General features: G+C 45.9%; 2 protein-coding genes across 3 annotated transcripts in view; both read right to left on the bottom strand.

The window, feature by feature from the left end:
- The window catches only part of LOC116823518 (uncharacterized), a 6,047-nt gene extending 4,518 nt beyond the window's left edge, over positions 1 to 1,529 (bottom strand). The window contains exon 1 of the mRNA XM_032778116.2: positions 1,445 to 1,529. The gene's annotated coding sequence lies outside the window, so the exon portion shown is untranslated. The remainder of the gene's footprint in view (positions 1 to 1,444) is intronic.
- A 17,656-nt stretch (positions 1,530 to 19,185) lies between these two features.
- On the bottom strand, positions 19,186 to 101,151 carry ATP13A3 (ATPase 13A3). Of its 2 annotated transcripts, none has more exons than XM_032778134.2 (33): positions 101,059 to 101,151; positions 99,335 to 99,508; positions 97,834 to 98,004; positions 97,376 to 97,446; positions 91,188 to 91,268; positions 80,372 to 80,441; positions 78,437 to 78,571; positions 74,468 to 74,540; positions 72,357 to 72,488; positions 71,132 to 71,311; positions 64,587 to 64,744; positions 63,634 to 63,822; positions 62,018 to 62,079; positions 61,112 to 61,262; positions 60,485 to 60,601; positions 59,377 to 59,394; positions 59,108 to 59,261; positions 58,868 to 58,988; positions 54,735 to 54,859; positions 45,259 to 45,437; positions 37,775 to 37,897; positions 37,606 to 37,685; positions 36,669 to 36,711; positions 36,453 to 36,562; positions 35,041 to 35,137; positions 33,879 to 33,951; positions 31,754 to 31,931; positions 30,275 to 30,462; positions 28,971 to 29,059; positions 28,375 to 28,455; positions 25,420 to 25,509; positions 23,478 to 23,690; positions 19,186 to 20,653 (listed from the first exon to the last, which is right to left on the bottom strand). In XM_032778134.2, the coding sequence occupies exons 1-32, from the start codon at positions 101,107 to 101,109 to the stop codon at positions 23,493 to 23,495; spliced, it is 3,762 nt and encodes a 1,253-aa protein (XP_032634025.1). In that variant the 5' UTR covers positions 101,110 to 101,151; the 3' UTR covers positions 19,186 to 20,653; positions 23,478 to 23,492. The 2 variants fall into 2 exon arrangements, with proteins under 2 accessions (XP_032634025.1, XP_074925143.1); XM_075069042.1 differs by lacking the exon at positions 19,186 to 20,653 and adding an exon at positions 21,273 to 21,340.
- Positions 101,152 to 109,703: the final 8,552 nt, after the last annotated feature.

The raw sequence follows: 109,703 nt of genomic DNA, 5'->3' as shown, positions 1-109,703 counted from the left end.
TTCCTTCCTTTATTAAAAAGATTTTGCTACACTCAGACTCCGTGCTTGCGAGAGGGGAAGTATTGCCTCCTAGAGGCGCCCAGGGGGGTGTGGTATGTAACTGTCCCTGGTCACTGGGTGGGGGCTTGAGCCAGTTATGCATGGTGTTATTGAAACGGAGCCCCTGGGTACTGAACCCGCCTTGTTGCTGCCAATTCAGAGGGGCAGAAGGGTTACATACATAAGAAGCAGGAGGCCTGCGAAAGATGGGGTGGCTGGTTTAGCAAGGTTAAAAGGGGCCAGTTAAGGAAAATAAGGACATTTTGAAGAAGCTGAATGATTTCTTGGCATCATGTTTCACCATAGAGGATGTTTGAGAGATTCCTATTCTGGAGCTGCTCTGAGCTGCTCTCAGAGACAGAGATGACAGAAGAGGAGTTGCTGGTGCAAAGTGATAATTTAAAAAGCAATAAGTCATTAGGTCTGAGGGTCCATTCAAGAATTCTGAAGCAGCTGAGCTGCTAACAGGAACACAAAATCATTCATTAAAAACAGTCACTGTTCCAGGGGACTGAAGGGAAGCAGATGTCATATCTGCTTAAAAATGCTGTAAGATTCAGGGAAGTATGGACCAGTAAACCTTACATCTGCATCTGGCAAACTGCTTGAAATGATCAGTACATCCAGGTGTTTTGCTAGTCTATGTTCCTGATTTGATAGGGTGTAACCAGCACGCTTTCTGCAGAAGAACACTCTCTCAGTAGGACCCTAGAATTCTTTGATTGTATCAATAAAGAAGTAGATTAAGGAGAACCAGCTGACAATTTATTCAGAACCCTCCTCCTCCCGCCAGGGCCTATGATCCCACACAAACGCCTGCTACAGAATCTCATCACTGGGTGAGAGGCGAAGCATCCCCATGGATCAAAAGCAGAGTACGATTGAACTGAGACCAAAACGTCAGAAGATTCAAAACAGGATTGGACATTTATATGGATAACAAGAATATCCAGAGTTGTTATAATTAAGCTGACAATTCTGTAAGGGATATTAAACCTCATGCTTCAGGGTTTAAGCCATTCCCTACTGAGGGGCAATTATCCCACTTCCACCTACTGCAGGGTTCTTGCATTATCTTCTGAAGCCTGCAGTGCTGGGTACCATCAGAGACAGGACAATGGGCTAGATGGATCTTGGGTCTGATCTAGTGCAGCAATTCCTGTGTTCCTAAAGATTTCTCAGTGTATTGTACAAGAATCCCAGAACTCAGTCCATGAACAACATGGAAAACTGACAAGTTTACATACCAGGACTTGAACCCACATTATTGGAAAATCAAATATATCAGATTCAATGACACTGACACTATCTAAACTATTGTGAATTACTGTCTTGTGCACATTCTAAACCCAGTCCCCAGTGGAATGTTAAATTTAAAAAAAAAAAATAGGTGCTTGAGTCTTACCTTAGAGGCAAAGCATCCTAGAGGCATCTAGTAAGCGTATAGCAGACAAGTGAGGACTCTGAGATGATTCTGCATTTTACATGGGAAGGCTGATAGCATAATGCATCCTCAAGATAACACTTTTTAATTTATGCAAAAATGAGTGGTATTTTAAAGGCAAAGGACAGCATTTATTTTAACTTCACTGCCAAAAGTGAAGTCATGTAAGAGAAGTGGACTGATTTTCAGAGGTTCCCTGTACCCACAGCTCCCATTTACTCCAGTGGGATTTGTGAGTGTGCAGCAAAACACACACACACACACACACAGGGCTTTTGCAAGCAATGTGCCTTGGGACAAAAGAGGAGGTTACTTACCTTACAGTAACTGGTGGCTCTCTGAGATGTGTGGTCCATATCAATATTCCACGCTGGGTAAGCATGCGTGCCATACGCCTGGAGTTGCCAAATTCTTGCTAGCAGTGTCTGTTGGTGCTTGTCCATGCCCTTGCCCTCCTTGCGCTTCCAACCAAAGGCATAAAAGGCAGCGCAGTCTGACTGCCTCTCCAGTTCTTTTTCTATGACAAATCTAGTAAAGAGCCGAAACAAACGGGGGGAGGGCGGATAGACTAGATATGGACCACCTCCAGTTACTATGAGGTAAGTAACCTCCTCTGAGTGCTGGTCCTTATGTGCATTCCACGGTGGGTGACTGACAAACAGTACTCAAGTAGGGGGACAGTGCGAAGATGCAGGCAGCAGAGCTGTTTGGAGAACCACTGTCCCAAAAAAAGCATCAGTGGGGAGTTCTGCACTAGAGCATCAGACCCCACAAACATACGGATGGAACACCAAGAAGCTGATTTGCAGATGTCAAGTAAGGGCACTTCCTGAAGCAGTGCCACTGAAGTTGCTCTCGTAGAATGAGTTCTCACCCCATGATGAGGAGGAAGATGCAACTAGTAACAACAGGATGCAGCCTGAAATCCACTCAAGGATCCTCTGGGAGGATACAGCTTGACCTCAGACTCATTCTGCTATAACAAGAAACAATGCAGGTCATTTTCTAATTTGTTTTGTCCTTGCAAATAGAAGGTAAAAGCTTGTCACACATGGAGAGAATGAAGTCTCTGCTCTTCTTCAGATGCATGGAGATTCAGAAAAAACAGATACGTGGACTGACTGGTTCAAGTGAAACTCCGAAACTACTTTGGGGGAGGAACTTTGGATGTAGTTGTAAAGAGACTTGGTCCTGTAGCACACCCACCACTGGGGCTCCCAGCTCACCCACCTTCCGGCTGAGGTGATGGCCACAAGGAATGCAACTTTCATGGATAGGTTAGACACGAACATGTAGCTAACGGCTCAAAAGGAGGCTTAGAGAGTACCGTAAATACAAGGCTTACGTCCCAATGAGGAGCAGGTTTTCTTACTGGAAGGAAGATTCTGATTAGGCCCTTTAAGAGTCTGCTAGCCAATGGGTGAATGAAAATTGAATAATCACCTGACGGTGGATGCAATGCACTGATTGCTGCCAGGTGGACTCGTATAGAAAAGACGGTTACTCACCTTTGTAACGTTGTTCTTCGAGATGTGTTGCTCATATCCATTCCAGTTAGGTGTGTATGCGACGCGTGCACGTTCGTCGGAGGATTTTTACCCTAGCAATACTCAGTGGGTCGGCTGGGCGCCTCCTGGAGTGGCGCCGCTATGGCACCGGATATATAGCCCTGCCGACCCAGCCACCCCTCAGTTCCTTCTTGCCGGCTATTCCGACGGGGGAAAGGGAGACGGGTTTGGAATGGTGATTCCCAAGCCTTACCTAGGCGGTGGGGTTGGAGTGAGATGTTGCAGCATGCAAAACTGCTGAGCCAACGGCTGCATCATCTCTAGACAGTTGAACCAGCGCACAATGTGAAGCAAAGGTGTGGACCTAGGACCAGGTAGCTGCGCGACATATTTCCTGGATGGGTACATGAGCCAGGAAGGCAGCCAATGAAGCCTGAGCCCTGGTAGAATGTGCGGTGAGATGGCCCGAGGGAACATGAGCCAAGTCACAGCAAGTGCGGATGCACGCCGTCACCCAAGAGGAGATTCTCTGGGAGGAGACAGGTAGGCCCCTCCTTCGGTCAGCCACTGCAACGAAGAGTTGGGGCGATTTACGAAAGGGCTTCGTCCGTTCAATATAAAATGCGAGCGCCCTACGGACATCTAGGGAGTGCAACTGTTGTTCCTGTCGAGATGAGTGTGGCTTCGGGAAGAAGACCGGAAGGAAGATGTCCTGATTAGTATGGAAGGCCGATACTACTTTAGGGAGGAATGCTGGGTGTGGTTGCAACTGCACCTTGTCCTTGTGAAAGACAGTATACGGTGGGTCCACCATGAGCGCTCGAAGCTCGGAGACTCGCCTGGCTGATGTAACGGCTACGAGGAAAACTGTTTTCCAGGATAGGTATAGCAGTAAGCAAGTTGCCAACGGCTCGAATGGTGGAGACCTAAGTCTGTTTAAGACTAGGTTGAGGTCCCAGGTAGGGGCAGGGAGGCGTACTTGGGGGTATAGGTGTTCCAAGCCCTTAAGAAATCTAGTAACTATAGGGTGCAAGAACACAGAGCGGCCACTCTCCCCTGGGTGGAAGGTAAAGATGGCTGCCAAGTGCACCCTCAATGAAGATACCACCAGGCCCTGCTGCTTAAGAGACCAGAGGTAGTCCAAGATGGTAGGAATTGCGACCACAGTAGGAGTAACATTCTGCATTCCGCACCAGCAGGAGAAACGTTTCAACTTGGCCAGAGATATTGACCGAGTGGAAAGCTTCCTGCTACCCAGGAGTACTTGTTGTACCGAAGCAGAGCAACGCAACTCTGACTGGTTTAGCCACGCATCAGCCACGCCGTGAGGTGAAGGGCCTGCAGATCTGGGTAGCGAGGACTGCCGTGGTCCTGAGTTATAAAGTCTGGGTGGAGTGGCAGGGTAATTGGGTTGGCTATTGATAGGTCTAGCAGTGTGGTGTACCAGTGTTGCCTGGGACATGCTGGGGCGTTCATGATTCGGCGCGCTCTGCCCCTGCAGAGTTTTAGCAGGACCTTGTGAACCAGTGGGAACGGTGGGAAGACATAAAGCAGCTGGTTCTTCCATGGCATTAGGAATGCGTCCGAGATCGACCCTGGTGAAAGACCATGGAAGGAGCAGAACATCTGGCATTTCCTGTTCATGTGGGAGGCGAACAGGTCTATTTGGGGAAATCTCCACTTCTGGAAGACTGAATGAATAACATCCGGGCATATTGACCACTCGCGGCACAGGAAGGACCTGGTCAGTTGATCCGCTAGTGTGTAGAGCCAGTTCCTGAGATGACCGGAGGCCTTGTGTGCGAAGGCATCCAAGGTGAGCACCCCAGCCGAGAGATGACGCGTCTGTCATCAGGGATATGGAGGGCAGGGGTGGATGGAACATCAGCCCCGCACACACCAGGGAGGGAGTCAGCCACCAGTCTAGGGAGCCTAGGGTGCTCGGGGGAATGGTGACTATCATGTCTATTGGGTCCCTGCCTGGGCGGTATACCGGGTTGAGCCACGTTTGGAGAGGACGGAGGCGGAGTCTGGCGTATTTGGTCACGAATGTGCAGGCAGCCATGTGACCTAGGAGACCAAGACAAGTGCGAGCCGAGGTCGTAGGGAAATTCTGTAGACCTCAGATTGTTGCAGTTGCCTGAAACCGCAGCTATGGTCAGGAGGCCTAGGCTAGAGTGGAGCCCAGGGTAGCTCCTATGAAGTCTAACCTCTGCGTGGGAACCAGAGTGGATTTCTCCATATTGATCATCAGGTCTAGATGTGTGAATAGGTCCCTGATGATGCCCACATGCTGGGTGACTTGTGTCTCGGAGGCTCCTCGGATGAGCCAATCGTCCAGATATGGACATATGCGTATCCGACATCGGCGACGATGTGCGGCGACTACGGCCATACCCTTTGTAAATACCCTTGGGGCTGCAGAAAAGCCAAAAGGCAGGACCGTAAACTGGAAGTGCTGATGGTCAGCTATGAAGCGAAGGTACCTCCTGTGCGGAGAAGAGATGGCGATGTGAAAGTACGCGTCCTTCATATCGAGGGCGGCATACCAGTCTCCAGGATCCAAGGACGGGATAATGGTCCCCAGGGATACCATGCGGAACTTCAACTTTATCATAAACTTTTTGAGTCCTCGTAGGCCTAGAATAGGTCTGAGACTCTCTCTGACTTGAGGATTAGGAAATAATGGGAGTAAAACCCCTTGCCCTTTTCGTCCTTTGCTACCTCCTCTATCGCTCCCATGGTGAGGAGTGTCCGCACCTCTTGCAAGAGGAATTGCTCGTGAGAGGGGCCCTGACGAGGGACGAGGTTGGAGGGTGGGATGGCGGGGTTGAAACAAATTGGAGGTGGTATCCATATTTCACCGTGTGTAGGACCCAGAGATCTGAGGTTAACTGGGACCATGCCGGGAGGAAGTAGGAGAGACGGTTGGAGAAGGGAGGGAAAGGATCCTGGCCTGTAACTAGTATGCCGTCCTCGGGCGCACCTTCGAAAGTTGGACTTTGGTCCCGCTGGTGGTTTCAAGGGACCTTGGTTTTGGCCCCCTTGGGGTCCTGACTGGCATCTACGCCCACCTCGTCCGCGCCACTTGCCCAAGTCTTGTTTGGGTCTAGGCACAAAGTATGGGTGGTGAGGCTGGCAACGGAAAGGCCTGCGTTGAGTTACCAGCGTATGTATGCCTAGAGAACGCATTATGACCCTATTGTCCTTCAGGCTTTTCAGTCTAGGGTCAGTCTTTTCCGAAAAAAGACCTTTGCCATCAAATGCCAAGCCCTGGATGGTATACTGCAGCTCCAGTGGGAGGTTGGAAACCTGCAGCCATGAGATGCGTCTCATGGCAACGCCCGAGGCCAGAGTCCTGGCTGCTGAATCGGCTGCATCTAGCGAGGCCTGGAGGGAGGTTCTGGCCACTTTTTTCCCTTCCTCCAAGAAGGCAGTGAACTCTTGGCGGGAGTCTTGAAGGAGTAGCTCCATAAACCTACCCACCTCCACCCAGATGTTGTAATTATAGCGGCTGAGCAGGGCTTGTTGATTTGCCATCCGGAGCTGTAGGGCACCTGCCAAATACACTTTTTGGCCAAGCAGGTCCATTGCTTAGCCTCTTTCAACTTCAGGGCTGGCGCCTGTTGGCCATGGCGCTCCCTCTCATTCACGGACTGAACAACTAGTGAGCAGGGAGAGGATGGACATACAAATACTTGTACTCCCTAGAGGGTACCATGTATTTACGCTCGACTCCCCTGGCCGCAGGAGGGATAGAGGCTGGGGATTTGCCATATAGTGTCGGCATTGGCTTGGATGGTCCGGGTAAATAGTAGGGCCATTCTGGTGGGGGCATCCACCAACAGAATGCTCACTACCGGGTCCTCTATCTCTGGGACCTCCTCCACCTGGAGGTTCATATTGAGTGCTACCCTCCTGAGGAGATCCTGATGAGCTCTCAGGTCGATTGGAGGAGGGCCCGAGGATGATGTTCCTGCCACCGCCTCATCCAGAGAAGAGGAAGAGGAGATGCCGGGGACGAGTGGGTCCTGTGTGGCCTCTTGCTCTTGGGCCACCTCCTGCTCCAGTGGGACTGGAGAGACCGGTGGGTGGACTAGTGCTTCCTCTGTACCAGTCGGAGGGGGACGGCTAGCTGTAGCCTCTGGCACTCAGTGCTCTGATGGGGCAGAGTGAGACGGAACTACTGGAGCACCTTGGACCTGGTGGTATGCCCAAGGTGTCCAGAAGGACCACTGATGTGGGCCTTGGTCCTGGGTCTGGGCCTCCTGAAAGACTCCAGTGGGCACATCCAAATCGCGGTTCGGAGCATAATGGCTGTCCGCGTGGGACGACACTGAAGTGTGTCTGGATGGCCATGGAAGAGCAGAGAAGCCCTGGGCAGAGTTTCTATCTCTAGCAGACCTTGCTCTACTCGGCACCAGAGACCAGTACCGGGAGGCATACTGGTACCGGGGACAAGATCGGGACCTGTGACCGGAGCAGTGCCGGGAGGTCGACTGAGATCCCGAGGCTCGACATCGGGAGTGGCTACAGGAGTCACGGTGCCTGGAGCGGTGCTGGGAGCTGGAACGGTGCTCGGAGTAGCGGGCCGGCGAACGGGATGCCGACTGGTGCCGCGAGTGTGACCAGTACTGAGAAGGGTGCCGGGACTGCGAGTGGCGTTGGGAGCGCTGACCGGACCTGGAGTGTCTGTGGGACCATGATCATGAACGGTGCCACTCTGCTGTGCTGACAGAGGATGGTCTTATCAAGGCATACTTGCCGATAGACTGTATTACCCGCACCGGCGGTGCCGGGGGTTGAGGCAGCGTCGACTCTGTCAAGGCAATCAGATCCCTCGCCATTGAGAATAGTAAGCTCAACCATGGCACGTGCCAGGGAGCTGTCAGGCACCGGATTCAGCGGCCCTCGTGGGACCAGAATCGACGGTGCCGAGGTTGTTGGTGCCACGGCAGGTGTCTGTGCCGGCCGATCTGACTTAGACGAGCTCTCTGGCTGCGGTGCAGGTAGCATGGAAGCAGCAGGAGTCTTAGACTCAACCACGGCGCATGCTGGGGAGCTGTCGGACATTGGACTCGACGGCCCTCGTGGGACTGGAATCGACGGTGCCAATGTCATCAGTGCCGTAGCAGGTGTCGGTGCCGGACGATCCGACTTAGATGAGCTCTCTGGCCACAGTGCAGGTGGCACGGAAGCAGCAGGAGTCTTAGGTTTTCTCGACCTCGGGGGAGGGAGTGTCGACTTCGGTGCCGGTGACGGTTGGTGCCAAGAAGCCTTGGCATTACCGGCGAGGTCCGGTGCCGAGGAGGTCCTTTCTGCCCGCCGATTGACCAACACTTGGTGCCGAAGGTAGAGGGGTAAGAGCCGCCTCCATGGGGAGCTGCTTTAGTCGAAAGTCTCGCTCCTTTTTTGTTCTCGGCTTAAAAGCCTTGCAAATGTGATACTTATCTGTCAGGTGAGATTCCCCGAGGCACTTAAGGCGGGAGTTGTGCGGATCTCCTGTTGGCATCGGCTTATGACAGGCCAAGCACGGTTTGAAACCTGGTGAACCGGGCATGGGCCCCGGCACCGGGTGCGGGGAAGGGGTTAATCCCCGAACCCCTCTTAAATATATACTAACTATATACAATAAAAATTAACTATAACTATATAACTTTGAACTATATACACAACAAAATAACTAGAGAACTACGAGTAGCTAGGGACGTGGAGGTCAGTGAAACCGCGCTCCACTGTTCCAACGACCGACATGGGCAGTAAGAAGGAACTGAGGGGTGGCTGGTCGGCAGGGCTATATATCCAGTGCCATAGCGGCTCCACTCCAGGGGGTGCCCAGCCAACCCACCGAGTGTTGCTAGGGTAAAAATCTTCCGACGAACATGCACACGGCACGCACATACCTAACTGGAATGGATATGAGCAATCACTCGAAGAAGAACCGAGGGATAGCCCAGCGGTTGTGAGAGAAAGAAGATAGTCCAAAATAGGGGAATATCTGACGACTCAGGAGATGTTTCTGCTGTGCCCAGATGGAAAAATGCGTTATTTGGCTGAATAGCATTTCCTAGTGGAACTGTTTCTGCTATTATTAAGGGTGGTTTGTCCAGCTTCTCATCAGGAATGTTCTAATGTTGATGCCCATCCAAAAAATCCAAGCCAGGAGATGAAGCACTTTGTGGCTGGGATGCTTGATCCTGTGCTTCTCCTAGATCAAGAGATCAGGGAAGAACTGGCTGATGAGTGGAGAATGAGATGACTGTTGTAGGAGATTTGGGAGCCAATTGGGGAAAACGAGGATGAATTGTACCCTGTTGTGACTTTGTAAGACCCAAGATAGGAACGATAAGGGAGGAAAGACATTGCTCAGATGGTCTGATGAGGGGGAGAAAGACAGCATTGCTCTGAGGGCATTGTCCAAGAGCATCTCTGGACCAACATATGTTGCACTTCTTGTTCGTTCAGCAAAACAGATCCTGATTGGGTCACTGTCACGGAGTCTGGCCCTGCACCCCTCTTCCTGGGACCCACAGTGACTTTTATCCAGCCAGTAAAACAGAAGGTTTATTGGACAGCAGGAACACAGGTTACAGCAGAGCTTGCAGGCACAGTCCGGACCCCTCCACTGAGTCCTTCTGGGGGTTCAGGGTGCTTGGATCCCAGCTAGGATCCCCTGAATTCCTCCCCATAGCCCAAACCCAAACTGTCCTGCCTCTCCTCCTCCGGCCGAAAAAAAACCCTTTGTTTCCTTCTCCTCCGCCCAGCAGCTCCCCCTCCCCCCTGCCGGCTCACATTACAACCTGACTACCTGTCCCTCACCTACAGACATCCCCTGCTTTCCCGTTCCCCACACAGACAGTCCCTACTCCATCACACCTCTCCCCCCTTCGGAACTGAACTGAGCGGGGTCCCTCTGCCCAGTGACCTCGGGAAGTTCAGGGCCCCTTCTCCGGGACAACGCGTCCGCTATCAGGTTGGCACTTCCCTTCACATGGACCACGTCCATGTCATAGTCCTGCAGGAGCAGGCTCCACCTCAGGAGCTTGGCGTTGGCTCCTTTCATCTGGTGCAGCCAGGTCAGGGGAGAGTGGTCGGTGTACACGGTGAAGTGTCGCCCAAAGAGATATGGCTCTAGCTTCTTAAGGGCCCACACCATGGCCAGGCATTCCTTCTCGATGGCCGCATAGTTTTGCTCCCGGGGTAGCAGCTTCTTGCTCAGGTACACGATGGGGTGTCTCTCCCCCTTTTCATCCTCCTGCATTAACACCGCCCCCAGTCCCGTGTCTGAGGCGTCGGTGAACACCATAAAGGGTTTGTCAAAATCTGGGTTCGCCAGAACTGGGCCACTGACCAGAGCCTCCTTCAGCGCCCGGAAAGCCTCCTGGCACTGCTCGGTCCAGATCACCTTGTCTGGCTTCCCCTTTTTGCACAGTTCAGTGGTGGGGCCGGCTATGGCGCTAAAGTGGGGCACGAACCTTCGATAGTACCCCGCCATCCCAATAAAGGCCTGGACCTGCTTCTTGGTTTGGGGAGCAGGCCAGTCTCTGATCACCTCCACCTTGGCTGGTTCCGGCTTCAGGCAGCCGCTCCCCACCCGATGGCCCAGGTAAGATACTTCAGCCATCCCCACCTTGCACTTCTCAGCCTTTACGGTTAACCCAGCCTCCCGGATTCGGTCCAGGACTTGTGTAACCTGGGACACATGGTCCTCCCAGGTCTGGCTGAAGACGCAGATGTCGTCAATATAGGCCACGGCAAAACTCTCCATCCCCCTCAGTAGCTGATCCACCAGGCGCTGGAAGGTGGCCGGCGCTCCCTTGAGGCCAAAGGGCAGGGTCAGAAACTCGTAGAGCCCCAGAGGGGTGATAAAGGCCGATTTCAGCCTGGCATCTGCGTCCAGCGGCACTTGCCAGTAGCCCTTGGTAAGATCCATGGTGGTGAGGTACCGAGCACCTCCCAGCTTGTCTAGGAGCTCGTCAGGCCTGGGCATGGGGTAGGCATCAGATACGGTGATGGCATTGAGCTTTCGATAGTCCACACAGAACCGGATTGACCCATCCTTCTTGGGGACCAGCACCACTGGCGAGGCACAAGGGCTGGAAGACTGCTGGATCACCCCCAAAGCCAGCATGTCCCTGACCTCTCTTTCCAGATCCTGGGCAGTTTTACCAGTGACCCGAAAAGGGGAGCATCTTATAGGGGGATGTGACCCGGTCTCCACCCTGTGGACAGTCAAATTAGTGCGTCCAGGCTGGTTGGAAAACAGCTGTCGGTACAGATGCAGCACCCCTCTGATCTCAGCGTGCTGGGCCATGGTCAGCTGATCAGAGAGGGGAATCGCCTCCAGGGGGGAACCAGCTTTTGTCCCAGGGAATAGATCCACTAAAGGGTCATCTCCCTGCCCCTCCCAGTGTCCACACACGGCCAACACCACATTCCCCCTGTCATAGTATGGTTTCATCATGTTCACATGGTACACCCGACGGTGATGTGCCCGGTTTGACAGCTCCACCACATAGTTTACCTCATTCAGTTGCTTGATAACCTTGAAGGGCCCTTCCCAGGCGGCCTGGAGTTTGTTTTTCCTCACAGGGATGAGAACCATCACCTGATCCCCGGTGGCAAAGGCTCGGGCCCGGGCCGTGCGGTCATACCAGACCTTCTGCTTCCTCTGGGCTCGGGCCAGATTCTCCCTGGCCAGGCCCATGAGCTCGGCCAGTCTTTCCCGGAAGGTCAGGACATACTCCACCACTGACTCTCCCTCGGGAGTGGCCTTCCCCTCCCATTCATCTCTCATCAGGTCCAGGGGCCCCCTTACTCGCCTTCCATACAACAGTTCGAAAGGCGAAAACCCGGTAGACTCCTGGGGTACCTCCCTGTACGCGAACAGCAGGTGAGGTAAGTATTTGTCCCAATCCTGCGGGTGCTGGTTCATAAATGTTTTTAGCATCATCTTCAGCGTCCCGTTGAACCTTTCCACCAGCCCGTTGGACTGGGGGTGATACGCTGAGGCCCAGTTGTGCTGCACCCCACATTTCTGCCATAAGGACCGGAGCAGGGTCGACATGAAGTTGGACCCCTGATCCGTTAAGACCTCCTTGGGGAACCCCACCCGGCTGAAAATCGTCAGCAGCGCATCTGCCACTGTATCTGCTTCGATAGAGGACAAGGCCACCGCCTCGGGGTAGCGAGTGGCAAAATCCACCACCACCAGGATGTATTTTTTCCCTGACCGGGTCATCTTGCTGAGAGGTCCCACTATGTCCATGGCCACCTTCTGGAAAGGTTCTTCTATGATGGGTAAAGGCCTCAAGGCTGCTTTCCCCTTGTCCCGGGCCTTCCCCACCCTCTGGCAGGGGTCACAGGATTGGCAGTACTGTCGGACATGGGTAAAGACCCCAGGCCAGTAAAAGTTCTGTAGCAGCCTCTGCCTGGTGCGCCGGATTCCCTGGTGTCCTGCGAGAGGGATGTCATGGGCCAGGTACAGCAGCTTGTGGCGAAACTTCTGGGGAACCACCAGCTGCCTCCTGATCCCCCATGACTCTACCTCCCCTGGGGGAGCCCATTCTCGGTACAGGAACCCCTTCTCCCACAGGAACCTCTCCTTGCAACCTCTCCTCAGGGTCTGTTCCGCACTAAGGTCAGCCTGGTCCCGCGGCTTCCGCAAGGAGGGATCTTTCTGCAACTCCGCCTGGAACTCAGCAGCTGGGACAGGGATGGGGACCAGCTCTCTCTTGCTGGCTGGGTCTGAGGCCGCAGCCTCTCTGAGCCGTGCCCCTGGGCGTTCCCTGCCCCCCAGGTTAGGGTCCTGCACCTCGGGCCGAGTACCTTCCCCGTTGTCGGGGTGCAGTGCCCTTTGCCGACTCTGACTACGAGTCACGACCAGGGCACTCTGAGTGCTACTAGGCCAGTCCTCAAGGTCCCCTCCCATTAACACGTCTGTGGGCAAATATGGGTGTACCCCCACGTCCTTGGGGCCCTCCTTGGCCTCCCACTTCAGATGTACTCTCGCCACGGGCACCTTGAATGGGGTCCTGCCCACGCCCATCAGGGTCAGGTAGGTGTCGGGCACCATCCGATCTGAGCCCACCACCTCGGGCCGGGCAAGCGTCACCTCTGCGCCCGTGTCCCAGTACCCAGTGACCTCCCTCCCATCTACCTCCAGGGAAACAAGGCACTCTTTCCGGAGGGGCAGCCCCGCGCCCACCCGGTAAACTAAGAACCCGGAGGCTGGCGCTTCCAGCCCCCCAGAGGAGCTGACCTGGGGACCTCCTCCCTCCTTCATAGGTGGTATGTTGCCAGCCCCCCTTTCCCGGGAGGGTAGCCCATCTTCCGATTGGGTTTTTACCCAGTCCACCCTCTGCGGGTTGGGTCTGCTTGGTCTGTCCCTGAGCTTGGGGCACTGGGCCCGTATGTGGCCTCGTTGGCCACATTGATAGCAGCCCATGTCTCGTGGTTCCCCTTGAGTGGGTCGGAGGGACCTGACACTGGATGTTCCCCTTTTGGGGGGGTTGTCCATAGGCCCCCGCTGGGAGGTCCCATGATGACTCTCTCTCTGCGCTGAGGCAGGCCTGCTCCTTCGAGACTCCTCCCTGCCATCCCCTGCCCGACTGTCCACAAATTGGTCGGCAAGTTGGCCTGCGTGCTGCGGGTTCTCCGGCTTCTGGTCCCTCAACCACAGCCTCAGGTCAGACGGGCACTGCTCATACAGGTGCTCCAGTATGAACAGGTCCAGCAGGTCCTCTTTAGTTTGGGCCCCCGCTGTCCACTTGCGGGCATACCCCTGCGCCCGGTTGACCAGTTGTAGATATGTGATCTCACGGGTTTTACGCTGACTCCGGAACCTTTTCCGGTACATCTCAGATGTCAGCCCAAACTCGCGGAGCAGGGCCTGTTTGAACAGTTCGTAGTCCCCCGCCTCCGCCCCTTTCAGTCGGCTGTACACCTCCACGGCCGTGGAGTCCAGTAAGGGGGTGAGAAATGAGATCCTGTCTGCAGGGCCAACCCCTTGCAGCTCGCAGGCATTCTCAAAGGCCGTCAGGAAGGTATCTATGTCCTCCCCCTCCTTACGCCGGGGCAGCAAGCGCTTATCAAAGTTCGGTGTAGGCTTGGGTCCCCCCTCACTCACCGCAGCCGGGGCCTCACGGCTCCTCAGCTGGGCCAGCTCCAGCTCGTGTTTACGCTGTTTCTCCTTCTCCTCCAGCTCATGTTTACGCTGGTTCTCCTTCTCCTCCAGCTCATGTTTACGCTGGTTCTCCTTCTCCTCCAGCTCATGTTTACGCTGGTTCTCCTCATGTTTACGCTGGTTCACCTTCTCCTCCAGCTCTTGCCTCTTTAACTCGAGCTCCTCCCGTCTCAACTTCCTTTCCTCTTCCAGCCACGGCTGCTCCACAGCTGTCGAGCGTCGCCGGGAGGATCCCCTGCTGGGGGGTGAGCTTCGCTGCCAGGATCCCCTGCTGGCCGGGGGGGTCACGGTGCCCTCGGCATTCGCTGGGCTCCTCCCCGCCCTTCCCCTAGGGCTAGGAAGGGGGGGTCTCGGGAAGCCCTCATCCGCCGTCTGACCACTCCCCGGGGGGACAGACACTGGTGACTGCGCTGCATCTGCCAGGCTGCTTCCCTCAGAGACAGGGCTCCGGTCTCCCTCCTCCAGCTGGGCAATCAGCTGGTCCTTGGTCAGCCTCCCTGTGCGCAGCCCCCTCTGCTTGCACAGCTCCAGCAGGTCACACTTGCGCCGCTTGGCGTACATCTTCCTGCTGGCCACTCACAGGTCGGGGTGCTCGCCGCTCCCCACGGTTTCCGGGGGACCCCTAGTGCACCAGCCCTTCTTGAGGTCACCACCTCTCTGCCAGGGTCGAGCTGCAGACTCCTCCGCCCCTGGGACCGCTCGCTGCAATCCCCCGGGGGACCCTGTTACTGCAAAGTCCTTCTCACTGGGCACACACTCCCAGGGGTTAATCACCCCTTCGTTTTACTGCTCCCCAGTCACTTACTGCAGGAAGCGCCGTCCACGGGGTGCAGTATCTCCCGCCGCTGCCACCAAGTTGTCACGGAGTCTGGCCCTGCACCCCTCTTCCTGGGACCCACAGTGACTTTTATCCAGCCAGTAAAACAGAAGGTTTATTGGACAGCAGGAACACAGGTTACAGCAGAGCTTGCAGGCACAGTCCGGACCCCTCCACTGAGTCCTTCTGGGGGTTCAGGGTGCTTGGATCCCAGCTAGGATCCCCTGAATTCCTCCCCATAGCCCAAACCCAAACTGTCCTGCCTCTCCTCCTCCGGCCGAAAAAACCCTTTGTCCCCTTCTCCTCCGCCCAGCAGCTCCCCCTCCCCCCTGCCGGCTCACATTACAACCTGACTACCTGTCCCTCACCTACAGACATCCCCTGCTTTCCCGTTCCCCACACAGACAGTCCCTACTCCATCACAGTCACCCACTGAACAAAAATGTTATTTATTATTGAATCATGCAACTCCCTCTGATGGAGACATACCTGCTGTGGGTGTCCATTAACACGTCCTGAGTTCCTGGAAAATAAGGTGCCAACAGGGTGCTTCGATTCCTGATGCACCACTTCCACAGGGTGACTGCTCCTACACATAGGGGGACTGATTTCACTCCTCTCTGGTTATTGATTTATGAGGCAGTTGTCAGGTTGTCTGACGTTATGAGGACATGGTGGGATAGGATGAATGGTAGAAAAACCTTGCAAGCTTCTCACGGTGCCTGGAGTTTCAGAAGGTTGATGTGCATCCTGGTCTCTTGGGACATCTAAGTACTGCACGATATGGTTGTCCATGTGGACTACCCAGCTGAAGAGAGAGGGGTCTCTAATGATCATCTTGTCTGGCAAGGATAATAGGAAGGGGACACCCACACATACCTGATGGGGATCCTTCCACCACACCAAGGAAGATGTTATTCTGGATGGAATTATTACTAAGGTATTCATGCTGTGTTTGACTGATGAATACACTCTCTGGAGCTACCCCTGTAGGCAATGTAGGTGAAGTCTGGCGAATGGGATAACGTACATCCATGAAGCCATTGCTCCAGAAGGAAAACAAGTTCTGACTAGAACTCAAAGGTTGCCTATAACCTGATCTATTAGTGTGCTCCTGGTGCAAAACCTGTCCCTTGGGAGATGAACTCTCGCCATGACTGAATCTAGAGTGGCCCCTATGAAGTCTATAGTCTGCATGGAGTGAGGACACTTTTCCAAGCCCCTACTGACTCCTCGGGAAGAAAGTCATTGAAGCATTGATGAGCTTGACTCATAGGCTTCCGGATATGTTTTGGAAACGAGAAGTCAACCGTTGACATAAGGGAAAACAGTACAGCCGTTCTGTCTGAAAAGAGCTGCTACTACCAGAAAGATCTTGGTAAAGACGCTCGGGGGCAGTGGTGAGGCCGAATGGGAGGACCCTATACTGAAAGTGGTCAGGGCCCACCACAAATCTGAGAAGATGCCTGTGGATGGAGTGAATATCCACGTGAAAGTACATGACCTTCATATCAAGAGCTGTAAACCATATGTCTTTTTCCAGGGATAGGATATTGATGCCAGAGCGACCGTGTGAAATCTCAGTTGGTGAATAAAGTGGTTGAAATTACAGAGATCGAGGATATATCTCTGTCTCCAACTACCCAACCTTTTAGGGACTAGGAACTATGTAGAGTAAAACTTTTTTCCTTGGTGTTGAAGAGCTGCTCACTCTATTGTTCCTTGCTGGAAGAGAAATTCCTCATGAGAATGGGGGTTTTGGAGAAGGTAGGTAAGTAAATTTGATTGCATAGCTGGGACAGATGATATCTAATACCCACTTGTCTGCTATGACACTCCAGTTGTAGAACTGGAGTGCTAAACAACAGCCAAAGGGTACGTGGGGATCATGTAGAGGCATCATAAATGGTTTGCACCTCTTGAGCTCATGTCACTGTCACGGAGTCCCCGGGCGATGCTCTGGAACTGCTCCCCACCAAGCCAGTCAGGACTTTGGGGAGCCTCCTCTCCCTTGGAGCAGACTGTCTCCAGGGCCAGAAGCTCACACGTCTTCACCTCCTGGGTCTCTCCTTGGAGCATTCAGCATCCTCTGCCCCTCTGTGCGCTTCCCACAGCGAGCTTGGCCAGGCGGGGTCTTGGGGAAGCCACCTGCACCCCACTTTGCAGTCAGACGTTGACTCTCAGTCAGCCAGTAAAACAGAGGTTTATTCAATGACAGGAACAGGGTCTAAAACAGAGCTTGTAGGTACAGCAAACCGGACCCCTCAGCCGGGTCCATTCTGGGGGTCAGTGAGCCAGACCCCCAGGTCTGCACTTCACTCTTTGTCCCCAGCCAGCTCCAGACTAACACCCCCTCCAGCCCCTCCTCTCTGCTCAGCCCCTTTCCCGGGCCAGGAGGTCACCTGATCCCTTTGTCTCCAACACCTTCAGTTGGCACCTTTGCAGAGGAGGGGCCCAGGCCATCAGTTGCTAGGAGACAGAGTGCCAGGCATTTAGGTGCACTGGCCCTTTGCTCTGCAGCAATCACACACACACCCTTATCCCACCACCTAGATACTTAAGAACTGCCTAGGGGACACTGAGGCACCAACACAGTGTTCAGAGCAACATTAAGAACATTCCCAGTTCGTCAGTCACAAAATATCTTTTTACTGGGGGATAAGATTGAGGTGGTGCTGTAGGCATGGCAGGCGCAGGAAAACGAGAGGTCTGTACTCTTTGTCTCTTACCAGGAGGGTCAGAACACTGCTGGTGAAATAATTATGGAGATGCTGGTCTAGGTTTATAAGGCTGCCTGTGACACTTCCCGTTTAGGGCACCTGTATATATTCCCACGGAGCAGAGGGTGGCCCCAGAGTCCTTTAAATTATGTAAGGACTCATGAAGGAAGGCAAAGGCACGTGCACAGGGCAACAAATACTGCTTGAAAAATTCTCTGACCCCCAGGGTATGAAGTGCATGCGTTCCCCCAGTGGAATACACATAGAAACCTGCATTCAAGGAGGGAGGACAGTTATGGTCAGTGTGGATGTGGTACACCAGAAAGAGTGGCGTATGTGCCCCAACAGCCCAGTAGAAGTCTGTGTAGAGCCAGAATTCTTTATTCCATCCCCCCCATCACGAATAAGGTACAGAAATATATGCCTAAGAGGAGCAGAATGTCTTGCTTATGTTATGTCACGTGGACAATACATTATTGAATATACAGGCTTCTGTAGCAGACCCAAAAGAACATCAGTCTCAGATTCATGCATGTATTTATTTTGAAATCCCCTGTACTTCTGCCAAAAAGTGTAAGGATCTGGGGAACAAGGTCCTCCAGTTCCAATCACTTCTCCATCACAAGGCTTTGCTGCATCGTGGCAGCACCAGCAGGGAATGGGCACCTTTCTGCTCTAGACTTGGGCTAAGCAATCCAGGCTGGGTCCTTTTTACCTCCTTTCTGTGTCTCTCCAGTTGAATTCCCTTGCCTCCATGAACTGTCTGCAACAAAAACCTAAGTCAATAAGGATCTTGGTGAAAGCAAAAGGTTCATAAAATATGGTTTTGGTTCCAGGTTTGTGTCTGGGTTTTTACAAAACCTGTCAAGCTTTTGGGTATTGGCTGGACCCCTCTCAAACACATTCTACCTTAACTTTTCTTAAACAAAGTTCTTTGTCCTAAAATATTTAAATGTATTTCCATTCTGCAGTATGGAAAGGGTCTCAGCCTCACTCATGAAGTGATGTTTCCAGACTCAGAGCAGGACGGATATGGCAGTGGCAGGAACAACATTGTTTAGACGCAGAAGACTGGCAAGAAATGAAAGTGTCACCATAGAAGAAATGCTATCAGCACACCTCGCTGCAACCATGCAGCACTGGAAGATCTCAATAATGAAGCAGAAATGCATCACTATCCTTAGTAAAGTACAAGTTACAGCCTCGACAGGGCCTTCATCAATCCATGATGCAAGACTACGGCCACTGTCATTGTTTCCAGATATTAATCTGGTGTGTGTATATGCACACACATGCCCCTTACTCAGCAAGAGTGCATAGGGACGGAGCTGAGCTGAAGCCCACTGAAGCCAATGGGAGTCATTCTATCCATCTATTTCAATGGGCTCTGAATCAAGCCCTAAATGTGTGACAGGGGGAATTAGAGAAACATTTCTGAACACTAACAACAAAAGCTATGAAAGTACACGCTGTTCATTTACATTTTTATTTCAAATAGCTTCAATCGTAAAAATGATTTTACAAGGCTATTTACAATTGTAATGTACAGTTATGCATGTGTGCCTCTTTGACAACTGGGTACCATTCTAGAGCAGCATTACATGTTTTTAAATATAAAGACACAGTATCACTTCTGATTTAAACTAGCTTTCTAAAAATAAGAGGAAGGTGAGCTTCCAGAGAACACTAAAATCACAAGCCTTCTATTTTTGTTAGTTTCAAGGAAGTCATCACCTAAACTAAAAGTAGTTTCTGGTTCAAAATTATCAAACAAGCTGCAATTGATTGAAAATAGCTGTAAAACCCTGAAGCTGTACTGTATAAAATTAACATATTCAGGACTCTAAAAATTGTCAGAAAACCACCCCTTTCCCTCAGACATACAAAAATCTAATTTTATAATTCAAAATTTCATGGGAGAAATTCTAAAGCACTTCTTAATCTTGAATGTTGTGATGACCAAGGAAAATACTAAAAAATTTGCAGCATAAAAAAGCATCCTGTGTTTGTTTAATGTTAGTAATAATATATACATAATACAGTAGAGGATTATTTACCAATATCAGATTAACTGGTTCAGAACAATCTTCATAAACACAGAAGAAATAAAATAAATAGAATAAAAACCTGTGACCATTTTAAAAATAAAAGTGCAATTGTAAGAGTTCCCAATTTAAAGTTTACAAACGAATCTAAACAATCTTTGCTCTGTAGTTGGCTTCTCCACTTTGACTCAAGCATTATTTGCAGGCTATTTTACAGCAGACTTGGTTATATAATGTCTGAAATCTACAGTTACCACTAATTATATCTGAAGGGAAGGAGAACTTTAAAAACAACCCTGAGGGATAGACATGTTAAAGATCTGGTTATTTATTTAAAATTTTTTAAAAGTTACATTTATTATTTAACAATTGCTTTCCTGGGTAGACCATTCCTTTACGAATGTGCATAAATATTATTTATATCAGTCATATTTATAAATCCTAACACAGTGAAGTAAGACATATACAGATTTAAATTTAGGTCTGTATACACTTAAATAATTTAATAAGAAAATCTGAATCAAACTCTTCAGTGTGAGGCTGAATTATATAATAGAAAGAAAAAAGACCATCAAGAGTATTTAGTCGGACCCATTAAATAGTTCTGTTCATCTGAATTCATTAGCTTTCAAGAACAATTTACAAAAAGGTTTCTTTTAAGCACAAACTCTGAAGTCCAACATACTTCAACGTATGAACTGAACTTGCTAATTTGGGGCCAGATCTAGTTTGCTAGCTTTCTGTACACCTGACAAACCACATCTTCCTTTCAAAGTGATACACAGGCAAATAGAGCTGAACCCTGCCCTGAGGTAAGAAGGTGCAATTCCCAGGGACTTCAGCAGGAGCTGCGCCTACTTCCATGGCTGTATTTGAACCCTCAGAAGTACAAAACCTTGCAAGAAAAAGAAAAATTTTAAAGGATTTTTTCCCAAAAAAGACAGATGATCTGTTATTCTTAACAATAACTAACTGTTCTTGGTCAAAGACCCTAGCTGCTCAGTCATATGATGTCAAAAGCATCCACTAACTTTGGTGCCCAACTTGAAGAACATAGCACCGGACTCTCAGAGGTGCTGAGCACCCACAATTCCATCTGGAGTGAAAGAAACCTGCAGGTGCTCGGGACCAGTGAAAATCATGCTCTCGTTTTCACAAGCCATGCACCCAAAAGTAATGGAGACACTTGACAATTTTGGCCCTAATTAAAAAAATTAGAATACTCTTTAAACAAACTCACTGCTCTTCTAGCAGTTTACTCCTTATTATCTGGATATTTCTAATGGGCTGGTACATGGAATATTCTCATCACAAATGAAAGACTGACTTTAACATCTGACCGAGGACAGATGGATTAGCAGTTTGTGGGAAGAGCACTGAGCAATAGTACTTGAAAGATGCAGAGCATGTGCACATTTTTCTCTTCACTTTTGACTGAACAAGCAAGTTAAAATGAATTAAACGAACTCAACCCCCCCTGTAAGTTAACATTTAAACAAATATAGGATCTGGTCGTAAGTCACAGCTCCAAGGTCCAAGATGCATAGCTTCATGGAATCTTTCCACTAAAGTAAAATATTTTCTATAAAGGGGAGATATAAAGAATATTCACTCAGCTAGCAATAGCCTTTCCCCCCAAATTCCACACTAATGAGATATTTAAAAGACTCAACAGCGGCAACATCAGTAACAGTGATCCAGTTTTTACACTCTTCTAAAGTTACAAATATTGTTTGAAGTTTAACAGTATAAAAGGCAGGAAAAGGACAATTCTGGTCTGCACTACTGATTACAAGCTGGTAAATGCCTTCCCAAAATAAAAGAGGAAGCGAACTGTCAGTTGCCATAGGGGATAGTACATCACAAGTGTACTATTAATTCATGAGGAGTAACTGTTAATGTAACTGCTAATCTTCACAGTCCTAGAGGAACCCTCCAAAGCATTTACACACCAATTATTAATCCCAGCGTTGGCATGGCATATTCAACACCGTCAAGGCAAGGAGGACATTACCACACACTCCCTTATATGGAAACACAAAGGAAATAGGCCTGAGCTGCAAAACTCCTCTTACTAAAGAATCCTAGAGAATGATAGCCTCCCTAGATAACTTTAACAAGCTATCCCTGGGATTTTATAAAGGGGAACACTCCCTAGAGTGGAGCAATTTCCAGAGTTTTCATACAGTCCTACAGGATTTTTAGTATAAGGGTCAGAGCTGGATTTCTGGTGTCCTCTCCCAAAGTTCAGCGTTGCTTAGATCAGTCAATTTCATGGAGTTAAAAAAGGCAGTCCAACTTTTAGCATGTTTTATTCTTTCAAAAGAGCAATAGGAACTGACTGGAGGAGTTTTTCCTCAATGTCTTACTGTTTTTTTTGGTTGCCAAAGGCTTTGGGTTTTTTACCCATTTTGATAGGCTTCTAAAACCCAACATTTTTGAAGTTGCTGCTGCTTACCGTCTCATATTTGCAATTTCATTTTCCAAGTGGCCTAGTACAATGCTCTTTGGCACCACCTCATGGTGAAACTGTGCACTGACACTTTAAGTACTTGGCACCACTGGGTGGAAAAGGTAGTTGGTTTGTTTGTTTTTAAAAAAAGAAAGATCCAAGGCAGCCCAATAATTTTATAACAAGATCTGGACTGTGGCTCATCTGTTTCCATCTTAACATTGCTGCACACAACTACATGGTAATTAAGACACTGGCAGACCAATCCTTTGGTATTTATACGCCCTTGTGCCCAGGATTAATATTTGCTAATGCTAAGGACACGTGAAAATGATTTTCTGTCTCCTAGCAGTAGTTCTGCCTTGCTGGTGCAAAGGTGTTAAAAATCGCCCAAATGATATACACAAAACCTGGTCTGATAACAGTAATCTAATCCCTTTGTTGGATGGAGTAAGAACGTATGGAGCCACCAGTCAGTTAAATGCAATAAAAGTAAGATGTAAGGGAAGAATTATTTGGCGTAGGTTCTTCAGCATCCCCTTTCTCAAAGATCCCAACAACCTGTCCTTCTGTAGCCTATGACAATTCAGGATTAGCTGAAGAGGATGGTAAGAGGAAAGTGATGCGCTTCCTTCCTCCTAGGGACTGAGCACACAGTTTTTACTGCATTCCCAGTACCTGGAGGGTCAGACTTAAGGTCTAGCTGCAAGCCCAAACTCTTACCTGTCCCACAGCTGGAAACGCTCTTGAACTATTAGGTACGAACCTGGGTTTAGTCCATGTGAAATGGAGGGATACACACTAAAACTCCAGGATCATCTTACAGTCACAAAGCTTTCTGATAAAAAGTGAAGAAGAAATAACTGACAACCCTTTCCATGTGGTTTCTATGGGTCTCCAGTACTGCTGTGAAAAGGCTGTGTCAGACAGCACACTGTGCTCACACTGCTGTTGGAACACAGGGTGGAACAATTACCACCAAATATTAACATTCACCAAATACTCAAAGGACCCTATTTAACTGCCCTGCAGTTTAAACCTTTAAATACAGCTCACTTTGGACAACTGAGGCTTCAAAATGTAGTAAAAAAATGTTTCTTCTAGCTCAGTGTTTTTTAATGTATAATTTGTATGATGTCCAGCTCTGAACTTTGTATTCAGAGACCAAATAACCGGAAACATTTGTACTAGGAGAACGCTTAGCATGCTGCAATACTAAATAAAGCCATAAAATTACATAGCTCTGAATACTGCTAAAGAAACATACCACTGAGATTCATTGTTATGTTACAGTGATTACTGGATATGAACCATTTTCCTGGGTTGGATCTTTAGCTTCTGTAGTTGTTCTAGGTTTTGGTGGCCATTCTGGATCAACCAACAGTTCCTGAGCTAAGTGCATGTACTTGGCTTTTGGAATCTTCTTTCTGCAGCCGAACAGGGAGGACAGGAAGCATCCTCTCCAGCGATCCAAAGGCTCCTGCAGACGGGACAGGGAAATGAACAGATATGAAAACTAGGCTGCTAAGAGAAAAATACTTTAAAACCACATCAGAAATTTTACAATGAGACATCAGAAACAAATCTGACTTTCATTATGAATTGTTTTGGTTTCTGATTCAGAAATTGTTGTCATTATACAGGATCAAGACAGTGTGGTGCAGAGTTTACATATAGGATCGCCTACCCCCTCTTCTGCATTGTGGCAGCAATAAGATTTTAAAAGGTAAAAATGCGAGGAGAAAATAAGATTCTGCATCACAGTATCTAGGTCTCATGCACCAGCAATCATTTTCATGTTCATTTCAAAGTGTTCATGGTACGGACTATAACTGTACTGGTTCAGAGGAACTAGTCAACTCCCAAAGTAAACTATTGAGGAGTAATGGCCTTAACACACTTTTTGTGATGTAACTGTGTCTGTTTGATGCCCAAGTTTTGTGAAAATACGTCTAAATATTTTACACATATACCCATTTGTTCAATGGTATCCAACCAACAATAAGCAGTAAGCAATTTAAACTAACCATGCCTATCTGACCATGTGTGCTATTAAAAAGCATGCAAAGCAGTGAATTAGAAGTAATCTGCTAATCTGTCGGAATAAATCACTCCGTGTTTATTTTTAAAGTCTTCCTCACTCCCTACATACTAAATAGGCAATACATGAACCTTACAAATTTTACTCCACTAACTGGAATAAATAGACAAACACACTGCTATCATTCTCAAAATATTTGGTTCCTCCCATTTCTTAGTCTACTGTGTTTACTGGGTATGACTGCCATTCTGGTGGATATAAGTGATTGCTCTTATGCGCCGTGGCTTAGATTTTCCCCTGTGCCCAATGCTAGCACGAGCCCTAGGCATCAAGGCAGTTCTCAAAATCGGGCTCAATTTTGACTGAAGCAATGGCTGGGCTTTGTGCAGGCTCTCTGCCCAGAGGCAGACAAACACTAGAAGGTGTTAAAGGTAATAACCAAGCCAACTGTTTTACTACATTGCATTTTCCACAGACAGTAGCCTCGGGGTGGTACCAAACGCAGTTTGCTGACTATCTCTTGAGGTGGAAGAGCTGCCAACACCGTCACCTTCTACAGCAGCTTAAAAAGTAGTAGTAATTTACCATGTCTATCATTTTGCTTCCTGTTGTTTGTATGTACTATAAATTACTGGTCTCACACCTTTTTCTCCAACACTAACACCTTTTGAAGTCAATTTAATTCATTTCATTGGGAGCTGGCTCAAACCCACAGTTAAGAACCCTGATTTCATGAGAATCAAAACATTTCTAGTCCCACTCTACTGATCTGCTGACATGCAGACTACTACTACGTGTCTGGAATGAACATTGGTGACACTGAATGTGTTAGTCTCTAAAATTCTAAGTGTGTTATTTTGGAGTGAAAAAACAAGTCAATGGAAAAATTAGAGAGGTCTCACACTGTTTCTCAAGTCCTGTAAGTGAAGCTAAACGTCTTAATGTACACTTACCTGCTTAGGACATGTTTACAATAATATTTAAAGATGCTTCTGTTAAACTCCCTTTTAATTGTAAAGTTATAGAAATATGATAAGACACTTTTTAAAAACAGGTTTATACAGGCAGAAAACAAACACACCTATATACCACTACGAAATGCATGGTAAAAAACTAAACTAATCTGCATACAGTTGAATGATTGACAGCAAAAATACTGGTCTCCAACCTGAGGTGGCTGGGATATGGTGAGGCGATATTCTCCTTGTTTGTCTCGACTGAACACAACCTTCCAAAGGATCATGTCAAGGAGGATATTCTGTGAGACATTGCAGTGAGTGGGAAGAATTAAAAAGACTAATGATCATTTGTTGTTAGCGTGCATATAAAAATAAAATCTGAAACGGTGATGTAGGCATAATTAACTCAGTGCAGAACTAAACTCAGCTTTCATTTGACAACATTTATTTTTATTAGTATTTAAGAGAGAAACCATCATCAGTATTTAAGTGCTTAAATGAGGGTTTTAAGAGCACGAATATATGCTTTACATTAATTGCAACAATTATGACAACTGCATTTACACAAATAGGATTTTTTTTTTAAACAACAAGTTTTGACACTACTATTTTAAGAATCTCCAGTAAGCACTGAAAGTTCTAAGGAAGGTTTGAATTAAGATTCTTTTCTCAAATCATGTTCTGCATTGTGATTAGTCTGATATTTTGGGTATTTATTGAGCAGTGCTGATCACAGTCCAAAGTTAGTTATTAAGTGAACCAGAGCAGCAAACTGGTCAGGGTTTCCGAGGGCACAGGTCAGATGCTGTGCTCAGAGGCGGAGGGACTTGGTGAGCTGTGTGTCTGGTCTGTCTGTTCTCTAGGAAGGTTGCGTGGCTGGTCTGTGGACCCCTGACCAGGCTAGGTGAGACAGGTCTGTCTATGTCGCAGCGAGGGCAGTGTGGCTGCAACCCTGTGGTCTTTGAACAGCCCCAGGGTTTGAAGTGTCCGAGAGGTTAACCCTGCCCTGTTAAAGTGGGGGTGGAGCTGAGCAGTGAAGATTAGTGTATAGTCAGTTGCCAGGTGAACTCCTGAGGTAGGCAAATAAGAGTGGCAAGCTGGTGAGTTTTGGAAGGAGTCTGGCTCATTCTGTTGGAGGTATAGCTCTACTCCAGGTAGCAAATGTGGACAAGAGAACAACTGTGTGCTGCCTCAGACATGCTATGCTTACGTTTCTGTCAGAAGACCAACTAGATCTCTGGTGCATGAATGTAAGCTGGTGGCCATACTACAGGAGAAAATATGTGGTCTGGAAGCATAAGTTTCAACACTTCTTTGACAGCACATTTGGAAATCATTACCATAGACACAACAAGGGGAGGAGTCTGTGAAAGGGGAACTGGAGAGAACAGAAACCGAAGAAATGGGCTGATGATTCAGGACAAAGAGCAGAGAGAAAACCAGGAGGTATTCAACCCAGCTAAAAGTACTCATTCAGTATCAGGTACTCAGTGAAGCAACTGCAGAGGAACCTGTTTCCGGAGGAACAGAAGAGAAAGCTAAAAGAGACATCCCTCATGGGCATCCTTGCGTTATGAAGCAAACAGCTACAAAGACAGGTTTTTTACCTGTCTCAAGAAGACAAACAATCCTCATCAGTGACTCCATATGAAGAGTGGACACTGAATTTAGCAAAGGACACAAGGAGAGCAGGATGATGTGCTGTCACCCCAGTGCGAAAATATGAAATGAAGTGCAAGAAGGGTGGGGTTATTAAATCTTCTGGCAAGTCTCCATTGGTTCCAATACTATGGCATCCCACAGATTACGGAAAACTTCTGGGATCTTGGAGGGGAGCTGAAGAGGAGGAACGTCCAAGCTATCTTCCTGGAGAGCCTTTTAGTCGCAAAAGCAAGGCAAGGCATAAAATATTGGACCTGTACCATAGACAGTGCAACGGGCGTGAAGCCGAAGGTTTGGATTTGTGGTGAACTAGGCCATATTCCAGTGAGAGACAGGGCTATATGAATGCGACCAGCATGCATCTCACAGGCAGCTCATCATCTCGCTTAGACACTCACTAGCTGGGGCCAATGAGGGGGACGGGATATTAATCCAATAACCCAAAGGGCAGGTGCTAAGGGGGAAGATGCGGTATTAATTCAAACTCCGTGTGTCATGAACTGAACTGATATGAAAATGTGAAGAACAAATCTAAAGAATGTAGGAGTCTTAGTGGACAAACAGCTGACAATGAGCTCCCAATGTGATACAGTGAAAGAAAGGGCTAATGTGATCCTTGGATGTATAAACAGGGGAGCAATAAGTAGAAGCAAGGAGATGATTTCACTTCTGTGTACAGCATTGGTGAGACCAATACTGGACTATGACATACATTTCTGTGGCCACATTTTTAAAATGATGTTGAAAAATTGAAGATGATGCAGAAAAGAGCCACAAAGATGATTTAAGAAAATGCTTTACAATGAGATATTTAAAGAGCACAATCTGTTTAGTTAATCAAAAAGAAGAGAGGTGACTATTACAGTGTGTAAGCACCTTCAGGGGAAAAACATCAGGTATGAAAGGACTTTACTCAAGACAAGAGCCAATGGCCGGAAACGGAACCCAGAACAGCACAAAGTAAAAGTTAGAGACACATTTTTAACAGAGGATGATTAACCATTGAAACAAATTATCGATAGAAGTGGGGGATTCTTCATCTCTTGATCTCTTCAAATCGAGACTGAAGCTGTTCTGGAAGATATGTCTGAGTCAAATTCAATTTACTGGGTGAAATTTAATGTGATATACAGGAGGTCAGACTAGAGGATCTAATGGTCCCTTATGCTGTTAAACTATGAGTCATAGTTATGATCCCTATCACATAAGGATAGTGACACACACTAAAAAAATCAAGAGTCAGAGTCTGTGTTCAACATAGTTCACTGCTGCTGTACATTACATTGAATTCAATAACGATGCTTAACTCAATTATTCACCATATTTCTTATTATATTAATTATCTGTCTTATGAAACTTTAAACTTTGTGGCCTTAACTTTGCCTGAAAATATATTAGAAGTACAAACATAACTGTACTCCATCAGCATTTTATACAGGATGTAATTGTAGCCCAGGAAAAGGCTACATGGAAAAGGCCACTTGTTAATCTGAGCTACTTACCTCTACCAAGACGGATACAATTGCATTGATGATGATGATGATGAGAATTGTTTTACGCCACTCATATGGTACACAAACTAGCTGCAAGACAAAGTTGTCACAAGTGAACAATGTCCACTATATGCATTGAACAGTTACACACAAAAAAAAGTATACATATGAAATAAAGCAAATTTGAAACAACCTTCGTTGTAAACCTTGAATTTTAACTCCTATTTTATTGCTTAAACACGACTCTTTGTGATAGGGCAAATCATACTTATCTGCAGAGTGCATTCGGTAGTATCACTCTCATTCTACAGTATCTTGCTGAGAAATTGTTAAGGGTTTTAAACACATGCCGCTTCTGCATTCGTTAGAGCTAAAGGGATTTTTTTTTAAATAAAAATTAAAAAATGGTGAAACTAAATTTATATTTGGCTCTCACTTGACTCTATAGATATATGCCAGATTTTCACTCAGCTTGTCTTCTGGTAGAATTTGAACTCTAGCCTTCAAAGGGTCAGTCTAGCCAATGGGAACTTCAGACTGGAAGAGACGCCAGCCAACTTATTTTATGAGGTATGAAGTTTATGTACCTGCTTGTTGAATCTTACCTCAAGAACCCTGTCAATGGATTCAACTGGACACAACATGATGAATAATGTGAAGATATAAATAACTATCACAGATATTACAAACAGAACTGTAAAAAGAAAAAGAGAAATACAACATTAAACATACTGTCATGCTTCGTGTTTGCATATATATCTATTACAATAATCCCCGAATAACAGTTCACAACATGTATTTTCCATTGGTAGACCATATACAAGTACATATTACATGAAACAGTCTTGGATTTCTCTCCTGCAAAATTATATTGCAATGCTTTTATTGTTAATGCAAAAAAGCCACCTTAAACCTCTGGTTAATTCTCATTAACTTATGAAAACAATGTAGCTTACGTGACACAACTTACAAGAAGGCTTCCCTTTTCACAACAACAGAATATACATCTCAAAGCACACTGCAGTGGTGGATATAATCCTCATTTCACTTTAGTATGCATGCACATGTGTGCATGCGTGTGTGTGTATATATATATTTTTTTCCTCCATTAATCTTCTAAAACAATATATACCATACATATAATTTCAGATAAATACAAAATGACTAAATTATAGGAGTTCAAATCAACCACTGCCCTAGCAACAAAAAGTTACAGATTTTAGATTACTCTTTTTTGCACTCTCAAGAAATGACCATTTTTAAACAGTAAGTTTTGAGGCCCAAAATGCAGACCAGAATCTTTCAGAATTCTGAAAAACATTAAAGCAACTGAATCTAAATCTAAAAAATCTGCACGTGAGATTTCTAAATACACAAAACTACCTTAAGGATATTAGCAAGCAGATTTAGTGTATGCAGCATGCACACAGATTTAAGAAGTGAAAAATGTTATTAGCCCGTGTCTTGAACAAAACAGCAGTGGAATGCAGGAGTATTCTGCTACCAAAATCATTGAGTCAATAGAGAAACTTCATTCAATACAGTGGTAATGACTGTATTTAGGTGGTTTTCCCAGAGAGCACATACCATTTAAATTTCATGCATCTTACTTTGGAAAAAAAAAGTTAAAATTTGTAGAACGTGAGAATTTCTGCATTAACCTTCCCAAATTCCCAGAGGAAATCTTGACTATTCTACAATACTGCCCCGTCTCTTTTCACCTGAGAAACTATCACCTCCTCTTCTCTTGGGGGAACTCCACATTCTTGCAGCAGCAAATCTGTTACTGTAAAAGCAGCACAACATGTCCCTGAACAAATGTGCTAAGTGAACAAAATACACCTACTGTAATTTGGAATTCTTACTTAGAAAAATAGAGAGGAATTGTATATAATGAGAAGAGACTTACTATTTTTGTAGCAAGGTTGCCTAAAGGGCTTCCCTTTTGAAAAGACAATTGCCACTATGAGGTACTGGAAGCTGGAGATAAAAAACACCGTTGTGTTTTCATAGTTTTTGATATTGTGCTCATCATGAAGAGTTTCATTCTCATGTTGGAAGGAACTGGTGTTTGTGTCTGCTGATAAGTTATAGGCACTGCAACACAGAAGAACATTCAACATGGACTCAAAGTAGAAGATTACAGTAAGTTTTAGCTTTGTCTTTATTGTGAAAATAATTCCAGTATAAATTGCTACAGAGGTTATGGTGGGTATGTTTTGGACATTCTACCACGGTTAATGAAGTAATTCAGAAAGGCCTTTGTGTTAGGTGGTGACAGGTCATGAACAGGAGTTTCTTTTGTGCCCCGTGAGCTCTGAATTCTTTTGGGTTTCCATCGTGTCAGTTAGTGATACGAATTGTATAGGACTTATTGTTCTACTGCCTGTTAAGTAAGTGAATTTTACAAACTGAAAAACAAACAAAACGAGACAGGTAGAAATAACAGCCTGTAGCCCAGTTTGCTGCTGCTTCATAACAGAATGATAGAACTTCATCATACAGAGCTGAAATAAGCATAAAACCCATGAAGTTTGGATCTGAAAATTGCTCTTAAGTTCAGGGCTCTTCAGCTTCAGGGATCCAGTGCAGGCCCCACTTCTACTAACATTAACAACTGGACGTAATTGCTAAGGCTCTCTCTTAGTACACAAAACTATCATCCCTTCCTTTCCACCCTCCAGACAGTGATGTAAACACTGACAGTCCATCTCTGATGGTCTCTTGTGGTCCTTGCAGCGATTCCTTATAAGGCGGTCACAGAACTCCCCCAGTACATTATCTTCAACCCTTAAAATACAGTTCCGTAGTGTTGTACACCGTGGTACTGCAGCTCAGTGAAACTTCTTCTGTACTTCACCTCCTCTAGCAGCTCAATCCAATAACACACGCTTCACTAATCCTCCTAACCCGGACAAAATGAAGCCCATTACGCCGCTGGCCCTGATCTAACTTCCTGAGCATGAGACGATTATTCCTCTTCCCCCAAGAGGGCAAATTGTATCTCACTCTCTGCTCCCCTTGCAGCATCCCCAGCCCTTTGCCAATTCTTCCACACACCATATCCTGATCATCTGACATGACCCCACCTTCTCCCTACTGGTCCCCATGAGTCTTACAGGCAGCAGGAAAAAGGGAGACCTCCAGTTCTGTGACAGAGGCTGGCAGGTCAAGCTGAGGCCCACTCAAGGCATGAATCCCACTGTAGTTTGATTCCAAGAAATCAGATGCCTTTTCTCCTTCCACGGCAAGGAAAACTGCACATTAGCCATTTGCCATGCAAAATGCACCTTGGAATTTCCTAGTTACCAAAGGGGATTAAATTATTTATAATCCATTCCCCCTAATCAGTGCTACCATATTCTGTATTTACCCATGCACAACTTACTCTGCCTGTGTGGTCGAGGGCTTATACCAGGGTTGCTGCCGGACCCAAATAAATCCTATGGTTTGAAAACCAAGGCAGGTGAAAATCTGAGACAGAACTGAGCAGAGAAGTTGACCTGAGATGAGACCCGAAGGTGGCCTCTGTGCAACAAGCTCCTTCCAGGCAGGATTTAAACTCACTGTATTGGGAGAAAGAAAATCAAGGACAGTTTATAATCTGCACGTTTCCCACTATTATTTTGTTTAACTTTTATGGAGTGAGGCTATGTCTATGCTAGGAGCTCTGGGCAGGGTGACCAAACGTCCCAATAAAATCGTGGCCATCCCAATATTTAGGCATTTGTTCCATGTTCCGATCGATGTTAGGTCAGGATGCAATTTGTCCCGATATTTTGCAGTACTCCATTTTTGGGGGAGTTTTTTGATCCGCCGGTGACTCCCCCTCCCCAATGTGTTTCTATATTTTCTTCCTCTCATCTGGTCACCCTACCTCTGAGTGTGATTTCCCTGCACCTGCACCATAGCACACTAGCTCTCCTGGGACTTGCAAGAGGATAAGTAGCCATGGTAGCACAAGTAGTAGCCGCCTGAAACTGGGAGGGGTACGCACTCGGCATGGTTCAGCCATGCCTCTGGGCTACCATGACTACTCAGCTGTTTATACTCACATAGGCTTGATGAGAGCTAGTACAAGTATGTGTCTGCAAGCCGGGGACTCTCACCCCTACCTCGTAGCCTAGACAAAGCTTCAAAATGTTCTACTTGTGACTTTCAGATATTTGCATTGTCCCAAGTTGCTTTGGTGGTCCTGTGTGTGTATCAATTTGTATCAGTTTGTACAAGGCAGCATCTCGATAGGCTGCTGCCACAGAGATGGTGAAAACCAGCCTCCCATTGGCTAACCCAGCCTTGTGGCACCCAGGGGAGTAACAGCAGAGGTAGACCGAGCTTCCCATCTTCATGGCACCTGTACGAATCAGCAGCAATTACAGGTCCCCCGTCTGTGTTTTCAGACAGTATACCTCGAATTCAAGAGCAATAATTCTTCTGTTAATATCCCCTGAGCTAATCATTCACTGCTTGCTTTCAAGTGTGGATAAATACATATGCCTACAGCGCAAGTGAGAATGTATTCTCTTGTGCATGAAAAAAATCCATCTGTGAAAATGTAAACAACAAAGTGTAATCGCACCATGATCTTTTGGATTAAAAGAGTCTTAACTCTTTAAATAATGCCTACTCGCTTTTGGTCAAATTTCACCCTCACTGTACTGTCAAGAGCTGCATTCATGACATCATGGCTGCTAATCAACTTTGCGTGGTGCCACACCGTGACATACCTGAGCTCCCGCCGATTTAGTGCAATACTTTAGCATTAGATTTTCTAATTCATACACTCTTTGGGGGATATTCCCACAGTGGGGGATATTCCCACGGTTTTGTTCACCCTTTTCTGCTACATTCCCTTAAGGAGAGACAGACATAAGTGGCATCTCTATCTTGGGATAGAAAGGGAAGGAGAGAAGGAGGTTCCTGTGTTCTTGCCTGCCGGTGTGTATCAGGTATGGGAGGTAGAAGGTCAATCCCTCCTCCTACCTATCCCTGGTGCGCAGAGACTGGGAGAACAGCTGGCAACGAAACAGTAACTACTGACTGAAAGTAGAAATCACCCAAAAAAGGACAAGGGCCACAAGAGACCTGTAGCTGCACAAGGACAACCAAGAACATACTTACTTGCATGGCAGACATAGTTAACAATGTACATTTAGACCACTGACATGAACAATGGGATTGAAAACATGAAACAACAGGATTTTTACCTTCAGGTTTTTTTTTAAATAACCCCATCTCCCTCCCATACTATAGCTATATGCAGAACCGTAGAAGAAGATGCAGTGGGACACCTGTCAGAAACTTGGGGACTTTATCATATAGTTTATTCATACTTTTGAGATGGCACCTTTACAGTTACCAAACCAAAAGTCATATTGATGTTAGTAGGAATATTTAACAAGATACTAAAAAGTATGTGCTTGAGATGCACAATTTGCTCTTTTTTCATAGTTAAACAAACAGCTGACTGCTAATAAAACAAAACATCAGAAGTAATTCAGCATAATACTCACTGGTAAAGACAACAACCAAAATGATTGCCAGATCGATAAAAAGAAACTGGAAATCTCCTAAATTACTCAGGATCTATACAGAAAACACAAGTGCAATATTACTTATTTCTTCACAGTAAGAAACATTTTACAGCTTTTTAAAAAAATTCATTTGCATGAATACTTGCACAGAAACTTTATAAACCATGGGTTGATCCAGTAATGGGCTGAGTATCCGAACTCTGTGGGAGTCAGGAGTACTATGCCCCTTGCAGGATCAGCCCCTGTGGTAGCAATGTTCTGTATGACACTAAAGCATGCAGATTCAAATCAATTTCTAGATAGTTTTTCAGTGTAAGTTGTTTTTTTGGCCAAATTAGTAGCTAACAATGCTGCCTACACCCAGCAAACAAAGGCGATCTTAAACCCTGAAGCTCCCCAAGAGTTCTACACAAGAATATCCCATTCATTTAATCACACAGCAAATGGCTCTAAAGCTGCCACTCCAAAACTCCCTTACTACTAACTGGCATTCGGAATTAAAGATACAGAGGTGAATTAACCAACAACAGTTAAAAGTGGAGGGAATTTCCACCGAGGGCCTTTAAATTAAGACATTTCTTCCAAATTCCCCATTTTCTTCCCCACAACTCAGTATCTTCCAGTTGCTCTCTCTCAAGCTGTATGTCATTACTGACGTGTCATTTTGTTTACAGTACTGTTCCTTTGGTAGTTGTTGATATTATGGCATGGTAACCAATGGAAAAACAGGTCTTCATTCTACACGTTCTGTTCGGTTTTAGTACATTATTGCTCTCTCTAGGTACATACCTCCATCACAGCAGTTCTGAGAGCTGTTATAACCTGATTTGGGGTTTTTTGCCTTTAATAAACAGAAAATGTTACCATAGTATTCCTTATACTAACTACTGAGAAGGACATGAAATACTGTGAATACCGTGGTAATGTTAGTTAGTTATCAAAGGCAAAGTTGTAATATTTCTAGATGACCATTATATATATTATCTAGAGAACGAAGGCACGATGAATCTTACCATAATCACCAAGCTCTCAAAGAAACTGGCAGTACATTAATTTGCACCAGCCAGAGGTTAATTTGCTAATCTTAAACCCTTTGAATTATATTTAATAATGTTTGAGTGCTATATTGTCAAATACTCACAGAATATAGTAGGGTAACGCTGAAATACTGGATAATGCTGTACAAAGCCATAAACTTAAATACGCAAAAGGAAGTTATTAAAGCAGCACGGCCTTCCCTGTAAAAACAAATACATCCACATAACTAAAGCCATTTAAGCCAACAATTATAGCCCGGTGAACAAAAAGATAGCTAGCACTGAACAGAATAGCCAATGCAGTGAGATATTTTCTGCTAAAGATTGAAAGGTCAAAGACATGTAAAGAAACTGAAATGAAAAAAAAGTAGGGGAAGGAGGGTGAGAATATATTTGCTAACTAATCACAATTATGAACATGCCATCTACAGAGAAACACCAAATTTCTGCTTGATGCTGTTTAATTTAAAAAAGATTTACTGGAAAACCAATAAATAAATTAAAATGCACCTCTCTTCTATGGTGGCACATATTAACTCAACAGATTGCTCTTTGTGTGCATTCAGAATCAGATCTGCTGACTTCAGGCAGACAAATTACTTTTGAGCACTTATTCCAGAGCCTGCACAGCTGCAGTATACTGAACCAGATTCTATTCTGGCTCATGCATCAGGAAAGTTGTTAATGAAGTTCCAGTTACTGGGAGAAAAATCAGTTCTCAGCAACTCCATTTGAAATGTCAATAGGTGTCCCCCAAACTTATCGCTAAGGCAGAAGTTCCTGAACAATTTTTATAGCTGGTGATTATGCACAAGCAGGAAAGAATATTGCTTGCCTCTCAGACCCCAAGTTAAGTTTGTAGGGACTTACAAAACCTAGAAAGAGACACCTTTATACATGTAAACAGAGTAAATCTGGTCCAGAAATCATTGAGATAAACATGAAACTGCACATTTCTCCTTTACTGTCACTCTTCAGAGCAGAACTGCACTTCAGGGCATGAACAGAATCTGTGGTGCGAACAGCGGCTTTTTCAGTCCTGAAATGGTCTCTCTCCAAGAGCACAGATATTAGAATTGTTGTTAAAGCTGCCTGTAAACACCAAAAAATTAATCCTGATTTCTAATGGCAGCAAATCAATTAATTCTTAGGAAATTTAATATTCCTTCAGACTACTTCGGATGGCTAAAGGCTCACTCACAACTTTAAGGAAGAAATTAATTTTACGTGGACAAAAATTGGGATAAAAACATATGGGATCATGCTGTGGAAATACAATACATTACTCACAGAATGCCTTTACTAAAAGTGAAAAATATTAAAGGTTATGTCTGATCCTCAGGATCCAAACTGGGCCCCTCTCAAATCAAATAGGAATTTAAACAGTATATGGAGAAAAACAGGCATGCACTGCTTTGATTTCATATTGGGGGCATATAGGATATTGCCTTGCACACAGTGCTATATCACTTCTACTTACAGGAAACAGCTTGTTGAAAAGTCTGAGGTGCGTTACCTGATAAGGTTTGGCACACAGGAAATACTAGGAGTTCTGGAGGTGAATGGTGATGCCACAGAAGCCTCAAGTTCAGACAGTGATATACCACCATGGGCCTTCTTCAGTGCCTGCCAGTTATCATGAGGATAGTTAGAGATTTTTTAATAATCTTTTAGCTTTAAAATTCACAATAATGTGACAATAGCTCCTTAAACAAAATAGAAGTGTACTTACACCACAGTCATTTGCACCATCTCCACACATGCCAACATAGTAACTATAAAAATCAGACAAGTTTCAGCATTCTACTTCATTGCACAACTGTAATACTTATTCCATCTATACTGAACACTTTTATACAACCTGACACTTTCCAAGTGCTGTACAGACATTAACGAATCTTCAGGATAGTAGGTTATTACTATTATCATGATGTAGATAGGGAAACCGAGGCAGAAAAGTTAAGTGACTTGCCCCAGGTCAAGAAGCAAGCTATGGTCAACGACATAGTCAGGATTAGAACTCAGAACTTTGTGACTACCTTTCCCATACTTAATCTACTGAACCATGCTGCCTCTATAGCCTGGGAAAGGTGTATCTTGCAATATTTTGTTACATATTTTTCAAATTATTTCTAAGATATCAGATGGAAACTATCCCTAACACTAGGGGAAAAAATACAGTTGCAAAAATAAATCAGCCATTAGACTAATCCCCATAAAAAAAAAAAAAGGTAAGTGCCGATTTGACAGGACATGAATAACCGAATAAACAGAATTCATCCCACAAATATTTACTTGTTTAATAAGTAGAATTTAACTGAGGATATTAACTGTTCACACTAAGGCAAGTAACAAGATTTTTGATTATGCCTCAGAAACACATTGGTCAATTTGTCTAAATTGATGCTGTACCAAATTAAATTCTTCAGCTGCAACCTCCTAAAGAAGCAGCTATTTCAAAAAGCTGAGTTCCACAGTCCTCCAATAAATGACACTCTTTTTGAAAGAGCTCTATTAATTGTCCAATTTGCCAACTGAGATGTTATAGTCTAGCCTTTTTACCAGGCTAAATGTAAATAGCTCAAACAGTAAAATGCTCTGTTTCCCCCCAGGAACATTTTTCTAACACACTAAACACCCAGCATTTCCAGAAACAAACAAATACTTACTCCACATTTTGTAACGCTTCCACTAGCTGGGTTTTCTGATCAGGTGCCATGCGGGCAAATACAGTGCCATGCAACACCAGCTGAAAGACAACGGATTTCTTACCAACATTAGTCTCAGTGCAAAATCTGCACACCATCCAAAAGGCCAAACGCCAATCAGGTTACTAACCTTGGGCACAAGGTCCTGAAAATGCTCCAGTATAACTGCGAATGACTTTCCATTCATTGCAAAATGGTATTTAGTCAGTTGGAGGTCCTCAAGACTTTCATGGACTAATTTAATTGGAATATCCTGTATCAAAAGAAGGAACTTTGGTTATTTTAGTCATAATATACTTACCCATATTCTTCATATTTTAAGGCACTATATAAAGGACCAACAGACAAGACGGTTACTCACCTTTGTAACTGTTGTTCTTCAAGATGTGTTGCTCATATCAATTCCAGTTAGGTGTGTGCGCCGCGCGTGCACGTTCATTGGAAGACTTTTACTCTAGCAACTCCGGCGGGCCGGCAGGTCACCCCCTAGAGTGGCGCCACCATGGCGCCTGATATATACCCCTGCCGGCCCGTCCGCTCCTCAGTTCCTTCTTGCCGACTACTCCAACAGTGGGGAAGGAGAGCGGGTGTGAATGGATATGAGCAACACATCCTCGAGAACAACAGTTACAAAGATGATAACCATCTTTCTGCTTCGGTGATTGCTCCATCCATCCAGTTAGGTGATTCCCAAGCCTTAACCTAGGTGGTGGGTCAGAGTGAGAGGTGCAGCGGGTAGCATGGCAGAGCGAAGGCTGCCGTCACTTCTGGACTGCTGGACCGAGGGCATAAGTGGGGGGGGGAAACGAAAGTATGGACGAGGACCAGGTCGCTGCCCGAACAGAGTTCCTGGATGGTCACGTGGCAAGGAAGCCGCCGATGAGGCTGTAGCCTGGTAGAGTTGCAGTCATGTGCCCGGAGGGCCTGGGCCAGTCATGAACAGGCCCGGATCAGGACTCGTCACCACGCAGGAGGAAGTTTCTTGAGATGAGAACGCACACCGCCTTTAACACGGCTCGCACGGCCACCAAAGAGTTGGGGGTTTTGCGGACGGCTTGGTTCGCTCTATATAAAAGGCGGCGGCCCCTATGACGTCCAATGAGTGAGCTGTTGCTCCCTGTGAGACGAAGGGTTTGGGAAGAAGACAGGTTAGAAAGATCTCCTGTTGAGGGGAAGGACCGGAGAACCTACCCGTCAGCGTAAGGGAGACAGGCGGTTGTGGTCTCAGCTGTACTTTGTCCTGTGAATACGTTAAAGGGGGAAATCCACCTAAGCCCGGGCTTCCGACAAGCCCGCTCTGCGGAGGTGATGAGGCACCAGAAAGCGGTGAAAGATCAGAGAAGGGAGCAAGTTGCCAATGGTTCGAATGGAGGGGACATGAGTCTGGCCAGAACCAGGTTCAGGTCCCAGGTGGGGGCGGGGCGGCGAATCTGGGGGTAAAGACACTCCAGACCCTTAAGGAACCTAGTCACCATTGGGTGAGAAAACACCGAGCGGCCATCGCCTCCTGGGTGTAAGGTAGAGATGGCCGCCAAATGAACCCTTAGAGATGACACCACCAGGCCCTGCTGTTTGAGGGACCAGAGGTAGCCAAGGATATTAGAGATGGAGACCTCAGTGGGAAGGAAGTTCCGTTCCACGCACCAGCACGTAAAACGCTTCCATTTGGCCGAATACGTCGCTCTAGTTGAAGGCTTCCTGCTCCCCAGGAGCACCTGCCGCACAGGGGTAGAGCAACGCATTTCAGACCGGATCAGCCACTCAGGAGCCACACCGTGAGGTGCAGTGACTGAAGGTCTGGGTGACGGAGCCTGCCGTGGTCCTGAGTGATCAGGTCCAGGTGAAGAGGCAGGGAGACAGGGTCAGCCACGGACAAGTCCAGCAACATGGAGTACCAATGCTGTCGGGCCCATGTCGGAGCTATCATGATCAAGCGTGCCCTGTCCCTGCGCACCTTCAGAAGGACCTTGTGGATGAGTGGGAACGGTGGGAAGGCATAGAACAGGTGCATCGTCCACGGGATAAGGAAGGCGTCCGCTACCGAACCCGGTTCAAGACCCTGGCATTTCCTGTTCCCGCGGGACGCGAAGAGGTCCATCCGGGGACATCTCCATCTCCGGAAGAGCGAAAGAGCGACGTCCGGGCGAAGGGACCACTCATGGGAAAGGAAGGATTTGCTCAGATGATCTGCCAGCGTGTTCCGAGCCCTCGGGAGAAAGGATGCGATGAGGTGAATGGAGTGGGCTATGCAGAAGTCCCAGAGTCTCAAGGTCTCCTGACACAGGGGAGAAGACCTCGTGCCGCCCTGCTTGTTTATATAATACATGGTCGTTGTGTTGTCGGTGAATACCGAAACACAGCGGCCTTGAATGTGTTGGCGGTACGTTTGACAAGCAAGGCGGACCGCCCTCAACTCCCGGATGTTGATGTGGAGGGCTAGCTCATGAGGGGACCACCGGCCTTGGGTCCGCAGGGCCCCGAGATGGGCCCCCCAGCCCAGGCCCAAGGCATCCGTTGTCAGGGATACCGAGGGCTGGGGCGGATGGAACGGGAGCCCCGCACACACCACGGACTGATCCAGCCACCACTGTAGGGAGCCCCAGACATCTTGGGGAACGGTGACAATCATGTCCAAAGGATGTCTGGTTGGACGGTACTGTGCAATGAGCCAGGACTGGAGGGGCCTTAGACAGAGCCGTGCATAGCCCATGACAAACGTGCAGGCCGCCATGTGGCCCAAGAGAGTCAGGCAAGTGCGTACTGAGGTCAAGGGCGCTGCCTGCAGCCTTCGTATGATGGCCGTCATGGTTTGGAACCTCGATAGGGGAAGAACGGCTCTGGCCAGAGTGGAGTCCAGGATGGCGCCGATAAACTCTATCCTCTGAGTGGGGATTAGTGTTGACTTTTCCACATTGAGCATTAGGCCTAGGCTCACGAAAAGGCTTTTGACCATGTGGACGTGGCTGAGGACTTGTGTCTCTGAGGATCCCCGGATCAGCCAGTCGTCGAGGTATGGAAATACGTATATGCGACTGCGGCGGATGTAGGCGACGACCACAGCCATACACTTGGTGAACACTCTCGGGGCCGTGGAGAGGCCGAACGGGAGGACCGCAAATTGAAAGTGTCGGCGGTTGACCACGAACCGAAGGAACCTCCTGTGGGGCGGGAAGATGGCTATATGGAAGTAGGCATCTTGCATGTCGAGGGCAGCGTACCAGTCTCCAGGATCCAGGGATGGGATAATGGTCCCCAAGGAAACCATAAAGAACTTCAACTTTACCAGGTATCTGTTGAGTTCCCGCAGGTCGAGGATAGGCCTGAGGCCTCCCTTGGTTTTGGGGATCAGGAAATAGTGGGAATAAAACCCCTTGCCCCGCTCGCTCTCGGGAACCTCCTCTATGGCTCCTTTGACGAGGAGCGCTTGTACCTCCTGCAGGAGGAGTTGCTCGAGAGAGGGGTCCCTGAAGAGGGACGAGGGAGGGGGTGAAACAAATTGCAGATGGTATCCAAGTTCCAATGTGCGTAAGACCCAGCAGTCCGATGTTAGCCAGGACCACGCAGGGAGGAAAAACGAAAGACGGTTGGAAAAGGGAGGGGATGGATCTGCAAGAGAAACTGGTACATCACCCTCGGGCGTACCTTCAGAATGAAGGTTTCGGGCCCGAGGAAGGCTTGGAGGAGCTCTGGTTCTGTCCTCCATGGTTGCCTGATTGTCTACGGCGGCCATTTCTGTTTCGCCGCCTGGCGAAGTCCTGCCTCTGCCGGGGTTGGGGGTAGGGCCAGTGTTGTTGCTGAGGACGGAAGGGCCTGCGCTGGGTGACGGACGTATGCATCCCCAATGCGCGCATAATGACCCTATTGTCTTTTAGGCTTTGCAGCCTAGGGTCAGTCTTGTCAGAAAACAGGCCCTGGCCTTCAAATGGGAGATCCTGGATGGTATATTGGAGCTCCGGAGGAAGGCCAGAGACCTGTAGCCAGGAAATGCCTCACATGGTAACGCCAGACGCTAGAGTTCGGGTGGCCGAATCTGCGGCATCCAGAGAGGCTTGCAGGGAAGTTCTCGCGACCTTTTTCCCCTCATCAAGGATCGCAAAGAATTCCTGATGCGCATCTGGTGGAAGCAACTCCCTAAATTTGTCTGCTGCCACCCAGGTGTTATAACTGTAGTGGCTAAGGAGAGCCTGCTGATTCGACACCCAAAGCCGGAGGGCGTCCGCCGAGTAGACCTTTTGGCCGAGCAGGTCCATGCGCCTCACTTCCTTTGACTTTGGGGCTGGGGCCTGCTGACCATGGCGCTCCCTCTCGTTTACGGATTGAACGACGAGGGAACACGGGGGAGGATGAACATATAGATACTCAGATCCCTTCGAGGGTACCATGTACTTGCGTTCCACTCTGTGTGCAGCGGGGGGAACGGACGCCGGAGACTGCCAGATGGTAGTGGCATTAGCCTGAATAGTCCGGATAAAAGGAAGGGCGACTCGAGTGGGTGTGTCTGCAGACAGTATGCTCACTACAGGATCCTCAATTTCTGACACCTCCTCAGCCTGTAGGTCCATGTTTTGAGCCACACGCCTGAGGAGGTCCTGATGCGCCCTGAGGTCAAGTGGAGGAAGGCTGGTTGTTCCAGCCACTGCTTCATCTGGGGAGGATGATGAGGAGAGACCCGGCAGGAGTGGACCGGCAGGAGGCTCTGTCTGGAGCACTGCGTCCGACTCGGGAGGGAGTTCAGGTTCCTGAGGCTGAGACAACCTCTCCTCCATAGAGGAAGGAGGAGGACGGGAAAACGTGGCCTCCGGAGCCCTGTGCTCAGAGGCAGTGGAACGCTGGAGAATCTGCTGAGGGCCTTGGGTTTGATGGTAAGCCCAAGGTGTCCAGAATCCCCACTGCTGCGGTCCATGTTCCTGAGGTAGGGTTTCATGGAAAAGAGAAGCAGGCCCCTCGGTGTCCAGGGTGTACACGCTGTCCGCCTGCGAGGAGACAGACGGCTGGCGGGATGGCCAGCGAGGGGCCGAACGGGACTGATATGGGTCCCTCGCTCCTGACGGCGGAGACCTCCTCGGTGCCGGAGATCGGTGCCGGGAGTCATAACGATGCTGCAATTGAGACCGAGACCTGCCACCAGCTCGGTGCCGGGAGGTCGACCGGGATCTGGAACGCCGACGGTGGGAACGGCTTCTCGAGTCCCGGTGCTGGTAGCGATGGCTCGAGCCGGAGCGGTGCCGGGAGTATTGGGACCAGCGTGAGGAGGACCTGCGCCGCGAGTATGACCGGTACCGCCATGGTGAGCGGTGCCGGGACTGCGAGCGGCACCTGGATCGAGACCTGCCACGGGACCGGGAACAGTGCCGGGACTGCGATGGAGATCGGTGCCAGCTCGGTGAATCCAGAGACAGTGCTCTCATGGCTACAGGCTTGCCCTTAGACTGCAGAACCCGCACCGGAGGCACCGGGGGTTGAGGCAACGCAGGCTCGGACAGTGTGATGAGGTCCCTAGCCGAGGAGAATGTCTCTGGCGTAGATGGGACCGTCAGCTCGACCCTGGATCTTATTGGGGAGCTGTGAGGGACCGGACTCGACGGACCTCTCGGACCCGGAGTCGACGGGATTACCGGTATTGGTGCCGCGGCAGAAGTTGGTGCCGGGCGCTCCGTTCGAGCCTGCTTGGCCGGAGTGGAAGACGTCGAAGGTCTTTTGTCGGGCCCCGGTGCCGGGAAAGGCTGGTGCCGAGGCGTTTTCACAGTGCCGGCGCGGTCCAGTGCCGGAGTGGAGTCAGCGCTCGGTGCCGAGGACGAAGGGTGAAGTGCTGCCTCCATGAGGAGAGTCTTTAAGCGCTGGTCTCTCTCTTTCTTGGTCCACGGCTTAAAGGCCTTGCAAATGCGGCACTTGTCGGAAATGTGCAATTCCCCGAGGCACTTCAAGCAGGAGTCGTGGGGATTGCTCGTGGGCATCGGCTTCTTGCAGGCCGAGCACGGTTTGAACCCCAGCGAACCGGGCATGGGCCCGGTGCCAGGTGCGGGGGAGGGCTAAAGCCCAATCCCGCTAACTATGCACAACAAGTAAACAACTACTATAAAACTAATATTCTGTACTCTAACTATAACTATATACAACTAGTAGAACAACGAACAAGGAGAAGCTAGGGAAGTGGAGGACAGCTATGCCGCGCTCCATAGTTCCAACGACAGACACGGCGGAAAGAAGGAACTGAGGAGCGGACAGGCCGGCAGGGGTATATATCAGGCGCCATGGTGGCGCCACTCTAGGGGGTGACCTGCTGGAGTTGCTAGGGTAAAAGTCTTCCGACAAATGTGCACGCGCAGCGCGCACACCTAACTGGAATGGATATGAGCAATCACTCGAAGAAGTAGTAGCAGCTTTGGAAATACAGCTTTAATAAAGGTTGCTGAGAATTTTAATTTGAGCTGCAGAAAACCTTGTAAGATTAAATTACACATTTAATAGCAAAAATTCTACAGTTTATTACATAGTTAATTATAAATAAATATTTTAGAACAAGCCCTTTAATAAAAACAGATTTTTGATGTTTGAAAGAATCACCTGCAGCTGCAGCACCAATCTACCAGTTATTTTTTAACATGTGTTTAGAGTAACATTTGATATTTTACTGCTGGTTGGTTTTTTAACACTGAAAGCAGTAAGCAGAACTAGAGCATGCAGGGTCCCAGGGCACAAATGACATCGAGTCACAGGTCTCATGTGAGGATGCTGCTGTGTCTGGGGCCAGTCTCTGCAGTTTTTTGCTGCGTTGGAAAGGTGGTTGTTTAAGACACTACCCTGCAGCACTGATGACAAATGGTTTTTTTTTTAACTGACTCAAATGGGAATAAGATCAAGCCCTTAAATGGAGGCAATTTAACACTGTATAATATATCCTGGGATGGTGTCTTTATGCAGGCCAGTGTTCAGTAAAGCTGTTTGTCCTTAAGACAGGTTTCATTATATTTACTTTTCCCCCTGAAGAGGACAAAACCCAGCACTAAATAGATCTCAAGAGCAGAGATCGGTTTCAATGTAGTTTCATTATTTTAACGTACGCACGGTGCTTTGAAGAGGAGAACAACAATATAAATATCACTATTATTACTATCTATCTCTTAGCTGTACTTAATGCTAAGGGCCTTAAAATTATGCTGCTCTGCCACAGGTAGCTTATGGCTTACCAACCACACCGCTGGTCAAGATTTTGGTGTGCTGCCAATGAACAGCTTCTGCAATAGAGAGGCAAACCCTGTTGGCCAGCTGAGTGCATCTGACCCAGATTTCCTCAAATTTTCCCAAACAATTTTTCTAGACAGAAAATGAATCAACTCTGAGCTTTAGTTGTTAATTAAACCAAGCAGAGTTCAGTGAAAGACGAAATCACAGGAATTTCTTTCTCAAAACATTTTGCAGTTCTAAACCAGCCCCATATTATGAATGGCAGGATTGTGCTGTACTTCTGGGATTGCATTTCATTGGTAAGTTAAGTAGTGCACTTATTATGACTTGTACAACTATGTACTAGAATAATTTAAGGAAACTAAGGAAGTGAACTTAGCAGTGACTCTCAGGCTAACACGTGTCGAGATAAAGCAATGCAGAAATTACCTGTGAGTTAATGGCTGGTGATGAATTAGTGCATTTTGTGAGGGTATCTGCATAATGCCAGTTTATCCTGGCAACCTGCCCATCCTTTGGAGGTAGCGCTTCAGCAATAATGACCTTATCCTGAGGTAGAATCATTCCACAGTCTCTAGCCACAGAGATAGCAGTTAACATGTTATCACCTGTTAAGCAAGTAAAGTAAAAAAAGAGTTTAATTAAACAAACGGCAATATAGATGAACACCAGGAAAGGAACATACTTGAGTGAAACCTGCTTTAAAATAGCAGCAGCAGCAGATCTGTCTGACTGGCATCACTGACTTCCTTACAACAATTCAAATAAACAGATAGCCATGATATTGTACTTCCTGGTACTTAGTCTTAAGAGAAGAGTGAGGAGGGATCTGATATCAGCCTTCAACTACCTGAAGGGGGTTTCCAAAGAGGATGGAGCTCAGCTGTTCTCAGTGGTGGCAGAGGACAGAACAAGGAGCAATGGTCTCAAGTTGCAGGGGCGGGAGGGGGTCTAGGTTGGATAGTAGGAAAACCTATTTCACTAGGAGGGTGGTGAAGCACTGGCATGGGTTACCTAGGGAGGTGGTGGAATCTCCTTCCTTAGAGGTTTTTAAGGCCTGGCTTGACAAAGCCGTGGCTGGGATGATTTAGTTGGTGTTGGTCCTGTTTTGAGCAGGGGGCTGGATCAAATGACCTTCTGAGGTCCCTTCCAACCCTAATCTTCTATGATTATTAAATACCTACTATCATCAATTTCATTGTATTTGGGGGAGGAGGGCAGACAGAGATACAGCACTGAAAGTCTGTGCATGTTTCAGAGGGTACAGTTTGTTCTGGGGTACTTAGGAAGTACACATCCTTTTAAAAATATGGTCCAAAGTGACCTATGCAAGGTCATATGAAAAGCATGCCATATAACAGGCAATAAAATCCCAGTCCTGACTCTTTGTCCTTTCATTTATATAGCACCTTTCATTCCAGGACAATATATAATTGTGTTTGCTCATTTCCACCTACTTGTGTCTCTACGCCCTGACTAATCTGTCCAACATTTTAAATTACAACGATATTTCTAGCTTTCCTTGTGTTGCAGTTGCAATATCATCCTAGTCTGCGCAAACCTCACATAACTAAACCTGGGTGACCCACTTTGCTATTTCACAGCCAAATCTTTTTTCTTTTCTCTTCCAGGATAGTAATGTAAGTTGGTACGGTATCTTGTGTGTCTGAGTGTCATTTCTGCAAGATGTCCACTACCATTTCTATGGGTAACAGAAGTCCCATGTCTACTCCACACCTACCAAGATGTAAAAGCTATAAACAGAAATATTCCTGGAGAAAGAACGAAAGAGGCAGACGGACACACCACTTTTAACTCTACTGAAACACAGTGGAGCAGGAAAGTTTATTCAGAAGGACCATAGGTCAGATCAATTAATTCAATCAAAATAACTATCAATAAATCACATGAACACCACAGCATTGTTCATAGTTCACTCTTGGATATTATTAAAGTAAGGTAGAATTCTGGTATATCTATACAAAAATTTAAATTTTTCCCCTTCAAATGAATGCATAATTTTTAACAAATAGCACAAATCATATTAATGTGACTTTCCATTGCATCTTCCTTCCAAGCATCTCAAAAGTGCTTTATACATATTACTGAAATAAGCCTCATACAAAAACGGTTACCCATCTTTTAGTAACTGTTGTTCTTCGAGATGTGTTGTTCATGTCCATTCAAAGCAGCTGTGTGTGTGCTGCGTGAGCGCCAGCCGGAAGATTTTCCCCTAGTAGCATCTTTAGGGTCGGCCCTGGCACCCCCTGGAGTGGCGCCACCACGGCGCCCTATAAAGGGGCCCGCCGACCCTCCACCCCCTCAGTTCCTTCTTGCCGGCTGTCATAAATGGATAGGTAAGGTAAGGGTTAAGTTTCTTTTACCTGAAAAGGGTAACCGAACACCTGACCAGAGGACCAATCAGAGAACTGGATTGTTTAAAGTCAGGGGCAGAATTTGTATAACCGGGGTCTTGTTTGTTTTCTAGGCTAATGAGAAACAAGTCTCTTCTATCTCTCCAATACTCTCTAAAACATGCTGAAAGTACCCAGGAATCCGCAAAGTAATTCAGAACTATGATGGCTTGAGGTGTATTTACCTGTATGTTAATTGTTGTGCTGGTTAAATTGGGCCTCTTTTAAATCAGACCTGTTTTCTTTATATTTTCTTTAAGGGCAGAGCCGATTAGAGTTTCTTAATGCAAGAATGATTGTATTTATATTTCTTTACTTTTTTCTATAAAAAAGTTATCTTTAAACCGTGAAAGTTCTTCCTAAGGGAGGCCAGGGGAAAAGCCAGGCTGTGGGCTATTTTCCTATTGGGTCCAGGGAAAGAGCAACTACAGCGGAGAGACGAAGAATCTCTCTGGTCTCATGGGTGTCTACAGTTTTCCCTCGTTCCTGAGCAAGGGGGGTGGCCCGACTGCCCAGCTTGTGGGTATTTTGCATCTCCATTGTCCTGAGGAAAAGCAGAAAAGCTGGTTTTTTGGGTCACACAGGTTAGCCGCGAGGCAAGCCTGAGAAAGAAGGGAAGGGTTATTTCCCCGGCTTTTAGCACCAGGTATTGGGAAATCTGGGTGTCCCACCAGGAGGGTTGGGGACACCAGAGAGAGGAAAAGGGGGGATCAAGGCCCCATAGATAATTCCCTGAGCTGGTGGCAGCGAGAATATCCAGCTGGTAGTGAGCTTGGGGAAGTTTCAGTACAGCCCCCAAACTTTGGACGCAAAGTCCCAGATTTAGGGACGGACAGATGGTGGACCGAAAGTCAGGTCTGGGACTGGACGGACTAAGATACCACATGTGTGCAGCGATTGGGAAGTATAAATCCATAAGCCATAAGCTTACATTAATTTTTTCCCTGCTAGGCATAAGCAGGCAGAGGAATTGGGTTGTAAAGGCAGACAAATAAAATAATTTTTTCTTTTCGCCTGCTGTTTCAGCAGTTCGCATTTTTACAGGCTCATTAAAGAGAGCCCATTTTAAGAGTCATTGGCTGGAACAATAGCCTTCTCTTTCAGAGGGCTTGCTAGCAATCACACAGTCCCAGGGAGGAAGAGATTGGTTTTACAGACAGCAAAATTTTTTTTTCTTTCTCCTTGCTGCTCTCATAGCTAAGAAAACAACAAAGACCCCGAGTATACAAATTCTCGCCCCTGACTTTAAACAATCCAGTTCTCTGATTGGTCCTCTGGTCAGGTGTTCGGTTACCCTTTTCAGATAAAAGAAACTTAACCCTTACCTTACCTATCCATTTATGACACCGGCACTCCGACAGAGGGGCAGGAGGGTGGGTATTGGAATGGACATGAACAACACATCTTGAAGAACAACAGTTACTAAAAGGTGGGTAACCGTTTTTTCTTCGAGTGGTTGTTCATGTCCATTCCAAGCAGATGACTCACAAGCCTGAATCTAGGTGGTGGGGTCGGAGTTCACTGCTGACTGGAGAACTGCACGCCCGAAGGCTGCGTCATCCCTAGCCTGGTATGTGATGGCATAATGCGATGTGAACGTGTGGATGGAGGACCACGTGGCCGCTCTACAAATCTCCTGAGTCAGGATCTGAGCCAGGAATGCTGCAGAGGAGGCCTGCGCCCTAGTGGAGTAGGCTGTGACCGAAGGGACAGGGGTCTTAGCTATGCGGTAGCATTCCCGGATGCAGGTCACGATCCACGAAGAGATTCGCTGAGAGGAGACCGGGAGCCCTTTCATCCTATTCACCACCGCGATGAAGAGCTGCGTTGAGCATCTGAACAGCTTGGTACACTCGATGTAAACGGCTAAGGCCCTGCGGACATCTAGGGAATGTAACCTCCGCTCCTCACTGGAGGAGTGTGGTTTCGGATAAAAGACCGGGAGAAAGATATCTTGTCCCATGTCGAACTGTGAGACGACCTTGGGGAGGAAGGCCGGGTGAGGTCTAAGTTGGACCTTGTCCTTATAAAAGACAGTGTACAGGGGCTCGGATGTTAACACCCTGAGCCCCAACACCCTCCTGGCCAAGGTGATCGCCACCAGCAAGGTGGTCTTATACGACAAGTACAACAGGGAGCACGAAGCCAGGGTCTCAAAGGGAGGTCCCGAGAGGGTGGAGAGGACCAGACTCAGGTCCCAGGCAGGAGCTGGCTGACGAACATGTGGAAATAGCCTGTCCATATCCTTGAGGAAACGCCCTACCAGCGGGTTCGCAAACACCGAGACACCCTCCTCTCCCGGATGGAAAGCCGAGATGGCCGCCAAGTGAATGCGAATCGAGGAGAGGGAGAGGCCCAGTTGTCTGAGATGGAGCAAACAGTCTAGGATAATAGGGATTGGGACCCTCAGAGGACTGTGAACTCGCTGACCCGACCATATGGAGAAGTGCTTCCATTTGGCCCTGGTTGATGGTTTCCTACTACCAAGCAGTACTTGTCTGACCTGCTGGGAGCACTGCATCTCCACCGGGTTCAGCCATGGAGCATCCAGGCTGTGAGGTGGAGAGATTCCAGGTTCGGCTGGCGGAGGGAGCCCTGGTCCTGCGTGATCAGGTCCGGAAGCAGGGGCAGCGTCAGGGGCGCCTGAACAGACAAGTGCAGGAGTGATGTATACCAATGTTGGCGCGGCCATGCTGGAGCTATCAGAATTAACCGTGTGTGATCCCTGCGGATCTTCAAAATCACCCTGTGTATCAGAGGGATCAGAGGAAAGGCATAGAGCAGACTGACCCCCCAAGACTGGAGGAAGGCATCCGACAGGGACCCCTGACTGCGGCCCAGGAGGGAGCAGAATCGTCAGCACTTCGTTTTCCCTTGAGGCGAACAGGTCTAACTGGAGAAAGCCGCAGAGATGGAAGACTGAGCATACCATGTCCCGTCGGAGGGATCACTCGTGACCCCGGAACGAGCGGCTGAGGGTGTCCGCCAGGCTGTTCTGTTCTCCCGGAAGGTAGAACGCTGTCAGGTGGGTATCATTGTGGACGCAGAAATCCCACAATGCGAGGGCTTCCCTGCACAGGGGACAGGACCGTGCACCCCCCTGTTTGTTGATATAAAAGACTGCCGATGTGTTGTCTGAAAGGACTGAAACACATCTGCCGGCCAGGTGGGACCGGAAGGTCAAGCAAGCCAGGCAGACCGCTCTCAACTCTCTAACACTGATATGCAACTCGAGGTCCTCTGGCGACCACAAGCCCTGTGTCCTGAGATTTCCCAGGTGTGCTCCCCAACGCCGATCCGAGGCATCCGTTACCAGAGGGGGGGCGTTGAGGGGCGGCAAAGGGGACGTCCATGCACACTTTTTGCAGGTCGAGCCACCACCATAGCGAACTCAGCACCAAGGGGGGAATGGACACCACTGAGTCCAAGGGGTCCCTGGCCGGGCGGTATACTGTCGCTAAGCAGGAGTGTAGCGGGCGAAGCCGGAGTCTGGCATGATTTACCACATAGGTGCACGCTGCCATGTGACCCAACAGCTGGAGGCAGATCCGCGCCGTGGTAATCTGGGCATACTGCAGTCCGAGGATGAGCTCGGAAATTGCGTGGAACCTGGATTCTGGAAGGAACGCTCTGGAGTGGGTGGAGTCCAGAACCGCCCCTATGAACACTATTCATTGCGTAGGAGACAAGGTGGACTTGACTTCGTTCAAGAGGAGATCGAGATTGAGAAAGGTTTGCCCGATGAACAACACCTGAGCCTCCACCTGCTCATTGGTGTGGCCCTTTATGAGCCAATCGTCCAGGTAGGGGAATACGGGGATGCCCTGCCTGTGCAGGAAGGCCGCCACAACTGCCATGCACTTCGTGAAGACCATTGGGGCGGCTGACAGGCCAAACGGGAGCACCGTGAACTGCAGATGGGCATTGGCCACGACAAACCTGAAGTACCGACGGTGTCTGGGAATTATGGCAATGTGGAAATAAGCGTCCTTTAAGTCAAGGGCGGCGTACCAATCTCCTGGATCCAGGGAGGGAATGATCGAGGACAGAGAAACCATGCAGAACTTGAGCTTTTGTACAAACTTGTTCAGTCACTGCAAGTCCAGGATGGGTCTCAGGCCCCCTTTTGCCTTCGGTATTAGGAAATACCAGGAGTAGAAGACTTTGCCCCTGAGCTCTTGAGGGACTTCCTCCACAGCCCCTGCCTCCATGAGGGACTGCACTTCTTGAATTAAAAGTTGCTTGTGAGATGGGTCCCTGAAGAGGGACGGGGAGGGGGGCTGGTGTGGCAGGAGGGAGGAAAACTGGATAGAATATCCTCTCTCTACCATGCGGAGCACCCAGCTGTCCGACGTGATTCAGGAACAGGGACGGTAGAAGGGGACAGACGTGACCCAAAGGTAGGGGTAGAAGGATCCAGAGTCTCGATAGGTAGGTCGCCCTCGACCGTACCATCAAACAGGGGGCCTAGGCCCCAATGACAGTCTCGGCTGACGGGATACCTGGCCGGAGGGGTGGCGTTGGTGACGCCTCCTGCCATTTCTGCCCCACCTGTGCCCTAGCTCCTGGCGAGTCTGAGGCTGGTAGGGGCGTGGGGCCTAAACTGCCTGCGCTGGGTCGAGGGGTATGTAAGCCCAGTGAGCGAAGCATGCCCCTCGAGTCCTTTAGGCTATGGAGATGCTTGTCTGTTTTTTCTGAAAACAGCATCTGCTCCTCGAAGGGGAGGTCCTGAATGGTCTGCTGGACCTCATAGGGAAGGCCTGAGACCTGGAGCCAGGCTCCCCGCCTCATGACCAGGCTCGTGGCCAGGGTGCGCGAGGCTGAGTCCGCTGCATCTAGGGTCGCCTGGAGAGAGGCTCGGGAGATCAGTTTCCCCTCCTCCATCAGGGTCGAAAACTCTGACCTCGAGTCCTGGGGGAGGAGCTCCGTAAACTTTGACATGGTTGAACATGTGTTACGACCATATCGGCTTTCGATCGCCTGTTGGTTGGCAATACGGAGTTGTAGGCCTGCCATAGAGTACACCTTTCTACCAAAGAGATCGAGTCTTCTGGGGTCCCTGTTCTTTGGTGTTGACCCCTGAAAACCTTGACGCTCCTGTTGGTTGGCTGCGTCCACCACCAGAGAGTCCGGGGGGGGAGGTGTGAGTGTACAAGTGTTCGTGCCTCTTAGAGGGGATGAAGTAGCGCCATTCCATTCTCTTGGCAGTAGGGGCCAGTAAGGCTAGCATCTGCCATAAGGTGTGAGACGTATCTGCTATGGTCTTGATTAACGAAAGAGCCACCCTGGATGGCACTGAGGGAGCCAGGATGTCTACCACCGGATTCGTGTCCACCTCAATTTCCTCAGCTTGGATTGCGAGGCTCTGAACCGCTCGCCTGAGCAGTTGTTGGAGGATCTGAGTGTCCTCCAGGGCCGGTGCTGCAGTCGTGCCCAAGACCACTTCATCCAGGGAGGAAGATGAGGAAATTACTTGGATTGGCCCTTCCTTAAGTGCACGTAGCCCTTCAGGGTCCTGTGGCACACGGTACTGTGGTTGCAGGGTTGGTTCCGATTCTAAATGTGGCACCGCGACCGGTACCGGGGTAGACAGCGAGCGGCTTGGCGTATTCAGCGGTGCCTGTTGAGCCCAAACTGTAGTTGCTGCTGGTGTCGCTGCCCAGCTAGGGGGTGCTGAACTTGAATATGGCACACCCTTACCCGGCGACGGTGCCAGTGGAGGAGGCAACTGCGCCGCGGCCACCGATGCCGAGAAGACGGAGGCCGACCTTGATCGAAGACTACACGCCTGGCCTAGCGACTGGTGGTAGACCCAGGGGGTCCAAAACAGCCACTGTAAGGGCAAATGCCATTGTTGCTGCCACTGTGAGTAACGACCGAAACTGATCTCCTTCTCTGCAACCGGCTGGAGCAGTAGGAATCTGCCTCTGAGTCTGAAGTCTCTGAGTAAGAGGATCTGGGGGGAGCAGCACCCCATGCCGCCGGAGAGCGATGCTGAGGCGGAGGGGAGCCTCCTATCTGGTCCGGTGCCGCCCGGGTGGCGCAGGGCGGAGAGGGAGGCGACATCATGGCCGGCTTGCCCCTAGACTGTACTGGGGGACGAGCTATGGTCGACAACTCCCTACTACGGTGCAGGAAAGCTGGCGCCAGGAGTCCCATCAAATCTGAGGCCACCTCGAATGCCTCCGGAGGCGCAAATCTCTGCTGAGGTCCGGGGATCTAGGCTGGTCCAGACTCAACCGCCCTCTCTGCGGTGCAGGAGTCGACGGAGCAGCTGAGGGCTGTAGCCCAGCCTGTCCGCTTGCACCCGTGGATGGCGTCTGCCTCTGGGGGTCCTGGTGGGGTGACCGTTCGCTCACCAGCTTCCTCTTCTTAGCGGGCACCAGAGACGGTGAGCGGTGCCACACTGAAGCTGACTTCCTATGACCCGACTCCGTTCGGGGCCGGGTTTTAGAAGACTTGAGCTGGGCCCTAAGTTCTGATGTCGATGCCGGGGCCTCTGCACCGAGGAAGATGCACTGGGCACCGCATCGGCCGGTTCCTGGTCCGAGGGTGGCCGCAGGGCAGCCTCCATCAGGAGGACTAAGTCTTTGAGCTCTGTCTTTGAGAGTTCTTGGGCGGAAGCCCCTGCAGACAGAGCACCGGTCCTTTTGGTGGCTCTCTCTGAAGCACCTCAAACAAGCAGAGTGCGGGTCACTCTTGGGCATGAACTTCCCGCAGTCTTTGCAGAGTTTAAACCCGGGGGACCTCGGCATGCCCCAACGGGCAACAAAACGTGTGGGGGGAACCCCCCAACTACCAAGAACTATATACAAATGACCTAAGTAAACTAACTATATACACGGATTATACACGAGGCTAGGACACTGCTAACTTGCTATGCGCAAGAGAAGTTCCAGTTAGCCGTCACCAGCGGTAAGCAGGAACTGAGGGGGTGGAGGGTCGGCGGGCCCCTTTATAGGGCGCCTTGGTGGCGCCACTCCAGGAGGCGCTAGGACCGACCCTACGGACGCTGCTAGGGGAAAATCTCCCGTCTGGCGGGCACACGGCGCACACACACCTGCTTGGAATGGACATGAACAACCACTCGAAGAACTCCTCCTTTTACAGACGGGGAACTGAGGCACAGACGGTTAGACAACGTGCCCCAGGCCACACAAGGAGTATACAGCAGAGTACGGAACAGAATCTAGATCTTCTGGCTCTTAGTCTTGTGGGTTGTCACAAGATCATACTTCCTCTCTTCAGATACCAAAAGCAGAAATGTTATTGTCCCTGTCTCGTCTTGTTTCTGTACAATATCAAACTTTTTCTCTATAAGAGAGACTGAACTTGGACCAGAGAAACTAAATACAACTCAGCTTTACACTCTGGATGTCAAATGTAACAACCCACATAGAACATATAATACATAGACGGGAAAAAGAATTAAAGCCTTTCAAAACAATACATTTATTTGTTCCCAAAATGTTGGATTAACTATATTCTAACCTGTGACCATGACAGTGCGAATGTTGGCTTTATGCAAGTCTTCAAGTACAGCAGGGGTTTCTTGCTTTAGTTTGTTTTGCATTATAATTAACCCCATAAAATCCATGTTGCTTTCAATGGCATCTCTGTAACAACAGGGAAAAAACATTTTCAGAAAAATTACAGCTAATTGATGTAGGGTGGATTGCTTTTTTTTTTTTTAATAATGTGACTATGCTTTTATGGCAAAGCAAAGAGAAAGATTTTATTTTTAATTGTGAAAAATAATAAAAAGATTCATCCTCATAAGCAATTTGAGAAATAATTTCTGTTAATTTTTAATTAGTTTATTTATTTAAGGGGAAAAAAATGTAATCACAAAAGTGGAAAAGAAGTCACTCATTTTCTGCAGTAACTGCATTTCGTTGAGATGCGTGTCCCTGTGGGTGCTTGTGCACCTCTGGAGTCCTTGATCCGAGATTTTCTGTCCATTCAGCCCGTGCACGCGCGCTATAGAATCTCATGCCACACACAAGGGCATATAGGGCTGCATATTTTTTTACATTTATCTGGAGACCCAAATCGAGGAAGAGAGAGAGAGTTGTCTGGGGAAATTAGTACCTTTTTGTAAGATTAACCCTTGAGTAGCCAGTTATCGAGATATGGGAAAAATCAAATTACTCCTTGCCAAAGGTAAGCAGTGCCTACTGCTAGACTCTTTGAGAACATCCTTGGGGCTGAACAGAGATCAAAAGGAAGCACTCGATATTGAAAATGATCCTGGGCCATAGTGTTTCCTCTGTGCAGGATGTATTGCAGTAGGGAAATAGGTGTCCTGTAGACTGAGCACCAAAAAACAATTCTCCTGCTTCTAGAGAAGGGATAATAACTGCCAGAGTCACCATCCCAAACTTTTGAGACTTTATAAATTTGTTCAGTCATCTTAGTTCTAAGATTGGTCTCAACTCCCTGTCCTTCTGTGGCATGAGAAAATACTTTGAGTAAAACCTTTCCCCCTCGTGAGGGGATGGGACCAGTTTGGTCGCTCCTAAATGATGGAGCGAGTATACCTCTTGACTCTGTACAGTCTTATAAGCGGGATCCCCGACTCTCTTGTCTGTTTTAATATGCTGCCAGGCCTGTTGGAGATGGGAAAGATCCAAAAGTGATGGCAAAAGTTTGCAGCTTGCAAACTAGAGGTGAGGGAGGGGTCAACCCTCAACCAACCCAAACTGTTGTTTCAATGATAACTGGGTACTCACTGAAGGGGCTGGGATGCTCTTTGCCTCTGGAATTTGTCTCTTTCTAAAGGATTCAGTGATTCTGTGAAATCCAGAGAACTGGGCTCGGCACAGTCTCTGTGCTGTCTGAGACCTGCTAAATCTCCTCTTGTTCATAGGAATGTATATACCAAGAGACATCAATGTAGCCCGGTAGTCCTTCCGCGTGTGCAGAGACTTGTCTATAGTTCCCAAGAAGAGCTTCTGACTATCAAACTGCAGGTCCTCAATAGTATTCTGAAGCTTTCTTGGGAACCCTGACAGCTGGAGCCACAATGCCCGTTGCCTGACAACTGCTTTGGTGATGGTTCTGGTGGCAGTGTCTGGGCCATGTAAGGACACTTGGAGAAAGGCTCCAGCTAATAACTGACCCTCCTTAATGATGGCCTGGAAGTGCTTTCTATGCTCCTGTGGAAGATGATCAATAAAGACTGCAAAACTGACTGATAGTTTAAAATCCGAAATGGTAAGGTCACGGATGAACTGGCCTTTTTGCCAAAAAGGTCTAAACTCTTCTGGTCGTTATCATAAGGAGTAGACCTGGAGTAATACTGGCTACCCTGCTCATTTATGGCATCCACCAGCAGGGAATTAGATGGGGGATGGGAAAATAAAAATTCTGAGTCCCTGGGGAGGACAGAATATTTCTTATCTGCTTGTTTACCAGTTTGTGGGATAGTGGCAGGAGTTTGCCACACTGTCTTTACTGGATCCTGAAGCACTTCATTAATGGGTAGCACAATTCAGGTGGGTGTTGCCAACTGTAGAACGTCCAGGAGTTTGTGCTGTGAGTCTTTACCCTCCGCAAGAGGTAACTGGAGGGTGTCAGCCATCTTCTTCAGAAGGTCCTGGAACTGGTGAAAACTGTTGGCCATCGATGGTAACGGAGTCATGACTGAATTGTCCAGAGATGAAGACGAAATAGGAGTTTGAGGGGTAGCCTTTGTCTGTCCTGGCCTCTTGTTTTCAAAGGTCTCCTCGTGTTGGGGGTTTGGTGGTGGAGACTGTGTAACTCATCTCCCAGTGCAATGGACCCAGATGTCTGGCAAATTGCTATTTATGCACTGCCCAAGGATCCCAGCATGTCCATTGGCAGGCCCAGATAACGGGAGGATGGTACCCAGGACTGATCCCACCATCCCAGATGTGGGGAAGAATCCTTATTGAAGAATGGGTTCCTGAAACAATGTGGAGGGAACCCCACACTGAGAGGGGGGAACTGACTGAATGTCTCCTTCATCCTCCTCAATGTCCTCCAATGGGGGTCCCCCCACAACAGAAAATGGCAGAGAATCCTGTGGTACCCGGAAGCAACGGCAATCCAGACACCAGGGTCTCAGTCCCAAGAGTTGTTTGGTACACATAAGCCGAGGGGACATCAGCTTGCCTAACACTGATACATCCTGGGAGTAGCAGACTTCCTCCTGTGCGAAATGGGTTGAGATTGATGCAGCAGTTGAGGTGGATGGTACTGTTGATCTGGAGCACATAGGTGTCAGGGCTAAAGGTGTCTGGCACTGTGATTTTGCTGGTGCTGATGGAGCTGAGTGTGAAGGCACCATTAATAAGTCTGATACAGATGGTGCTGTTCTAGATGAGTATATGCCCTTGGCCTTGCTGTCCTTCTACACAGTACCCAGGGCCTGCTAGTGCCATGCTTCTCTGAAGTGCTCTGGCATCTCTCGGCCCTGCTGGTACTGGAAGAAGAGTCATTCATCTCCACAGTACCAAACTGAGAGGTCGAAGATTGACACCGCAGACTTAGCAGGGGACTGAGGCCTTTTGGGAGCCAGCTTCATGTGGTGGGAGACCTGGGACAAGGTTGAAGGGGCCCTGCGTCTGTCCAGAAACAGATGTATGCAGGGATCTGCTGACCATACTCAGAAGCAGGTTGAAGGGAGCATTCCATCATCGGAAGGTTCAATTTGGTCTCCCAATTCTTCTGTGCTCTAGGATTTGAGAGCCAGGCAAAAGTTACCCTTCTGGAACTCTCCCAAGCAACACACACACTTAGAGTGGCCATCACTGACTGAGATGGCCTCCCAACAAGAGAGGCAGTGTTTGAAAACTGGCAAAGCAGGCATGCCAACCAGACCAAACGAGCTCCCTCCAAAAAAGGGGGGGAAGGGAGAGGAAAATACCCACAACTCTCACTAGTATCTAATTAATTCTATAATAACAGCAACTAACACTAACTAAACACTAAACTAACTACACATCAACAATAAAACGCCCTGAGGCATGCAAACAGCGGACACACTAGAGCCCGTCTCAGGCAGAGGCAGTAGAGAAGAAATGGAGGGCAGTTCACCCACAGAGCCCTATATACATGCAGTGCGTAGCACATGGCTGCATAGACCTCACGTGGGCCAAACGTCCACCGCTAATGGAAAATCTCCAATCGAGGACTCCAAAGGCATACGAACACCCAAAGTGTAGCACCCACAGGGACATTACTTGAAGCAGCAGTGGCAGCTTTTTAAAAAATATCTATGTCTAGAAAGTATTTCTCAGGGAAGAAACTAAAGTGAATTTTGGCTTTACAAAGAGAGCATCTTATGGAATACTTTGAAAGTCATTAGAATTATAGCCACTTTTGTGTCTTTGTTTCAAAGCCACAACTTTAATTACTTTATCATCAAAAGAAACTTGTTTGCCTTAGGCTTCTCTGCCTAATGTCCAAGATACCAACATCACTGCACAGTACTGCAGGTGAGTAGACACAGAAGAAAGAGCTAGACAGGATGTAATTTAGGTAGAACCAAAATAAGCAGCCTCAGGCGATTCAAGTAGTATAAAGAATGCAAATAGTGCATGTTTTAGTACGAATTGTCTTAAATATGTTAGTTCTCAACTAAAAGTAGCCCCTCTTACCTGTTAATATTCTGGACTTTGTGCCATGAAAGTTTTGATTCCAATTTTCTGTGAGCAAGAGCAATAACTCTGAAGCCCTGCTTAGTGTAGTCTTCCAAAATGGTTTCAAAATCAACAGGAACTTTAAAAAAATAAAATAAAATAAAATAAAATAAAATAAAATAAAAGGCAATTACTGAATTATTAAAACCTTCCATATCACATCTGAACTCTATGAGAAAAGTCAGTTTATTCCTTTACCTGTTTCTTGTTTGCACAAACTGGCAATCACCTCTGGGGCACCTTTCATGAACGCATCCATTCTCTTCTCCCCTAGCACTCTTGCTACTACACACATGCGTTGCAAAGCAGAAGAAAATGGAAACTGACGCACAATTCCAATCTCATAACTGGCCTGTATAATTAATCAGAGACAACAAAGAAGGAGAGTTGCTGGGCATATCTATCCCCTTTATTTTTATTTTCTTAAAAGGCATTTTCTTAGGAAAAGGGAAAATATTCGCACTTACCGAGAGCTCAAATAGTTCCTACAAAAGACACACAAAAAAATATTTTGTTTCTAACAATCTATTACAGAGCTTCATTTCAAAGCTATATTTCCAGTGCTATTATCAGATATATATCATATCAGTAATACATCTGAATAATATGATATGGCAGTTGCATCCACAAGATAGATTTTCAATTTAAACAGCACTGTATTATAATTAGGTTTCACAAGTTTAATATTAATGCCTTGCATTTATATAGTGTCTTTCACCCCAAATGATCCCAACGCACTTCACAAACATGGTGTAATAGTGAAAGCACGAATCTGGCATCGATAGATAAGAATTTTATTCCCAGTTTTGCCACAGAGGTGCTGTGTGTTCCCGTGCCTCAGTTCTTCCACATGGGGAGAAAACTTGCCCACTTCAGAGGGTGGTGAGGTATAACGCATTAGAGTTTGAAAAGCGTTTGGGGCATATCTATGCAGCAAAGAAAACCTGTGCCTGGCCCACGCCGGCCAACTCAGGCTCACAGGGCACGGGCTGCAGGGCTGTTTCACTGTTGTGCAGACTTCCAGGCTCAGGCTGGAGTTTGGGTTCTGGGACCCTCCCCGTACACCCTTAGAGACTCATGGATTGAAGGTGCTAGAGAATTGCTAAGTATTATTCCTTATTGCTATAAATTCAGCACTGTTATACAAATTAAAATGCAGAACCCTGTTGTGAAACGTGGTATGAGTTAAACCATGCACTCCCAACTCCACTCAACAACTAAGTGCAGCTAATACATGGGGAGCATACAGAGGCAAACTAGTTACCATGTAAGATACCTAATTGTTTCAAAAAGCAACATAGTATCTTTAAAACAACCAGAAGTGATCAGAGCATCATCATACTGATGCATTAATTTGGCATCAAGGAGTAGTGCCATCTACCCAATCACCAACTCCTGCAATACCTGAGTGCTCCCTATATTTTCCCGTCAAAGTAGTGATCAGTCCTGATCCTGTTTAGGATTAAATCTGCAGGACCACAATACAGAGGAATATGCATCCACTCTTCACTCCTCTAATGAGCTAAAGAACAGAATGCATGCAGAACAGATTTATATTTGCTTGAAATTTTGTACCATTTCTTGATTTGTGGCAGGTTTGGATTCTGGAAAAAACTGTTTCGGAGGTCGAACCACGGTTGGCATTATTCGATTATGAAGAGCTGTTTCCTCTTCAGTTGCTTCTTCAAGAATCTGAATGAAAACAACAGCTAATTCACTTCTTTCATTAACTAACTTTACATCAGACAATTATATTTCTGAAAACAGCAAAAATTCCAGTAGGCAACATCAAGAGCTCTATCTTTCTCGACAGGATTTCTATTAAGAATCAACAATATTAAATACCAATGAAAGAGCAGATAGGCCAAAGTCCGTTCAAAAACTTTAGCTAAAAGAGGGTGCACACAGTGTGCCAGAAACTGACCCACACTCCCAAGACTGGAGAAAAGCGCATTAGATATTAAGAATGCTTTCAGTGTCAATAATTTAGGTTTTAATATGAGACATAAGTATTTTTAAAAAATGAGTTTCTGGGTTGACACACTCCCTTTAGAGTGACACTTCAGTACTATAGCACATCTAGGAATTTAAATCTTGCAATCTGAGGATGGGTATAACAGATCATATATCATATGACTATGTGATATTTCAAATTACTGCACTTAGAAATGCTGATTCCCTTGAAAGAACCAATGAACTTACCCATCCTATGGCTTCAAACATCTTTAAATCGAGTGGGTCCCCAGAAAGTACTCCTTCAATTTTCGTGAGTGAATGACAAGTTGCCATGCAAGCAACAAACTGAGACGTCACCAAGTTCTCATTGCAAGCTCTCTCTTCTGGAAAAAGGAAACTAACGCAGAAGACAGTAAAGGCAACTAAGTGATGATGTGCTTTGCACTACAATGATTTATTATGAGATCATTCCCAAGGGTTATATTAGCAGAGCACTGGCTACACAAGTCTTTTGAAGCTTGTCCTTTCCACACAACACACAGAATGGATTAGGACTCCAGGCTGGGATTTACAGCAGAGCCTAAGGGAGTTAGGCAACCAGCTCCCATTGAATTTCAATGGGATATAGGCATATACACCCTTTAAGCTTCTTTGAAACCCCCATCCTCACTATGTAAGTAGTCAACTACCTCTGGTTTGATCACATGCAACTTCACATGGGGCCTGTCTACACAGGAAGTGAAACTGGTTGCCTGAATCAAGTTCATGCTAACTCAGATAAAACAGCCTGACCAGTGACGATAAAGCCAAAACCAAGTGCATAGACCAAGTTCACAAATCACTGTGCATGGTTTGTGTGCTCTGTTCGTAATTCCATTGTGGTCCCTCCCCCCTCAGCTAGCTAACTCACATTTTCGAGCTGTGTCAAAGTGTCACAGATTTTCCACCAAGTTTTAATCATATTTTAATACCTACCCTTTTCTAGTCACTTTTTTTGTGCACATTCAGGAACACAAAAGATCAGTTTCTTTTCTACTTTATGCAAGTTCTTACATCATGCGCATCACCACTGTCAGAAGGCCAAATCACACTGTACCAAATATGAAACCAAACTTCTCTCCCACGTAAATATTGCAACACATTTGTCCTTACCGAGCATTTTCCACTCTTTGGATCCCCCAAAGATCTAAGCCATCTTCAGTAAGTGTGCCAGTCTGCCACAAAAACAAATTAATAAAACAGTCAGTGTCAACAGGAAAAGCCTTCAGAGCCGAGGTGGGCTCTGAAAAGGGCCAGGGGATACAGCAGAAATATCAGCAGAAAATGAACAAAAGTTACACTTGAGCAGTAACTGTTGCACTTTTACTTCCAGCCAAAATATAGATTTGGTATTTAACAACTGATCTTTACAAAACAAAAGAAGAGCACATTTCCTCATGGATTTTGCAGATAACTGCATATGGCTTTGTGGAAACATTCATTTTGTAAAACAGAACTGTATGACTCTGTCATTGGCCCAGTGCAATGTATTCACTGCTCAGTGTCTGTAATAAGAACAGCAGCTATCTGTGCTCATGGGGACAGGATGGAACACACAGCCCCTCAACCCTCAATTATGTGGAAGAGGAAGAGGAAATTCTTAAACTTTTACATAGAATTAATTCTAAGTGAAAAAGACAACAGATGGACAAAGAAGCAACAGCCCAAGCTGGGGAGGAAGAGTTGAAACTAAACTGTTAGCCATGGCAGTAGTTGTTTACACAGAGTTAACACACCATTTTGAATATATCTGCCAAACAGAAATAAAACAGTTGTGCAGACAGTTTAAGGAGTTAGACAAAAATGTAGAGGGGAAAGAATTTTGGATTAAGTACTAGCTGAAAGGAAGAGACAGACTAGCTGTGTTTACTTGCATTATTTCTGATTTTTAATTGTGCTTATTCCTACATGAGGAACAACCTCAAACACCCGAGCTTGACCTTTCATTTGAAATAAAGTTAAATGAGAAATGTGGCCTGTGATGGAGTAGGGGCTGTCTGCATGGGGAATGGGAGAGCAGGGGATGTCTTTAGGTGACGGACAGGTGCTCAGGCTGTAACCCGACCCGGCAGGGGGGAGGGGGGACACCTGGGCAGAGGGGAAGAGAACAAAGGATTCGGCCGGTGGGAGGAAGGCAAGACAGTTTGGGTTTGGGGCTGTGGGGCGGAATTCAGGGGATCCTAGCTGGGATCCAAGCACCCTGAACCCCCAGAAGGACTCAGTGGAGGGGTCCTGACTGTGCCTGCAAGCTCTGCTGTAACCTGCGTTCCTGTTGTCCAATAAACCTTCTGTTTTACTGGCTGGATAAAAGTCACTGTGGGTCCCAGGAAGAGGGGTGCAGGGTTGGAACCCCCAGACTCCGTGACATGGCCGAGCTACAAAGTCTGAACCCAAATTTCAGACAGTTTCAGTTTGGACCCAATCTCCACACAACACTTATGCTTCTCGGAACTATTGACAAAGTAGCATCTGGAGCTTGGAGAGGAACATTCCACTCAGATTTTTAACTATTTGCTAGCGTTATTTCTATGTTTACCATCTACCTACCACCAATGAATTCACTTAGGATCTGTAGCTGTTGGAATAGAGTTTTTTTATTTTAACAAGTTAGCCTTTAAATCATGATTATGAATGCCATTGTAGCCACTACTATAACTGCTACTTTTTAAAAACTGCACACAACACTTCCCAGCCAATAACCAGCAAAATATTTTTAAAATGTATCTGACCTTGTCAAAACACATGAGATTCAATTGGCCACAGATATTTATCCTCTGAGGACTGATGCAGAAGATACCAATCTTTTTCAACCGTCTCTGTGCATAAAAGATCCCAGCAGTCATTGCAGCAGGAAGCGCAGGCGGTACAGTGATGGTTATAATGTCAAGAGACTCAATGATTATTATATGAGCAGGAACCTAGAGTTCAAGAGAGTACACTAAGTGAATAACAATCCAGAGCTTATCGGATTCACCAGTCTCTCCTTAGTACATTAAATTTAATGTAATATTGGGCCACAAATTTCAGAGGTGAAGCTCCTTTCATCTCTTCCTGGATTATCGCAGGTAGCTTCTGCTGTGCTCAGAAAGTTAACAATGTTGCCACAACCTTTACTTGCACAATACAATTTTAGCAATCTAGTGCAAAAAGGTTTACATATTTACGCCTCTGATATCTTCCCCCATATATTAGTTAAAAGTCAAAGGTGAGTAAATAATGTCCAACGAATCTGATAAATTTGTATTTTCTATAATCTCACTAAACAATTTCTATGAATGATCCTTGGTATGTAGCTCATTTCTGTGTAATATGTTTTGCCTATGCAATATCTAATTCGTTTTGATTAGATGTAAGTCACACGGTATCCTATTTCTTCTTTGGATCACAGTAACTTCTAGAATCAACTTTCTGATGCAAATGCTTGTGATTAGAAAATTCAAATTTCACTTTCCTCTAATATTCCCTTAAATTTTGCTTTTTTGCTGAACATTCCCGTCAGTAAATTTGTCTGCTACAACATTCACGGAAAACAAATGCAGCCATAAAGGTTTCATTTAAAAATTAGACTTAGTATTTGCAGAAAATTGTCTTGTACAAGCTCATCCAGTCCTACTAACAAAACACCGATCAGTGTCTACAGTTAAAATAAATTAGTATGGTGATGGAGAGATGGCAACCATACCTCATGTAGTATATCATGGACAACTGTGTAAAGAAACCCAACTCCTGCCACCACCACAAGGAACAGCAGAAACATGTAGGCATCTCTGTAGAGTTTGAAGTCAGTTGGCTTTGGATACAGTATAGAACGAACAAGCTGTCCTTTTGACGTACTAAAGCCTATAATGAGAGGGATTTTAAGATATCAGATTAAAAGTGCAAACAGTGGCAATGTCATACAATGCACCAAAAGCCTTTGAGACACTAAAATCCTGAGCTAGTCTTGATCCTCAGATTTTGTAAGTGCTAAACCTATCTGCATGCTGTATTTGCAAATTCTGACGTCCAGAATCAAATTATTAAAAAGATGAAGAGCAAATTTAGTTTTATCAATGTTCCACTCAGATGGTCTTTATACTTTAGCTGCAACCCTGCACATAGAACTGTTATTTACCCTAGAATAACTGGTTCTTCAAGATTTATTGTCCACACAAACTCCACTCTAGGCATGCATGGGTTAATAAGCACATGAGATTGGATTCTCTTTAAATAGCCATACCTGTTGGGGCCATGCCTGCACTCCACCTGCCCTTGTGTCCACCGCAGCTGGAGATATAATGGGCAGGGTGGCCTCAATAGCCACTCAGTTCCTTAGTCAGTGAGAATTCCAAGAGGAAAGGATTCTGAATTAGTGGGGAAGAAGGGGGGCCATGGAATCTGTGTGGACAACACATCTCAAAGAACCAGTTACTGCAGAGTAAGTAACTGTTCTTTTTTTCAAGCGTCTGCTCACAGAGATTCCACTCCAGAGATGACTAACAAGCAGTTACCTCAAACCTGGATGTGGGGAGTCCTATTTTCAAAGTAACAGCAGAAGAGCCCTGCTGAAGTTGGCCTCCGATATGGATTCTTGAACCAAGGCATAATTAGAGGTAAATGTATGAACTCAGCTAAAGGTAAGCAGCCCTACATAGTTCAGATATTGGTGTATTACCCAGGCAAGCACCAGAAGCTGGTGAAATGGACTCTAACGTGACTCAGATGATCCTTGCTTGCTCTCTGATACCAAGTCTTACTACAATCCAAAACCTACTAGATAACCTGAGTAGAAAGCGGTTGACCTCTAACCCTTTCTGCAAAAGCCAGGAACAGTCTAGGTGAGGCTCTGAATGACTTTGCTCTGTCTGAACAGAAGGGCAACGCCCTCACCACATCTAGCCTTCGAAGCCTTGATTCTCCCAGGGTGGAAGGAGGTTTGGGAAGAAAACTGGTAGATGGATAGATTGAGATGTAAGTCAGACTACCTTAGGAAGGAACTTGGGGTGAGGCCTAGGGATGATCTTATCCTTGTGACATATGGTGTAAGGAGGACCTGCCTTGAGGGTCTGGACTTCTCCCACACTCTTAGGAACACGTAACAAGCCACAAGAAAGACACCTTTCATGGAAAGATGGTACAAAGAGCAGGTTGCCATAGATTCAAATGGTGGGTCCCCATTAATCCAATGAGGACTAAGCTGAGGTCCCAGAGGTGGAAAGGCATGGCTTCTTAGAATAGTGTTCATGCCCCAGGGAGAACCCAAGGGCCAGGGCTGACAGGCATACTGGAGTGGAGGGCACATAGGAGGATACCAAGACGGAGAGCCCCAAAAGAAACCGTCTTTTTTCTGTGTCCTCTGATGGAGTTGTCTCTGGATTCCTATGGAGACAGACCTGTATGATGGGAAGGAGAGGGGTCTCCACTGTGCTCTGAGGACAATCAAAAAGAGTAGGCCTCCAACAAGGGTGGAGCAGAGCTGTGCAGGAATTCGGGGAGTCAGGGGAGAAAGTCTGATTGCTTGCACATAACGTCACTGAGGCACTCCAAACAAGACGACTCTGGGATTGCACCTATAGATCAAAGCCCTTCATGAGACCAGCCAATCTGTGCCGAAATATCCAGCACTGAGACAACCAGTGCTGCAAAGTCCATCGGTATCATGCAGGTTGTGACTGGTCCTGAAGGAGAGGTGGTGGGTGCTGCAGGTTTCAGCATGAAAGTAGGTGCAAGGGAACATGGCACTAGCACAACGTGACGCTGGTGGTGAAAAGTGCTGTTGCGCTCTTTGACACCAAAATGGGACTACAAGCTGCGACTCTTGGTGAATGAGGCCCCAGGAGAAGTTTTAAGTCTCTTACTCAGGGCTGGTGAAGGAGTCCTGATCCTGGACCCCCCCTGGAGCGGCGCTCGTTCCTCCTTCTCTCAGAAGCTACTGAGATGGTAGGGGAGTGGTGTGGGGTCCATGGGGGGTGGCAGCACTGAAGCTGGACACTGAGCCACAGCTGGCTGGTGCTGAAGCAGGATCAGACTGACCCACACTGAGTTTCTCTGAGGCAGAGGTTGGAGACTCCATGGACTTTTCAAGTAAGAACAACTTGAGTCTCACCTCCCTGTTTTTAAGAGTCTCTTTGGAGAACAAGAGACAAACAGAGCAGTGCCCTTATGCGCTGTCTTCCAGGGAAAGAAGATAGTGGGAATGCTCAGCATTTATTAATGATCTGGATAATGGGATGAAGTGCACCCTCAGCAAGTTCGCAGATGACACTGAACTGGGGGAGAGGTAGATATGCTGGAGGGTAGAGATAGGGTCCAGAGTGACCTAGACAAATTGAAGGATTGGGCCAAAAGAAATCTGATCAGGTTCAACAAGGACAAGTGCAGAGTCCTGCACTTCGGAAGGAAGAATCCCATGCACTGCTACAGGCTGGGGACAGACTGGCTAAGTGGCAGTTCTGCAGAAAAGGACCTGGGGATTACGGTGGACAAGAAGCTGGATGGAGTCAGCAGTGTGCCCTTGTTGCCAAAGGCCAATGGCAATATTGGGCTGTATTAGTAGGAGCACTGCCACAGATCGAGGGACGTGATCATATCCCCTCTATTCGCACTGGTGAGACCAGATCTGTAGTACTGCATCCAGTTTTAGTCCCCCGCTACAGAACGGATTTGGACAAATTGGAGAGAGAGTCACAAGAGGGCAATGAACATAATCAGGGGCTGGAACACATAGCTTACGAAGAAGCGCTGAGGGAACTGGGCATGTGAGTCTGCAGAGAGAAGAATGAGGGGGGATTTGATACCAGCTTTCAACTACCTGATAGGGGGTTCCAAAGTGGATGGAGCTCCGCAGTCAAAGTGGTGGCAGATGACAGAAAAGGAGCAATGATTTCAAGTTGCAGTGGGGGAAGTCTAGGTTGGATATTAGGAACACTATTTCACTAGGTGGTGGTGAAAGCACTGAATGGGTTACCTAGGGAGGTGGTGGAATCTCCTTCCTTAGAGGTTTTTAAGGCCTGGCTTGACAAAGCCCTGGCTGGGATGATTTAGTTGGGGATTAGTCCTGCTTTGAGCAGGGGTTGGACTAGATGACCTCCTGAGGTCCCTTCCAACCCTGATATTCTATGATTGTAGGGGCTTGGCAGAGTCACATAATGGCAGTAACTACGCTAAGACTACATCCTGTGGTTGAGGGATATGGATACCGCAGGGTTCCAGCTCACAGCATTAAAGAGGAACTGAGCAATGGATAAAGCCGCTCTACTCCATGTATCCTAAGCTAGAGCGGTCACAAAAAACATGTGTAGCCACAACAGACACTGCTATTCAAAAGGAATCTGATCTCAGGTACAAGGGGTGTATGTACACCTGGAGTGAAATCTGTGTGGCCACTAACTCAAAGACAAATTGTTAATGATAAGGGTCTAATCCTGAAAGGTGCTGAGCGTACATAACTCCCTCGGATTACTTCTCATACTTAGAGTGAGGCTGGTACTTTACATTTCAATATGCATAAGGAACAGTGCGTAACTGATGTCCCAGGAGCAATGCAAGAAGTATGGAATTTTAAGAAGTCACAATTCATTCTGGTTCAGAAGGAGATTAACGTAATATTCACCAGCCTCTTACTCAGTGATTACTTCATCTCTTTACATCAGACAGCACATTTGGAGTGTGGAACCACAGCTGCAGCTGTTCCCCTCCCAAACGTACAGGCAGGGAAGCAGTGTCCCCTTTGAACCCACACTCCCCACTGCACAGAGCAGGGATTCCTGTAAGCCAGGGAAGAGAATAGGTAGGACTTTACAACCCCTTACTTCCCTATGCAGCCACCTCAAGAAAATGTTTCTGCCAACAACACAGTCCACAAATCCATTATGTGGGTACTTCAGTCTGCACTCAGCATGGGGGCAGACCACATTTGTCAGTTACTGACTGCATGAGAATCCTCTGCCAGCTGAAGCTCCCTCCAATTGAGACAGCTCTCACAGACAGATTTATTCAATTCTAATTTCCTAAATTATAGATTTTGTGAACTACACTTTGAGGAAAAAGCACAGCAATTTCACCTACTGGAGGATCACAGGGAATTCCACCTGACGAAGTAAATCCAAACTTTTTGTCTATTTCCATCTCTAATCTGGATCATTTATTTGTCACAAGGACAGATAACCTCTGGACCTTTTTACTCAAAGAAAGGAAATGTTCATATAAGCACAGAAAATTTTCCTATTCTTCATCAAGCTTCGGTCCACAGATCTGTTCCAATGGGATTTTCACAGTCATGTGCCTCCATGGTGGGAAGGTGAACCATTCTTTAAACAAGGAAACTCAAAACAAGGTACATTATACATTTCCATCTTCCCCTAGCATGATGGAGTGTGGGCCCAAAAGGGTTAAGTAACGTGACAGGCCACACCTGAGGGACATTTAGGCTTGACAAGCTATCCCTGACTGAGGATGGAGGCCAGCTGAGCAGGAGGGGGCTGGTATAAGGCCAATTAGCAAAGGCAGGAGGAAGCTGCACCGTGGAAGCCTGTAGTCATTCTCTGGGCTTAGAGAGAGAAAAGGAGAAAACAAGCAGAACCCTGGGATCTTGGCCCTGAGGAAGGTGGTGCAGAAGGAAGCTTAGTAGAGGTGGAGTAGGAAATGGCAGCAAGGTTTATGACAGTGCACAAAGACTTGTAGTAGAGGGCGGGTCTAGGTTCCCCTACAGCCATGGAGGAAGTGGCACAGTCTGGGCAGTGAATTGGAAGACTGCCTGAGACAATTCTTACAGAGAGCCTTTGATACTGCAGAAGGGAGAAGACACATAGGGACCTGGCCGGAAGGCCACGCCATGAAGAGGGAGCTTCCCAACTCTCAAAGAGGAAGCACTGTAACTCCTGGAGCATGAGAGAAGCCGTTACATGCACAGAGACAGAAGGAGGCACCATGCTGGTCACAGCTATTCCCTAAATGATGCCACAATGAGGTGACCCGGCGGTGAGAAAAGAAACCCGTGACCCCTGGGCCCTAACGCATGGAGAAAAAGTCTGCCCAAAAATGGTATTGACTAAAGACTGGATGGCCAATACGTAAAATTTGGTGAATTTATGGTAACATCATACTACAGAGACTTGACCTTTTGGCTTGGACATTGGAATATCCACATTAAGGCCCTCCTGAAAGAATTCAAAGCTAGGTTTTACTTGAATTAACATGATGCTTAAACTATAGACTATGCAGAACTATGGAGGTCTGTGGACCTCAGCATGATGAAGGGCAATTTACGATATTGCCTTTAATTTGAAGTCAGTGCAGGAAGTGAGACTACTGGGCTCCCTTGCCAGAGGTTATTTGCAGACTACACATTTTACATGCAGAAAGAAAACCATATATAATTTTAAGAATGTTTACATTTAAGATATCTGCACTGACCTTCCTCAGCTTCCAACCCTCTACTACCAAGAGAACTCAAAAATCAACGAAAATGAAAAACAAAAGGAATTAGAAAGGAAGTAAGAATTTAAACTGAACATAAGCAGTGTTTCTATCAGAATTTGTCTTTTGAAAATAATTTTTGCTTTTTAACAGTAGTCCAGGGATATGTCCACTAGAAAAAAAATTACTATAAAATAAAAAGGAAATGAGATTAAAATAGATCAGTTAGATGTTTTAAAAAAAAAAAACACACAGCAGTAAGATTAGAATAGAAGATGATTAGTCCATGCCTATATTAAAAATGAAAATCATCTATCCATGCATCTTACTCAGGCATTGATGAAAAGCTGTTAGAGGTTTAATGCTTTTACTGGGAAACTCCTTTAAAAAGCTCACAATGTTTTATTCAAGCTAAACCTACCTCTCCTATTTAGAATTATGGTTTAAGCATAGGTCTACAGGTAGGCTGCTTTGTAAGAAACAGACTTGCAACATACTGACGGTTCTTCTGGGGAATCCTATGCAGAGTTTTAAAACAATACTTCTCACTACTGCAAACTGAGTTTAATGCTACTGCAAATGTTTCTGGACATGTTTTAAATCCCTTGACTCTAATGGTTAATTGATTTGTCAGTGCTGAAAAATCAATAGCCTGCAGGGCATTATCAAGTACCATTGTAATAAAAGTTTTAAAAGTAACTTTGTTAAATGCTTTGGGGAATATCTGTTTAATACAACTAAATTAACCGACAAAAGGTAGAAAGCAGCAGATAGACATAACTATAAAAATCAAACGGTACGCGAATAAGTGAGAACAATTAAAATTTGTACCTGTTCTCACTACTATGGCTTTGACTCGCTCTCCAGTATAAAAACGGGTTTGAATGACATTGGTCCCACAGAACAACGTGTGTCGCTTATGTACTTCTGGACTGTATATTTCATCTCCCATTGCTTTTGGGTCTTCTGCAGGATTTGGGAGATTAGTCTTTGTTACAGGAACACTTTCACCTTAAATGGAAAAAAAGTTCTTCAGTTCATCCAAATCAAATACAAATAATAAGCACTTCTCATCCATAGCTCTCAAATCACTTTCTAAAATAGTGAGCGTTATCCCCATTTTATAACAAAGAAATAAAGTGATCTGCTTAAATTAACTCAGCCAGGGAGTAAAGCTGGGGAAAGAACCCAGGAGTCCTAATTCCCATTACCCCATTCTTTAACCTTCTAGACCTCCCACAGAATCCAAGAGTCTCGCTCCCAGTTTTCCCTCCTCTAAATCACTACACCGGTTAGCAAAACATGAAAATGTTGCTGCTTGTAGTACTGAAGGTAAAAAATAAAAACCTGTCAAACAATACATTTAACTGTTGCTGTAAAGAGTCATTTGATACAGGCAAGGCTACCTATAGTAAGCTTTGCTAGCATATGTTCCTATGTGATCAGTGGCTTGCTAATTATTCATGTCGCAATTTCAACACTAATAAACAAAAACAAAATACTAGAGTTTCTAGCAATTAAACATGACCCAGATCAAAACCACTACTCATTTTGCCTAAAGGAAAGGCAATCCAAAAGCTTTCTACGGATGTATCTTTTAGTACGGTTCACATTTTAAGACTTTACATTAGAGAATTCCTAAACTCTAAGCTTGCAGATTCCTTATTTAACAGAAACATGCTTATTTTAATTAAATAGTGAAAATAAAAGAGAGGTAAATAAGAACAGTGAGATGAAGACACCTCCTCATTACCCCATTAATTATACAAATATAGAGACTAGCATCTTGCACAATGAGGCCCTGATCTGGTTGGCTTATAGGCAATACAGTACCACAATATAAATGTTTATTAAATAACATTAATATTGCCAAGATTTGAATAAATACTATCAATACTGTCTTGAGTACATTATAAAAATACACATTTCAGGGTACGTAAACAAATTCCTTCCCATAAAGTAAGTTGCAAATCAGAAAAAGAACAGTGACATAACTTTATCAACTAGCATTTTTAGTCGCATAGCTCAGCCATCCAGGATGTAAATTTTACTTCACCTGTTAACATGCTTTCATTAACGATGCAAGTACCACTGACAAGTACTGCATCACAGGGCATGATTGTCCCATTAGATGGGATCACCATGATGTCTCCAGGCACAAGATCTGTGGAAAGGATCTCTTCTATTTCTGAAAGTAAGGTAAGAATTTAAGAACAAGCTCTTTTTCTGCGACTGTAAATAAAGTCTTGCAAATCAGCACCTGCAACAGAATCCTACATGGATGTAATAGCCATGGCCCGGGCTACAACAATTATGCTGCTGTTTCTATTATTAATAATATAACTTAAAAGGATTAAACTAATGATTCACTAACACTCTGTATGGACCCTTGATTTTACACTGATGGGTGCCTCAGAAATAATACAAACAATTTGCCACATAAGGAACCTAAGGCAGCTCAAGACTCCTGTTCCCCACATAAGAGCAGCCATGCTGGGTCAGACCAAAGGTCCATCTAGCCCAGTATCCTGTTTTCCAACAGTGGTCAATGCCAGGTACCCCAGATGGAATGAACAGAACAGGCAATCATAGAATCAGAACTGGAAGGGACCTCAAGAGGTCATCTAGTCCATTCCCCTGCACTCATGGCAGGACTAAGTATTACATGACCATCCCTGACAGGTGTTTGTCTAACCTGCTCTTAAAAATCTCCAATGATGGAGACTCCACAACCTCCTTAAGCAATTTTTTCCAGTGCTTAACCACTCTGACTGAAAGTTTTTCCTAATGTCGAACCTAAACCTCCCTTGCTGAAGTTTAAACCCACTGCTTCCTGTCCTATCCTCAGAGATTAAGAAAAACAATTTTTCTTCTTCCTCGTAACAACCTTTAACATACCTGAAAACTTATGTCCCCTCTCAGTCTTCTCTTTTCCAGACTAAACAAACCCAATTTTTTCAATCTTCCCTCATAGGTCATGTTTTCTAGACCTTTAATCATTTTTGTCGCTCTTCTTTGGATTCTCTCCAATTTGTTCACATCATTTCTGAAATGTGATGCCCAGAACTGAACATAATACTCCAGCTGGGACCTAATCAGCACGGAGCAGAGCGGAAGAATTACTGCTTGTGTCTTGCTTACAACACTCTTGCTAATACACCCCAGAATGATGTTTGGTTTTTTTGCAACAGTGTTGCACTGTTGACTCCTATTTAGCTTGTGGTCCACTATGACCCCCAGATTCCTTTCCACAGTGCTCCTTCCTAGGCAGTCATTACCCATTCTGTATGTGTGCAACTGACCGTCCCTTCCTAAATGGAGTACTTTGCATTTGTCCTTATTGAATTTTATCATATTTACTTCAGACCATTTTTCCAGCTTATCCAGATCATTTTGAATTTTAATCCTATCCTCCAAAGCACTTGCAACCCCTCCCAGCTTGGTATCATCCTCCAACTTTGTAAGTGTACTCTCTATGCCATTATCTAAATCACTGATGAAGATATTGAACAGGACCGGACCCAGAACTGATCCCTGCAGGACCCTTCACGTTTTGCCCTTCCACCATGACTGTGAACCACTGATAATTACCCTCTGGGAATGGTTTTCCAACCACCTTATAGTAACTCCATCTAGGTTGCATTTCCTTAGTTCGTTTATGAGAAAGTCATGCGATATAGTACCAAAAGCTTTATTCAAGTCAAGATATACCATACACCTCTACTCTGATATAATGTGGTTGTGGGGAGCCAAAAATCCCTACCGCACTGTAGGTGAAACGCTGCTATATCGGGGTAGCGGTGGCAGGGCTGCAGTGGCGATTTCCCTGTGGGGTTTCTATTTTTATCCTTTAGGCCAGAAGTAGGATATTGTAATGTTAGCTATATCCATGGAGAGGTAGATAAACGAAAATGGGGGAGGGACACGAGGGGCTTGTCTAGACCTGCTCCAGCATAAATGCTGATGTGATCATCTGGAAGAAGACACTCAAGTAGATTATCTTCTCCAACTTTTAACGTCACACCTATCCCTTCCTAAGCAGTGCTGCTAAGAGATCACAAGGACCCAATTACTTTAAACATACAGAACTATGCAAGGACCTGTATTGATTTTAAACTATTCATTAAGGACCAGTTTTAATTTCTTTTTTCAACCAGGGAAACTTACCTTGATTTGCTCTGCTGACAGAAACTCTGACAATGCTGTGAGCCGCCACCATGTCATGTAACATAATATATTGCTGGAAGGGAGGAAAAGAACAAGTCACTAATTAGAAGCACTAACAGCCTTCTAGATCCATAGAGAGACAAGGTGGGGGAGGGAATATCTTTTATTGAACCAACTTCTGTTGGTGAGAGAGACAAACTTTCAAGCTTACACGGAGCTCTTTATGTTTAGCAGAAGGAGCTAACATGGAACTCAAGGGACGATTCAAGGTGAAGTGGCTCTTTCCCCCCATGGCTGGGGAGGTGTTAAAGGAAGTGGGAGCGTGGCAGCTGGAGGGGAGGGGGAAGGAGGATGGTTGTTAGTGGGTTACAGATTGTTGTAATAAGCCATAAATCCAGCGTCTCTGTTCAGTCCGTGATTTGTTGTATCTAGCAGGATTATGAATTTAAGTTCCCAGACTCATATTTTGAAGGTCTTGTGCAAGTTTCCTTTGAGGATGAGGACTGATAGGTCACGTGTAGAGCAATGACTTTGTGAAGTGTTACAGGTGATAGGGTGTTTTTGTCTTTCATCATTTTCCTATGAGAGTTTATTAGAGTGCATAGTGATTGTCTGGTTTCACCCACATGGTTGTTATTTGAGCATTTAGTGTACTGGATGAGGTACATCACATGTTGTCATGAGCATATGCTGGACACATGGATCTCGAAAGGTGTGTTGAGGGGGGTGTTGAGCATCATAGCAGTGGAGATATGACTGCAGGTTTTGCATCTGTTGCTCTGGCAGGGTCTGGTGCCACTTTGAGTTGATGTGAGGAGCTTGCTTCTGATGATGAGATTGGAGAGGCTGGAGGGTTGTTTGAAATTGAGGTTCAGGAAAGACTTCTTTCAGGATCAGATCCCCATAGAGCATGGGTTGTAGTTGTTTGAGGACGCCTCATACGGGTTCCAGCATGTAGTGGTAGGAGGCAGTTTTATTTCTGTATTGAAGCAGGTTCTCTTGGGGTATTTGGATGGCCTATTCCATGATGTGATCTACTTCTCTTGTGGAGTGTCCTTGTTTGGTGAAGGTGGCTTTGAGTGTGTTAAGGTGTATATCCTGGACTTTCTCCTCAGAGCATATTCTGTGGTATCTGAGCACCTGGCTGTAGATAACAGATTCCTTGGTGTGTTTGAGGTGGTTACTAGATCTGTGAAGGAGGTATGGTGATTTGTGGGTTTTTTATATATCGTTGTCTTTTGGGTTCCATTACTGAAACTGACTGTCATGTCCAGGAAGTTGATGCTGATGTGAAAGTGCTCCAGAGAGAGTTTGATGAATGGGTCGTAGTTGCTGAAGTTGTGGTGGAAATCTTGAGGGAGTTTAAGGTGTCTGCCAAGAGGATGAAAATATCATCCATGATCCTCAGGCATATTATTGGTTTTGTGGTCCCTTTGTCCAGAAATTCTTCTTCAAGATGGTCCACAAAGAGACTGGCATATTGGAAGCCATCCTACTACCCATGGTTTGGACAAAGTGACTGTTGTTGAATGGAAAACTGTTGTGAGTGAGGATGAAATGAATGAGTTAAATGATGTGTTTGAGGTGCATATCTGAGGGTTGTCCATTGTCCTGTAAATATTTGAGGCAGGCAGTCATGCCGTCATTGTCAGGGATGTTGGTGTATAGACAAGTGACATCCGTGATGGTGAGGATGGCGCTTTGAGGGACGCTGTTAATGTTGTAGTGTTTGTGAAGTCGGTTGTACCCTGGAGGAAGCTGGCCATTTGTGTGGTGAGTGGTTTGAGGATGGTTTCTATGAGTCCTGACATTCCTTCAGTGAGAGTGCTGTGGCCAGATATGACAGGTCTTCCTGGGTTCCCTTGTTTGTGTGTCTTTGGAAGCATGTAGAAGGTTCAGGGGTGGGTTCTTGGGGAATGAGTTTGTAGACTTTCTCTTGGAGTTGTGTGTGGCAAGATTTGATGACATCCTTAAATTCCTGGGTAAACTGTGGCATGGGTTCTTCTCTGAGTTCTTTAGAGTAGGTGTGATGGAGAGTTGCCAGTTGACACTGCATGTTCTAGATCCATAATCTATCATACCACAGAATAAGCTTCTTTAAATGACCTTGAACTGCATAGTACTATGGGACCCGTTCATATAGAATATTTTAGGAAATGGATTTGGACCAAAATACCTGGAATGCGTCAATCTTTAAGGAGCAGTGCAAGGTCCATATTTTTACCCAGGCTTCTAGAGAGGGACAGCAAATTCACTGAATAAATGCTAATTAAAGCTGATCAGAAATTTTCTGATGAAACTTTGCTTCCTCAGACAACACTGATTTGTTGAGCCCAATATATTTGGGTTCAATGACATTTCAGCGAATCCAAGGCAGTGTTTCCACAGCAGGGTACCAGTGACCCCAGTGCTGCCAGGTTCACAGCTCCAGGGCAGACCCACTAGGGGACTGCCTTAGAGCTGCAGACTTCGGGATTTCTAGGGTCTGTGGCTCAGGGCACACCTGCCATGCCAGGGTTTCCATGCTCCCTGCTGCATTGCCAGGAGCCTGGCAATCCTGGAAGCCTGGCAATCGTGGAAGCCCCAGGCTCCCAACTCTGGACTCCAGGGGTAATGCTACACTGAAATAAAACACCATGGCTGGCCCACATAAGCTGACTTGTGCTCACAGGACCAGAACATCTACAGAGCCCGAACATCTACACTGCAGTTTTACAGTACTGCAGCCTGAGCCCCATGAGCCCGGGTCAGCTGGAGGTGTTTTACTGCAGTGTAGCCATCCGCCTGGAGTCCTGGTGTCCCTGGCCGGGAATGGCAAGACTGCTCCAGAGCTGCAGGGCTGCTCCAGAGCTGCAGGCTGTTGGAGCCCCGCGCTGCTGAGTGAAACTGACATTGTCAGTTTCATAGCTCTTAACCAAGCAGCTTCAGGTCCTGAGGAGTAAAAATCAAAATTATTTGGGGGGGGGGGGGGCTGTTTCAGTGAAAAATCTAAAAATGTCAATTTTAGCTTAACCCAAACTGATTTTATCATCATATTTTTTGGTTCATCTCCCAAACTGAAAAATGAATTATTCTCTCTGCTCTAATACTAATGCAAACATCATGCTCGCTAATTTATATACATTTTAAAAATGCAGAGTTTGATTATGAACTTTAAATGCTGCTGTTTTAAAAAAAACCCAAAGTCTTCTCTGACCTCAACTATTGAACATTGTTTTTAAATGATTCCATGGTAGCTCTGTCTTCAGTCAAGACTTCCTGACTCTGAATTCAGAGTCCCACAAACTATATTATAATCTCATTAATCTCAACTTCAGTAAACTGCAACCTCCATCTCGGCACTGAAAGTGGATCAGCAGATTTGCAGTTCACTGTGGAACAGTGCTGAGGCTAAACCCTCTTCATTCTCTCGTCCATACAAGGTGGAGCAACCAGTATCAACAAACAATCTTTTGTACGTGTTATAATGAACTGTGAGACTGAACTAGGAGTCGTAGTGTCATTCCTCCCTTTGGCCAACAGGAGATAAACATCCATAACGACCCAACCCCAAGGCCACATGTTTTTCAGTGTGACCTCTGTGTATTGTTTATGGGGGTCAAACTGAGAAACCAAATCCAATGACCCAGGAACTCTAGATCTGACTGCACCAACTTTCATAACATGGACCATTCTCTTACCCTCACTAATCCACAAAAATTAGGTAAATTTTTGGAGATGTAAACAGTATTTCCATAGAAAGGAGCACATAAAGGACTTTAGGTAAAGGATTCTTATACACTTTAAACACAGCTAATTGGTCTTATCTCCCTTTCTGGGGGAAAAAAGGGTTTGTTTTGTTGTTTTATTGAGTCAAAATTACACACACAATGAAGTTAAACTTTAAAGGGGTTTTCAGGGAATGATTTTGAAATGCGTACTCTAGTGAAAATCGTATTAGTGATGACAGCTATGTTAATTTGAACTTACCTTTCTAATGGTGTACAGTGAGCTAACAACGGATATCACAGACATAATCACAATCGCTGATGCATAGTAGTAATATTCATCAGTGACCCACAATATCACGCTGAACAGTTGGAAAATGTAAAATGGATTTAGAACCTGAGAGAAAAAAAGAGAAAAAACACACTAAGGTTACATCAAATGTAACCCTTCTCCTATATTAGTCTGAAATAAATTCAACTTATTCTCAGTGGGAGAAACTTAGGCTTTTCGGTTCCTTCTGTCTTACAAAACGTTTTCAAAGTTTTGCCTATGTGCATCCTGTTTTTCACAAACATCTCACTTCATGTGCCAGAGTAAATTATAAAATCAGAGTGACTTCCTTAAAAAGGGCCAAATTCCAAAGTCAATGGGAGTAGCATGTGCAAGTGACAGCAAAAGTCAGCCAAAACATTTTCTCCAACTTTTGCTATCTCTGCTTCCAATAACACTGAACACTTAACAGCATCCTCAAAAAAAAAAAAAGACAATTTTAACTTGACTAACAAGGGAATTGGTATCCAGACAACTGCACAGCTGGAGGTCTGGCAAGTTTATTTTCCTAAGGAGCCCAAACTTCAGGAGTAACTGCTAGCTCAATGACTTTAAAAACCATGTTATCCATAAAAAAGAAAAACGCTAGACATTTGTTTGTACCTCCAAGAGAAGATACAAAGAAAATGGAACAAGATAAACATGGAATTTAGACTTATTTATCTGGTGAATACTCTTATCGAGTCTTTAACATGTTTACAGTTTGGGACGAGTATATTTAGTGCTCATGAGCAGAGACCTGGCAAGAACCAGATGCAGCATGGGTTTTTGCTGTTTAACTCTCTCCACAGAGCTCTGACATGATCTGTAATGCTCTTGTTATTTAGACTCAGAACTGGTTTCTGGGACCCACAAAACCTGCAGCTGTTGACTCCCCCTGATCAGGAGATTTAAGAAATATTAAGGTCTGTCAGGGTTCCCGCCCCACTCTGAACTCTGGGGTACAGATGTGGGAACCTGCATGAAAAACCCCCAAGCTTATTTCTACCAGCTTAGGTTAAAACTTTCCCAAGGCACAAATCCTTTCCTTGTCCTTGGACAGTATAGCTGCCACCACCAAGTGATTTAGACAAAGATTCGGGAAAAAGGGCCACTTTGAGTCCCTGTTTCCCCAAAATATTCCCCCCCAAGCCCCTTCACCCCCCTCCCTGGGGAGGCTTAAGAATAATATCCTCACCAGTTGGTACTATGTGAGCACAGATCAAACCCCTGGGTTTTTGGGACACAGAAAATCAATCAGGTTCTTAAAAGAAGAATTTTATTTAAAAAAAAAAAAAAAAGTAAAAGAATCACACCTGCAAAATCAGGACAGAAAGTAATTGTACAGGGCAAATAAAAAGATTTAAAAACACAGGAGGATTTCCCTCTAGGCTTAGCTTCAAGGTTACAAAAAACCAAAATAAAACTCCCTCTTAGCATAGGGAAATTCACAAGCTAAAACGAAAAAACTAATGCATTTTCTTGCCTTTACTTACAATTTTTGTAATCTTAGAGTCTCATTTTAGTTAGGGTTTTAGGAGATGTTTTTTCCTGCCTGGTCCCTCTCTCATCCAGAGAGGGAACAAAACAAAGAGAGCACAAACAAAACCTCCCTCCCCCCAGATTTGAAAGCCTCTTATGTCCTTCTTGGTCCTTTTGGTCAGGTGCCAACCAGGTTATTTGAGCTTCTAAACCCCTTACAGGTAAAGGAAGGATTTATGCCACCCTTAGCTGTATGTTTATGACAAGGTCAATCTCACTAGTGAAGAAAAGGGTTAAAATTTACTTTATACAAAATAATCCTCATTTGAAACCTCACACACATTCATTGCCACTCCAAATATTTATTAATTCTATATAGTACTTTTTTTAATAAAAAGTTCTTACCTCCTTAATCAGAAGCTTCAAAATGGAAGGCACTTTCACAGCAATTTCATTTACTCCATAGAATACTTTTCTGTATGAAGTGAGAGCCAAAAAGTTAGTTGCTCTCTGGTTGCAGATAATTTATACCACACTACTGCTATTTTAACCTTAATTATTTTAAAGCACTTTATCTTCCCATTCATTTGAGAGTGTTAGGTGGTATTTCACACAGTCAGTATAGCCTTTTAAATGCTAGGCGAAGATGAATAATAGACAAATGTATTAGCAGTCAGTAGAAAAAAAATTATGTCTGGATGAGACACTGCAGGCCTTGAACGTTAAGGTATTTATTATCTAGGTATACACTGAAGCACAATCAAATTTTCTGGTGATGCCAAAAAAATCTGAGAGGTACCAAGCATACAACAGGAAAAAAACCTAAACACAAAGTGACCTGAAGAGATAAAGATAGTGATCTACATATAATGATATGTGATGTTACATGAAACATAGAACTGTTGAGAAGAAACACACATACAAACCCAAAGAACAGTTATCTGGAAATAGTAAAAGACGGTTACTCACCGTTGTAACTGTTGTTCTTCGAGATGTGTTGCTCATATCCATTCCAATTAGGTGTGTGCGCGCCATGTGCACGCTCGTCGGAAGATTTTTACCCTAGCAACACCCGCCGGGTTGGCTGGGCGCCCCCTGGCGTGGCGCTGCTATGGCACCGAATATATACCCCTGCCTACCCGTCTGCTCCTCAGTTCCTTCTTGCCGGCTACTCCGACAGTGGGGAAGGAGGGCGGGTGTGGAATGGATATGAGCAACACATCTCGAAGAACAACAGTTACAACGGTGAGTAACCGTCTTTTTCTTCTTCGAGTGCTTGCTCATATCCATTCCAATTAGGTGAATCCCAAGCCTTACCTAGGCGGTGGGTCGGAGTGAGAAACTGCAGAGTGCAAGACTGCCAAGCCAAAGGCTGCATCATCTCTGGATTGTTGTACCAGGGCATAATGAGAAGTAAACGTGTGTACCGAAGACCATGTAGCCACTCGACATATCTCCTGGATAGGCACTCGAGCTAGGAAGGCGGCCGACGAGGCCTGGGCTCTAGTCGAATGTGCAGTAACGTGGCCCGGAGAGGCGTGAGCAAGGTCATAGCAAGCCCGGATGCATGCCGTCACCCAGGACGAAATCCTCTGGGAAGAGACGGGTTGTCCTTTCATCCGGTCCGCCACCGCAACAAAGAGTTGGGGGCGTTTTACGGAAGGACCTCGTGCGGTCAATATAGAAGGCTAGCGCCCTACGGACGTCCAGCGAGTGCAACTGTTGGTCCCTACGTGATGCGTGGGGCTTGGGGAAGAAGACCGGAAGGAATATGTCCTGGTTAAGGTGAAAAGACGAAACCACCTTGGGGAGGAACGCAGGATGCGGGCGTAGCTGCACCTTGTCCTTGTGGAATATCGTGTAAGGCGGGTCCACCATTAGAGCCCGAAGCTCCGAGACTCTCCTAGCCGATGTAATGGCTACAAGGAACGCCGTTTTCCACGATAATATAGGAGGGAGCAGGTCGCCAAGGGCTCGAACGGGGGGCTGTAAGTCTTGCCAAAACAAATTGAGGTCCCAGGCAGGGGCGGGGCGTCGCACCAGGGAAAAAGGCGTTCCAACCCCTTGAGGAACCTCGAGACCATAGGGTGGAGAAAACGGAGTAAGCGCCTTCTCCGGGGTGGAAGGTAGAGATAGCCGCTAGGTGTACTCGCAAAGATGATAACGCGAGGCCCTGCTGCTTGAGATGCAAGAGGTAATCTAGTATCGCGGGGATGGGAACCCCGGTAGGTGCTGCATTCCGCCCTGACACCAGCAAGAGAACCGTTTCCACTTGGCCAAGTATGTAGCTCGAGTGGAGGGTTTCTGCTGCCCAGGAGTACCTCCTGCACCGGGGTAGAGCAGCGCAACTCTGCTTGAGTTAACCAAGCAGGAGCCATGCCGTAAGATGGAGGGATTGCAGGTCTGGGTGGAGAAGCCTGCCGTGGTCCTGCGTTATCAGGTCCTGATAGAGGGCAGGGTGATCGGGTTGGCTATCGAGTGGTCTAGCAACGTGGTGTACCAGTGTTGCCTGGGCCACGCGGGGCGATCAGAATCAGACGAGCCTGTCCCTGCGAAGTTTCACGAGAACCTTGTGCACCAACGGAAAGGGTGGGAAGGCGTAAAGCAGGTGGTTCGACCAAGACATTAGGAAGGCGTCGGATATCGAGCCGGGGCGAGGCCCTGGAAGGAGCAGAACCTCTGACACTTCCGGTTGCTGCGGGAGGCGAAGAGGTCTATGCGGGGAAAGCCCCACGTCTGGAAGATCGAATGAACTACGTCCGGGCGAAGTGACCACTCGTGGCCGAGAAATGACCTGCTGAGCTGGTCTGCTAGAGTGTTCTGGACTCCGGAAGGAAGGATGCCACTAGGTCTATAGAGTGGGCTATACAAAATTCCCACAGTTGGATCGCCTCCTGACAGAGGGGGAGAGAACGAGTCCCTCCCTGCTTGTTTATGTAGTGCATCGCGGTGGTGTTGTCCATGAGCACTAGAATGCAACGGTCCTGCAGATGATGAGGAAGGAAGGCCTGGCAGGCAAGGCGGACGCTCGTAACTCCCGAATGTTTATGTGCAACGTCAGCTCCTGGACAGACCAAAGGCCTTGCGTGCGACAATGCCTATGTGAGCTCCCCAGCCAAGAGACGACGCGTCTGTTGTTAGGGATACAGACGGTTGTCTCGGGTGGAACGGCATGCCTCCGCACACCAGGGAAGGTGTGTCAGCCACCAGCTGAGGGAGCCTAAGACACTCTGAGGAACCGTGACGACCATGTCTATGGCATCCCTGTGTGGGCGGTAAAATGGAGGCCAGCCAGACTTGAAGGGGACGAAGGCGAAGTTTGGCGTGCTTGGTCACGAAAGTGCACGCAGCCATATGGCGAGGAGGCTGAGGCAGGCACGGGCGAGGTCGTCGGGAAGGACTGAAGGCTTTCTATGGCGGCGACTATTGACCGAAACCGGGATAGCGGGAGGTAGGCTGTTGCGAGCGTGGAGTCTAGAACGGCTCCAATGAATTCGATTCTTTGAGTGGGCACTAGAGTGGACTTGCCTATATTGACCATGAGGCCCAATCGCTCGAATAGGTCCATGACGATGGCAACATGTCTGGAGACCTGAGCCTCGGAGGTCCTGCGGATGAGCCAGTCGTCTAGGTAGGGGAAAACGCAGATGCGCCGACGACGGAGGGAGGCGGCCACCACAGCCATACACTTCGTGAAGACGCGTGGGGCAGTGGAGAGGCCGAACGGGAGGACCGTAAATTGGTAGTGTCGATGATGTACCATAAACCGCAGGTACCGTCTGTGCGGAGGGATAAATGGAGATATGAAAGTATGCATCCTTCATGTCGAGAGCAGCGTACCAGTCTCCCGGATCCAGGGATGGGATGATGGTCCCCAGGACACCATGCGGAACTTCAATTTCTTTAGGAAGACGTTGAGACCGCGGAGGTCCAGGATGGGTCAGAGACCTCCTTTTGCCTTGGGGATTAAGAAGTATCGGAGTAAAACCCCTTGCCCCTGAACTCCTCCGGCACCTCCTCTATAGCTCCGATTTCGAGAGCGTGCGGATCTCCTGCGAGAGGAGTTGCTCGTGAGAGGGGTCCCTGAAGAGGGACGGGAGGAGGGGGGGTGGGAGGGAGGGGGCGAAAATAAACTGGAGGTGGTATCCAAACTCCACCGTGCGGAGGACCCAACGGTCTGATGTTAATTGGCCCACGCAGGAGGAAGGAGGAAAGACGATTGGAAAACTGGAGAGGATTCCGGAAAAGACTGGTGCTCTGCTCTGGTCGCACCTTCAAAAGTTTTGCTTTGGTCCCGCTGATGGTTTGGCGGGACCATTATTTTGGCCTTCTTGAGAGCCCGACTGCCGTCTGCGGTTCCCGCGACCCTGCCTCCTACTAAAGTCTTGTCGAGGTCGGGGGCGGGGGTAAGGGCGCTGTGGTTGGGCCCGGAAGGACCTGCGTTGGGTCTGCGGGGTATGCATCCCAAGGGAACGCATGATAATACGATTGTCTTTTAGACTCTGGAGTCTAGGGTCCGTTTTCTCTGAGAAAAGGCCCTGGCCCTCGAACGGAAGGTCCTGAATAGTATGTTGCAGCTCAGGGGGTAGACCCGAGACCTGCAACCACGAAATTCTCCGCATCATAATCCCGGACGCTACGGTTCTAGCCGCCGAGTCAGCAGCGTCAAGAAAGGCCTGTAGGGAAGTCCGAGCTACTTTCTTCCCTTCCTCCAGGAGGCTGTGAAATTCTGGCCGGGAGTCCTGTGGGATCAGTTCAGTGAACTTACCCATCGACTGCCAGGTATTATAATTGTACCTGCTGAGGAGGGCCTGCTGGTTAGCAACCCGCAGTTGAAGGCCCCCGGCGGAGTAGACCTTACGCCCCAGCAGATCCATCCGTCTAGCCTCCCGCGATTTTGGGCAGGGGCTTGTTGGCCATGACGCTCTCTCTCATTTACAGATTGCACGACAGAGAGCACGGAGGAGGGTGGGTATAGAGATATTCATACCCTTAGAGGGTACCATATATTTTCTTTCCACGCCTCTGGCCGTAGGAGGGATAGATGCTGGAGACTGCCAAATAGTGTCTGCTTTGGCTTGGATGGATCGAATAAATGGCAGAGCCACGCAAGTCGGGGCATCTGCGGATAATGTGTCTACGACCGGGTCCTCCACCTCCGGAACCTCCTCTACCGGCAGATTGATATTTAACGCAACTCGCCGGAGAAAATCCTGGTGGGCTTGGAGGTCGATCGGGGGCGGGCCCGATGCTGTTGTACCGGCTACAGCCTCATCTGGCGAGGACAACGATGACAGGCCCGGTACGAGTAACTTGTGCTGGGGCTCCTGTTCCAGGAGAGCATCGGAGTCCGGGAGGACCTGAAGGTCCTGTGTCAAAGTCGAAACGACCGTATCTGCCGGAGGAGGACGACTAATAGTGGCCTCCAGTGCCCGATGGTCTGAGGGGGAAAACCGAGATGTAACTGTGGGTTCGTCCTGGGCCTGGTGGTATGCCCAGGGCATCCAGAATGACCACGGCGGAGCTTGTTCCGTGCCCTGGGCCTGAGGGAGGACGCGTCTCGTGGGTCCAAATCCCCGTAGACAGCGTTGTCATTGTGGGAAGACCCCGATGGGTGTCGTGATGGCCATGGTGGAGCCGAGAGTCCATGAGGGGGACCCCGGTGAGCCAGGTACCAGACAGTGTGGCTCACCGGAGAACGGTACCGGGAGTCGTTCCGGTGCCGAGAGGGAGACCGGGACCTGCGACCAGCACGGTGCCGGGAGGTCGACCGGGATCGAGAAGGTCGGTGGTAAGAGCGACTGCGGCGGGAGCGGTGCCGGGAGCTGGACCACCGTGCGGAGTATCTGTCCGGAGATCGAGACCTGGAACGGTGCCGCGAGTACGACCGGTACCGTGAAGGGGATCGGTACCGGGACTGCAAGCGGCGCCTGGATCTGGACCGTTGATAAGAACGGGAACGGTGCCGGGATCTCGATCTTGAATGGTGCCTGCCGGCAGCTTCGGTGGAGGGCGGCCTGACCAAAGCAGGCTTTCCCACTGACGTAAGAACCCGCACCGACGGTGCCGGGGGTTGAGGCAGGGTGGGCTCCGTCAGAGCAATAAGTTCTCTCACCATCGAGAAGGTCTCTGGCGTAGTGGGAACGAGAAGCTCAACCAAAGCACGTGCCGGGGAGCTGTCGCACACTGGACTCAACGGCTCTTGCGTGGCCGGAATCAACGATGCCGATGCCGCCGGTGCCGCGGCAGGTGTTGGTGCTGGGCGACTCGGCTGTGGTTGGTGCTCAGACTGCGGTGGAAGAGATGTAGCCGCAGGAGCTTTAGCCTGCTTGGCCCGTGGGGAGAGGGAGCGGTGCCGGGCTGCCTTCTGTGCCGGAGACTGCTGGTGCCGGGGTGTTCTGACAGTGCCGGCGTTCTCCGGTGCCGATGAAGTACTCCTCCCCGGCGCGGGCTGCGCGGCACTCGGTGCCGAGGTTGGAGGAGCGAGGGCCGCTTCCATTAGGAGCTGTTTTAAACGAGAGTCTCACTCCTTTTTTTGTCCACGGTTTGACTGATTTACAAATGCGGCACTTATCAGTCAAATGAGATTCCCCCAGACACTTTAGGCAGCGGTCATTGGGGTCTCCTGTTGGCATCGGCCGACGGCAGGCCAAGCACTGCTTGAAGCCCGGTGAGCCCGGCATGGGCCCGGGCCCGCGGAGAGGGGAAGGGCTAATCCCCAACCCTCTAAACTATATACACTAAGTATGTTAACAAAAGTAATTACAACTATAAAACTATATACACAGAAAGTACAAGAACGGGTGAAGAGCTAGGTAAGTGGAGAAGGGCTAAGCCGCGCTCCACTGTTCCAACGACTGACACGGGCGGTAAGAAGGAACTGAGGAGCAGACGGGTCGGCAGGGGTATATATTCGGTGCCATAGCGGCGCCATGCCAGGGGGCACCCAGCCGACCGGCCGGGTGTTGCTAGGGTAAAAATCTTCCAACGAGCGTGCACGCGGCGCGCACACACCTAATTGGAATGGATATGAGCAAGCACTCGAAGAAGAAGAGAAAGATTTAGAGACAACAGTGGATAGCAAACTACATGTAAGTCTGATATCACTGACAAAACCACATAAACAAGAGATGAGCCTGAGCAGATTAAGAATAACTACAGGATCTGAGAATGAGGGTGAAAGAGTCGGGAGCTCAGATGGTGTTCTCGTCCACCCTGCCAGGCACGGACAGACACATCCTGGAGACGAATGCACAGCTATACAGATTACTTTGACAGGAGGGCTTTGTTTTCCTCGACCATGGTATGCTTTTCCATGAAGGAGGACTGCTTTTGTCCACCTGACAAAGAAATGGAAGAGACTTTTGGGACATCAACTAGTCAATCTCATGAAGAGGACTTTAAACTAGTTGCAGAGGGGCCAGCTGACAAAAGCCCATAGGTAGGTATTAAAATAGGTGACCCTGAAGAGGGCTGGAAGCAGGGGAGAAGAAGGAGAAATGGAAATTTACAGCAGGGTCATAGGAGTAACAAGAGGGAAATCTCTGCAGGAACTGCTCACCATCTTAGAAGTCTATACACAAATGCAAGGAATATGGAAAATAAACATGAAGAACTGGAAGTCTCAGTACACAAGCTAAATTGTGACTTAAGTGGCATCTCAAAGGCTTGGTGAGATAACTCTCGTGACTGGAATATTGCTTGTTCAGGAAGGACAGGCAAGGACAAAAGAGAGGAGGTGTTGCATTATACAGCAGGAATATATAAACTTGTTCTGAGGTCCAGAAAGAATTGAGAGGCAGCCTAATTGAAAGTCTCCGGGTGAAGATAAAAGGGGGAAAAAAACAGGGGTGACATCATGATAGGGACCTACTACAGACCATGAAATCAGAAGGAGGAGGTGGATAAGGCATTTCTAGAACAAACAACAGAAATATTCAAAACACAAGACCTGGTAATAATGGAACTTTTCCAATAGATATCTGGATAGTAAAAATAATATGGCAAAACACATGTCCAGGAAGTTCTTGGAAGGTGCTTGGGACTTCTTTCAGATGATGGAGGAAGTGGTCAGGGGGACAACCATTTTAGACTTGATGCTGACCAACAGGGAGGAATTGGATGCGAATCTGAAGATGGAAGGGAATTTGGCTGACAGTGATCATGAAACGATAATTTTGTTATGATCCTAAGGAAAGGAAGGAGAGAGAGTAGACTTTAAAAAAAAAACACAATCAACATTGACAAACTCACAGAATTGGTAGGTAAGGTCCCATAGGAAGAAAATCTAAGGGAAAAAGGAGGTCAGAAGAGCTGGCATTTCTCAAAGAAACAATATTAAAGGCACAACAGCTAACTAACTCAAATGTGAAGGAAAGATAGGAAGAACAGTAAGAGTCCAATATGGCTCCATGAGGAGCTCTTTAATGAATGAAAATCAAAAGGAATCTCACAAAAAGTGAAAACATGGACAAATTTCTATGGATGAGTACAAAAGAATAGTGTAAACCCTCAGGAAGAAAATCAGAAAGGCTAAGGCACAAAATGAGTTACCCCAGCAAGGGTCAATAGAGGCAATAAGAAGAGGTTCTATAAATACATTAGGAATTTACAAAAGAAGAGTTTACTCAAGATAGTTAGGTCCAAAGCATGCTGCAAAGTTACAAAGAGATCTCGGTTCCTGGGCAACAAAATGGCAGATGAAATTCAATGTTAATAAATGCACAGAAATGCACATTGGAAATCATAAGCCCAACTATACATATAAAATGATGGGCTCTAAACTAGCTGTTACCACTCAAGAAAGAGATCTTGGAGTCACTGTGAGTAGTTCTTTGAAAACATCTGCTCAATGTGCCTCAGAGTCAAAAAAAAGCTACCAGAATGTTAGGAACCATTAGGAAAGGGATAGATAAGACAGAAAATATCATAATGCCACTACATAAATCTAGGTACACCCATACTGTGAACATTGCCTGTAGTTCTGGTCACCCTGTCTCCAAAAAGAATATTCGAATGCTAAAAAGTACAGAAAAAGTAACAAAAATGCTGAGGGGTATGGAACAGCTTCTATATGAGGAGCGATTAAAAAGATTGGGACCATTCAAGCTTGGAAAAGAGGCAACTGATGGGAGATATGATAGAGGTCTATAAAATCATGACTGGTATGGAGAAAGTAAATAAGGAAGTTTTATTTACTCCTTCACATAACACATCAACCAGGGGTCACCCAATGAAATTTGCAGGCAGCAGGCTTAAAACCAGCAAAAGGAAGTACTTCTTTACACAACACGGAATTCATTGCCAGGGGATGTTCTGAAAACCAAAGGTATAACTGGGTTCAAAAAAGAATGTTAAGTTCATGGAGAATAGGTCCATCAGTGGCTATTAGCCAACATGGTCAGGAATCCAATCCCATGCGCTGGGTGTCCCTACACCTCCAACTGCTAAAAGTTAGGACCGGACAACAGGGCAGTAATCACTCAAAACATTCGGTTCTCCTCCCTCCCTCTAAAGCATATGGCACCACCCACTGTGGGAAAACGGGATACTGGGCTAGACTGACCATTGCCCTGACCCAGCATGGCCATTCTTATATTCTTATAAGTAAGAGAAAGACAAAGTAAAGCACAGGTCCACTATTTAATGGGGAAAGCAAGCTAATATGACACCAAGAAGTCTGCTTAGAGTTTAATGGCTATTTTTGCTTCAGGTCTTTGCTAAAAAGGTTCATTGTGACCAGATGCTTAACCCAATTAAAATTAACTACAAGGGGGAAGGAACACAAGCCAGAACAGGGAAAGAACAGATTAAAGAATATTTAGATAAGTTATATATATTCAAGTTGGCAGGGCCTGACAAAATTAATCCTCATACACTTTAAGGAACTAGCTGAAGCAATCTCAGAACCACTAGCTATCATCATCAAGAACTCATGGAGGACAGGTGACATTCCAGAGGACTGGAAATGGGCAAACACCCTACCTATCTTATAAAATACACTTAAAAGTCAGAAGTTGAAACAAAATTCCTCTTTATTAATTACCATAAGATAAGTGAGATGGGGTGTACCAGGCCCTTTGAGGCCCCCTGCTGGAGGACCCAAAGTCCCACCACACTCTACCCCAGGAAGGAGCAGTCAAGATGGGTCTTCCAGGCCCACCTAGATGGGCCTTGTGGAAGCAGCCAAACAGAGCCCAGCAGGCTCAGATAAAAGGACCTGCAGGACTGAGCAGGTCAGTCCCTGGCTGAGACCAGAAGGGGGTTCCTCTGCAGTCAAAGGAGCTTGATGGGCTGCATTTGCTAAACCTGGGAGTGAGAGGATCTGAGAACTCTAGCCGTAAGGTACCAGACAGAAGTAAAGAGGTCAGGTGGGATGAGGCCTAAGGAATGTAGCAGCAATTAAGTAAAGGAAGCAGTAAGTGGCTGCTGTGTTGGTCCCTGGGTTGGGATCCTGAGGAGTGGGTGGCCCCGGGTTCCCCCTCTGGGCAGTGCTGGAGTGTCCCACACCTTGACAAGGGTTAAAAGTCCAGGAAAAGGGGCTGATTTAAAGGGCCCTGAGACAGCACCACAGTCCTCAAATCTTTTTCAGAGTCACTGCTTCCCAGGATAGAGTCCCCCATTCTGTTAGCACAGCCTATATTCTTTGTTCCTAGATGTATACATTTTGCTCCATTGTGTTCACCAAACCCAGTTTCCTCCCAACTTTATCACTTTCACCTCGCCAGCTCATAAGAGCCCTGTCATATCTCTTACCCACTTTATTGTATACGCAATTGATTTCTGAATCTTTTGACAATTTGTGGATTTGAAAAGATTATTAAGCATCACAAGAATTTCCTGCCAGGAATTAAGCAATTAAAGCCTTTATTTTTCAAAGACAATAGGCACTGCCGATTCCACTGTTAATGGTAATGCTATTGCTGAAAAAATGATCTGATATGAACCCAGTTTAAGAGACTAGGAAAAAAACACTTCTATCTATATTCAATGCCTATGTAATCAATCACAAAGGAGACCATTCAAATTTCATGAGATTCCTCAATTCAAGGCTATACATGTTAAGTGTTCTTTTGAAGGGAAGTTTAACTTCCAACCACAAACACTGATCATAATGAATTTTATTCATTTATGAGAAATATACCATAAACCCAGCTATCTAATAACCATGTACCTTTCTGACATCTCTTAGATTCATATTTTAGTCTGAATATTGTATTACCTGTCATCATGCACTTCCTTAGTCAAACCTTTACTATGTTCATTATGAATTGAAGAGCAGGAAGTAGACTCATCCAGTCCCCTAAAATAATTGTAGAAATTAAACAAGGTTCTCAGAATCAAGCTTCTTAGCTAATATTCTTTTTTAAAATATCCCATGAAGATGTTTAGGAACTGTAAAGACCAGACACTTGTATTAGAAGTTTAAGTTGCATTATACAAGAACAATATTAAAAAGCAGTCAGTTATGAATGTCATTCCACTTATTTTTGCCTAGCTATTGCAAGTATCAATTAGGTAAATTAAAGACTGAGCAGAAGACCACTGAATTCATCTCTTGGTTAAGTCAAGTCTGCCCTTTGGTTTTACATCACTTATTTTTTAATTTATGTTTTTTTTTAAACACCTGTGTAACTAGCATTGGACACTTCCACAAAAAAAACAGGCAAGAATTTATTTAATTTGTATTTAATAAAATGAATATCATAGAGATTAGCTTTGACCTATAAATTACTATTCAAATCCCTTTTTTAAATTCTTTTCCAAGAGGCCTACAAAAATTGACAACAGTTAGACCACTGGTACAATGAAACCACTGCCATTGTCTCATTGTTTCTTTCTACCCCCTCCCAGCCCCCCATACAACCTTAATTCAACCCCATTGTGCATATGCATTATGATACATTTTTAAATTATATGACATACCAATTTTCCCACAGGACCTCTGCCTCATTCAGTGCACAGGATGGATTCAATATTTCTTTTTATCTTCATCATTCAGTGTGTGGCCCCATGTATTTACTGCACATCATCCAAACACTACCCTAAATACAGAATTATTAGTTTCCTCATGGGTTTTCTATAGTGTTCATAGTATCAGTTTACCTCTTTACAAAGATTAATTAACGTATCTTCACAACATTCCTGTGAGGTGAGGTGGTATTCAGTTTCCTCATGTACAAAACGAGGAACTGGACACAGAGATTAAGGCCAAAATTGTCAAAAGTGTCCATTAATTTTGGACAATGATTTTTTAGAATAGTTAGCATTTTATAGCACTTTATATGTTTGACAGTAGAGCTCCCGTGCACCTCATTTATAGTTGTGAACGCTTAGCTCTTCCGCAAATCTGACCCCAGGCGTGTTAAGTTGGGTACAAGGAAAATGAGGAACACATGCTGGCCACTGGAGAAATTCTGTGACTTGCCCAGAATCACACAGGAACTCTGTGGCAGAGGCCATGATAGAATTAAATTCTCCAAGGGAGGCCTCAACAACAATGCAAACTTTTCTCTTCCTGCAGTTCCCTGCCACATTCACTATGCACTTTCCAACTTGTGCAACAAATGAGACAGGGGTCCTACACTGACAACAACCTCATTCGCTACACAACCCTGCTTCACTCCCAGAGCACAGGAGAGAAAGTCTCATGTACAGAGTTTCTGTGCCTAGTGCTACTGGTAGATGAAATGAGCAACTGCACAGGAAACCTTGCTCAGCTCCTGAAGTCCGGGGATGAAGCACCCTAATTTACTCTGCAGGAATGGCATATGCACAGTCCAGTTCAGCAGGCAGGAGCTGTGAAGGGATGATGAATGTTCAGTGCACATGGAATCTTCAGAGAATTTAGCAGTCAAGCGCTAACAAACTTCTTCTAAACACATGCACACAGATTTTTCAGAGGCTTTTTCACAGAAACAACAAAAGACATCCATGATACACAGACAGCCCCCTCTGCCAATTTCATACGTCTGCTCCAAAGCATGGAAGGGATAAAGCTACTTAGGCCTGGTCTACACTACGCGTTTAAACTGATTTTAGCAGCGTTAAACCGATTTAACGCTGTACTCGTCCACACAACGAGGCCCTTTATATCGATATAAAGGGCTCTTTAAACCCGTTTCTGTACTCCTCCCCGACAAGAGGAGCAGCGCTGAAATCGGTATTACCATATCGGATTAGGGTTAGTGTGGCCGCAAATGGATGGTAATGGCCTCCGGGCGGTATCCCACAGTGCGCCATTGTGACTGCTCTGGACAGCAATCTGAACTCGGATGCACTGGCCAGGTAAATAGGAAAAGCCCTGTGAACTTTTGAATTTCATTTCCTGTTTGCCCAGCGTGGAGCTCTGATCAGCACGGGTGGCGATGCAGTCCCAAATCCAAAAAGAGCTCCAGCATGGACCGTACAGGAGATACTGAATTCTGAATTGCGTATGGAAGCGAGAAGCGGTGTTTCTAATCAGCAGCTCGTTACAGAGAACGATAAAAGAAAGCTTTGAATAATCTCAGGCATATTGAATATGACAGAGCAACAGGCACAGTGCCGTGTGAACAGCCGTACGGAAAGCCCAAAGAATCAAATGGGAACGCTCAATGGAGGGAGGGGGTACTGAGGACTCCAGCTTATTCCACAGTCCCCGCAGTTCCCCCTCTCGAAAAAGTCAATTCTGCTTCTTGGCTGAGGCTCCCAATGCACTGTAGGGTCAAACACATTGTCCAGGGTGTTTCAGGGTATATCTCGTCAATTTACCCACACAACACCCCCCATGAAAGAAAAAGGAAAAAAGTCGTTTCTTGACTTTTTATATGTCACGCTATGTCAACTACGCATGCTGCTGGTAGATGCGGCATTGTGTGCGGCAATGAATAGCAGCTATCCTTCTCCCCTCCCCCCCTCCTGGTGGCAGACGGTACATATGACTGCTAGTCCATCCATCATCAGGCAGCCGCGTGAGTGCTCGCTGGCTGGGCCCAGGTGAGGTCGGCCGGGGCACCTGGTAGAAACAGAAACTCAGCGGTCATTCGGTAGATGATGGACACGACAGTTGGTAACGCGTCCTCATCATAGCAACTGGGGGCTGAGTTCCATCAGTCCCCCTACCCACTTCATGTCTGAAGAAAAGATTCTGTACTGCCTGGACTATCATAGCAACAGCATGCTGGGCTCCTCTCCCCCGCACCGTTTAATGTTCTGCCTGGACTGTCATAGCAGCTGAGGTTGCCTCCCCCCTCGTTTTACCTCACTAAAACTCAGTGTTTCTTATTCCTGCATTCTTTATTACTTCATCACACACAAATGGGCACACTGCCACGGTAGCCCAGAAAGTGAGGGAGAAGGGAATCAACGGGTGGGTTGTTGGCAGGGGCACCCCGTGAATGGCATGCAGCTCATCATTTCTGTGCGGGATCTGAACGGAGCGGTGTGCTCTCGGTTCTCTGATACACGGGTTCTCTAGTACACTTGCCCCATATTCTGCAGGACTGACTCTATTTTTTAGAAACATAAAGGAGGATTGACTCGGGGAGTCATTCCCATTTTTGTCTTTGCGCCCCCGGCCAACCTCAGCTAAGGCGCAGCCAGGAGCACCCAGACAGCAGCAGATGGTACAGAAAGACTGATAACGTCATCTCATTGCCAATTTACAATGGCACAGCAGACGGTACAGAACGACTGGTAACCATCTCTGCTACCTGCAATGGCAAATGAAGTGCTGCTGCATAGCACTGCAGTACCGCCTGCAGTCGCGGCATCCAGTACACATACGGTGACAGTGACAAAAGGTAAAATGGGCTCCATGGTGCCGTGCTAGTGGCGTCTGCCAGGGCAATCCAGGGAAAAAGGGCGTGAAATGATTGTCTGCCGTTGCTTTCACGGAGGAGGAATGAGTGACGACATTTACCCAGAAACCTGTGACACGTTTTTGCACCATCATTGCATTGGGATCTCAACCCAGATTCCAATGGGTGGGGGAGACTGCGGAAACTACTGGGATAGCTAGCAGAATAGCTACCCACAGTGCAACGCTCCGGAAATCGACGCTAGCCTCGGACCATGGACGCACACCGCCGAATTAATGTCCTTAGTGTGGCCGCATGCATTCGACTTTATACAATCTGTTTTACAAAACCAGTATATGTAAAATCAGAATAATCCCATAGTGTAGACATACCCTCAATCAAACAACTGGCAGTTTTGTTTGTGGGGATTTTTAACAGAGGGGAAAAGACATACTTTCCCCTAACCTCATTGTCTGAAACAGATGAACCATTTTAGCTGAAAGGAAAAACAAACAAACAAAACAAAAACCCACCATCCACACCTGAGGCAGACACCTCTCATGGAAAATCCAGCCTAAACTGTTTAAGTCTGGCAAACTACAAGCAACTGAAAATAGGGTCCTATCATGCAAAGTGCTGGGCAATGTTACCTGTAGGCACTGCTCTAATTAAGGTAAGTTTTGGGATTGAATACAGACTTCCAGTTACAAGATCTTTGCATTCAATTGAAACTAGCCAAGATATATATTTTCGTCCCCAAAAAAGACAGTAAGTTTCCTTACAGTTTTATCACCACTTGTACTCTGATGTAGTGGTTTTACTAACTTTTCATACTACTTTTTACAGATTTCTTTAGAAAGCAAGAAATGTTTGTGGGGCAACATGACTGATAGGCTTTCACTGATGTATCAAAGTTCCTTAATACTGGGGTTTTCGTTATTTTTGCTTGCCTCCCTTCCCCCACCCCCACCCCTTTTTTTTTTTTGGCCAAACACGAACTGTGTCCTAGACTTGTTTTAGCCTCAGGAGCTGTTTGTTTAGATGGCTGCTCAGTGTGGTGAGCCAGTGGTTAAGACTGCTCAAGTTTGGTTAAGACAGCGGTTAAGCCTCTGAGCTGTCTGAATCTCCCACTGTAGGAAGCTCCTGTTGGAAAGTGGAAAAATGGGACCGTGTGTTCGTTTTACCTTTCAGCATAAAAGGAAAAGCTTATCTGCAGGGCACTGTAACTTTCTTTCTCAACCCCGATGTCCCATGCACTGCTATTGAATGAGGGAGGCAGTGGAGCTAATAACACTCGGGAAAAGCAGCTTGGGCTGTAACTCAATCTGGAAGCACTGTTAGGTCAACGATTTTCAGACCAATTTCATACCTCATTCTATTATTAGCGAGAGAGTTCCAGCTCCGAAGCAGGATTAATGTGGAATGGGTACATTCATAGAGAGCTGGATAACTGGCCACTGGGGCGTAATCCCTCTCTCCCTCCCTCTGCTTGGACCTGACTGAACAGCAATATAAGAGGTGAGTATTCCCCCACTGTGAGCTCTCTATTGAATGGTTGCAAAAAAAGAGAAATGTCTCTTAACGCTTGGCCTCTGAAACAGCTTGCATCCCCAGGCTTGCCTGCCTTTGGGAAATAAGTGAAGATCCTTCTGACCCTCCCAACATCTCTAATTTAGACTGAAGATCACTACAAAACAGTCACAAGTGACGTAGAGCACAGGGGATATGTAGAAGTAAATCAGAGTGGACTCACTCAAGAGCACACCATCCAGGAATCAAAAGTTATAAAATATTCTCCTAACTTAGTTCAAAGTAAAGAGAAAATTACTCTTAGCAGTTCCGTAAGGCACCAAAACAGAGTTATGGCTAAGGTGCTTACAACCAGATTCTGCTCAAAATAAGATGTAAATAAAAAGTCTCAGAAGTGACAGATCACAACGCTGTGATCCCAGGAAGTGGAAGTCATTCCAAACAGTGGTTGAGAGAGTTTTGACCACCTAGACATGTGATCCAGACAGAGGACCTAAGCTTACTCACATTTCACATGCAGAATTTTCACCAATTCCAGCTGTGCCTCAGGGCAGATGGCTCAATATGGGCCAGGAAGAAGGAACATACATATAGTGGGGCACACAACACGTCGGTAGGCTACATCCGTTCACCAACAACAAACCAAACCTTCTTAGGATATGTCTACACTGCAGTTAAAAACTCATCGCTGGCCTGTGACAGCTGACTTGGGCTCACAGGACTGTTTAATTGCAGCATAGATGTTCAGATGCAACCAGAGCTGGAATGTCTACACTGCAATTAACCAGCCCCACAGCACAATCCTGCAAGCCCAAGTCATCTGGCACAGGCCAGCCCCAGGTGTCGACATACTCTTGGAGATGTAGTGTGCTAGTCGGTGGATTAATCAAGACCCCTCCCCTAGCAATCAAGAAAATCGTGAAGTTCATTGAGGAGATGGAAAAGGCTCAAACCAGAGAAAGATTCACAAGAAAACAGAACTGGAAAACAGTACTGGAATACTGTCATTTTTTTAAGCTTTTTGGGAACACAGTTATGGCTACCAAGAAAATATGCATACTTGCTCTGCAAGGCAAGGGTAAAAAAGAAGTATTCTTACTTTATGATGACAAAACTTTGGACTGTATCATTCCAGAAATACTTCACACTGTGGTGTGTGAAATAGCGAATCTGTAAGGCAAATACATGCAATTAGGTATTAAGCTGGCATCGTTCAACACTGATTTTTGTTTAATTTAGTATCACTGTTAAAAATTTATAACAAAACTGAACTTAAATCAGGTACACTGCTTTAAAAATGAAATACAAAATGTTTCCTGTGTGCTCTCCCAGTTTACTTTTCAATAGTCTTATTATTTCATTAATCCCACAATATACTGACGGACAAGATCTTTACACTTTGTGACTTAAAATATAAGAGCACATTTCCCTACCTCAACCAACTGGCCTCTTTGGCAGTCTAAGCAGGTCACGTGTATTGTACTGTGTGTGCATAATATATATTCTTTTCATAGCTGCCGTGAAGATTAAGGATTCAGATACCACAGGTCCACTTACAGGAGAATATTTGTTCGGGTTGTTTCTATTCTCTTCAGCAGGGCTTTCACATGAATGACCACTATGGCCATTTGAAACTTTGTCTTCAATAGATTGAGGATTCTGTAATGGGCTGTCTCCCCGAGAAAGCACAATACGAATCTTTGCACAAAACCATATCCTGAATTCATCCTAACAAAGAAAAAAATTGTTACTAGAGAAACAAAATAGCAGAATACTGTTTAATATCTTGTAAGGATGCATCAAAGTGAACCTAGGGACATCTTTCTTGTCTGTAATAAGTACCAATGTCAGCTGGAAAACAAGCCAATTAGAAAGGTCCACATACACTTACAGAAATGAAAGACACCATGGGATTGATACCAAATTACCCCCAGGACAAGGTTTTTCCTTTTATTTATAAAAACATTTTACCACTCTCACTCCACATAACACTAGCAAAAAACTTTCAAAGCTCTGATGTGTGCTAGTGAACCCTCAGACTTAGTTTTGGAATCTTTCAGTTTTTATAAATAAATGGCATGGTATTTCTTCCATATATTCAACAATAATGTATTATTTCAGAGCACAAAGGGGACTGGTTTACGCTAAGTGGGGGGGTGTCACTAGTATAAAGGATAGGAAACACAAAAGGAATGGCATGAGTGAAATGACTGCACCCCTTAACTATTCATCTCCATGTTTTCCTGTTTCTGAGCTATTCTGAAGTATAAGATTTATTGTATAGAAATGTATAGCCTCAGCTCATGGTCTTCCAAAACCTAGCTCTAATCAGTTCCTGAAATCTTCTATAAGTCTAAAAGAAAACTAAGTAGGATATGAGGAGTAAACTTTGGAGGGAGATCGTATTCTTTAGAAATTTACATACACAAATTAAATTCTACAATAATATTGCTTTAGCTAAAAAGGACACTGTCAAGATATTGCCTGTATATTTTTCATATATTTTGCCTGTACATCTACCTTATAATCATCCCTTCTTAATAGTGAAATCAATTTCTTGATATTTCTTTTTCTCAACTATTTAATAGAGTTATGAATGCAAACAATGTGGAATAATGAGCGCATGACTATCAAACCTTTTGAAAAATCCTCTTAGCGAAGATGTTAAAAGTTTCACTGAATGCTGCTTAGCTTCTATTACTTATCTAGGCAAACACAAAATACTGAAGTATCAAAAGTCCTTACTAACAACAGCAAACGTCCTTTGGATATTCACTGTTCTTCTCACACACAAAGCTACAAGCAGAGTACAACCTTTGACAACTTTCATAACAAATAGAGTATTTTTTCTGAAGTTCTCAAGATTTAATTTACCCCAAAGCTTCCTTCATGTTTTCAATTTGCTTACAACTGGCAAACTACCCCAGTCACTTATTTATAAACTGTGATGCAAAGGAAGTAATATCACTAGGGTTACAAGCCTGAGAGCTGGTAACTAACTGTTCTGTTTCAAACACTGCATTCCCAAAGCTAGAGCACGTTCAGCCTACAAACTTACAGTCGTTCTCAGTAGCACCACTTCACAGTCCTTAAGTGTAGTCCTTTTGCACGTTGCTCTCACACGCCACTCAGGCATCCAGTAGAGGAGAAGGAGGAGGAAGCCACCAGTACAAAGCACGCCTAGAGCAACTAAAACTAGCTTCCAGTGGCACCGATTATAACCATAAATCTCCTGTACAGAAACAGGGAAACAAATAATGAACAAAGATATCCTTAATTGCTTCAGCTGAAAAATTCAGGAGTAACCTGTCACAAATGGTGGCAGATAAATGTGTATATTTTAAAGGTTTTTCCTCCTTCTCTTTGCTGGGGGAGGGTTTAAAAAAGTTTATTTACTACATTGTGACAATTGCTTTTGTTCAGTCTGATACCCATAGAATCATTAAAACCCACAGAAGTGTTACATACACACCAATTTAAAAACACTGCAATACAGAAAGACTCCCCCCTGGACTACTCCTGAGGCAGTTATGCAGGGAAACTTGCGTTACAATCTAACCTTTAGTTGTTAAGGACCCGGTTCTGGTCCATGGTTCTGAAGATGTAAGGGGACATGGCATACAAGCCCGCTCTACACCCCAACAACAGTTGGGAACAGTTTAGTATACTTCTTTCTGCTCACAATCTGACAACAAACATGAGTGGATAAAACTGGTAATTTTTTGGAAAAAAAATTGATTTAAATCTTTTTTTTATTTTATTTAAATTATATAGTTTTTTAAATAAATCAGTTCAAATGAAATCTGAATTTAATATAAAATGTTAAGACCTAAACTTATTATACTCTCTTGAAACAATAAAAAAAAAAATGCTGAATACATGAGCCTTTCTCAAAATCTTTGCGTTAAAGACTGCTTTTCTATATAAAGAAATCAGGGGTAAAACATCTAATTTTTAGGTCAAGCTTTATAAATAGGGCACTATAGGTCATGTATTCTAGTGAGGGCTTGTTTTGTTTAATAAGAATACATTTTATGCGCTGTTTTGGGTGTTTAAGTTTCAGTTACCATCCTAATGCAACATGACACAAATCATGAGCAAAAGGTTAATTATCTATAAGATAGCATATCAGTCACCATTTTCTAACATACTAAAATGTATAATTAATAACAACCTGAAAATATTAAGCTATATAATTCCTTCAATAAATGTATATAGTTATAGTGTAACCTCCCAGACAGGGAACAAAAACGTAGCAAATCTAGTGTAAAGGCTCTAGATAGCTGTAAATCAGCATGAAATAACCGTAATTATATGAAACAATGAAAAAGCATCTGCTTTAGAAAATAACAAGTACAAGTTGATTAAAAATTAATCACATGGTGTGCCGTTTTCCCCAAACCCATGGGACAGGAACTGCATCTGGGTGAGTGTGCCAAGTGTGTGCACAGAGGACAGCCAGGCCCACAGCTCTAGCCACACTCCAGACCACACGAGATCAGAGCCATGATTTGTTTTTATGAAACACTTCACTGCAATTTTCCTTTCAAAGGGTATTGAGAGGTAACACATGCAATGGGACCGGTTAGATTTTTGGCTGTACAGATCTGCTTGGTTCTTCATCCTCTTTTTAGGAGTTTGAATAAATGGAAATTTGTATCCCAAGGCTCATCCTCTACGATTCCAGAAGGGACTCATGAGGACTGTGCCTTAAGCAATATGCCCCAAACAGAAAAGCAACATTTTCTTCAATTTGTGAAACAAGACCATAAAACTGATTACCATCTCATCCTCCTCGCCTGTACTGACAATCTTCTTTTCTTCCTTTTCCATCTTTACTGAGATAAGGAAGTCCTCAACTTCAGATACCGGAAGACCTCTAGCAAGAGAAGTATTGAAAAAAAATTGTTGAAGCAGTATTTTGACTACTGTGCACATGCATTAACTTTTGATGTGTCACTGGCATAACTACATTCACAACATACATGTGCATGAAATGCACTGACACAACCTGCTTTCATCTAACTCTTAACAGAATAGTAGATGCTGAAGTATTTTGCTGTTCAATATACAGTAACTCCTCACTAAAAGTCATCCTGCTTAACGTTGTTTCGCTGCTGATCAATTAGGGAACATACTCATTTAAAGTTGTGCAATGCTTCACTCTTACTTGTTTGAGTGTCTGCTTTCTCCACAGCTAGAAGCCTCCCTATGCCCTCCCTCCATGCACCTCCTGCCCACCGCCGTCAGACCCTGCGGATCAGCACCTTCCCCCCCTCCCCCTGCCTCCTGCCCAGGGCAATCATCTGGCTTGCAGCGCTTTGGAGGTAGAAGCAGGGGAGGAGCAAGGACTCGGCACACAGTCTCCCCCTGCCTCCCAAACGCCGCAAGCCAGCTGATTGCCCTGAGCAGGAGGGACGGCGGCAGAGGAGCAAGGACTCAACGCTGCCACCTGCCTCCCTCCCCTAACTGCATTTTTTATTTATTTATTATTCTATTCCAACATCAAGACTAAAGTACCTCAGTAAACATACACACCATTATATAGCCTTAGTATGAACGGTATTTTTAGATTCTTATGGAGGTGGAGATGCACAGCTGGAGAGCAGTACCAAACAGAACACAAGAATTAGAAATTCTTATTAATTTTTTTTTGGGGGGGGGGGGTAATTGTGACAGCACCCAAGGGCCCCACTCAGGAGCAGCACTAGGTGCTGAACAAATGTACAGAAAGACAGCCCCTGCCCAGACAACCCATTTCCAAACTCAAAAGAAGACAAGAAGTGAGTAACAAACAAAAGACAAGCGGAAAGTGGAGGGTGACAAGGGTAAGAGTAGTGTGGTCACACAGTTATGCGGATTTATTACGTGCCCACATTGATGTTTCTGTCTCACTAGAAAGGTACTCGCTTTTACAATTAAATATTAACTACCCAATGGACTTTCATCCTAGCCATACCAGATGGACGGTTTCTTGCAGGGTACACATCAGACATCAAGAATTGAGAAATCGTTTATTGAGAAGTAGGATTATTTCTGGGTTTTCGATGCACCTGTCAGGTATGGTCTACATAATACTTAGTCTTCCGAATGCAAGGGATGGGACTAGATGACTTCTTGAGGTCCCTTCCAGTCCTATGATTCTAAGACAAAGGATAGTGCGGAAGAAACTGTAGAGCAGTGCTCTCCAACCTTTTTACACCCAAGATCTGCTGGCATGTTTCTCATAACAAGAACTAGGGGTCACCAAAATGAAACTAATAGGCAGCAGGTTTAAAACAAACAACGCAGTCAACCAATGGAACTCCTTGCCAAAGGATGTTGTGAAGGCCAAGACTATAACAAGGTTCAAAAAAGAACTAGATAAATTAATGGAGGATAGGTCCATCAATGGCTATTAGCCAGGATGGACAAGGATTTTGTGCCTAGCCTCTGTTTGCTAGAAGCTGGGAATGGGCGACAGGGGATGGATCACTTGATGATTCCCTGTTCTGTTCATTCCCTCTGGGGCACCTGGCATTGGCCACTGTCGGATGACAGGATACTGGGCTAGATGGACCTTTGGTCTGACCCAGTACGGCTGTTCTTATGTCATACTCTACGTGAGTCAGCTCTGGAGGGGCATGGGCACTTTGCCAGTGGGTCTCACAGCTATTTGCTAACAGCAGAGAAATGAGTACACTCAGGCATCTTGCGTTCTCATGTCAGGCTCTGGAGGGGAGTGTGCTCTAGAAGGCACAGACTCTTCTGCCCATTTCCTCCAAAGCGTGACCCTTTCTGCCCCATCCCCTCCAATCTGCCCCTGTCCTTCTCTCACCCATCATCTCAGACTTCTCATCCTAGTCCCAGCCTCTTTGACCACCCATGCCCACTCCCTCTCAACCCCTCTGGCTCCTTGTTTCCAGTCTGCTTGGCCAGCCAGTCCCAGTTTCTCCTCTCCTGCACTTCATCTGATCTCTCTCCACCCCAACCTCCAATTACTACTGACCACATTCCTCAGCCCCATCTGGCTCCCCATCTCCCTTCCCAGGACCTTTGTCCAACATCAGCATCCCTCACCCCAGGCTCCTTTTTCAGTCTCTCTGCACAGCCAGTCCCAGTTCTCTCCTTTCCAGCATTCAGACTCTTGTAAGATCTGTATCCCACCCCTCCAACTCCTTTCCTCACCCCATCTGAGTTCCCAGTTCTCATCCAACCGCTTCCTTCTCTTGCTCCCAGTCTTTCCCTCCACCTCTCAGTCCCAATCTCCTTGCCTTGGCAATGCACTGCCCCCCCTCCCGCACAATCACTTCCTACCCCACTGCTTTCCACTTCTTGTCCCTTCCGCATTTGAATGAGGCAGCTTTTTCCTCCACACTGCCAGGGGCAGGGGGCATGAGTAACAGGCGAGAGGCACCCTGCTCTCAGGTCTTGTGCCCAGCCCCAGCCAGAGCTGCAATTGCAGTGAAAGTCAGCCCCAGGCTGGCGCATGTCCAACGAATACATAATCTTCAGAGAACGTAGCTGCAAAGCACTAGCTCAAGGGTAAACAATCTATGGCATATGTGTCAAAGGCGGCACGTGAGCTGATTTTCAGTGGCACTCACACTGCCTAGGTCCTGGCCACTGCTCCGAGGGGCTCCACATTTTAATTTAATTTTAAATAAAACTTCTTAAACATTTTAAAAGCCTTATTTACTTTACATATAACAATAGTTTAGTTATATATTATAGACTTAGAGAACGAGACCGTCTAAAAACGTTAAAATGCATTACTGGCAAGCGAAACCTTAGAGTGAATAAATGAAGACTCTGCACAGCACTTCTGAAAGGTTGCCGACCCATGCACTAGCAAGTCAAAATTGAGCATGTGTGAACTGCGATGTTTCAAAGACTTATCACTTGGCCAAACTTGGGTAGATTTTCAGGCAGAAGGCAAAAGGCATATATATCCCTGCCACAAAGGCTACCTCTCAGCCAAAAATCAAGTCACTGCTTCAAAGCATAAGGGTGCAAGAGCTTCTCAAAGAAGGTCACTGGAATTTTTTAGTATGGACAAAACAACGTTTTTCCCTAACTTCATTCTCAGAAATGACTGAACCATTTTAGCTGAAATATCAACCCAAATGGTTAAAGTTTGGCAAAGTTACAAATGACTGAAAACAGAGCGGAGAGAACCATCAGGAAGCATTAACTGGGAGTGCTTCCACCCCCACTTGTAATGGAATACGTATTATTATTTGCTTAGGCCTTGATCCCTCTTGGAGAACTGTGCAGGCAGCCCATGTTCCAACATAGACAACCACCAAAGTCAACTGGGATCCAAATGGGTGAAGGAGTCCATCTGCAGGGAGCTCTTTGCAGGATCAGGTTCTTAGATAATAATACAAGAAATAAAGATTACAAATTATTTCTAAATTATCTTTTTTTAAATAAATATCACTTCTAGTCAGCTGAATAACTGTGTCAATGTCCTCCCACATTTGTTTGAACCAAGTAAGTAACCTCTACAATATTAGCTGTCACAGTTCCAATGGAAGCAGATCTCAATAAACAAGTTATTCAGAAAAATGTATTGATACCTAGTGTACTGTACAGCTAGAGAGTCCCCATTTGTCTTCAGACTATGCTCTGGCACAATTCACTGACATGGCTGCACAAGACAGGACTCTTAGAACACTGTGATGCTAAAATGATTTCTCCTAATAAAAATATTTGAATTTTAAAAATCCAGTTGGACTACTTTGGACATGCATTCTAGGTGTCTACATTGCTAAAAAAGCTTCCAGTCATAGAAATACAAATACGACAAACTCCATTTCCCATTCCATTGCTAAACTGACATTTTTATATCACATGACAAACTTAAATTGAACCATTGGTGTAAATTTCTATTACTCTAGTTTGACTTGACTTTTTTTTTTTTTAAATTTCAAATGGAACCACTCGTTCATGGAATGGAACCACTCGTTCATGGAATACACAACTGTTAAATGAAGTTCTCTCTAAAACCAGGTATTTGAGTTTATTAAAACTGTCACCTGTATGTTCTTCACTACACAGCAGATTAATTTTGAAGAACCTTTTTAACTGAGGAAAATATCTTGGAAATTTTATTAGCAAAAACTGCCCTAAATTAATTAATGGTTTCTAACAAAGTTCACAAACCTGACCATTGGATTAACAACACATGTCAAATGCAAGTTTATGTACATACCCCAGATAAATCACAGGATCTTTTTTTCAAATCGGTTTGTATAACCAGAAAAGTTTTTGGTGCCTAATGAATGATAGTTTATAGTAAAGTTCACAGCAATCATGAGGAAAGTGTGAAAAGATGTCCATGTATCATGTTGGAACTAACTTGCTCCATCCCTAAAAATTATAGGCATGTTACTCTGCTGTACTATCAGTATCCGTGCCTGAAGGCTGGAGTTCGATTCTTGATGAGAACAGGGAGCCAACGCAAATAGTTGCCAGCACTGAGGGGCAGAAGAATAAATGGTACCGAGAAAGCACTGAGGGGGAGAGGAATAAATGGTATTTGATTATTCATATTTGCATATCTGTTTGCAAATCTGGATCAATTTACATTCTTAAACTTGGAATCATTCCACAAACCACATGGCACAGATAATCCAAGTGTATTTTATTATACTGCTAGGCATTCAAAAAAGTAACAAAAAAAGCAAAGTATGCTGATACAGAGTTTTCATTTTGGTACTGAAAATCCTGTTTCAGAAATAAGACTGTTACTTTAAAAATTAATACAAATATAACAAACTACTCCCTCATACAAGTTCTATCTTTTCTAATTCCAATACGCAAATACCAGAACCCACAACAAATATATGCATTCCAGTGTGAACACATGAACACACTCTCACCCTGTAAATATCAAAAAGTTGCTGCAATTTGCAAATTAAATGTTCAATTCTGAAAACCTTGTCTCATAGCTTTCATAAGTATCCCCAGTGGGACTCCCTGAGTAAAAGCTACTCACATGAATAAGAGTTTGCAGGATCAGGATACAACCTCAAATATTCAAACAGTTAGTACAAGTAGTGCATCCTCAAAACTTTCCTAGCATAAATTAATGTTAAGCAGATAAAATTCCTTCATCTCACCACTGCCAGCTGCTCTCCCTCTACATCTCCCCACTCTCTAGCTGGGCTCCAGACGAAGCAGCTCCTGGAATCTGAAGGCCCTCCAAAAGCAGGGAGTGGACGCTTGCTCTGCTCCCTGCTGCACAGCTAAGTCATAGAAATGAACAGAAACAGACACCTGCAAATAGCAGCAGTGGTAGTGGATCCACCCCCTCTTTGCCAATCATGTCCCTGGTAAAGGGCAAGTCACTTTGGTCCTCAAGCAGCCATGGACCTGAGGAAAATGCCAAAGTTCAGCTGGTTCTATCAACAGCATGGAGAAAAGAGAGTCAAGATTAGAAGGAAGGAGAATAAAGGAAAACAGGGGGAACAGGAAGAGTGGCCAAAAAAAAAGAAAAAGGAAGCTGAGGGAACCCAATAAAAGGCAGAATGAAGTAGAGCGAAAAAAGACATGAGAAACAAGATGGCAGATGTGAAGAGAAAGAGAAAGTGAAGAAAAAGCAAGTAGTGACAGTTTAAGAATAGCAAGTGTATTTATATGTTTTACTTATTCTAAATGCATCACAGTGAATACAAATAGACACGAATTAAAAATTATATCAAATTGGTTTAAGTGCTTATGTCCCTAGCAGCTTGCCAGTATAGTCCTCTGCTACAAAGCTGGGTACTGTTAAAAGCATTCTAGCTGTACTCAGCCATAATACAAAGAATATTCTCCTCCTAATATTCTCAATTTCTGATTTCAAACGTTAATTTGCACTAATGTGCAAATGAGGCAAAAAGGCACAAACATACAAAATCTGTTAAAATTAACATTTCATGGTAATTTATCTATCAAAAGCCTTTTTAAAGTCTAATGAGATTCCTGAGGACCATTATTAGACTATTTTCTTTGGTTCTGAAATCAACTTTCTAAGATTTTGTATAGTTAGTAGAGAACATTTGTAACAACTTTGTATGGAAAGGATTTTAAGTGAACAATGCTGAACATTTGTCACAGGTATGAGTAAACCAAATAAATTAATAAATAAATAAATAAACAAACAAACATTTCTGCTGAAACCATGAGCTGTTGCCATAAATTAAAGAACTAGAAAAACCAAGTTAACTGAAAACTGCAAGATGGTAGGAGAAAATGAGAGAACCTCTTATCTTGGGAAGGATATCTCCACACAAGAGGAAAGAATGAAGTTTTGAAGAGAGACATTCCTGGTGCCTGGACGTATACAATACCATGTTCTAAGATGGCAACGTAGGCACCAGTACGGGTGGGGGGAGTGTGGAGGGTCGTCTTTTTGTTTGTTTGTCTGAAGTGTTTTGCCATTTAGTTAGGTCCTCCAATACCATCCTCTTCTTAGTCTGTTTTAATTATGTAAGTATTTTTATTTTTTTAGTTTAATAGTGAAAAAAAGAAGTTTAATCTTAAACATCTTTTGTTCAACTGCTTCTCAGATCTTTGGAACAGCATTTAAGTAACAAAAAAAAAAGTTTCTCTTACCAGTAGCAGTCTATCCCCAGTCCTCACCAAATGCTTTTGTTATCACAAGTTCCACGATGCAGTTCTTAATAACTGAGACCCTATCTACAAGGGAAGTCCTGCCAATGAACTATTTTGTCTAAAATCTAAAAAAGTCTCCAAGGGCTTTTCAAACTGTGTTATCAAAAGATTAAAATATCGCAGAACATTTGGCACTGCTTGGGTCTGGGTTTTTTGTTTTTTTGGGGGCGGGGGCAGGGAGAAGGGCTGGACAGGGGGGAGGATGGAAAGGGAACAATTGAAAAACTTTAATTGGATTTGTATAGAGGGTATGACTCCAGCCATCAGACTGTTGGTACAGCTCACTCTATTCAAACTAGTACAACAGCTCGCTAGGGTCCTAGGACATAGTTTCATATGCATGCATGAGCCCTGATGTTATCTGCACGGCTACACGCATATAGGATATTATGCTTCTGACCAAACCCTTCCTTCTATTTACAGGGAGCAGCTTTGAGCTCAACATTTTTATATGACTAACCACACAAACTCATCAGTGGGCACAGGTGAAGTAGAAAAATATATATATATATTTTATTCTTTGCTCCACAAAAATGTTGTAAAAAAAAGTTAATCAATGACACGGCCATGGTATACCCGATTAGAAACCCATCAGATCTTGTAGTGAACGGGAGCTGGCTTGATCAATGCCTGAATGGGGAGACCTTCAAGGTGCTGCAAAAACTGGTGTTCATAATTCAAATGGTTATAAAGCACTCTTCCTTAGGAGTCAGAAATAAACCAGCATGGTGTTAAAGGACTCTGTGCTTGCTGGAAGTGCGCTTTTCATAGAACATATAAAAATCAAGTTACTAATCACAACTGATTCTAAAGAAACGCCAAAAGGTAGGGTTATTAACTTGGGTCCATGGCTGAATGCATGTAATAACAGGCTACCTATTTAAACCTAAGAATAAGAAACAATCTGTTTGTTGACAGACAGCCAGAGCACAAAACAAGGAGAATACTAGTCAGCCAACAAAGTGGGGGGTCACAGAACACCACCTGCCTAACTATAGTTAAGAGACAAGGTGGGTGAGGTAATATCTTTTATTGGACCAACTTCTGTTGGTGAAAGAAAGAAGTTTTTGAGCTTACACAGAGCTATTTCTTCAGGTCCGAGAAAGGTAATTGGAATGTCACAGATAAAAACAAGGTGGAACAAATAAGAACTTAACACATGTTGCAAGAGACCATTCAAGATGAAGCTGGCAGATAACATCTCTACAGTCATAAGACAAAGAAGGGTTAGTACGTTACAGATTGTTGTAAACTGAAAATAATCATCAAAAAACCCAGATAACAGCCATGCAACACAAAAACATAAAGTGGAACCAACTACAACTCCTCCACAACCCACAAAACAGCATCTCCAGAAGAAACCATGACTGGGACTCAGCACATGGACATTACATGGCACTTCATCATCACCAATTTACCAAGATTACCCCTCAGCAGAGCTGAACTATCTGTTCTCTCCAACAAACGGTACTTCTGCCCCACCACAGAACCTGATACCATATTATCAGAGGAACCAACTAGGGGCAGAGCTCTTCTTGACCTGCTGCTCACAAACTGGGAAGAATTATTAGGGGAAGCAAAACTGGATGGGAACCTGGGAGGCAGTGACCATGAGATGGTCGAGTTCAGGATCCTGACACAAGGAGAAAGGAGAACAGCAGAGTATGGACCCTGGACTTCAGAAAAGCAGACTTTGACTCCCTCAGGGAACTGATAGGCAGGATCCCCTGGGAGAATAACATGAGAGGGAAAGGTGTCCAGGAGATCTGGCTGTATTTTAAGGA

The sequence above is a fragment of the Chelonoidis abingdonii genome, chromosome 8 (genome assembly GCF_003597395.2).
Source record: "Chelonoidis abingdonii isolate Lonesome George chromosome 8, CheloAbing_2.0, whole genome shotgun sequence".
Taxonomy (NCBI): Eukaryota; Metazoa; Chordata; order Testudines; family Testudinidae; genus Chelonoidis; species Chelonoidis abingdonii.
This window is presented reverse-complemented; position numbering and strand designations above follow the sequence as displayed.

Coding starts and splice junctions, on each gene's coding strand:
- ATP13A3 (XM_032778134.2), bottom strand. CDS start 101,109: ATGGAAAAGGAAGAAAAGAAGATTGTCAGTACAGGCGAGGAGGATGAG. Junction 37,898..45,258: donor CACCAGCCATTAACTCACAG/GTAATTTCTGCA, acceptor CTTTTGATACAG/GATATTCCAATTAAATTAGT. Junction 37,686..37,774: donor TTCAGGACCTTGTGCCCAAG/GTTAGTAACCTG, acceptor GTTGTCTTTCAG/CTGGTGTTGCATGGCACTGT.